Here is a 144,179-nt window from a genome sequence, read left to right on the forward strand (position 1 = left end):
AACTTATAGGTAATCAAAGTCGGTCAACCAACACCCGATGATTAGCCCCTTCGGGGGTTCGTGCTAGCTTGGCCCCTGATAGATCCACTTTGAACAAAAAAAAACATCTATATATTGAAGTTCGAGTCGAAGGATTTGACTAGAAATGCCATACTGTTATGTAATTTTGCTGGTCTAAGAGTAGCACCCATGCTTCGGTATAGTGCGCCTTAAAATACACGACCTAATCAAGAAAGCTAGAAGCCAAGGCCGCCCGGAGTTCGCTATAGTGCGCCTTACTAGGTTGGGGTTCCATTTTTCAGCAGATATGACGTCTCCCTCTTAGTGATACCGTGCATCTGAACTCACTAATAGGAAAGGAGAGAGAAGCAAAGCAATGCCAACAGCGGAGTCAAGCCGTTATTCATCAACAGACGAAGCTCTCATTCAGTTGTTAAGCATCACTAGCTTACCCCTGCAAGGTCAGGATGAAGTTTGAAAGGAATGGACGGGCATTTGCTTAATAGTGAACGTAGAATTGAGGGTTTCAGGAGACTCCAAATGCAAGGATTTTTAAAACAATCCCTTATTACACCACGTGCATCGAGTAAACCATGAGCAAGGGAATCGAACTCCTGTCTGTAGGGACCTAACCCACGACCAAAGTCATTCGCCCAAACTCATGACAGGTAATCTGTAACAACCCATTTTTTTGTGGGAACTAACTCCACCGTCCGTTTACATGTGGCCCACCTGAGTTTCAGATCAGCCTCATTTTTTTCCTTATATCTTCTCTTGGCCAGGCCGAGATGATGGACGGAGTAGATTTAAATTATTGTTAGTGGGACCCACTATATCTTAAAAATAAAAATAAAATAAAAAAATAAAAGTTATATCTTCCGCACAACTAAACCACTTTCTCCACTTTCCTTCCTTTATGTACGGTAATGGCCGCCGAACCTCCCACTAAATGAAACCGTCCCATAATTCTCACCCCTCCATTCCATTACGCATCCATTTATATAAATAAATAAATAAGAGAGAAAGAATCGAAGGAATCAATCAAATTTTTAAAAAAAATAGAGTGAGGGAGAGAGAGAGAGCTCTGTAAATCAAGAAAAAGAGAGATTAAAGCAGGGCCGGATCATAAGACTTTAAGGTAGGTGATCTTAACCTAAAATTTATCACTTTCAGTTATTATTATGTTTATTTAATCCAAATTTTCATAGAAATATTATTGTCAGTTGAATTTTTTTTATGTAGGGAATCTACTCATTTAGGAATTTCTATTTTATTTTTAAAAAAATATTTAATACTGAAATAATTTATATATAAATAAAATAAAATAAATTTATAGACTAAAATAAATAGTTTATTTAAGATTTTTTTAATAATTCTTACATGTTTTGTTAAGAAAAAAATTATTAAATTAAATTTCAAATAAATTATAATATCTTACAATATTTTACAGTACAAACAGAATATATAATTAATTATTTAAAGTATTGATGATTCATTATGCAGAATTGTGAATATAAGTGATGTAAGATTGATAAGTATTTATAACCAAATATGATTATGAAAATAAAATAAAAATATATAATAATAATAATAACAAATTATAAATTATATAATTGTAATATGTAATCAGTATTAATATGATATATAATAAGATATATAATAAAATAAAATAAAATAAAAAGGTTTATAAGATCATTAAGGTATAGTAAAATATATATATATTATGTTTCATAATAATATAGTAGTAATACAATATAATTGTAGGTTACAAAAAAAAATAATGACAAAATTTATAACATAATTAAAGTAAACATGTGTAAGATAACATTATATTACATAATTAATACATAAGTATTTAATATTATTTATATGATTATGTTATAAGTAACAAAATAGAAAAGTTTTATTTGATAATATATGAAAGTGTAATAAATATAATTTAAAAAAAAAAAATTTATGTAAATGATGATATTAACAATTTAACATAAAAGTAATATAATAATTATATTAAATGTATCAAACAAAAGTAAATTTATTAATTTAGATAGTCAATTATAAAACAAGGTTAATCATACTGGCATAATGTTATAACAAATAATTTATATAATAATAATAGTATCCAAAGTCCAAATTAATATCTTCCTTAACCTTATTCAATTTAGATTTAAAAATAAATAATAATAAAATTCTGAATTTAGATTTAAATAGTTATATAAAATAATAATAATAATAATAATAAATTTTAAATTATCAAATAATAATTTAATTACATTATTAATGTTATATTATAGAAATTAGTGTGATAATTTTTGTTCTGTAAAGATTAAAATCCAAATTTTAATTCTAAAATTTGAAGAGTTAATTAAATTAAATTTAAATGAACTTAAGTTTAAGAAAATTTTTAAAATTTTGGAATTGAAACTAAAATTTATTGTACATTATTTCATAGAAATTCCTGAATTAAATAATAGTAAAATAATACTTTATTTAAATATTTGAATTATTAAAGTTTCAATAAAAATTTAAATCTAGAATTATTAATTAGAATTATATTGTTGATATTTTGTTGTGAAATAATTATTAATCTTACATGTATGTGTACCATTTATTGAACATTAAATTTTATTATGTTAGATATAATGTAAGAAAGTAGGGCAATTGTGTCCCTTGGGTGAAAGACCCTAAATTAGCAAGTAGGGCAATCGTGTCCCTTGGGTGAGAGACCCTAAAGTCAGCAAGTAGGGCAATCGTGTCTCTTGGGTGAAAGACCCTAGAACCCACTGGATCCTTTGGAGTCTCCTTTGTGTACGGCGTATAAGTACAATTGTGTGCGTAGACATACGTTAGGAGTACAACTGGAGCAGTGGTCTGACCAGCTAACGTATAAATGGGTCCCTCACCATGAGGTACCAATGCGTGGGCGTTAATGCAATGTGACCATCCGCTTGGACACGGTGTTGTAAGAAATAATATAAATGTTATGAGTATTCATGGAAATATCACATGCATTGCATTTTCACAATTCTGTTGTTAAATTTCATTATCTGTCTTCTATTCCTTCATTTTTATAAAATTGATATTGTAACATCCTCGATTTTCACTGTTTTGGATTCTACTGGGCTGTTATGCTCATCCTACTAAAACAAATGCACAGATGCAGAGCTGGAATACTACGAGCAGGCGAGCCTCTACTGTTAGCTTTATTTTTATTTTTATTATTTTCTTAATTAGGTTTAGTTTTAATTCAAATCATTTTTGTTATTTAGGTTTAATTTATGTTCAAATTTCGATGTAGAAAGGGAAAACTATCAAAAGGGTTGAATTAAATAAACATTTCAGTTGTATTTCCTTTTAGATGACGTTCAGTGTTGATTGAATTTGATTAAATCAACTGGATTGTAATTAATGTCATTATATTATAACTCACACCATCAGATTCGGGTCCCGAAGAACTTATTCGGGTACTCGAATTTCGGGGCGTGACATAATCCACAGGAAAGGGAATCGAACTTGTATCTGTGGGGAGCAAACCCACGACCAAAGTCATTCTCCTGAACTCGTGTCTGTGGGGAGCAAACCCATGACCAAAGTCGTTTACCCAAACTCGTGACTGGTAACCCGCGGAGAGGGGAAACAAACTAATGTCTATAGGGAGCAAACCCTAGACCAAAGCCATTCGCCCAAACTCGTGACGGGTTTTGGGATTTTATTTTTTATTTTTTTTCGTCCCTTTCAGGTGAGACCATTCCCTACAGATGCACGCAATTACCCGCGCCAACCACATGCATTAGAAAATCCGACACACTTAAGGTCACTACCAATGAGCCCTAAGGACTTCCCAAAGAGAATAACTTTCAAAGGAGTTCAAAAAAGCACCCTTACTATTAGAACTAGACATCCTTCAAGTTAATTGGCCAAAAAAAACATTATTATAATGTGAAATAACCAACAAACCATTGGATTCCTTAGTTTTAAAAGTAATATATTTGCTAAGTTCTGTTCAAAGTTCAGCATCTGAAACCTTCTCGTTTAGCTCTCTTCATTTTCTAAGCTCCTTCAAGTATTGTCTTCTCTTTTTTGTACTCTGTCTTGCGTTCTAATTTTGCTATAGCAACGATGACAAACACCGCACTTGTAAATTTTAAATTTTCTTTTGTTTTATAACTACATGGTGTCCCCGCCCCTCTAAGGCGAGACTATTCCTTGCGAATGCACACAATCACCTGCCAACCACATGCATAGGGTAATCCACGGGAAGGGGAACAGAACCAAACTCGTGTTTTAGGGGAGTAAACCCACTGTTCCCTGTGAATGCGCATAATCACCTGCCAATCACGTGCATCAGGTAATCCACGGGAAGGGGAACTGAACCGAACTCGTGGTTTAGGGGAGCAAACCCACAACCACAGCCATACTCCCAAATTTGTGACGGGTAATCCACAGGGAGGGGAATCAAACTTGGGGTAAGCAATTTTTATAGAAGGTAATACCGTCTACCCATATGAGGACTTCGATAATAGCTAGGTTTTATCTAATTTGATTTAAATTTGCTCATACAATTCTAGAGTTTAACATTTGATCCACTATTGATAGACACCACAATCCTCCTACTTGAATTTTAATTTTTTTTGGCCTAGCCGCTTTGACAATAGAAAGTATAGATTGGAATATAAGGATCAAAGGCTTTGATGTATTGATTTTATTTTAGCGTAGATCGTCCTTTGGTATTCTTTTTATCAATTTATTTCTTAATCATTAAAATTTTCCTAGTGTCTGATTCTAACACAAAATTCTTTTAAAAATGATGCATAAAATGTGTTTATTTTAAATGATGCCCCAATATTTTCAACAAAAAAAAAACATTTTGTTATGAGTGTCTTCCTAATCCAAGTAGTGTCCTTATCCAAGCCTAAATTCATCTTCGGGTAAGAGTCTGACTATTCTTATTTGTCTTGATCCTAATTAAAGATCGACAATTATTACTTTGATTCCACGGCTAATCAACCCTTGTGTAAAGTGGTGTGAGATTTTGCCTATTAAAGATAGTCCAATAAAAAGTAAGTCATGTGCACATTCATGGGACCTTACCCTAACGATTAGGACAAACCAAAACCTGAAAATGATCACGGGAAAGGAGTGAAGTGATAAGAGGCAAGGTAGGGCTTCTAGTTTGAATAGGGCATATAGATGGACTTTTTGGTCGAGCGAACAACTTATAGGCAATCAGAGTCGGTCAACCAACACCCAATGATAAGCCCCTTCGGGGAGTAAGGGCTAGCCTGGCCCTTGATAGATCCACTTTGAAGAAAAAAGATATCTATATACTGAAGTTCGGGCCGAAGGCTTTGACTGAAAACGCCATGTCATTCATGTAATTCTGCTGGTCTAGGAGTAGCTCCCATGCTTCGGGAGTTGTCACCGCAAAATACAACGACCTAACCAAGATGCTACCTTAAACCCTAAAATTCCACAAAATGCGCAAAAGAATTTAATTTGAGAATACCACTTATGAGAGATTAGCAGGATTAAGAAGCCCAACCCAAAAAATACATTTAATTTCCCTAACAACCACAACATGCAAAGAACTCCTATTCTGAAAACATCTCCTATATAAAAGCAATCTCCACAAAGCTTTCCCCACTTTTCCCACCCCTCCTGAATGCCAAGACCATAGAAGGTCCACAACAAAATTCGGCTTCACCTAAGCTTGTATGGAGAGCATTGAGAAAGTAGTCCCACATCATTCAAGCAAACATGCAATGAATGAAGGGGTGACTAATTGACCCTGCATCTCCCATACACATTACACATGTTAGGAAGGGTAAGGGATCTTCTTTGCAAATTATTGATTGTCAGCACCCTCATTCTTCCCACAAGTGAACATTGTCGCCCATGGTGGGGCTCTGTATGACCATACAAAAAGGAATAGACGTGGTAATTGATCATCTTCCCCATAGTTTCTTCCCCATTAACAATTAAAGGGCATTATCATTGTACATGTTGTATCACCTAATGGAATTTCTGGTACACCTCATTAATATATTCATGTATATCTTTATACATCTTGTTCATTGAAATTAATCGCCATTTAAAAACATCCATCACAATGAACTATTAAAAGGCACTATCATTGTATATAACGTATCATCAAAAATGACCTTAATGATATTTAAGGCTTAGATCACTAAAAGCAACCCCAATCATATGAAGCATTGGATCACTAAGTATAAGCCAATCATATTAACGATTCAAATCAATTGAAATGGCCCAAGCATGTCAAAGGTCTACATCACCAGAAACTAGCACATCATATGAAGGGTTTGGATCAACTGTGGTAGGGTTTGGATAAACCCTACCATATTAACGATTTGGATTGTTGAATATAGGCGCTAGCTAGATGAACAATTAGTCAAGAAAAATAACTACACTCCATACTTAACTATAAAAGATTGAAATATTATATGTCAAGATTGCTCCACTAACAATTTTTGTCCTTACCACATCCAATGAAGGCTATTAATAATCAACGGAATTGATTGGTGAACACAGGCCTCAGCATATATTGGTTTAGATCATTGAAATGACCTCAATTAGATGAAGAGTTTAGATCGCAAAAAATGCCACAATGATATAAAGGGTTCTGATCACTTACAGTAGACCCAATCAAATGAACGATTTGAATCACTTGGAATGGCCTAACCATATCAAATATTCGTATGGGTGAAAATGTTCCTAATCAATATTAACCATTAGATCATTGAAAACAAGCCCTACCATATTAATTGGATCACTGAAAATAGTCTCTACCTTAATTTTTTATAAAGATAGCAGGCACCCTATAATATTAACGATTTGAAACACAAAATATAGGCCCAATCATTAAGAATGGCTTAGATAATTAAAATAAGTCCAATCATTTCAACAATTTGGACTATTAAAAATAGACCCAATCATATGATCAATTTGTAGCATTCATAGTGGGTTGGGAAACATTAACTTAGATAATTGAAAATGGTCCACCATTGATGATTCATGTACCATGGGATGTATCACATCAACCAATTAGATTACTAAAAACTTGCCTTAACATATCAATCATTGGAAACAGACCAATCATAAGAATTGGACCATTAAAACGTGTCCGATTATATGAAAGGCTCGAAACACTGAACAAGGCCCCCAATGATATATAGGATCTATGATATTTGAATCAATCATTAGCACGGTTGACCCATGCACCAAGTATCACAAACAAGAAACATCGCAACTATAGAATAAGCAGCTCACAAATAGATACTTAAAAACTGGAATACCTAAACAATCTACATTCAATTGCAAAATGTTGACAAATTTTATGACTAGCTTCCTCATACCTAAAAGAACTTGGCTGTATGTGGCATCCATCTAGGCTACAAAACATGAACTAACTGATTCAATTGCGGAAAACAAAATACAACATATCAATTGGTTTGGAAATGAAAATGGCCCAATCACATAAACAGTTTGGAATACTAAATAAGGTCCCAACCATACCAACAGTTTCGATCACTAAAAATGTACACAATCATGGTAATGAAACAATCGTATGGATAGTTTGGATCATTGAAAATTGGCACAATCATTTGAACAAGCTTACAAATAGTCAATCATGTGAATGAGATCAACTTAGCAAATCAATTGGCTCGCATCATTGAAAACAACCTCAATCATGTGACTGTCAAAGATTTGATTGTTAAAAACGTGTATTATTATATCATTTGGTTAAGATCACTAGAAACGACCTAAATCATAGGAATCACTAGAAACAACCTAAATCATACGAAGAGTTTGGATAAACTGAAAATGGCCCAAATCGTATTAAGGATGGATTGGATCAATTGAAATGATCCATGCATATTAAATTAAAAGTTTGAGAAAATGAAAACTAGCCTAGATCACTCAACACACTACCATAATAACAATTTGTATCACCGAACATAAGCCCAAGGGACACCAAATCACCTCGACTAATTGGATAATTTAATCTAGTGTATCATAAAAAATTAACTTACACTCTATAACTATAGCTTATAAATTGAATGTAACATTATCATAGAAACTATTCCCCTTCATATAAATGAAAAACTATTCACATAATTCTAATAGCGTATCTTTAAAGTAATTGACTAAAACTAGCAAACCATTGAACCAAGCAGAGGCAAACAAACATGATGGACAAGTGAAAAAAAAAAAACAAGTACTTATGTTGAATCATCACAAATGCTAACTACAAAGTATTATAACTAAAAGGGAAGAACAGAGTCTCCACATATCAACCCCCACTATAATCAAATAAGATCCCTAAAATTCAAAACAATAATTCCATAATCAATTAATAACAAGAAAAGTGTTAAGAAAAATCTCACTCATAGAAGAATTAAAACCCTGATGAATATGATGGAAAACAACAAGCTTCCTCGTTCTCTTAGTAAATCTAACAAAACGCTTGAATGCAAAGAAGCTGAAACAAAAAAAATTTAAAAAATTAAAAAAATGGTGTGATTAAAACAATGGATAAGGCATGAGACAAAAGAATAGCCTAATTGAGTTCTTTTGGAGATATATTAAGCATAAAAGAACAATTGTCACAAACCGGTGAGGTGCCTATCAAAACTAGATGAAAAAGAAACAAATTTCATTAGGAACATGCCAAGAAAAAGGATTCGTTAAGAAACAAAGTGCATCTTGTCATTTGCTCTAATTATAAACATATCACTATAACCTAAAAAATATAGAAAATATGGCAAGCTAGTTCCCTCATGTTGCAAATTGCTAACTTCAAGCTTAAAAAGTTTTATTAGAGAAAAAGTTGCATTCCTTCCTAAACATTAAGAAACACATCAGTTAACCGAAAAAATATTTAAGCTAGTTCCCTCAGGTTATAGAATTGCTAAGTTGACTCAAAGCTTGCAAAGATCATCCAACATGCTAAAAAAATTTGCTTTATTTAAAAAAAAAAAAAAAAACAGAGAGAGAGAGAAGTGGCCACCGCTCAGTTTGAGTTAACATAAACAAATCACGGATGATTTAAAGATTGATTTAGACCACTTAAAAAGAACCACTAATATGAACAATTTAGATCACTCCAAACAACCCAAGCATTTTAAAAGTTTGGCCTAATTGGATCACTTTGAATGGCCCATGCATTTCAAAAGGTTAGCTTATCCTACAAATGGCTTAGTTAATGAACGTGGGATCATTCCTATAAGTAGCTCGCATCATTGGAAGTGAGTGATTAACAGTCTGGATTACTGCAAAGAAACAAACATAAGAATGGTTTCTACCAGTAAAAATGGAGCAAGAGATAATAGTGGTTTGGATAATTGAAAATAGGCCCATTGTGCATGATTCGTGCACCTGCCTCAAATGGGTGAAAACACAATTACAAATCTATCGAGGTTTGTATCACACCGCCTATTTGAATCGCTAGACATGGGCTTTAACATAATATTCATGGTTAACATTAGTGGCGGACCAATCCTACCAACATGGGCTATAGATCATTTGGTTAGATTAATGAACATGAGCCTTAAAACATCAATTAATTTAGATGACTAAAAAGGGCCCCAACAATAAGACGAGTTAAGGGTTCGGATAAGTCTGCTTGGATTGCTGAACCATGGACCTTAGGATATTAACTGATTTGGATCACTAGAAACATCCTCAATAATACGAAGGGTGTGGATCACTAAAATGGCTTGAATTATATAGAGGGTTTAGTTCACTTAAAAAGAGCTGGCAATATGAATGATTTGATTGACTCCAACCGACCCAAGCATTTTAGAAGGTTAGCTCAATTAGATAACTTCAAATGGCCCAAGCATTTCAAAAGATAGGCCCATCTTTATAAATGATTTGGTTAGCAAAAATGGGACCTGCCTATAAATAGTTTGCATCGCTAGAAGCGAGCTACATGATTAATGGTTTAGGTCACTACAAAGGGACCCAACCATAAGAATGGTTTCTACCAGGAAAAATGAAACAAGAGAATAATTAATGGCTTAGTAAACAAGGGACTAAGTTTACTCCAATCAAATGAAGGGGGTTTAGATCACTTAAAACAGACAAGTATACGAATGACTTTAATCTCGTGAATAGGTGCACTCATATAAAAGTTTTGTGTGACTGAAAACAAGGCCAATCATAAGAACAATTTGAATCACTAACTATTTTTTGTACATGAGGCACCCAAAAGTTAATTTGTTGAGCACAAGACTAACTCTATTGATGGTTTGGATTACATAAATGAAGCAATCAAATGAATGGTTTGGATTGAAAACAAGTCTAATCATTTGAAAATTTTAAAGCAATGAATAAGGGCCTTAGAATATAGAAATATTAACCATTGTGAACCAACTCGATCAAATGAAAGATATGTATCAACTTAACATATCAAGCATGTTGATCAACAAATATGAGCCCAATCATATGAATAGTTTGGATCCGCTGAAATGGCCCAATCATATCATAGGTTTCGATCACTACAGATAGGCCAAATCATATGAGCAATTTAGATCATTGTAAATATACCTAACCATATTATGGGTTGGGTCAGCCATATGAACAGTCGGAATTGGAGAAAATGAGCCCAATCATATCAATGGTTTAGATCATTCAAATTGGACACTTATGCATATAGTTTCTACCACTGGAAATGGTCCACATGATATTACGGTTTGGATCATTAAAAACATGCCCAATTGTGCAAATGATTTGGAATACAAAATAAGCGCCCTATTATAAGACACCACTAAGGATCACTAAAAATTAGCTCAATCGTATAAATAGTTTAGATCATTGAATACTATGTCTACCCTATAAATGGATTGGATCCTTGAAAACAGGCCAATTGCAATTGACCTGGGCACAAAATATCTTGAACAAGAAAAGATTGCAAGTCTAAACTTAGAAGATGACAAATAGACAGCTACGAAGGGACATACCTCAACGGTCTGCATTCAATGGCAAAAGGTCAAAATATTCTATGAATAAATTCCTCGACTCAAAACCATTTTTAGGATGTCGAATACAATCAATTGTTTAAGCTAGTTACCAATTATTTCCAATGCCATATAGAGATCAATGCTTATATAAACACAAAGAGGGTTAGCGGCATCAGGCCCCGCGCCCATACAAGTGAGACCCATTGCTCAGTTATACAACATGTTGATCACCAAAGATGGGGCCACAAAAATTGCCCAGATGGGACAATGTTAAGCCTTCGAATGGTGGCCACTAAATGGACAATCAAGAGAATAGCATGGCAAACATTCATACTTGAAAGATTGGTTGCTAGGATCTTCCACGCTGTGAAACTGTTTTATATTTTTCTGACAAACTTTTCACCATGATTGGAACAATAAAACCAACGCTTTAAAATCATCAAAATGTCAGGCCCACATCTCTAAACTAAAGACTCCGAGAGATAATACATATAAGGCAGGGGATCATACAATCCCTCACTTCTCATAAACATACAAAATTCTCACCATACAATCAACACCTATTTAGTTCGATGGCATTTCCCAAGACAAAAAAAATTAAAAATTAAAAATAAAAATAAAAAAGTGATTTCAATTGAAGCTATCACTTTATCCATCGAAATGGCCCATGTCAAAAGGTTTGGATCACTAGAAATGGGCCAAATCATATGAATTTGGATCGATGTATAAAGAAGCATATTTGTTTGAATTTTGTATCAAACTGAAGAAGGTCCTACAAAATTAAACCTCAAATATTACGAATTGATGAATCAACTTAACATATCCATTAGGATGGGTCATGGAAAGAGGCTTCGCTTCAATCATATGATGAGTTTAGAAAACTACGAGCAGCACGAATCATATGATGCATTTGAATCGTTGAAAGGGACGAATCATATAAGAAGTTCAAATTCGCCGAAATGGCCTATCCAAGAAAATAAACTGTAATCATATGATGCATTTGGATCGTCAAAGGAGCCGAATCATATGAACAATTTGGATCCACCGAATGGCCCAAGCACGTCAATGTTTTTTATCCATCTAAATGGCCCATGTCAAAGGTTTAGATCACTAGAAATGGGCCAAATCATATGAATTTGGATTGTTGTAAAAAGAAACCTGACTATTTGAATTGTGTATCAAACTGAGGAGAGTCCTACAAAATTAACGATGTGCATCATTAAGAACCAACCTCAAATATTATGAATAGACGGATCAACTTAACATATCGATTGGGATGGGTCATGGAAAGAGTTTTCAATCATATGATAAGTTTAGATCACTAACAATGGCACAAATCATATGATGCATTTGGATGGCTGAATGGGCCAAATCAAATAAGAAGTTCAAATCCGCTAAATGGCCCAACACATGAAAGGTTTTAATCCATTGAAGTGGCCCAAGCATGTCAAAGGTTAGGATCAGTAGAGATGGGCCAAATCATATGAACAGTTTGAATCATATGTAAAGCTAAAGAAAGAGGGTCCTACAGAATTTTGGGCATGGATCAACTTAGCAAATCCATTGCCAACAACCAAGAAAAGCAGCTTCAATCATATGATGAGTTTGGATCTTGAAAAGTAGCTTCAATCGTATGATGAGTTGGAATTGTCGAATAAGCTAAGTTATATGAACAATTTGGATCCAATGAATGGCCCAAGCATGTCAATCACCTTTATCCATCGAAATGGCCCATGTCAAAGGTTTGGATCAATAGAAACGGGCCAAACATATGAATTTGGATCGCTGTAAAAAGAAAACTTATTATTTGAATTGTTTATAGAACTAAAGAGGGTTCTACAAAATTAACGATGTGGATCACTGAGAACTAACTTTAAATATTATGAATAGATGGATCAAATTAACATATCCATTAGGATAGGTCATGTAAAGAGTCTTCAATCATATGATGAGTTTAAATCACTAACAGCAGCACGAATCATATCATGCATTTGGATCACTGAAGGGGCTAAATGATATAAGAAGTCAAATCCACTAAATTGGCCAAAGCACGTCAAAGGTTGATCCATTGAAATGGCCCAAGCATGTCAAAGGTTTGGATCACTAGAAATAGGCCATATTAGATGAACAGTTTGGATGATTAGTAAAGTAAAAGAGGGTCCTACAAAATTTAGGGCATGGATCAACTTAGCATATCCATTGTCATGGATCATGAAAAGGAGCTTTAATCATATGATGAGTTTGGATCAAGAAAAGAAGCTTCAATCGTATGATGAGTTTGGATCGCCGAATGAGCGGAATTAAATGAACAACTTGGATCCACGGAATGACCTTGAATATCAATGTTTCTATCCATCAAAATGGCCCATGTCAAAGGTTTGGATCACTATAAATGCGCCAAATCATATGAATTTGCATCGTTCTAAAAAGAAACTTGATTCTTTGAACTGTGTATAAAACTAAAGAGAATCCTACAAAATTACGAAGTGGATCAGTGAGAACCAAAATCAAATAATACAAATAGATGGTTCAACTTAACATATCCATTGAGATAGGTCGTGGAAAGAGGCTTCAATCATATGACGAGTTTAGATCACTAACAACAATACGAATGATATGATACATTTGGATGGCTGAATGGGCCAAATCATATAAGAAGTTCAGATCCGCTAAATGGCCCAACACATGAAAGGTTTTTATCCATTGAAGTGGCCCAAGCATGACAAAGGTTAGGATCAATAGAGATGGGCCAAATCATATGAATAGTTTGAATCATTTGTATAGTAGAAGAGGGTCCTATAGAATTTTGGGCATGGATCAACATAATCCATTGCCAAGGTTCTTGAAAAGCAGCTTCAATCATATGATGAGTTTGGAGCTTGAAAACCAGCTTCAATCGTATGATGAGTTGGAATTGCCAAATACGCCAAATTATATGAATGATTTGGATCCATTGAATGGCACAAGCATGTCAATGTTTGTTTGGATCATGAAAAGCAGCTTCAATCGTATGTTGAGTTTGGATCATGAAAAGCAGCTTCAATTGTATGACGAGTTTGGATTGCCGAATGAGACTAATCATATCAACAATTTGGATCCATTGAATGGCTCAAGCAGGTCAATGATTTTTATCCATCGAAATGGCCAATGTCAAAGGTTTGGATCACTTGAAATGGGCCAAATGATATTAATTTGGGTCGTTGTAAAAAGAAACTTGATTGTTTGAATCGTGTATAGAACATAATAGGGTTTTAGGGCATGGATCAACATAGCATATCCATTGCCATGGATCATGAAAAGCAGCTTGAACCATACGATGAGTTTGGATCATGAAATGCAACTTCAATCATATGTTGAGTTTGGATCATGAAAAGCAGCTTCAATCGTATGTTGAGTTTGGATCATGAAAAGCAGCTTCAAACGTATGATGAGTTTGGATCGCCGAATGAGCCTAATCGTTTGAACAATTTGGATCCACTGAATGGCTCGAGCATGTCAATGATTTTTATCTATCGAAATGACCAATGTCAAAGGTTTGGATCACTAGAAATGAGCCGAATCATATTAATTTGGATCGTGGTAAAAAGAAACTTGATTGATTGAATTGCGTATAGAACAGAAAAGGGTTTAAGGCACAGATCAACTTATCATATCAATTGCCATGGATCATGAAAAGAAGCTCGAACCATGCAATGAGTTTGGATCATGAAAAGCAGCTTTAATCATATGTTGAGTTTGGATCATGAAAAGCAACTTCAATCGTATTATGAGTTTGGATCGCCAAATGAGCCTAATTATATGAACAATTTGGATCCACTGAATGGCTCAAGGATGTTAATGATTTTTATCCATTGAAATGGCCAATGTCAAAGGTTTGGATCACTAAAAATGGGCCGAATCATATTAATTTGGATCATTGAAAAAAGAAACATGATTGATTAAATTGGGTATAGAATAGAGGAGGGCTTTAGGGCATGGATTAACTTAGCATATCCATTGTCATGTATCATGAAAAGTAGCTTCAATCATATGATGAGTTTGGAGCATGAAAAGCAGCTTCAATTGTATGATGAGTTTGGATCACCGAATAAGCCTAAATCATATGAAAAATATGGATCCATGGAATGGCTCATGATTTTTATCCATCGAAATGGGCAATGTCAAAGGTTTGGATCACTAGAAATAGGCCAAATCTTATTAATTTGGATCGTTGTAAAAGGAAACCTGATCGATTGATTTGTGTATAGAGTAGAAAAGGGTTTAGGGCATGGATCATGAAAAGCACCTTCAACCATATGATGAGTTTGGAACATGAAAAGCAGCTTCAATGATATGTTAAGTTTGGATCATGAAAAGAAGCTTTTATCGTATGATGAGTTTGGATCGTCAAATGAGCTAATCATATGAACAATTTTGATCCACTGAATGGGACAAGCATGACAATGATTTTTATCCATCGAAATGGCCAATGTCAAAGGTTTGGATCAGTAGAAATGGGCTAAATCATATTAATTTTGATCATTGTAAAAAGACAACATATTGATTGAACTGTTTATAGAACAGAAGAGGTTCTAGAGCATGGATTAACATAGCCCATGGATCATGAAAATCAGCTATAACAATACGATGAGTTTGAATCACGAAAAGCAGCTTCAATCATATGTTGAGTTTGGATCGTGAAAAGCAGCTTTAATCGTATAATGAGTTTGGATCCCCAAATGAGCCTAATCATATGAACAATTTGGATCCACTGAATGGCTTGAACATGTAAATAATTTTTATCCATTGAAATAGCCAATGTCAAAGGTTTGGATCACTAGAAATGAGCTGAATCATATTAATTTGGATTGTTGTAAAAAGAAACTTGATTGATTGAATTATGTACAGAACAGAAGAGGGTTTTAAGGGCATGAGTCAACTTAGCATATTAATTGCCATGGATCAGGAAAAGCAGCTTCAACCATAGGATGAGTTTGGATCATGAAAAGCAGCTTCAATCATATGTTGAGTTTATGAAAAGCAGCTTCAGTCGTATGATGAGTTTGGATTGTCGAATTAGCCTAATGATATGAACAATTTGGATCCACTGAATGGGTAAAGCATGTCAATGATTTTTATCCATCGAAATGGTCAATGTCAAAGGTTTGGATCACTAGAAATGGGCCAAATGATAGTAATTTGGGTCGTTGTAAAAAGAAACCTGATTGTTTGAATTGTGTATAGAACAGAAGAGGTTCTAGGGCATGGATCAACTTAGCATATCCATTGCCATGGATCATGAAAAGCAGCTTCAACCATACGATGAGTTTGGAACATGAAAAGCAGCTTCAATCATATGTTGAGTTTGGATCATAAAAAGAAGCTTTGATCGTATGATGAATTTGAATCGGCAATTGAGCCTAATCATATGAACAATTTGGATCCACTGAATGGTACAAGCATGTCAATGATTTTTATCCATCGAAATGGCCAATGTCAAAGGTTTGGATCACTAGAAGTGGGCCAAATCATATTAATTTGGATCATTGTAAAAAGACACCTGATTGATTGAACTGTGTATAGAACAGAAGAGGGTCTAGAGCATGGATTAACTTTGCATATCCATTGCTATGGATCATGAAAAGCAGCTACAACAATGTGATGAGTTTGGATCATGAAAAGTAGCTTCAATCATATGTTGAGTTTGGATCATGAAAAGTAGCTTCAATCGTATGATGAGTTTGGATCATCGAATGAGCCTAATCATATGAACAATTTGGATCTACTTATTAGCTCAAGCATGTCAACGATTTTTAACCATCGAAATGGCCAATGACAATGGTTTTAATCACTAGAAATGGGCTGAATTGTTTAATTTGGATCGTTGTAAAAAGAAACCTGATTGATTGAATTGTGTATAGAAGAGAAGAGGGTTTAGGGCATGGATCAACTTAGCATATCCATTGCCATGGATAATGAAAAGCATCTTCAAACATATGATGAGTTTGGATAATGAAAAGCAGCTTTAATCATTTGATGAGTTTGGATCATGAAAAGCAGCTCCAATCCTATGATGAGTTTGGAACGCTGAATGAGCCGAATCATATGAACAATTTGGATTCACTGAATGCCCCACGCATGTCAATGTTTTTTATCCATCAAAATGGCTCATGTCAAAGGTTTGGATCACTATAAATGGGCCAAATTTTATGAATTTGGATCATAGTAAAAAGAAACTTGAATGTTTGAATTGTGCTTAGAACTAAAGAGGGTCCTAGAAAATTAACGATGTGGATAACTGAGAACCAGCCTCAAATATTACGAATAGATGGTTTAACTTAACATATCCATTGGGATGGGTCATGGAAAGAGGCTTCAATTTTATGATGAGTTTAGATCACTCACAATAGCACAAATCATATGATGCATTTGGATCGCTGAATGGGCCGAATCATATAAGAAGGTCAAAGTGTTTCAACTAAAATGAGTGTGAAAATACTTTTAACTAGCAAAACAAGCCCAATAAATGAAGGCATTCTCCAAATCGTGTACTAGGATCATAGTCATGCTCCTAATAATAATATTTGTGTTTAGTTCTCAGTGATCAACATCATCAATTTTGTAGGACCCTCTTCAATTCCATACACGATTTAAATAATCAGGTTTCTTTTTACAACAATCTAAATTCTTATGATTTGGCCCATTTCTAGTGATCCAAAACTTTGACATGAGCCATTTTTATGGATTAAAAAAAACATTAACATGATGCTTTTTTCATGATCCAAACTCATCATATGATTGAAGTTGCTTTTTATGATTCATGGCAATGGATATGTTAAGTTGATCCATGCCCTAATTTTTTTAGGACCCTCTTCAGCTTTACAAATGATCCAAGCTGTTCATATGATTTGGCACATTTCCAGTGATTTGAACCTTTGACATGCTTGGGATATTTCAATGGATTAAAACCTTTGACATGCTTGAGCCATTTAAGCAGATTTTAACATCTTATATGATTCCTCCCATTCAGCGATCAAAATGCATCATATGATTCGTGCTGCTATTAGTGATCTAAACTCATCATATGATTGAAGCCTCTTTCCATGACCCATCCTAATGGATATGTGAAGTTGATCCATCTATTCGTAATATTTGAGGTTGGTTCTCAGTGATCCACACCGTTAAATTTGTAGGACGCTCTCCAGTTCTATACACAATCCAAACAACCAGGTTCCTTTTTACAAAAATCCTAATTCATATGTTTTCCTTATTCCCCTACGCTGAATTAGTCTATGAAGATCCACGAGTCCATGTGCCATATCACATAGAACAATGGGGATTGGATGCCATAAGTTTGCATGTAGGGATATTACGATGTGCATCATTCATCGAGCCCGCTGATCAAGCATAACTCACGAAAATAAAGTTTTTATTTTATTTTTAAAGACTGATCTAAAACTAAAGTGGGCCACGATGTGTGAACTCAAATGCTTTTAAGAGCAAGAGCAATGCTACCGTGTTCCTGTCAGCATGACCCACACGCGTCTTCTATCCAATGAGTATGTACACTTAAGTGCTCTACTAACTTTGTAAAAAAAAAAGGTAATGGGGACATTTCCCATCCAAAACCCAATTTGCTATGGGTGAGATTGTGAATCATATTGAGCGAGTCCTAAAAAGAAAAGCTCAGTGGGGCATACCTTGATGTCCTTGTGAGATCCACTCCGTCAATCAATTTTTTTACATCCTATAGTAGGAAATGAGACAAAAAAATGAGGTGGATCAACGACTCAAGTAGCCAACACCATAAGAAATAATGAGGACGGAACCCGCCATTGAAACTTTCTTAAATCCCATATATGGCATCCAACCTGGTAAAAACTTCCACTATTCACACTCTAGTATATTTTATCTTTGTTAATTTATAACACACTATATAATTTCTGAGCACTTGCGTATCAAGCATCATACGAAACCCGAGTGTCAAGTCGCAGCGTGGAAGAGGATTCGGCTAGGCCAAGGTCATACCGATTTTCGGTCAAGGTGTGACTGTGAGGCCCACTTTGATGTATGTATTAAATATCCACACCGTTCATCCATCTTGGAAGCTCATATTAGGGAATGAGCCTAAAAATGAAGCATATCTATATTTCATCAAGCCCGTACCGATAAAAATTGGTGACGAAATGCCAACCTTTAGAAACTTCACCTGTGCTATAAAAGTTTTTGAGGAAGCTGATGCCTGTGTTTTTCCTTAATTCAGGTCTGCGTGACTATATCAACTGATTGGATGGCTAATAAACATCATGTTGGGCGTAAGATGTTTTTAATGGCATCCGTTCAATCACCATTGTTTACCGCGGTCACGACATGGCGGTATCCACTCTGCAAAGATTCTCTTGTGCAACGGCTTTTTCGCTTGATACGCAAGTAAGAGCAAGGACACCTACCGCCTTTCCACTTTGGAATCGGATTGACTACTCCCCTGCCACCAACTAATGGCTGGTAGTCGGTGCTCTGTGGGCCCCACCATGATGTATGTGTTTCATCCATGCCGTCTATCTATTTTTCTAGATCATTTTATGGAATGAGTTAAAAAAAAGGTATATCCCAATCTCAAGTGGACCACATTACAGGAAATAGCGTTGAATGAACCTCGACCATTAAAAACTTTTTGGGGGCCATAAAAGTTTTGGATCAAGCTGATCTTTGTTTTTTCCCTTCATCTAGGTTTGTATGACCTAATCAACTGATTGGATGTCAAATAAATAGTGCAATGGGCCTTTAATAGAATTAACATTATAGACATGGGAGGCATTCAAGTCTATTTGGTATAGGTTTCCACCAAGGAGCTAATGTCAACTTTAATAGAATTGAAGTAAATACTGAATCATTTATTCTCAAATATAAAATGAATATCTCAATTTATCGAAATGAGAAATAGAGATTGAATTACGCCTTATAGAAGGCACACAAAATGTAACTACCAAATCAAATAAATATCCAGACTCTAAGCTAAGCATATAGACTCTAATTGCTTCCACGTCGACCTTAATACCATTGCCTACGTATATTGAGCACTCTGCATCAGTTGGTGGCCTGATTTGTAGTAAGTTTTGCACAGAAATACATATGTGAATAGTAGTTCCCGAATCTATTAACCAGGAATCCACCGACACATCGGTTAGATTAGATTCAAAACAGACTATAATAGAATTATTACCTTTCTATATGAGTCATTGCTTATACTTTACACAATCTTTCTTTTGATAGCCCGACTTCTTGTAAAAGAAGCATTTATTGCCTTTAGCCTGCTTGCGGTTCGATCAATTATCAGGTTGATTCTCATGATTTCCTGTCGGAGCACCTAAGGATCCATTATTAGAACATTGGTTCCTTTTTCTTTTCCCTTCATGCCCATGTCCATGTCCTTGTCCTGAGATTACCATATTAATGTTTTGTACCTTGCCTATCTGCTTAATCTCATCCTCTTGAACACACTAAGAAATCAGTTCATCGAACGTCCACTTGTCTTTTAGAGTGTTATAGTTTACTAGAAACGTACCGTATTGAAAATGTAGGTTATTCATGACCAAGTGAACCAGTTAACAATTTGTAATTTCAAGGCCCAAAGAGCGAATATTAGATACAACTTCGATCAGCTTTATAATATATTCACAAATATTTCCTTTTTCATCGTAGGATGAGCGAGTTAATTTGTTCAAAAGAAAACCCACTTCGGCTTTATCCAATTTCTTGAATTAGTTTCCCATTTCGCTTAAGAAAAAATTGGCCTTATCTACATTAGGCATGGCACCTCTCATGGACATAGAAATTGAATACTTTATAATTTTAAGGCACATTTCATTTGATATAGACCGAGTCTCGTAACGGTCAATCTCTAATTCAGGGACATTATTAAATGGTCTTGGAGGTTCTGGTTTTACCAAGGCAAGGTTTAAATGTAGGCAACACAGGACAAATTCAATTGATTCCTTCCATTGAACGTAATTAGACTCAGTTAGGGCAGGAACATGGTGCGTATGAGTTGGAATTGAGACTTAAATAAAAGAGATATATATTCACATTAGTGTATTATTTCATAAAACAATTTATGAATAAAAATAAATATCATGCAAAACTTATCAATTCAGTTGCTGAGAGGGGTATCAACTGAATTATCCAAGATGAAAATGGGCCCACCCATCAAATCCCGGTGAGGATCGGTTACATCATTATTATTCCTCTTGTGGGAAGTAATAATAGCATGCAAATGACTCACATGAATATGAAGCTAAATGATGTCATTTATGTAAATCTAAGACACTCAACACCTGCGGGTAGGACGAGTCTTTCAGTTTTACATTATCAGCAATATTTACTTCATTCCGTTTATGTTCCTGCCAAAAGGTGATCATCTGTGTTTTCGTCACCATCCGCATAAAAGGTGAACTCAACTGCATGTAATCTTCTAAATCCCAATATCACAAGCCTGTACTAATAAAATTTTCACCGATTGAGGTCACTATGGTGGCTAAAATAACTGGACCTAATCTCATGAATACGGACTTATGATTGTGATTATAATCCTACCCTTAAGGGATTTTATTTAAATTAGCCTAATACGGCCCATAAGGCAGTTGGTATTGATCATTTGAAAATGAGGAACTTTAAAGAGTAATAGACATTTATTTTTCATCTTTTTTCATTCCAAAAGGTCTATATCTACTCCTAAATAATGGGTAATGGACCTACTGTTAGGCCAAGTTAAGACTCTAAATGATCTGGTCATCATCAATGAGTATTACAAGTCTATTCTATAGCATTCGCATGATGGATGAATGGTATAGAGTGATTTAGACAGATGCTTAGATCCTTACATTAGTGTCCATTGGATGGACATATCAGATCTAATACTTGATGAAAGTTCCTTATTCTAATTTTCATCTATCTAGTGAATGTTCTAGATTATAGACTCATTTTAATATAAACATGTCTCAGATCTAATAAATGGATCCAAAATAGGCCCCCAAAGAGAAGGCCCAGATCTGGAAACACATTTCAAAATTGGGAATGTGACGGAGTAATTCAAAATCAGGATCAGTGGGCCCAGAACGAAGTCAGGGTCCACAACCAAACGGTGATCCAGGCTGCGGTTGATATTAGCAAACCCGAATCAAGGCTAATCAGGTCTGCAAAACCGGTACGCATAGCAGGTCTACTGTTCGCAGACCCGAATATATATTAATAGGGTCCGTACAACTCGCTGGCATAAGAGCCGTTTTCGAACGCAATCGGCAGGAGGAAAAAAAAAAAAAACCACCTCCGCCTCTGGAGGTCATGGCCGAACGGAAGTGTTCGTCGCTAGCATCCTCCTCGAATCCGAACGAGTGGTGTCATCCTCATGTTCGAATGAAGAACATAGACCTACAACTACGACAATGGCTGCCGCGGCTGGAGGATATGGCTGCCAGCGATTAGAGATGAAGAAGATGGTTGTCACAAGAGTTCTACAGCCACGAGTGGAGGTAGATCAATGGATCTGCCGGAATCAAAGTTTATACACAACGCCGGCGGTGGACCGAACATTGCCTCCATCGAAGACACAGGTATGGGTATGAAAACCCTAATTACTGGATTTGGGAATCCGTTCTGAAATCCCTAATGGTTAGATTTAGGGATTCAATCATTCCTAATATTTACTGATTTTGGATTGATTTCCCCAAGTCCGATTTGGGGATGGAAACTGAAATACCAATGGTTGGATTTAGTATCTGAAATCCCTAATTTGGGAATTCGATTTTTTGAAATCTGAAAATCCCCAATTCTGATTTGGGAATCATAATCCCTGATAACGTGTTTAGGTATCGAAAGCCCTAATATCTGGATTTCGAATTCGAAAACCCCAACTGCTAATTTGGGATTCGAAATCCCCAATTACCCTGATTCGGGATCAGAATTTGAAATCCCTAATTATCTGATTTGGGATTTCGAAAAAATCTATTTGCTAGATTTAGGGATTCGAAAATCCCTAAAAAATTAGGAAACAGAATTCCAGATTCTTAATTGAGTATTATAATCCCTAAGGGCGTGTTTGGGCATTGGGATTAGAAGGGATTAGGTGGGATGGAATTGCATCTGGTCCCGTGCCAATTCCACTCCATGTTTGGGGAGGATGTAAAAGCTGTCGATGGAATTGCATTGGGTCCCATGCCAATTTCACTCAATGTTAGCAAGTTGTGTAGGTCCCACTATGATGTGTAGGTTAGATCCACACCGTCCACCCATTTTTTGAGATTATTTTAGAGCATGGGCCAAAAAATAGGTTAATCTAAAGCTCAAGTGGACCCCACCATAGAAAGCAACGGGAATTGAATACTTATCGTTGAAAACTTCAATGGGGCTATATAAGTTTTGGATCTACCTCATTTTTAGGCCCATGCCATAAAATGAGGTTACAAAACAAATGAACGGTCTAGATATAACACATGTGTGTTATTCTCAATAACTTCGAATGATGGTTAGTATATCCATTCAATGTACCACTGGATTACCAACAAAGCATGGAATTATTCTTATCCCATGGCAACAGGGTAATTATCTTTTTTGAATCCCATCCCACCGAATCCCTTCCAATCCCAACGCCCAAACACGCCCTAATAGCCTTATCGATCCTCCATACCTGATCCAGGGTTTTGTTTTTCCATTCTCAGGTTTGGAGAAGAGAGAGGAGAGTGTTTGAGGAAGGATTTCTCGGAGACTTCATGAATTTCCAGAGGTAGTATTTCTCCTCTTTCAACAGATCTGAGTATTTTGTCATCTCTATCGCGCTCTTCCCACGTTTTGGGGTTTTTTTCTCTTCTTTAATGCCGCTTCCCAAAAAAGAACAGGGTTTCTGCCCTTGTTCACGCATTCGTCATCCTCCATCTGCATTTTGATTTTGGCTTTTGTCTGATTTCTTTTGTCATATGGAAGCTATGCATTTCACTACTATCATTGTTCTCTCTCTCCTGTTTTTGTAGGGTTCTAGTGTTTATGAATTAGGGTTTTATTTTACCTTTTTTCCCTTATCTTAATCTGGTTAGTGTATGTTTTCATATGCATTCCTTCTTTCTGTCTTTTCTTTCTTTCTTTCTTTCTTTCTTTCATATTTATTTATTTATTTTTGTATGGGGTCCATTTTTGGTGATCCAGACTGTTGATATGATGGGCATTGTTGTGGATGGACCATTTGTGGAGTCTTGAGGATTGGATGATCGTCTAGTCTTTGTCCATGTTTTCTGTATGGCTTGTTGTTTCATAGTGGGGAATTTTTTTTTTGCCGGCCCGAATCATGGCAGGAGCCCATGTATATATTATGTTCTTGACGATCACTTTGTTAAGGCCCTATTTTATGTTCTTGACGATAAAATTGTTAAAAGCATATTATAATCTTTTGAATTTTCTTTTGGTTGGTACACTTGGGGCATGGGCCATCCATATTAGGCCTATGTTGTGATCTAAATCTTTTGTTGTGACTAGTGTCATATGTAGTGGTCTGTCCAGTTGGTAAAATTGGGCTGATGTTTAGTAATCCAATTGATGATATATTTGGGTTGATTTTTAACGATCTAAACTAATCATTATATATATTTGGGCTGATTCTCATTGATCCAAACCATTCGTTTGATTGAGCCCTATTCAATTTTCCAGTCCATTCATATGATTTGGCCTATGCCTACCGATCCAAACCCTTTGTGGTTCAGGCCATTTGGTTGATTCACGCCAAGTTATATTCGAAGGTTGATGTTTAGTAATCCAATTGACGATATATTTGGGTTGATTTTCAATGATCCAAAACATCTGTTTGATTGAGCTCTATTTGATTTTCCAAGCCACTCATATGATTTGTCCTATGTTTAGTGATCCAAACCCTTCAAGTGCTTCGGGCCATTTCGTTGATTCAAGTCAAGGTATATTCGAAGGCCAATGTTTAATAATCCAATTGATGATATATTTGGGTTGATTTTCAATGATCTAAACCAATTATATATATTTGGGATTATTTTCATTGATCCATACCGTTCGTATAATTGAGGCCTATTCGATCTCGTTGGTATGATTGGGCTGATTTTCATTTGCGCATATATTCATATTACCTGGCCTCTATTTGATGTTTCAAGCCATTCACATGATTAGGCCGATATTTAGAGATCTAAACTCTTCATACGATTTGGGTAATTTTCATCGGTCCTAGCAAAGTGGTCTTTGAAGGCTTATCTAACCCTGCTTTGTTAGTTGCCCCCTATGTAGTGATCCATCCTATTGATGATATATTTAGGTTGATTTTCAAGGATCTAAACCAATCATTATATATATTTGGGTTGATTTTCATAGATCTAAACCATTTGTTTGATCGATCCCTATTCGATCTTCCAAGGCATTCATATGATTTGGCCTGTCTACTGATCTAAACCCTTTATATGCTTATGGCCATTTCGTTGATTCAAGCCAAGTTATATTCGAAGGCTGATCTTTAGTAATCCAACTGACCATATATTTGGGTTGATTTTCAATGATATAAACCAATCATATATATTTAGGCTGATTTTCATTGATCCAAACCATTCGTTGGATTGAGCCCTATTCGATCTTCCAAGCCACTCATATGATTTGGTCTATGTTTAGCGATCTAAACCCTTCAAATGCTTTGGGCCATTTCGTTGATTCAAGCCAAGTTATATTCGAAGGCTGATGTTTAGTAATACAATTGAGGATATATTTGGATTGATTTTCAATTATCTAAACCAATCATATATATTTGGGCTGCTTTTCATTGATCCAAACCATTTGTCTGATTGAGCCCCATTCGATCTTATAAGCCACTCATATGATTTGGCCTATGTTTAGTGATCCAAACCCTTCAAATGCTTCGTGCCATTCCGTTGATTCAAGCTGAGTTATATTCGAAGGCTGATGTTTAGTAATCCAGTTGATGATATGTTAGGGTCAATTTTCAATAATTTAAACCAATCTTGTATATTTGGGCTGATTTTCATTGATCAATACCATTCGTTTCATTGAGCCCTATTCGATCCTAAGGCATTCATATGATTTGGCCTATGATTACTGATCCAAACCCGTTATATGCTTTAGGCCATTTCGTTGATTGAAGCCACGTTATATTCGAAGGCTGATGTTTAGTAATCCAATTCAATGATATAAACCAATCATATATATATTTAGGCTGATTTTCATTGATCCAAACCATTCGTTGGATCGAGCCCTATTCAATCTTCCAAGCCACTCGTATAATTTGGCCTATGTTTAGTGATGCAAATCCCAAGCTAAGTTGTATTCGAAGGATGATGTTTAGTAATCCAATTAACGATATATTTTGATTGATTTTCATTGATCTAAACCAATCATATATATTCGGGCTGATTTTCATTGATCCAATCCATTCATCTAATTGAGCCCTATTCGATCTTCCAAGCCATCAATATGATTTGGCCTGTGTTTAGTGATCCAAACCCTTCATATGCTTCGTGCCATTTCATTGATTCAAGCCGAGTTATATTCGAAGTTGATGTTTAGTAATCCAATTGATGATATATTTTGGTTGATTTTCAATAATTTAAACCAATCTTATATATTTGGGTTGATTTTCACTGATCTAAACCATTCGCTTTATTCAGCCCTATTCGATCTTCCAAGGCATTTATATGATATGGCCTATGTTTAGTGATCCAAACCCTTCTTATGCGTCGGGCCATTTCGTTGATCCAACCCTGCTTTGTTACCAGCCCCCTTTGTAGTCATCCATCGTATTGATGATATATTAGGGTTGATTTTCAATGATCTAAACCGGTCACTATATATTTTGGGCTGATTTTCATTGATCCAAACCATGAGTTTGATTGAGCCCAACTTGATCTTGCAAGCCATTCATATGATTTGGGCCATGTTTACTGATCCAAACGCTTCATATGCTTCGCGCCATTTCTTTGATTCAATCCAAGTTATATTGAAGGCTGATGTTTAGTAATCCAATTGATGATATATTTGGGTTGATTTTCAATGATCTAAACTAATCATTATATATTTTTGGGCTGATTTTCATTGATTCAAACCATTCGTTTGATTGAGCCCTATTCAATTTTCCAATCCATTCATATGATTTGGCCTATGCCTACTGATCCCAAACCCTTTATATGGTTCAGGCCATTTGGTTGATTCACGCCAAGTTATATTCGAAGGTTGATGTTTAGTAATTCAATTGACGATATATTTGGGTTGATTTTCTATGATCTAAACCCATAATATATATTTGGGCTGATTTTCAATGATCCAAAACATCTGTTTGATTGAGCCCTATTTGATTTTTCCAAGCCACTCATATGATTTGTCCTATGTATAGTGATCCAAATCCTTCAAGTGCTTCGGGCCATTTCGTTGATTCAAGTCAAGTTATTGCTGATGTTTAGTAATCCAATTGATGATATATTTGGGTTGATTTTCAATGATCTAAACCAATTATATATATTTGGGCTTATTTTCATTGATCCATACCGTTCGTATAATTGAGGCCTATTCGATCTCGTTGGTATGATTGGGCTGATTTTCATTTGTGCATATCTTCATATTACCTAGCCTCTATTTGTTGTTTCAAGCCATTCACATGATTAGGCTGATATTTAGAGATCTAAGCTTTTCATATGATTTGGGTAATTTTCATCAGTCCTAGTGAAGTGGTCTTTGAAGGCTTATCTAACCCTGCTTTGTTAGTTGCCCCCTATGTAGTGATCCATCCTATTGATGATATATTTAGGTTGATTTTCAAGGATCTAAACCAATTATTATATATATTTGGGCTGATTTTCATAGATCTAAACCATTCGTTTGATTGATCCCTATTCGATCTTCCAAGGCATTCATATGATTTGACCTATGTCTACTGATCTAAGCCCTTTATATGCTTATGGCCATTTCGTTGATTTAAGCCAAGTTATATTCGAAGGCTGATCTTTAGTAATCCAACTGACGATATGTTTGGGTTGATTTTCAATGATATAAACCAATCATATATATATATTTAGGCTGATTTTCATTGATCCAAACCATTCGTTGGATTGAGCCCTATTCGATCTTCCAAGCCACTCATATGATTTGGTCTATGTTTAGCGATCCAAACCCTTCAAATGCTTTGGGCCATTTCGCTGATTCAAGCCAAGTTAAATTCGAAGGCTGATGTTTAGTAATACAATTGAAGATATATTTGTATTGATTTTCAATTATCTAAACCAATCAAATATATATTTGGGCTGCTTTTCATTGATCCAAACCATTTGTCTGATTGAGCCCTATTCGATCTTACAAATCACTCATATGATTTGGCCTATGTTTAGTGATCCAAACCCTTTAAATGCTTCGTGCCATTTCGTTGATTCAAGCCGATTTATATTCGAAGGCTGATGTGTAGTAGGGTCGATTTTCAATAATTTAAATCAATCTTGTATATTTGGGCTGATTTTCATTGAACGATACCCTTCATTTCATTTAGCCCTATTCGATCCTCCAAGGCATTCATATGATTAGGCCTGTGATTACTGATCCAAACCCGTTATATGCTTTAGGCCATTTCGTTGATTGAAGCCAAGTTATATTTGAAGGCTGATATTTAGTAATCCAATTGACGATATATTTGGGTTGATTTTCAATGATATAAACCAATGATATATATTTAGGCTGATTTTCATTGATCCAAACCAATCGTTGGATCGAGCCCTATTCAATCTTCCAAGCCACTCTTATAATTTGGCCTATGTTTAGTGATGCAAATCCCAAGCTAAGTTATATTCGAAGGATGATGTTTAGTAATCCAATTAACGATATATTTGGATTGATTTTCATTGATCTAAACCAATTACATATATTTGGGCTGATTTTCATTGATCTAATCCATTCGTTTGATTGAGCCCTATTCGATCTTCCAAGCCATCAATATGATTTGGCCTGTGCTTAGTGATCCAAACCCTTCGTATGCTTCGTGCCATTTCGTTGATTCAAGCCGAGTTATATTCGAGGGCTGATGTTTAGTAATCCAATTGATGATATATTTGGGTTGATTTTCAATAATTTAAACCAATCTTCAAACCATTCGCTTTATTCAGCCCTATTCGATCCTCCAAGGCATTTATATGATATGGCCTATGTTTAGTGATCCAAACCCTTCATATGCGTCAGGCCATTTCGTTGATCCAACCCTGCTTTGTTACCAGCCCCCTTTGTAGTCTTCCATCGTATTGATGGTATATTAGGGTTGATTTTCAATGATTTAAACCGTTCACTATATATTTTGGGCTGATTTGCATTGATCCAAACCATGAGTTTGATTGAGACCAATTCGATCTTGCAAGCCATTCATATGAGTTGGGCTATGTTTACTAATCCAAACCCTTCATATGCTTTGCGCCATTTTGTTGATTCAATACAAGTTATATTGAAGGCTGATGTTTAGTAATCCAATTGATGATATATTTGGGTTGATTTTCAATGATCTAAACTAATCATTATATATATTTTTGCTGATTTTCATTGATCCAAACCATTTGTTTGATTGAGCCCTATTCAATTTTCCAATCCATTCATATGATTTGGCCTATGCCTACCGATCCAAACCCTTTATATGGTTCAGGCCATTTGGGTTGATTTTCATTGATCGAAACCATTCGTTTGATTGAGCCCTATTCGATCTTCCAAGGCATTCATATGATTTGGCCTATGTCTACTGATCCAAACCCTTTATATGCTTATGGCCATTTCGTTGATTCAAGCCAAGTTATATTCGAAGGTTGATCTTTAGTAATCCAACCGACGATATATTTGGGTTGATTTTCAATGATATAAACCAATCATATATATTTAGGCTGATTTTCATTAATCCAAACCATTCGTTGGATTGAGCCCTATTCGATCTTCCAAGCCACTCGTATGATTTGGTCTGTTTTGCGATCCAAACCCTTCAAATGCTTTGGGCGATTTTGTTGATTCAAGCCAAGTTATATTCGAAGGCTGGTGTTTTGTAATGCAATTGAGGATATATTTGTATTGATTTTCAATTATCTAAACCAATTGTATATATTCGAGCTGATTTTCATTGATCCAAACCATTTGTTTGATTGAGCCCTATTCGATCTTGCAAGCCACTCGTATGATTTAGCTTATGTTTTGTGATCCAAACCTTCAGATGTTCGTGCCATTTCGTTGATTCAAGCCGAGTTATATTTGAAGGCTGATGTTTAGTAATGCAATTGATGATATATTTGGGTTGATTTTCAACAATTTAAACCAATCTTATATATTTGGGCTGATTTTCATTGATCGAAACCATTTGTTTGATTGAGCCCTATTCGATCCTCCAAGGCATTCATATGATTTGGCCTATGATTACTCATCCAAACCCGCTATATGTTTTAGGCCATTTCGTTGATTGAAGCCAAGTTATGTTCTGATGTTTAGTAATCCAATTGATGATATATTTGGGTTGATTTTCAATGATATAAACCAATCATATATATTTAGGCTTATTTTCATTGATCCGAACCATTTGTTGGATTGAGCCCTATTCGATCTTCCAGGCTACTCATATGATTTGGTCTATGTTTGGCGATCCAAACCCTTCAAATGCTTTGGGCCATTTCATTGATTCAAGCCAAGTTATATTTGAAGGCTGGTGTTTTGTAATACAATTGAGGATATATTTGGATTTTCAATTATTTAAACCAATCATATATATTTGAGCTGATTTTCATTGATCCAAACCATTTGGCTGATTGAGCCCTATTCAATCTTGCAAGCCACTCATATGATTTGGCCTATTTTTAGTGATCCAAACCCTTCAAATGCTTTGTTCCATTTCGTTGATTCAAGCCGAGTTATATTAGAAGGCTGATGTTTAGTAATCCAATTGATGATATATTTGGGTTGATTTTCAATAATTTAAACCAATCTTATATATTTGGGCTGATTTTCACTGATCCAAACCATTCGCTTGATTCAGCCCTATTTGATCCTCCAAGGCATTTATATGATATGGCCCATGTTTGGTGATCCAAACCCTTCATATGCGTTGGGCCATTTCGTTGATCCAGCCCTGCTTTGTTACTAGCACCATTTGTAGTCATCCATCGTATTGATGATATATTTGTGTTGATTTTCAATGATCTAAACCGATCACTATATATATTTGAGCTTATTTTTATTGATCAAAACCTTGAGTTTGATTGAGCCATATTCGATCATCCAAGCCATTCATATGATTTAGCCTATGTTTTGTGATTCAAACCCTTCATATGCTTCGAGCCATTTCGTTGATTCAAGCCAAGTTATATTCGAAGGTTGATGGTTTAGTAATCCAATTGATGATATATTTGGGTTGATTTTTGATGATCTAAGCCAATCATATAAAATTGGGCTGATTTTCACTGATCCAAACCAATGATTTGATTGTGCCCTATTCGGTCTTCCAAAGCATTCATATGATTTGGCCTATGTTTAGTGATCCAAATCCTTCATATTCTTCGGGCCATTTCGTTGATTCAATCCATGTTATATTCGAAGGCTAATGTTTAGCAATCTAGTTGCCGATGTTAGTCCCATTTTCACTTTCCAAGTTATCTCTAGGTTTGGGCTACCCTTTTGAAATGCTTGGGACATTTGGTATACTTATGGCATGGGTCATCCATATTAGGCCCCCTTTTGATGTAATCTGACTATTTCCTTCTAGCTGGTGTCGTATGTAATTATCTATCCTTCGTATGTAGAGATCTTATCTTCTTCATATGATTGGGTCGATTTCAATTTGTGAAAATCATTCATATGATCTGTCCTGTATTCGGTGTTTCAAGCCATTCATATTATTGGGCTTATGTTTAGTGATTTAAGCCCTTCTTCATATAGTCTGCGTCGTTTTCATCAATCCATTCGTAGGTAGTGATATTTGAAGGTTGATCTTGTTTTGTTACCGACCCCTTATGTAGTGATCCATTATGTCGATTATATATTTGAAGGCTGATCCTGTTTTGTTACCAGTCTCTTATGTAGTGATCTAACCCTGCTTTGTTAGTTGCCCACTATGTAGTGATCCATCCTATTGATGATATGTTTGGGTTAATTTCCAATGATCTAAACCGATCATTATATATACTTGGCCTGATTTTCATTGATCCAAGCCATTTGTTTGATTCAGCCCTATTCTATCTTCCATGGCCTTCATATGATTTGGCCTCTGTTTACTGATCCAAACCCTTTATATGCTTAAGGTCATTTCGTTGATTTAAGCCAATTTATATTCGAAGGCTGATGTTTAGTAATCCAATTGACGATATATTTGGGTTGATTTTCAATGCTATAAACCAATCATATGTATTTAGGCTGATTTTCATTATTCCGAACCATTCATTAGATTAGGCCCTATTTGATCTTCCAAGCCACTCATTTGATTTGGCCTATGTTTAGTGATGCAAACCCTTCAAATGCTTTGGGACATTTCGTTGATTCAAGCCAAATTATATTCGAATGCTGATGTTTAGTAATCTAATTGAGGATATATTTGGATTGATTTTCAATGATCTAAACCAATCATATATATTTGGGTTGATTTTCATTTATCCAAACCATTCGTCTGATTGAGCCCTATTCGATCTTCTAAGCCATCAATATGATTTGGCCTATGTTTAGTGATCCAAACCCTTCATATGCTTCATGCCATTTCGTTGTTTCAAGCGGAGTTATATTCGAGGGCTGATGTTTAGTAATCCAATTGATGATAAATTTGGGTTGATTTTTAATAATTTAAACCAATCTTATATATTTGGGTTGATTTTCACTGATCCAAATCATTCGTTTGATTGAGCCCTAGTCTATCCTCTAAATCATTCTTATGATTTGGCTTATGTTTAGTGATCCAAACCCTTCTTATGCTTCGGTCCATTTCGTTGATTCAAACAAGTTATATTCGAAGGCTGATGGTTTATTAATCCAATTGATGATATATTTGGGTTTATTTTCAATGATCGAAGCCAATGAAATAAATTTGTGCTGATTTTCATTTTTCAAAACCATTCATTTGATTGTGCCCTATTCGATCTTCCAAGGCATTCATATGATATGGCCTATGTTTAGTGATCCAAACCCTTCATATGCTTTGGGCTATTTCGTTGATTCAAGCTAAGTTATATTCGAAGGCTGATGTTTGGTAATCTAGTCGCTGATGTTAGTACCATTTTCACTTTCCAAATTGTCTATAGGTTTGGGCTACCCTTTTGAAATGCTTGTGACATTTGGTGTACTTGTGGCATGGGTCATCCATATTAGGCCTCTTTTTGATGTAATCTGAATATTTCCTTCTAACTGGTGTCGTATGTAATGATCTATCCTTCATATGTAGAGATCTTATCTTCTACATATTATTGGGTTGATTTCAATTTGTGAAAATCATTCATATGATCTGTCCTGCATTCGGTGTTTCAAGCCATTCATATGATTGGGCTTATGTATAGTGATATAAGCCCTTCTTCATATAGCCCGCGTCGTTTTCATCAATTCAAGCGTAGATAGTGATATTTGAAGGTTGATCCTGTTTTGTTACCGGCCCCTTATGTAGTGATCCATTGTGTTGGCGATATATTTGAAGGTTGATCCTTTTTTGTTATCGGCCCCTTATGTAGTGATCCATCGTGCTGATGATATACTTGGGCTGGTTTTCATTGATCCAAACCAATCATAAATATTTGTGGCGATTTTTATTGATCGATAGCAATTTATTCATATAAATTTGGCTTGATTTTCATTGATCCAAACCATTCATCTGATTGAGCCCTATTGTATGTTCCTAAACATTCATATGATTGACCTAATTCTGGTGATCCAAACGCCTTCATATTGTACGGGCCATTTTTAAGAGCTGGCAACATTGGTTTTTTTCTTGTTGTCTAAAACATAAAGTATCATGAGGAGCATTTTTAGTGATCCATTCTATTTTTATAATTTGGTCTAACTTGAAATTGTCAATGTATGGGCTCATTTTATTAAATTCAAACTGTTTGATATGTTTGAATCGTATTTAGTAAATTAAACTCTTGATATGGTTGGGTTCAGGGTATCCCAAATCGGTTACGTATCGGCCGTAACGGCCGATACATAACGGTAACGGTGGGACCCGTTACGCGATATGGGGTCGAAACGGCCGTTACGAAATTCTGTGCTCGTAACGGCCGTTAAAAAACAAAAAAAAAAAACCGACCTTTTTTTCCTTTCTTTTCTTCTTCTGCTTCTCTTTCTTCTTCCTCTTCTTCTTCTTCTTCTCCTCGAGCAGCTGCGGCTGCGGCTGCAGCTGCGACCTGCGCCGCTTCTTCCTCTTCTTCTTCCTCTCTCTCTCTCTCTCACTCTCTCTCTCTCTCTCAATCTCTTCTTTCCCCCTTTCCCTCTTTTTTTTCTTTTCTCTCTTCTTTCCCTCTTTTTTTCTTTTCGTTTCCCTCTCTCCTGTTTTTTTTTTTTTTTGGTTTGCAGCAGCTAGCTGCTGCCTGCTTTAGGTACGTGTCACGATCGCTGACACTCCTCGAGCTCCGAGTTGTACGAACGGTTCAAAGGAGATCAAAGTTATATCGCCCCACAGTGATGTATTTATTACATCTACACCGTTCATCTATTTTCAAAGATCATTTTAGATCACCACCTAAAAAATGAATTATATCCAGAGATCATCTGGACCACACCAGAAATAGCAACAGAGATAATGATTTTCAGGTTAATATATTCGTAGTGCGCACGGTAACGTTTATTTTCCATCCAATCGGACTCGAGTGGGCCCCACTATGATGTATATATTTTATCCATATCGTCTATCCATTTTGCCACGTCATTTTAGGTCAGGATTTAAAAAATTAGTAATATCCAAATCTTAGGTGGACCACACCATAGGAAATAGTGGTTATAGAATGCTCACCATTAAAAATTTCTTAAAGTCCACCGTAATGTTTATTTTCAATCTAACTTGTTACTTGGGTCACATTGACGTGGATGAAGGGAATACACACATGTCAGCTTGATCTAAAACTTTTCTAGCCCCCAATAAATTTTTAACGGTGATCGTTTAATTATTGTTGTTTTTTTATGGTGCAATCCATCTGAGCTTTGGATGTGCCTCATTTTTGGGCTCATGCCCTAAAATTATTTGGCAAAATGGATGGACGATATGGATATAACACATTCATCACGGGTGAGGCCCAAAAACTTTTGACACGTGTGCTGCACTTTACATCCGAGTCTCTCTTAATTCAAGCCTTAAAAAATTGTACACAAGACATATATTAACTTAAAATTTGACAATTAAATTATGGACTGCAATTGCTAACTCACAATGCCAAAATCAAATTATTTAAATAGTTTTAATTGTTAATTTGTGAACTTTTATTTTTTAAAATAAGGCCTTTTGATTTATTTTTTATTTTATATGATTCACTATCCAATAAATGTCCACCAATTTATAAGTGGGATAATGACAATAAATGACATGAATTTGAGGCTGATTTGGAGAATAGATTGGTCCTCCAAGTCAGCCCCAAATTGGCAACGCCATCTACCTGAATTTAATTTCATTTTTTTAAAGAACTATTGGGTGAAATGATATCAAGTTGTTAAGTATATAAATTACATATTTAAAAAATTAAATATATGAATTTTGTAGTTAAATTCAAGTTACCTGGTTAAAAAATTAATTAGACAGTCCGATACAACTTCTCACCAAAGAGTGGACCGTTACACCACCATAAACATGTTCCAATTTATAAATGAATGCATATTTGGAATGCTTAAAATATTCCGGATTTAATCCATATTTTTTCATTTTTTTTGGCAAAAAAAAAAAATTGCGCCGTTATGGGCCGTTACGCCCCCGTATCGCCGTTACGCCCCCGTATCCGTATCGGTTTCGGAGGGCACCGTTACGCCAACCGATACCGATACGGGACACCAACTCATTTTTCAATGATCTAAACTCTTCGTATGGCTTGGCCCATTTCTAGTGTTCCAAACCTTTGACATGCTTGGGCCATTTCAATGGATCAAAACCTTTGACGTGCTTGGGCCATTTTAGCGGATTTGAACTTCTTATATGATTCGGCCGATTCAACGATCCAAATGCATCATATGATTCGTGCTGCTGCTAGTGATCTAAACTCATTATATGATTGCAGCCTCTTTCCATGACCCATCCCAATGGATATGTTAAGTTGATACATCTATTCATAATATTTGAGGTTGGTTTGTGATCTACATCGTTAATTTTGTAGGACCCTCTTCAGTTCTGTACACAATTCAAACAATCATGTTTCTTCTTACAACGATCTAAATTCATATGTTTTGGCCCATTTCTAGTGATCCAAACCTTTGACATGGGACATTTTGATGGATAAAAAACATTGACATGCTTGGGCCATTTAGTGGATCCCAATGGATATGTTAAGTTGATCCATCTATTCATAATATTTGAAGTTGGTTCTTAGTGATCCACATCGTTAATTTTGTAGGACCCTCTTTAGGTCGATACAAACAATTAGCTTTCTTTTTACAACGATCCAAATTCATAAGATTTGGTCCATTTCTCGTGATCCAAATATTTTACATGGGCCATTTCGATGGATAAAAAGCATTGACATGTTTGGGCCATTCAGTGGATCGAAATTGTTCATATGATTTGGCTCATTCGGTGATCGACACTCATCATACGATTGAAGCTGCTTTTCATTATCTAAACTCATCATATGATTGAAGCTGCTTTTCATGATCCAAACTCATCATATGATTGAAGCTGCTTTTCATGATCCATGGCAATGGATATGCTAAGTTGATCCACGCCCTAAATTTTGTAGGACACTCTTTAGCTATACAAATGATCCAAACTTTTCATATGATTTGGCCCATCTCTAGTGATCTAAACCTTTGACATGCTTGGGTTATTTCAATGGATCAAAACCTTTGACGTGCTTGGGCCATTTCAATGGATTTGAACTTCTTATATGCTTCGGCCCATTTTCAGCGATCCAAATGCATCATATGATTCGTGCTGCTATTAGTAATCTAAACTCATCATATGATTGGAGCCTTTTTCCTTGACCCATCCCAATGGATATGTTAAGTTGATCTATCTATTCATAATATTTGAGGTTGGTCCTCAGTGATCCACATCGTTAATTGTGTGGGACCCTCTTCAGTTCTAAACAAAATTCAAACAGTCAGGTTTGTTTTTACAACGATCCAAATTCATATGATTTGGCCCATTTCTAGTGATCCAAACCTTTGACATGGGCCATTTCTATGTATAAAAAACATTGATATGCTTGGCCCATTCAGTGGATCCAAAATTTTCATATGATTCTGTTCATTCGGCGATCCAAACTCATCATACGATTGAAGCTGCTTTTCATGATCCAAACTCATCATATGATTGAAGCTGCTTTTCATGATCCATGGCAATGGATATGCTAAGTCGATCCATGCCCTAAATTTTGTAGGACCCTCATCCGCTTTACAATCGATCCAAACTATTCATATGATTTGGCCCATTTTCTAGTGATCCAAACCTTTGACATGCTTGGGCTATTTCATTGGATTAAAACCTTTGACGTTCTTTGGCCATTTAAGCGGATTTGAACTTCTTATATGATTCGGCCCGTTCAACGATCCAAATGCATTATATGATTCGTGCTGTTGTTAATGATCTCAACTCATTATATGATTAAAGCCTCTTTCCATGACCCATCCCAATGGATATTTTAAGTTGATCCATCAATTCATAATATTTGAGGTTGGTTCTTAGTGATCCATATCTTTAATTTTGTAGTACCCTCTTCTGTTCTATACAGAATTCAAACAATCATGTTTCTTTTTACAACGATCCAAATTTATATGATTTGGCCCATTTTTAGTGATCGAAACCTTTGACATGGGCCATTTCTAATGATTGGGCCTACATTTTATGATTTAAATCGTTAATATTGTAGGGTGCCTATATCATTATAAAAAATTTAGGTAGGGCTTATTTTCATTGATCCAATTAATATGGTAGGGCTTGTTTTCAATGATCCAATGGTTAATATTGATTAGGAATATTTTCACCCATACGAATATTTGATATGGTTGGGCCATTCCAAGTGATTCAAATCGTTCATTTGATTGGGCCTATTGTAAGTGATCTGAACCCTTTATATCATTGTGGCATTTTTTGTGATCTAAACCCTTCATGTGATTGAGGCCATTTTAATGATTTGAATCAATATATGCTGAGGCCTGTGTTTACCAATCAATTCCGTTGATTATTAATAGCCCTCATTGGATGTGGTAAGGACAAAAATAGTTAGTGGAGCAATCTTGACGTTTAATATTTCGATCTTTTATAGTTGAGTGTGTAGTGTAGTTTTTTTTTTTTTTTGACTAATTGTTCATCTAGCTACCCTATATTCAATGATCTAAATTGTTAATATGGTTGGGTTTATCCAAACCCTACCGTGGTTGATCCAAACCCTTCATATGATATGCTAAGTTTCGGTGATGCGGACCTTTGACATGCTTCGGGCATTTCAATTGATTTGAACAATTAATATTATACTTGGTGATCCAACACTATAAGATTTGGGTTGCTTTTAGTGATCTATGCTCTAAATATCATTAAGGTCGTTTTCGATGATATGTTATATACAATTGTTGTGCCTTTTAATTGTTGATTGTGATGGATGTTTTTAAATGACGGTTAATTTCAATGAACGAGATGTATGAAGATATACATGAATATATTAATGAGGTCTACCAAAAATTCCAATAGGTGATATAGTATGTACAATGATTATGCCCTTTAATTGTTAACGGGGAAGAAACTATGGGGAAGATGATCAATTACCACGTCTATTCTTTTTTGTATGGTCGTACAAAGCTCCACCATTGGCGACAACGTTCGCTTGACTTGTAGGAAGAAAGAGGGTATTGACAATCAATAATTTGCAAAGAAGATCCCTTACCCTTCCTAACATATGTTTAATGTGTATGGGAGATGCCGAGCCAATTAATCACCTCTTCATTCATTCCATGTTTGCTTGAAAGATGTGGGACTCTCTTCTCAATGCTCTCCATACAAGCTTAGGTGAAGCCAAATTCTGTTGTGGACCTTTTGTGGTCTTGGCATTTAGGAAGCATGGGAAAAGCGGGGAAAGCTTTGTGGAGATTGCTTTTATATAGGAGATGTTTTCAGAATAGGAGTTCTTCGCATGTTGTGGTCGTTAGGGAAATTAAATGTATTTTTTTGGGTTGGGCTTCTTATGTAAAGCCAGTTAATCCTGCTAATCTCTCGTATGTTTTTCCATTGTGTATGTGGGTTGTTTTCTTTTATGCATTTTGTGGACTTTTAATGAAGGTCTCTCAAAAAGAGAAAAAAAAAGAAGGCAATTTGAAATGAGCCATAACTAAATTCTTGTCGGTTTTTGGTTTTACTTATAGAAAAAATACAAAACGAAAAACAAATAGGAAGGACATAAATAAAGAAGAAATATTTAAAAAACAAAAGCAAAAAAGTATGAAGAATCTAAACTAAAGATGATTTTTGAGCAAGATTTCCTAGTAGGTGAAAACGAAATGCCCTAAATTTGTTGTTGGAATGACCTTTTATCAATAAATGAAATTCCATATACTGATTAACTTCTTGATATCTAAAAATTAGATTATTTGAAAATACCACTTATGAATGATATTTTTGTTCGAGGCAAACTAATCTTCATGCTAAGTTTCTTTCCTATTATGGGATACTCTTGATCTTAGTATGGTTTGACAGATTACACATGTAATTAATTACACCCTAAGCACACAATATACAACTTCACTAAATGCCGAATATCATTCACCTCCATTAGAAGGATAGTCAAATACATACTCAAGGATGAGCCTAACCCAATCATTTTTTCTCATTTTACTTGGATCTTCGAAAGATATGAGGTTTCACTTCCCAAAAGGGACGGGGACACCCTGTTGTTATAAAAAAAAACCTTCCCAAAACTAGTCACGAGTTTGGGTGAATGGCTTTGGTTGTGGGTTTGCTACCCACAGACACGAATGTGATTCCCCTCCTAGTGGGTTACCTATCATGAGTTGTGGTGAATGACCCTGGTCGTGGGTTTGCTCCCAGACATGAGTTTGATTCCCCTCCCCACGGATTACCTGTTATGAGTTTGGGCGAACGACTTTGTTCGTGGGTTTGCTCCCCACAGACACGAGTTCAATTCCCCTCTCTGTGGATAACTCAATGTACGTGGTGTAACTGGGGTAGTGTTTTTTTTTTTCTAAACCTCACATCTGGAGACCCGCCACGACCGACCTGACTCAGTGTTGACTCGACTCGGTACCTGTGATCGGGTGAGACTCTATCCTCAGTTCCGGTCAGGCATGCTGGACTTGGTACCGAGTTGGGTCGAGTTTGGGTCAGGTCTATTTCAAAACCGGTTGGAGTCGGGTTAGCCCTAACTTTGTTCGACTCGACTCGTTGCTCTGTTCTACACGCCGTGTATTAGGGAAAGTTTTTGTTTTTAATCTTCACATCTTGATATTCCTGAAAATTTAACCCTCAATTTCAGTGTTCACTAGTAAGATTATGCCTGTCCATTCCTTTCAAGCTTGATCCCGTTCCCATAGGCATGTGCTCATGACGCTTAACAACTGAGTTCAATTCTCTCTCCGTAGATCTTGTGATGCACGTGACTTGTAGGTGATTTCGTGCATCTGCAGGGAATGGTCTCGCATTAAAGGGACGGGGACACCCTGTCATTATAAAAAAAGCCCTACCCAAAACCCGTCACGAGTTTGGGTGAATGGCTTTGGTCGTGGGTTTGCTCCCCATAGACACAAGTTTGATTCCCCTCCCCGTATATTACCAATCACGAGTTGGGGCGAACGACTTTGGTCGTGGGTTTGCTCCCCACAGACATGAGTTTGATTCCTTTCCCGTGAATTACCAGTTATGAGTTTGGGCGAACGACTTTGGTCGTGGGTTTGCTCCCCACTGACACGAGTTCGATTCCCCTCCCTATGGATAACTCGATGTACGTGGTGTAATTGGATATATATATATATTTCTAGACCCCGCATCTAGAGACTTGCCACACCCGACTTGACTCGGTGCTGACTTGACTCAACTTGGTACCTGTTACCGGGTCAGACTCAGTCTGGATTAGTCTAGGCCAGACCCTGACTTAGTTCGGGTGAGGCATGCCGGACTTGGTACCAAGTTGGGTTGAGTTCGGATCAGGTCTATTTCAAAACCGGGTCGAGTCGGGTCAGCCCTAACTTGGTCCGACTTGACTCGTTGCTCAGTTCTATATGCTGTGCATTAGGGAAAGTTTTTGTTTTTAATCCTCACATCTTGATATTCCTGAAATTTTAACCCTCAATATTAGTGTTCATTAGTAAGCTTACGCCTGTCCATTCCTTTCAAGCTTGATGATCTCGCCTTAACGACTGAGTTTAATTCCCTCCCCGAGGATTTTCTGATGCATGTGGTTTGCAGGTGATTGCATGCATCTGCAGGGAATGGTCTCGCCTTAAAGGGACGGGGACACCCTGTCGTTATAAGAAAAACCTTCCCAAAACCCGTCACGTGTTTGGGTGAATGGCTTTGGGTTATGGGTTTGCTCCCCATAGACACGAGCATGATTCCCCTCCTCGTGGATTCCCTATCACGAGTTGGGGCGAACAATTTGGTCGTGGGTTTGCTCCCCATAGACATGAGTTTGATTCCCCTCCCCGTGGATTACCTGTTATGAGTTTGGGCGAACGACTTTGGTCGTGGGTTTCCTCCCCACAGACACGAGTTCGATTCCCCTCCCTGTGGATTACTCGATTTACGTGGTGTAATTGGGAAGTTTTTTTTTTTTAATCCCCACATCTGGAGACCCGCTACACCCAACCCGACTCGGTGCTGCCTCGACTCGACTTGACTCGGTACCTGTGACTGGGTCAGACTCATTCTGGATTAGTCCAGGCCAGACTCGGACTCAGATCTGGTCATTCATGCTGGACTTGGTACCGAGTTGGGTTGAGTTCGGGTTAGGTCTATGTCAAAACTAGGTCGAGTCGGGTCAACCCTTTAGCCCTAACTTGGTTCGACTCGACCCATTGCCCTGTTCTTCATGTTGTGTATCAGGGAAAGTTTTTGTTTTTAATCCTCACATTTGGATATTCTTGAAATTTTAACCTTCAATTTCAGTGTTCACTATTAACCTTTCAAGCTTGATCTTGCCCCTATAGGCGTATGCTCATGACGCTGAATGACTAAGTTTGATTTCCTCCCTGTGAATTTTTCGATGCTCGTGGTTTGCGGGTGATTGCGTGTATCTGTAGGGAATGTTCTCACCTTAAAGGGACGGGGACACCCTGTCTTCAATTCATGAGTTCGGGAGAATGACTTTGGTCGTGGGTTTGCTCCCCACAGACACAAGATCGATTCCCTTTCCCGTGGATTACCCGTCATGAGGTTAGGCGAATGACTTTGGTCGTGGGTTTGCTCCCCACAGACCGGGGTTCGATTCTCCTCCCCGTGGATTACTCGATACACGTGGTGTAATAGGGGAAATTTTTTTGTTTTGAAAATTTTTTTTGAAAATGTTTTTTCTTGTTTTTTGTTTTTGTTTTGTTTATATATATATATATATATATATATATATATATATATATATCCTCACATTTGGAGACTCCTGAAACCCTCAATTCTGCGTTCACTATTAAGCCTATGCTAGTCCATTCCTTTCAATCTTCATCCTGCCCTTATAGGGGTAAGCTAGTGATGCTTAACGACTGAATGAGAGCTTCGTCTGTCGATGAATTACGGATTGACTCCGTTGTTGGCATTGCTTGGTCTCTCATTTCCTATTAGTGAGTTCCGATGCACGCTGTCACTAATAGGGGACATCATATTTGCTGAAAACGGAGCCCCAATCTAGTAGGGCGCACTATAGCGCGCTCCGGGCAGCCCTGGCTTCTAGCTTTCTTGATTAGGTCATCATATTTTGCGGTGGCGACTCCCGAAGAATGTGAGCTACTCCTAGACCAGCAGAATTACATGAACGGCATGGTGTTTCCAGTCAAAGCATTCGGCCCGAAGTTCAATATATAGATATTTTTTTCTTCAAAGTGGATTTGTCAGGGGCCAGGCTAGCCCCAACCCCCGAAGGGGCTTATCATCGGGTGTTGGTTGACGTCTTAATTGCCTACTATAACTTATTCGTAAGCAATTGATCTATATTGTCTTTGCTTGTCTTACACAAATTGAGAGAAGAAATAACACTGTTGGAGCCTTTAACACTTCTAGAGTGTTTGCAAATGCTATAGTTTACATAGAGCATTACTCTCAGGATAGGCTAGAGATATCTTACTTTTGAAACTATGGAACTCAAATGGAGTTTTGGTTATTTCACATCGTAATGTTGTTATTTTTATTATTCAATTAACCATGAGGATGTCTAGTTCCAAAATGTTGCTTTTTCTATACTCCTTTGGAAGTTTCTTTATTAGAAGTCCTTAAGCAAAAGGCATTCCATTCATTTTTGTTCGTGAATCTTTATCCTATCAAGTGTTGAGAGTAATCTACGAAAGAATTGGTGTATCTGAAACTCCATTAACAAACACCCCGTTTGTGGGATATGTTTAAGTAGCCCCAACCCTTGTGGATTAGCTTATATTAAAAACACAATGAATTTGAACCATGGCTTGATCATTTAGTGTGTGTGACCCATGTGGTGTAGTGCATTCATACAATAGCACTTTGAAAGTCCATGAGCTTTCAAGTGCACTTGCTGTCGCATTGACTGTTGACCATTTGATGCTGCTATTTTTAATTTTTTTTAAATTTTTAAATTTTATTTTTATTTTTATTTTTTTTAAAGGATGATAGCAAGTTTGACTTTAAGAAACTTGTTAGTGAGAACTGGGTAGAACAATCAAGAAGGGAGCGGAAGCGCAAGTAAGGTTGACTTCTTGGTAGAAGCTCCTCAATTGATGATGCATTACCCACATGCCTAAGTTGTAAGTATCTTTTGATGCTATGTACTTGCCTGCCCATAGTTGGCAGTTGTTAATGGGGAACAATCTTTCTGAGAAAGAAATACATAAGCTTGGTTTAAGATCAATTATAAGTAAATAAATTTAACTTAAAAAGTTTCTTACTCGCTTCAGCGTAATAAGTAGAAACCAACTAAGCTACTTGAGGCATAAGTATCTTATCTTAAGTAACTTATGATCCAAACGCCCCCTTGTGAAAGAAACAAGTTGCAGTTTTCACAATGTAGTTTCCCATGGTTTAACTATATGTACCCTCTTAAAACTTTTCCTCCCTCATATGCACTTGTCAGACCAGTGAGTCTGATTTATAATGGAAAAAAAATATGATTGAAAAGTTAATCACTTCATCTTAGTGAAGTAGAAACCAAGATGAGCTGCTTGATGCATAAGTAGCTTATCTTAAGTAACTTACGATCCAAACACCTCTTTAGTGAAATATACAAGTTGCAGTTTTCAGTTTCACAATGTAATTTCCTGTGGTTTAACTATATGTACCCTCTTAAAATATGGAAAACAAGTATGGTTGTGCAACATTGATTAGAGCGGTGTTTGTTTGTTTGGCAGATAGGTGATGGAAACTCTGATGAAAAGCTTGATATATCAGAGCAACAAAAATCTGTATTCTCAGCATACATTCTAGTGTTTCTTGCAGCTGCAAAACACATTCTCAATGTCATCTCTTACCCTTTTGCCAATCTTTTGATCCATTAGGGCTGGATTCTTAGATTTAGTCAAGTCCGTGCCTTAGACAATGGGATGTTTTTGCAAATACAGAAGTGGAGCAAGAAACTACCCAAAGTTTTTTTAAGGAAAAAATTCACCCTTTTGCTTCATTTAGTATTGTCCAAACCCACACGGTATCTCCACCCTGGCGGCTGACCATAATACACTTACAGTAAGCTCCTCTTCTCTAAATGAGAGCAATTGGAAAGTTTGTACAAAATATGTGTTTGCAGTTGTGTCATTAAAGAAGAATTGAATGACTTTTACAAGTTTCTAAGGTGCAGATACATGATATCTAAGTTATAACCCCTTCATCCTTTAGCAGATAATGTAAGCCAATTCCCTTCCATAAGGAATGATTTGAATTGAAGAATTCAACAGCAAATTCCTCAAGGTAATGATAGCGTATATATTTCTAAATAAGCTTAAGATTGTCAAATTCATCATGATCTGGGCAGAAATAACATCACAAGCAAGAGAGCAAGGTCACGAGAAAGACATCGAGACCCCTCACCGTGTTCTGTGAAGAATATAGATATTCCAGAGACTAGCAATCATCATCTTGACCAGTTTGGCTTCTGCATCTAAAACTGCAGATACCCACAGCTCCTTTCTGCTATCCCAACTCCCAAGCCCACAAATAAATTCAGCCCACAAATGTATTTCTTGCAATATTTCAAAATCCGAATGATATTTGTCACACTGCTGACAGTAACATTGTTTTCTAATATGTGCTACCAAAAAATTGGATATGGGCTGCCTTGCAGTTCTATTTGCAGTTAAATTGTTTTACTCCATGTTTTATATTTACTTGATATGGATTTATTGACAGTTTCCAGCAATGATTATTGTATTTTTCAAAACCGCGGTACTAATTCCCTACTTGAACTGTTAGGATTACCTTCACTCCAACCATCCAACATTATAGCATGGGAATAGTTATTGGACTGTTTCTGCGAGTTAAGCTGATGCGCTGTTTCCCTCCACATTTCAAGGTCAGTTAGTGCGCCCAATCCTATCTTGACAGGGCTAAGATTTCATCATCTGCTGCGAGGTTGAACTTGGAAGAGGCCCGTTTATACTTTCACTTTCTTTTTGAGGAATAACAGAGCTTAATAACATATACTTATCTATGGTTTAATATGTCATCAATTAATCCATGTTATAATGTTTTTGTCAAAGGTATTCTGTTTTGCCATTTGTATCTAAATGTGAATTCTTTTCTCGATTTCTTTATCATTTTGTCATTTTTTCAGTTCCCATTTCAATTTCTAAAAAATCATATTTTAGTTGATGGTTCGTAATTACCTTGAATTAGCACCATTTATCCTGCTGAGATTTGTTTTTCCTTTCATCACGCTCAATGTATTTAGACTCAAACTGTCCTTGAATGGAATCTTTTTGGAGAATTGAATTCCATCGTGGGGAGCAAAAGCTAATCATTCATGTCAGCTAAATCTCTGTGCACCTTGTACTAATTTATCTTTACCTTTCATGGTTGCTTAAATGCTATAGAATTAAGTTTGGCAATCGGGCTTCTACCCATGTTTGCACGTGTGGAAAACATTCATTTGCATCTAAATGTGAATTCTTTTCTCGATTTCTTTATCATTTTGTCATTTTTTCAGTTCCTGTTTCAATTTCTAAAAGATCATCTTTTAGTTTGTGGTTCGTAATTACCTTGAATTAGCACTATTTATCTGGCCGAGATTTCTATTTTCCTTTCATCCATGCTCAATGTATTTAACGTGCTTCGGCAATTTAGTGGATTTGAACTTCTTATATGATTCGGCCCGTTCAGCGATCCAAATGTATCATATGATTTGTGCTGTTGTTAGTGATCTAAGCTCATCATAAGATTGAAGCCTCTTTTCATGACCCATCCCAATGGATATGTTAAGTAATATTTGAGGTTGGTTCTCAGTTATCCACTTTGTTAATTTTGTAGGACCCTCTTCAGTTCTAAACACAATTCAAACAATCAAGTTTCTTTTTACTACAATCCAAATTCATATGATTTGGCCCATTTATAGTGATCCAAACCTTTGACATGGGCCATTTCGATCGATAAAAAACATTGACATGCTTGGGCCATTTAGTGGATACAAATTGTTCATATAATTCGGCTCATTCAGCTACCCAAACTCATTCTACGATTGAAGCTGCTTTTCATGATCCAAACTCATCATATGATTAAACCTACTTTTCATGATCCAAACTCATCATATGATTAAAGCCGCTTTTCATTATCCTTGTCAATGGATATGCTAAGTTGCTTTTCATTATCCTTGGCAATGGATATGCTTGGGCTCATTCAGTGGATACAAATTATTCATATAATTCGGCTCATTAGCTATCCACACTCATCATATGATTGAGCAGATATGATGTTTTTTTTTTTTTTTTTGAGCCAATTAACTTGAAGGATGTCTAGTTCTAATAGTAAGGGTGCTTTTTTGAACTCCTTTGAAAGTTATTCTCTTTTAGAAGTCCTTAGGGCTCATTGGTAGTGACCTTAAGTGTGTTGGATTTTCTGATGCACGTGGTTGGCGGGTGATTGCGTGCATCTGTAGGGAATGGTCTCACCTTAAAGGGATGAAAAAAACTAAAAAGAAATTCCAAAACCCGTCACGAGTTTGGGCGAATGGCTTTGGTCTTGGGTTTTCTCCCTACAGACATTAGTTCGTTTCCCCTCTCCGTGGGTTACCAGTCACGAGTTTGGGTTTGCTCTCCACAGACACAAGTTCGGGAGAATGTGTTTTGTCGTGGGTTTGCTCTCCACAGATACAAGTACGATTCCCTTTCCTGTGGATTAGCCGTCATGAGTTTGGGCGAACGACTTTGGTCGTGGGTTTGCTCCCCACAGACAGGAGTTCGATTCCCCTGCTCGTGGTTTACTCGATGCACGTGGTGTAATAGGGGATTTTATTATTATTATTATTATTATTTTAAAATCCTCACATTTGGAGTCTCCTCAAACCCTCAATTCTACGTTCACTATTAAGCCTATGCCTGTCCATTCCTTTTAAACTTAATCCCGCCCTTGCAGGGGTAAGCTAGTGATGCTTAACAACTGAATGAGGGCTTCGTCTGTCGATGAATAATGGATTGACTCCGTAGTTGGCATTGCTTTGTTTTTCTCTCATTTCCTATTAGTGAGTTCAGATACACGCTGTCACTAAGAGGGGGACATCATATCTGCTGAAAAACGAAGCCCCAACCTAGTAAGGCGCACTATAGCGCACTCCGGGTGGCCTTGGTTTCTAGCTCTCTTGATTAGGTCGTTGTATTTTGCGGTGACAACTACCGAAGCATGGGTGCTACTTTTGGTTTGTCCTAATCGTTTGGGTAAGGTCCCATGAATGTGCACATGACTTACTTTTTATTGGACTATCTTTAATAGGCAAAATCCTACACCACTTTACACAAGGGTTGATTGTTCGTGGAATCAAAGTAATAACTGTCGATAATTAGGATCCGGACAACTAAGAACAGTCAGATTCTTGCCCGAAGATGAAGTTAGGGTTGGATAAGGACACTAGGATTAGGAAGTCACTCATAACAAAATGTTTTTTGAGCTAAAAATATTAGGGCATCATTTAAAATGGACACATTTTATACATCATTTTCAAAAGGATTTTGCGCCGGAATGAAACACTAGGAACATTTTAATGATTAAGAAATAAATTGATAAGAAGAATACCAAAGGACTATCTACGCTAAAATAAAATCAAAACATCAAAGCCTTTGATCCTTACATTCCAATCTATACTTTCTATAGTCAAAGTGGCTTGGGGAAAAAACTTTAGAGTTCAAGTAGGAGGATTGTGGTGTCTATCAATAGTGGATCAAATGTTAAACTCTAGAATTGTATGAGCAAATTTAAATCAAATTAGTTAAAACCTAGCTATTATCGAAGTCCTCGTATGGGTAGACGGTATTACCTTGTATAAAAATTGCTGACTCCAAGTTTGATTCCCCTCCCTGTGGCTTACCCGTCACGAGTTTGGGAGTACGGCTTTGTTGTGGATTTGCTCCCCAAAACCACAAGTTCGGTTCGGTTCCCCTTCCTGTGGATTACCTTATGCACGTGGTTGGCAGGTGATTGTGCGCATTCGCAGGGTACATTGGGTTTGCTCCCCTAAAACGCGAGTTTGGTTCTGTTCCCCTTCCTGTGGATTACCCTATGCACGTGGTTGGCAGGTGATTGTGTGCATTCGCAGGGAATAGTCTCGCCTTAGAGGAAGTGTGGTGTTTGTCATCGTTGCTATAGCAAAATTAGAATGGCAAGATAGAGTACAAGAAAGAGAAGAAAATACTTGAAGGAGCTTAGAAAATTAAGAGAGTTAAAAGGGAAGGTTTTAAATGCTGAACTTTTCATATAGCTTAACTTTGAAGCAAATATATTACTTTTGAAACTAAGGAATCCAATGGTTTGTTGGTTATTTCACATCATAATTATGTTTTTTTTTGGCCAATTAACTTGAAGGATGTCTAGTTCTAATAGTAAGGGTGCTTTTTTGAACTCCTTTGAATGTTATTCTCTTTGAGAAGTCCTTAGGGCTCATTGGTAGTTGACCTTAAGTGTGTTGGATTTTCTGATGCACGTGGTTGGCGAGTGATTGCTTGCATCTGTAGGGAATGGTCTCACCTTAAAGGGATGAAAAAAAAATAAAAAAAAAAATCCCAAAACCCATCACGAGTTTGGGCGAATGGCTTTAGTCTTGGGTTTGCTCCCTACAGACATTAGTTCGTTTCCCCTCTCCGCGGGTTACTAGTCACGAGTTTGGGTGAACGACTTTGGTCGTGGGTTTGCTCCCCACAGACACGAGTTCGGAAGAATGGCTTTGGTCGTGGGTTTGCTCCCCACAGATACAAGTTCGATTCCCTTTCCTGTGCATTACCTGTCATGAGTTTGGGTGAATGACTTTGGTCGTGGGTTTGCTCCCCACAGACTGGAGTTCGATTCCCCTGCTCGTGGTTTACTCGATGCACATGGTGCAATAGGGGATTTATTATTATTATTATTATTATTTTTTTAAATCCTCACATCTGGAGTCTCCTGAAACCCTCAATTCTGCGTTCACTATCAAGCCTATGCCCGTCCATTCCTTTTCTACTTCATCCCGCCCTTGCAGGGGTAAGCTAGTGATGCGTAACAACTGAATGAGAGCTTCGTTTGTTGATGAATAACGGATTGACTACGTTGTTGGCATTTAATGAGTTCAGATGCACACTATCACTAAGAGGGCGACGTCATATTTGCTGAAAAACGGAGCCCCAACCTAGTAAGGCATACTATAGTGCACTCTGGGCAGCCTTGGCTTCTATGTCTATTGATTAGGTTGTTGTATTTTGCGGTGGCAACTACCGAAGCATGGGTGCTACTCTTAGACCAGCAGAATTACATAAACTGCATGGCGTTTCCAGTCAAATCCTTCGGCCCGAACTTCAATATATATATCTTTTTTGTTCAAAGTGGATCTATTAGGGGCCAGGCTAGCCCGAACCCTCGAAGGGGCTAATCATCGGGTGTTGGTTGACCGACTTTGATTGCCTATAAGTTGTTCGCTCGACCGATACGTCCATCTGCATCCCCTATTCAAATTAGAAACCCTACCTTGCCTCTTATCACTTCACTCCTTCCCTGTGATCATTTTCAAGTTTTGGTTTGTCCTAATCGTTGGGGTAAGGTCCCATGAATGTGCACACGACTTACTTTTTATTGGACTATCTTAGGCAAAATCTCACACCACTTTACACAACGGTTGATTTGCCGTGGAATCAAAGTAATAGCGGTCGATCTTTAATTAGGATCAAGACAAATAAGAACAGCCAGACTCTTACCCGAAGATGAAGTTAGGCTTGGATAAGGACACTACTTGGATTAGGAAGTCACTCATAAGAAAATGTTTTTTTAGCTGAAAATATTGGGGCGTCATTTAAAATAGACACATTTTATGCATCATTTTCAAAAGGATTTTGCTCCAGAATCAAACACTAGGAAAATTTTAATGATTAAGAAATAAATTGTTACGAAGAATTCCAAAGGACGATCTACGCTAAAGCAAAATCAATACATCAAAGCCTTTGATCCTTACATTCCAATCTATACTTTCGATTGTCAAAGCGGCTAGGGGAAAAAATTTTAGAATTCGAGTAAGAGGATTGTGGTATCTATCAATAGTGGGATCAAATGTTAAACTCTATTATTCTATGAGCAAATTTAGATCAAATTAACCTTGCTATTATCGAAGTCCTCATATGGGTAGACAGTATTGCCTTGTATAAAAATTGCTTACTCCAAGTTTGATTCCCCTCCCTGTGGATTACCCGTCACGAGTTTGGGGTTACGGCTTTGGTTGTGGGTTTGCTCCCCTAAAACACGAGTTCGGTTCGGTTCCCCTTCCCATGGATTACCCGATGCATATGGTTGGAAGGTGATTGTGCGCATTCGCAAGGAACGGTGGGTTTGCTCCCCTAAAACACGAGTTTGGTTCTATTCCCCTTCCCGTGGATTACCCGATGCACGTGGTTGGCAGGTGATTGTGTGCATTCGCAGGGAATAGTATCGCCTTAGAGGGGCGGGGACACCATGTAGTTATAAAACAAAAGAAAATTCAAAATTTACAAGTGTGGTGTTTTGTCATTGTTGCTATAGCAAAATTAGAATGACAAGAAAGAGTACAAAAAAGAGAAGAAAATAGTTGAAGGAGCTTAGAAAATGAAGAGAGCGTAACGGGAAGTTTTTGGATGCTGAACTTTACATAGAGCGTAACTTTGAAGAGAGCTTAGAAAATATATTACTTTTGAAACTAGGAATCTAATGGTTTGTTTGTTATTTCACATCATAATGATGTTTTTTTTGGCCAATTAACTTGAAGGATGTCTAGTTTTAATAGTAAGGGTGCTTTTTTGAACTCCTTTGAAAGTTATTCACTTTGAGAAGTCCTTAGGGCTCATTGGTAGTAACCTTAAGTGTGTCGGATTTTCTGATGTATGTGGTTGGCGGGTGATTCCGTGCATGTCTAGGGAATGGTCTCACCTTAAAGGGATGAAAAAAAAAAAAACACTTCCCAAATCTCGTCACGAGTTTGGGTGAATGGCTTTGGTCTTGGGTTTGCTCCCCACAAACATGAGTTCGTTTCACCTTTCCGTGGGTTACCAGTCACGAGTTTGGGTGAATGACTTTGGTCGAGGGTTTGCTCCCCACATACATGAGTTCGGGAGAATGGCTATGCTCATGGGTTTGTTCCCCATAGACAAGTTCGATTCCCTATCCTGCGGATTACCCGTCATGAGTTTGGGCGAACGACTTTGGTCGTGGGTTTGCTCCTCACAGACAGGAGTTCGATTCACCTCCTCGTGGTTTACTCGATCCACGTGGTGTAATAGAGGAATTTTTTTCTAAATTCTCACATCTGGAGACTCTTGAAACCCTTAATTTTGCGTTCACTATTATTCAAACTTCAACTTGCCCTTCTAGCTAGTGATGCTTAACAACTGAATGAGAGCTTCGTCTGTCGGTGAATAACGGATTGACTCCGTTGTTGGCATTGCTTTGTTTTTCTCTCCTTTCCTATTACTGAGTTCAATCGCACGCTGTCACTAATAGGGGGACGTCATATCTGCTGAAAAACGGAGCCCCAATTTAGTAAGGCGCACTATAGCGCACTCCGGGCGGCCTTGGCTTCTACATCTCTTGATTAGGTCGTCGTATTTTGCGATGGCAACTACCGAAACTTGGGGTCTACTCTTAGACCAACAGAATTACATAAACGGCATGGCGTTTATAGTCAAAGCCTTCGGCCCGAATAGATCTCTTTTTTCTTCAAAGTGGATCTATCAGGGGCCAGGCTAGCCCGAACCCCCGGAGGGGCTTATCATCGGGCGTTGGTTGACCGACTCTGATTGTGCGCATTCGCAGGTCTCCAGTCAAATCCCATGGATTACCCGATGCACGTGGTTGGCAGGTGATTGTGCGCATTCGCAGGGATTAGTCGGTGTGCTCCCCTAAAACACGAGTTTGGTTCTGTTCCCCTTCCCGTGGATTACCCGATGCACGTGGTTGGTAGGTGATTGTATGCATTCGCAGGGAATAGTCTCGCCTTAGAGGGGCGGGCACACCATGTAGTTATAAAACAAAAGAAAATTCAAAATTTACTAGTGTGTTGTTTGTCATCGTTGCTATAGCAAAATTAGAACGGCAAGACAGAGTACAAAAAAGAGAAGAAAATACTCGAAGGAGCTTAGAAAATGAAGAGAGCTAAACGGGAAGGTTTTAGATGCAGAACTTTAGATGCAGAATTTTACATAGAGCTTAACTTTGAACAGAGCTTAGCAAATATATTACTTTTTGAAACTAAGGAATCCAATGGTTTGTTGGTTATTTCACATCATAATGATGTTTTTTTTTTTTAGGGCCAATTAACTTGAAGGATGTCTAGTTCTAATAGTAAGGGTATTTTTTTGAACTCCTTTGAAAGTTATTCTTTTTTAGAAGTCCTTAGGGCTCATTGGTAGTGACCTTAAGTGTGTTGGATTTTCTGATGCACGTGGTTAGCGGGTGATTGTGTGCATCTGTATGGAATGGTCTCACCTTAAAGGGACGAAAAAAAAAAAAAAAAAAAATCCCAAAACCCGTCACGAGTTTGGGCGAATGGCTTTGGTCTTGGGTTTACTCCCTACAGACATTAGTTCGTTTCCCCTCTCCGTGGGTTACCAGTCACGAGTTTGGGTGAACGGCTTTGGTCGTGGGTTTGCTCCCCACAGACACGTGTTCGGGAGAATGTGTTTGGTCGTGGGTTTGCTCCCTACAGATACAAGTACGATTCCCTTTCCTGTGGATTAGCCGTCATGTATAAGGCATGATGTCTATAAGGCATTGGATGTGCAGACTAGTCGAATATGTAAGTTGTCCATCAAATAGGTAAGTTGATGGGACCATTAAGTACTAGTGGAATAAAGTTTAAAGTTTTCGATCAAATAGGTAAGTTGATGGGCTCATTAAGTAGGTGATGGTTGCATGTTGAGCGATAATTTTATAAAGATGCTCACCAAGTAGTCCAAAAGGCATTGGGACCTCTCCAAAAGAACCATGTTGCCAAGATCTTGCACTCATTGATGAGTTGGAACAATTTTGCAGCCACGAGAGACAACGACCCTGAGATAATAATAGACCGATTAAGAAAAACCCAAATTTGAAATGGGTCACACTAGGGCTTGTAGGGTTGTCAATGGGTATCCAAAGCTAGGGGTACTCGATGGATCCGACACACGAATATGACCTGCTTTTAACAAGATTAAGGCCAAGAAATTGGACCCATTTAAAATTCAGGTTATGTTACCATAAAACAAGACAGATATGAGAAGAACATCCTAAACAAGTTGCTTGAGATACGTGACAATGCCATATGGCTTAGGAGATGTTTTTTTTTTTCCTAAATATTAAATGTGTTTGGTTCCCTACAGTTCCATACCTGGTTAATTGTGTAGGATCTCATGAGTTTCCGAGTACTTTTGGATCCGGGTCTAGTTCTTGAAGATTCGGACCCGTAATTGATTATAAATTTGGAATTTGATAGTTGATTTTGCTTCTTTCTATTTCTCTCAATCATGTTATAGGTCCAAGTAGTTGCATAGGATCACCTTATGTCTCACTGATTGGGTTCTGGTTGGTATTCGCTCTAATCTCGATTTCCCCACCCAAATCATCTTTTTTTTTTTTTTCCCCAATCAACTTCCAAGTCCTCTTAGGAATCTAATCCCCAAAATATTTGGGAAAAATAAATTTTTAGCATTTTTTCTGTTATTTTTTCATAAAGGGCATTGTTCTCTCAGTATCGTTGATACAGAGAGAGAGAGAGAGAGAGAGAGAGAGAGAGAGAGAGAGAGAGAGAGAGAGAGTCACACTTCTTGAAGAGTATGCATGCTTTTCGGTTAAGGCTTGTGCATGGGAGCATCATTCTGGATTGGGAACTGGGATGTGAGAATCCCATTGTAGAGCAACATGTTAAACAACTCTACAGATAAATTTCATGCTAAAAAATTTAGGTAGATCTTGAAGTCTATCAGTGCACAAATTTAACTTTCGAGCTCACTATATATCAAGTGTACACATTTGTCAATATCGTATCTATTTGCTTCAATTTTATTTTCACCAGATAATCTTTTGGCTTCATCTACAATTTCTGTCTCTTTTTAGGTTCTTGTCATACTAAACTAATTTATTTTGATATTCTTGCCTACATTTAGGTTTAATAATGTTGAAGAACAACCCAACATACCTTGTCCAAAGAGGCATATTCCAATTACTAAAATAGAGCAACTTAAAGAGGTGCAATGATTTGGAAGCTTATGTGGTATTTTACGATCTCACTCATATTTTTGTCATCCTAGTTGTAAATGTACTTGGGGCAAGTAGCATCATATCATGTTGTGGCTTTCTCCTGATTTCTAGAGTTCCCATAATCTACAGTCTATGTAGATGACCTGGATCCTAGATTGGACTGCTAACAATTGAGGTTCTTGATGCATTTATGGATCCTAGATTTCTCTATGTAAAAATTCCATATTGTAAAACAACATGGTAGCTAATTATCTAATTTCGGTTTCTGGAGCATTCATCTGTGTGAAAGTGTCTGCAACTTCATATAGCATATCAAATCTTGTCATTTCTCAATTTAGTTCTAAAAATTCAGTTTCTATAATTTAAGTATGCTCAGTTTGAAAATAACTCTGTTTGTTGAAAGATGCAACTCGTCTTTCGCATTCGTTTTGGCACAGGTCCTCGATGCCTGCCATGTGCTCTTACGTTACTCATCTGCACAAACATTGGACTGCTCTAACCACCCATTTATGGCAAGTTTCGCCTGTTGAATGTGGATGGATGTTTGTAGAGTTACCTGTACCTTTTCAGGCCACTGACCCGATGGCCACCCTTTCGGATTGCCTTGCATTTTGGGTGTGGGCAGTCCACCTGGTGACCACAAAGCAATTGTCCTGATCATTGTACACATGTACCACACGTACAAGAAAGGCTTTTCACTTTGCACCCGATGAAACTCAATAGTGTCTATCTTTGTTGCATTCTATCTTTGTCTAATTTTATTTTTGTTGATGTTTTTATTGTGGGTTTTGCCTCTTGTTGGGCTGGTAATGATGAGACGGGCTTATGGTTTTAAGTTGTGGAAACCATTGTTGCTAAGTTACAGTCCGAAAATCAGATTAGTTGAGCAGTCCTAGCCCCTGTTTCGTTGATGCTTGTTTGTTAAAACCATTGGAATTCATGGTTCTTTAAGTTTCCTACATTGTCTAAATATTACTTTAGCATTAAAATGTTATTTTTCTATCTGTAGGAATGTATCTTACCTTTAGCATTATGTTATTTCTCTAACTGTTGGATTTGTTCTGAAAATTTCCTGCAGGGAATTGTTTTCACAGTCAGAATTGTCTAATCAACAGTATTCATTTTCTTGAAAATTTTCTCAACAGGTCCTACTGACTCTACCTGTAATCTGACATAAGCTATTATGTAAATACTTATGAATTAGATTATATCAGTAGTTATCGTATCAATCCTTTGAGATTACATTAGCATGAATGATTTTGCATTGTGCAGCTTGCTTCTTTCTGCATACTGAGCAAAAATTCATTGTGTGAAGAGATAGGGCCTTCGAATTCTAACTGGTTGTGATGCTTGTGTATAGGTCCGCACCGTGAGAACTGAGAAGCGCCTGAATGACATAGTGAATAGGTTGAACAAGACAAAAGTCGAAAGGAAGCCTGACTTGAAAGGTATGATGGTCTATCCTAGATTTCATGTCCGAAGATCATATAAAGATTGTCTCTTGATTCTTGACCTTCCAGTTGATGATTCTTGCATTTTTGAGTCCATCCTGAAAATTTTAGTCTGTTATGTTTTGAAGGGTGTAAACCTTTTTGTTGGCTTTCTTTCATAGTCATGTCAGGAAGGCTGTAAATTGCTAAACAGACTTGTTTACTTCTGAAATATTTCATGTGGTATTTCCTTTGACCATTCCATTTCTGAAGTTCACTGGGACTGAATAGACCTCTTCTAAGTTCTCAACTTATGGCTTCTGCAAGCTTCCTGGAATATGTCCTGTACTCTATATGGTGTTATAAGCCACTCATGTTATGTGCTGTTTATGCAGCTGAGCGGGAAGCAGTGAATGTAAATCCCTCTCCATCTCTACTTATTTGCTATGTTCCTTTTGCATCTTTGAGTTTTCTATTGAAATTCTAGATTTCCTGCAGTACAAGGATATCGATGAGGAATTCCTACAAAGGGTTACGGAGAATACCCGTCAATATCTGGGTATTTTCTTTCTACATGCAGTTCTTGTCAATTTTGGTTTCAAAGAAAGTTTCATGCCCTTGGAAACTTGTTGATTGTAAATAACACCTTTGGAAATGTGATTTCACTGAAGATCTTATCGAAAAGTTCTAAATCTGAGGAACCTTGTATTGCTTCAGCTGAGGTTTTGGCAAGATCAGCGGCATGGCTTGGAAGAGGCCTTTCTTGTGTTTGTGCTCAAAGAGGAGAGAATGATGCCCGTTCATAGTTTGAACTAACCCCTTTGCAGGTAATTTCATTTTTTATGCAACTATTTATTGGAAATAATATCAGCAATGAGTAATTAATTGCTGATTTTAACATTGTAAATAACAGTCGATGAATTTATTGATCATATAGTTTTATTGCCGGAGAGATTCTTTTGTGTTTGTTTCCATGCACCTTAGAGTACTGAGCTTGTTTGCCAGGAGCTTGATCTTATCATGTGATGCCGCTTTCTGCTTCATATTACCCTGGAACAGATGGCCTACTTCCTCAACATCTTTTTTTTCCTTCAATCATGGTAGTGATTAGATTTGAATTCAGTAGTAGTTGAAAATAAATTCTATCCCTTTACGTTATAACCTTGAAATATGTTTCTAATTCTTCTGTTTTGTCTTCCAATTTTGCTTGCAGAGGCCACAGCTGGTGAAGAAGAATATGCAGCTTTTTTCTGTGGATCAGCAGCGTAGTCAAGCTCTTGAAGCACATGCTGCATCATTTGCTTTGCTAAAGGTGTGGGCCTTTCCTTCATTTTGTTTATCATCTTGCATACCAACATATCCTACCCATATATTGTTCAGTTTGCTGTTGTTTGAATTGGTTTGATACTTTTTTTATGATCTTCATGGCTTAAACAGGTTGCTGGAAATGAAAACCCTTCCATTCTTATTGCCTTTGCCTCAAAGACCACCAATGCAGGACAGATTACATCAAAGTTACATGTGATTGAACTTGGTGCTCAGCCAGGTTTGCTCCTTGTATTGATCGCATCTATATATTTTATGCCATTGGCTGTCTTTCTCTTTTAAAACTACAAATGGCACAGATGGTTTTCAATGCGGCTGACACTTGGTCTGACCCCTCATCCAAGTGGGACACATACAATAGATGGGCTAGATTTGTGAACCACATCTAGCCCATGAAATGCAAATCAAGGGAGGAAACTGTTTTCATTTTTCATAGCCCACCAATGTTTTGGATCAAAGTAAATATTGGGCCCTGGGGTTTCATGAGGTGTTGCTTCACGTGGACCGTTCAGATTGTGGAGTCACATCACGTATGATGAGTTCTCAAAAATGTTCACAAGAGTTCCGTGCGAACTGGTGCGCAGTGGAGCATTCGACATATAGAGTCATGCTCACCTGCACACGTACGCACCTTTGCACACATATCATGGGTGTCTAATCCGAACTGTCCATGTGATGCGGAATCCCATTAATCCCCAAGGGTAGAATTGTCACCATGATCTAAAATTCTGGTGGGCCATAGCAAAGAGAAATGCAAATCAAGGGAGGAAACTGTTTTCATTTTGCATTGCTTACCAGAGTTTTGGATCAAAGTAAAAATTGGGCCCAGGGGGTTTCATGAGGTGCTGCTTCACGTGGACTGTTCAGATTTTGGAGTCACATCACGTATGATGACGTGTTCTTAAAAAAGTTCGCACGAGTTCCGTCAGTTGAGCATTCGGCATTTAGAGTCACGTTCGCCTACGCACTTGTGCACCTTTGTACACGTGTCATGGGCATCTAATCCGAATGGTCCATGTGATGCGGAATCCCATGAAACCCTAAGGAAAAAATTTCACCCTGATCTAAAATTCTAGTGGGCCATAACAAAGAGAATGCAAATTAGGGGAGGAAACTGTTTTCATTTTTCATGGCCCACAGAAGTTTTGGATCGAAGTAAAAATTGGGCCCAAGGGGTTTTATGAGTTACTGCTTCACGAGGACCGTTCAGATTTTGGAGTCACACCATGTATAATGTTTTCTTAAAAAAGTTTGCACGAGTTCCGTCCGAACTGGTGTGCAGCTGAGCATTCGGCATATTTGGACCATGTTCAGTAGCATCAATACTAAACCACCTACTTGTAATAGCTAGTAATTGACCAATGTTTGATTATTTTTTTTTTAATCATTAGTTGACTTTTGTACTTCAACTGTTGGTGAATTTGGAGATCATCACTTATGTGAGAAGCAAAAAAAGATAAATGTGATTTTAATGGCTGCTTTTTAAGACCATTTGTGCAAGTGTAAAAGGGGAACCTACTGACTTTTTTTTTTCCATATGGGATGTCACCATAATTGACCATTTATTTTAAAATGGATCAATGGTTTAATTGACTTGTAGCACCCATAGTCAATCGTATTGCTGAAAATGACTATCAGTTCGACAGTGCAGCCCACATATACTTGTTTTTTCTTGGAAAAAAGAAAAGAGAGAAAAATGACCACTAGTAGGATTGATATTTGAGTATCATCATTTTTTTCTCTTTCCTCGGCTTCTTGATTCTTTTTTTTTTTTTTTTTTTCTTTTCTCTTTCTTTTCGTGATAATTTGATCTTATAAATAACATAACACTATCAATGATAAAACATACTTTTAGTTCATTGTGCTTGTCTTCAAGATGAGTAAATAACGCTAACATCAGTGCTAGGATGGAGTTATAACGCTACAATTTATGAAGCTTGTGATGGCATTTTGAGCATTGCACATAAATTAACTTTTTGATGGTATTTTAAGCATTGCACATAAATTAACTTTTTAATGGCGTTTTAAGCATTGCACATATTGGAAATTAACTTTGATGGCATTTTAAGCATTACCTTCAATAATTAACTCTATTTTATGTTGTTGGTCTCACTAAGAATAGCTATTATTTTCTACCAGATGACATATTGATCTCTCCAATACCCACATTTGGAAGAAAAAATAAAAAACATTTCCAATAAATATTTCATTAAATATTTTACGAGTCATTAGCTAGTAGTTGCCTTTCCCAATAGTTGCACGGCTTTTATCGACCTTTCGAAATAAGGGTTCAAAACTGTTCCTAAATTGAAAATTTGCGACGGTCCCTAATTTTTTGCGATGCCCTATTTAACCACGGTTGAAAACCGTTTATAAATGGTTTAGTAACAGTTTTCCACCGTTCCTAAATATGGATTTTGGTGTAGTGTGTATTTTGGGATATGGCCCATTCATGGTAGGACCTACTTGATGGTTGCTACAGATCTCATTAACATTTGCCACTTGTACGAAAAGTGAGTTCATGTATAAAATGTCCTTGCTTCTTTAATGCAGGTAAGATTTCTGTTGTTGGCAATGAATACAATGTGGATAACAAACCCTCATAACCTGATGGTCGAATATCAAAACATCAAGCAGAAAGAGAAATAGTAAAGAATCACCTCAATTCAAGAGGAAACAAGCCGCATCTATTACTAGAGCAGAAGAGGATGGCATACTTGTGGGGGATGGTATTGATTATGAGGTTCCTGGCAAAGGCCTGAACCAAAGTTCTATTTTAGAAGACATGGAAAGCCTATTTTAAAGGAAGCGCTGAAATTAGCCGATATGTGTGGCTAGCCTGAATCTCACTAAGGTCTTTCTCATCACTATTTTGTTCAGAGCTAATAAACTTTAGTCATATTTCTTTATTCTAATACAGCATAAATTTATAGAAAGAATTTAATAATTGATTTTACATCTTTGTAGTTCTCTTGATCTTATTACAGGTCCAAGCAGTTGCATTAAATCAACATGTGACATTCTTCTTAATAGGTCTTTTCATCACTCGATGGTCATGGTAAGAGAACACCATCTCCCTTGTGAACTTTTCCTGCTACCTATTTACCTTACAAGAATTGTACTTTGCATTAGGCAACAAATAGGCCATATTGGCTTGTGGGTTCGAGACCTAACTCGAATGGGTTGGACTTGAGCCTAATATAGACCCACTCACGGGCGTAGCCCTAATTTAAAATGGGTGGCCTTAAGCGCAGGTTGGGTCAGTCTACAGTTTAGCTAACTCAACCTACTTTTAAGGTGGGTTTCGAGTTCATATGGTACCTATGGCTTCGGGTACCCATTGACATTCCTACTGACCTTAATGCGACCCGTGTGATAAATGGGTTAGATTTGGATTAAGGGGCCAATATCGACCCATTAAATTAATGGGTTGGTTGATTTTGATTTTAGCATGACCTAAAGCGGTCTCAAATTTTAATGGGTTGGGTCTTAAGTCCAAAACTCTAACTAGATTCTTACTAAAATTCTTACTAAAATTCTTAAATGGATCAGGTACGAGGCGCCCCTAGAACCAACTTGACCCAACCCAACCTATCTCAATACCGTGCATTTCATGGGTCCACTTTAGGTAAGGAACTTAGGTGGGCCATACCATCTAAAACCATGTGAAGACATGCTTAAAACATATAAACGCACTTTGTGGGGCCCACCTGAGTTTTCAATGCGGCTGACACTTGGTCTTACCCGTCATCCAAGTGGGACACATACAATAGATGGGCTAGATTTGTGAACCACATCTAGCCCATGAAATGCAATTTAAGGGAGGAAACTGTTTTCATTTTTCATAGCCCACCAATGTTTTGGATCAAAGTAAATATTGGGCCCTGGGGTTTCATGAGGTGTTGCTTCACGTGGACCGTTTAGATTGTGGAGTCACATAACGTATAATGAAAAATGAAAACAGTTTACTCCCTCGATTTCCATTTCTCTTTGCTATGGCCCACTAGAATTTTAGATCACGATGAAAATTTTTCCTTGAGGTTTCATGGGATTTTGCATCACATGGACTGTTCGGATTAGACGCCCATGACACGTGTGCAAAGGTGCGCACTTGCGTAGCTGCGCTAGTGACCATGACTCATTCGTTACGGAACTCATGCAAACTTTTTTGAGAACTCATTATACATGATGTGACTCCAAAATCAGAACGGTCCACGTGAAGCAGCACCTCATGAAACCCCCGGGCCCAAATTTTACTTTGATCCAAAACTTTGGGAGGCCATGAAAAATGAAAATAGTTTCCTCCCATTGATTTGCATTTCTCTTTGCTATGGTCCACCAGAATTTTATATCAGGGTGAAAATTTTTCCCTTTGGCCTTCTTGGGATTCCGCATCACATGAACCGTTCGGATTAGATGCCCATGACACGTGTGTAAAGGTGCACATGTGCGTAAGTGAGCGTGACTCTATAATGCCGAATGCTCAGCTGTGCACCAGTTTGCATGAAACTCATGCGAACGTTTTTGAGAACTCATCATACGTGATGTGACTTCAAAATTTGAACGGTCCACGTGAAGACGCAACCCATGACTTTGATCCAAAACTTTCGTGGGCAATGAAAAATGAAAAGAACTTCGTCCCTTGATTTGCATTTCTCTTTGCTATGGCAACCAGAATTTTAGATCGCGGTGGAAAATTTTCCCTTAGGGTTTCATGGGTTTCCACATCACATGGACGGTTCCGATGAGACTCCCATTACATGTGTGAAAAGGTGCGCATGTGTGTAGGTGAGCATGACTCTATATGCCGAATGCTCAGTTGCGCACCAGTTCGCGTGTGTGACCTATTTTGAGAACTCATCATACGTGATGTGACTAGAAACTTTGAACGGTCCACGTGAAGCACCACCTCATAAAACACCCTTGGCCCAATTTTTACTTTGATCCAAAACTATGGTGCGCCATGAAAAATGAAAACAGTTTCCTCCCTTGATTTGCATCTCTTTGTTATGGCCCACTAGAATTTAAGATCCGGGTGAAAAATTTTCCCTTGGGGTTTCATGGGATACCGCATCACATGGACCGTTCGGATTAGACACCCATGACACGTGTGCAAAGGTGCGCATGTGCGTAGGTGAGCATGACTCTATATGGCGAATGCTCAGCTGCAAACCAGTTCGCACGGAATTCATGCGAACTTTTTTGAGAACTCATCATGTGTGGTTTCTCCAAAATCTGAACGGTCCACGTGATGCAGCACCTCATGAAACCCCGTGGGCCCAATTTTTACTTTGATCCAAAACTTCGGAGGGCAATGAAAAATGAAAACAGTTTCCTCCCTCTATTTGCATTTCTCTTTGCTATGGCCCTCTAGAATATTAGATTAGGGTGAAAATTTTTCCCTTGGTGTTTTATGGGTTTTCGCATCTCATCGATGGTTTGGATTAGACACCCATGACACGTGTGCAAAGGTGCGCACATGCGTTGGTGCGCACGTGAGCATGACTTTATATGCTGAATGCTCAGCTGCGTAGCAGTTAGTGGGTAACGAACTTTTTTGAGAAATCATACGTGATGTGACTCGAAAATCTGTACGATCAACGTGAGGAAGCACCGCATGAAACCCCTTGGCCCAATTTATACTTTGATCCAAAACTTTGGTGGGCAATGATAATTGAAAACAGTTTCCTCCCTTGATTTGTATTTCTCTTTGCTATATAGCCCATCAGAATTTTCGATCAAGGTGGAAATTTTTCCATAGGGGTTTCATGGGATTCCGCATCACATGGACGGTTCGGATGAGTGGCCCATGACACACGTATGAAAAGGTGCGAACGTGCGTAGACTCTATATGCCGACTGCTCAACTACGCACCAGTTCGCATGTGCGAACTTTTTTGAGAACTCATCATAGGTGATGTGACTCCAAAATTTGAACGGTCCACGTGAAAAACCACCTCATGAAATTCCCTGGGCCGAATTTTTACTTTAATCCAAAACTATGGTGCGCCATGAAAAATGAAATCAGTTTCCTCTCTTAATTTACATTTCTCTTTGTTATCGCCCACCAGAATTTAAGATCAGGGTGAAATTTTTTTCCCTTGGGGTTTCAGCGGATACCGCATCGCATGGATCATTCGGATTAGACACCCATGACACGTGTGCAAAGATGCTCACGTGCGTAGGTGAGCATACATGCAGTGGATGTTAGCAAGGTGTTTATCATTTACTTGTAACTGACATAGGCACCAAAAGATAAATTTTAGCCCTTTAGACAGTCTAGTTATATTTCCATGTATTGGCACTACGAGAAAAATGGGCATATCCGACGGTTGGGGTTACAAAACCGGCTGCCGGCAAAGGGGCCCTATAAAAACCAAAAAACGCAGCCCTAAATTCAAACCGGCTGCCGGCTAAGGGGCCCTATAAAAACAAAAAAACACAGCCCTAAATTCATTTGTGCTCCTCTCCCCACCCCGACTCTCTCTCTCTCTCTCTCTCTCTCTCTCTCTCTCTCTGCAACCTCTCCACTCGGTCTCCCTCTCACTCTCCCTCCATCTCCCTCTCTCTCTCTGCAACGTTCTCCTTCTGCAACTCCAAGGATCACGCCGACGATTCTATCTGCTCCATCTGTCTCTGTGATTACAAGGACAGAGATGTTGAGGATGTTGCCAGATTGCTGCCATTTCTTCCATCTCTGCTGCGTTGACGCGTGGCTACGCTTGAATGCTTCGTGACCCGTCTGCCGCACTTCCCCGCTCCCAACGCCCATGTCGACGCCTCTGTTTGAGCTCGTCCCCCTCTCGCATTTCCCTGTGGATGGAAGGAGGTGACATTTCTCCTCTTTTTTCTTTTTTCTTTTTGGGGGGGTTTTCTGTAAATTTGTACAACTGTAGAAGTTGTTGTTCCCCGATCTGTTGTTCCTTCTATATATGGAGAGGATGGAGGCTGTTTAAAACAGATCTGTCAGGTCTGTTCTAAGACTTGTGATGATTGTGATTGTCTAAGCACTTGTTTCCTTGATGCCTTGATACTGACCAATCAAGGCAATTTTAGATTTCTGGTGCAAAAATTACCATCACTAAACCCAGACCTGGAGCAATAGAGACTGCGATTATAAATATCTGAAACACCTGAGCAGACACATTCTGCACAGAGTCTTCTTCAAGCATTTGTACTGAGTGAGCAGGGCACCCCTTGTTGCATTGGACTGGTAATCTTTGAAATTCTGCTGCATCTAACCTGTCTTTGAGTATATTCAGCTAGAAAGAAATAGTATGATTTGCTCCTTGTTAGCCGCTGATAGAATCACTAGCATCACAACTTCATCATCATCATAGCCTTGTCCCAACTATTTGGGGTCAGGTTTATGTAAGTCCCTACCCTAGGTTAGTGAACAAGCCCTCATATCCCTTCTCACCACCTCAATCAATGCCCTTTTAGGTTTTTCTCTCATTCTCATTTCAGGCCCTGCAACTCTAATCAATGTTTCTCTCCTTAAAAGAGCTGTCTCAGGTCTTCATTGCACATGACCACACCCTCTCAATCTGATCATCATCATTTTATTTCTATTGGGACTGCTACTGGGTTGCTTTGGACACCTCATTCTTAACTATGCCGTTCCTAGCCTTCCCATACATACATCTTAACAACCTCATCTTTGCAATGCTCAGTTTTTGCTTATGATGTCCTCTCTTTGCCCAGAACCCATCATAGTTGGTCGAATAGATGTCACAAAGAAATTTCTCCTCCAGTTTCGAGGCATGCATTGGTCACACAAAACCCGAAGGTACATTTCCACTTCATCCACCCAGCTCTAGCTCTACTGGCAACATCCTGGTCACTCCCCATCCTCTTGAATAAGAGCAAGGCAACAAAACCCATCGCATTGAATAAGATGAGGTTATCTATTAGATTAAGCTGGCAAATTTTCCTCTTTTGTTGTTTTTCTTGTGCTTTGGATATTCAAAATTCAGAAAGCAAACTTAGTTTTTTTGAAATCATGGCATAGGGTTATGTTGTTTATTTATGACCTATACAACTAGTCCAGCACTATGTTAAAATCTCATTTTGTTCAGTGAACTTTCTAAGCCCACACACATGTACAAGGCAGCTCATGCACATGCCACACATCCGCCACTTGGCAAATTGGTATGAGATCCAAATTCCAATCCATTCATTGGAGAGGTACTGCTATGTAAATGCTCTTGCCCAAGAATCAGGTTGGTCCACTCATCAGGTGGGCCACAGTTTATGAAACCAATATATGACTAAAAAAACTTTAATAACTTGGCTGAAGTTTTTTTACCCATCCAACTGCTTCTAAAATCATCGCCCACCTGCTGAATGGAACATATTTATTTTCATGCAATAACAAGAGCGAACTTAGCAAAGCTCTTGTTCACTTAGGCTGAATTTAGTCAGTCAATATTTGGTTATTGCTAGTGGAGATTTGAACAGGAGATTGCTTCGATTTGCTGACTTCTAGTACTAAGTCATCCTAGAAAGAAAGAAAAAAACCACTTTACGTTCCAAAAATAGCAAATCCCTGAAACCAAAGTATTGTGCACAAAACTTACACACACACATTGCATTATTTGATTCTTTACCATGATAATTTGTCCATGTTGTGGTAAACCTGCAGGGATTAGTTTTGGCTGTTGCCAAAATTTAAAGCAATCTCTAAGCTGTTTCAATCTATTGTCACTTTGGTGTTGTAATTTGAAGCCTCTAGATATAATAGTAAATTTCCGACAGTATTCTAGATGAGCCATCAGCCATCTTACTGTATGAATTTAATTTAATCCATTTTTGTTTATGTTTTTTTTCTCTCTCTCTCTCTCTCTCTCTCTCTCTCTCTCTCTCTTTTGGGATTCTTCCACCCAGAATCATGAGTGAGATGAGAACTGTTTTGTCTTGTGTAGACTGATGGGATTATGATTCCCTCTACTTAAATCAACTGTTAGAATTGTTATAGTGACCTTGTACGTATATGCATTGTTGATGCTCAACTTGTGGCTCAACTCAGCCCCATCTAGTCGACTCAATTGAACTAGTTTTATTATTATTATTATTATTACTGACAAAAACTCAAGAAGACTAAAAAAAAAAACCTCAATAAACCTCTAGCAAACTTCCTAGATTTGACAGATGGCAATCATCCCAAGTGAATGTGTTTCCATGGAAGCCAATATCTAGGATTCCATTGTCATCCATCAATTCCTATGCCCCCTCGGTTTTCTTTTCCATGGGTGAAAAACAATGTTGAAGTCTCCCGAAAGCATCCATGGCTAGGTGAAAGAATTAGATACATGTTTTTTTTTTTTTAATTACATTGAGGTGGAATATTCTTTCTAATGGACTGGTTGTTAAGATGTTTGGAAGTGGGATTCTGTGAAGTGTGAAATATTGTCATTTTCTTTCTCCTTTCAATGTGCATTACTAGCTAGTGTCAGGAGAGATTTTCTGATAAATACTAGCTTCTTTTTGAGATGGGGTATATTTCTTAGGGTTAGGTTGAGTTGGGTTTGCAGAAATCTTAGCTGTCCACTCTCTATGGATTCTAATTCAGGATGATTTAGATCTTAATACAATTATCTGTTCTGTGCAGCAGAAATGGTAAGAAGGCGAGCTTTATTTCTAGGTGACTCAGAGCTGCAGCAACTGCTTCACATCTTCAGGTACTTGTTGAATATTGAGTTGCAAATTTTACTTTTGAAAATGATGCTGAATGAGATTGACTTATGAACTTTCTTGTTGGTCATGTTATATGTGTTGGTAGCCAACGCCCATTCATTTATAACTGAAGGAGCTAGGGGGAAACTAGATTCAGGGCATGTGATTGACTTTCGTCTTGTCATTTCTTTGGTCATGTCAATTTCATTTGAACAATTCCTAATTAAAATCCACTAATCCATCTAAGGGAACTGGAAAACAAAAAAAAAAAAAAATCAATTTTTTTGCTTCTTGTTATTTGACATAATGATTAACTTTGATGTGTGTCACATGCATGTCATTTTACTGTTTCATCCATCAATTTGATTATAGGTTTTGTATCAGCCAATATGTATTGTATCCATAGTATCTGGATATGATATGCAATACAGGGCCAAATTGGCCCACCCCAAAATATTCCATACATATGGCTCTGTATATATAGTGTTTTGTTTCCAATTTCCTACTCCAATTCTAATTACAAATCAATACTAAGTAGGTAACTTGCTAGATTGGTCAAACAGGCTTGAAGTAGAAAAAGGACACTACAACCTGAATATGGAGACTGCTAATTTACTGCTACCATGCAATAGGAACTGCCTTCTGTTAAATGGTCCAATCATGTGACTAGAGGATCGTTTTGGGCCCCACAGTTGGTCCCTCCAACCTTGTGGCCCTGTAGGGTCCACTAGGCAACCTGCCATCATGCGGGCCCATCAGTTGCCCATGTGGGATCCATAAGTGATTGGCATGGAGCCCACCCCCGGACCTTTGGTGACAAGTCTTGATGAAAAGATTCTGTTGCCTCAGTAGTAATCTGATGCAGGCAATGTTTTACAACCAGGAGCACTATTACAGCCTGTACCACTATAATAGCAGTGGACCATTTCTTCATTATTTTGTGGTTGGATGCTGGAGAGACAAGATAAAGCAATTGAAAGCTACAAGACCCAACCAACCACCACCATAACACCAACTCGGAAAAGAGGTGAGCCTGTAATGGCCGTCTGACCGTTGAGGTGCTAAGGGGGCCTGTTTGGTTGCCACTTAAAAAATGAATTTCATCTCATTTAAATCTGTTTGCTTAATTTTAGGTGCCCAAGCTTCATTTTCAGGTATTGCAGTCTCCAATACGGAGGTTCTGCTTTTGATTGCTTTACCTCTTGTTTGATTTGGATTTTGTCCAAAAGGTACCCAATGGACCCAACCTGATCTTAATGCGTCCAGTTCCAATTCTTCAGACTCATTTAGAAATCAGACCAGGTTTGGGTCCACCATTTGGAGAATTGGCCTGGTCAAAATTGGGTCGAGTATGGGTTGTGTCGTGTCCTACCATCTTGGACATAGTTAAAATCAGTTTGGCACTCCTGTATTTATATTTTTTACTCTCTTTTTTTTTTCCTGAAAGTTTGGGATATTTATAGATTTGTTTTAATGCAGGATTGTGCAGTCTCCTATCTCTGAACTTTGTTTTGATCAAAACAGCTGTACTGAACAATCCGTATCTCATGAAAAGGTTTGGTCTCTAGTATTCAGTCAATTGTTGCCAAAACTGCCTTGTCAACTGAATGTGTCTCATCTAATGTTCTGGTACTTGTGTCTCAATTCTGCTCTTAACTCATCTCAGCCATCAGTTAGCACCACTGATAACATCTCTTTCTTCTGAAAATAGAGCTTTGGATCCTATGGATACGTCTCCTTGTTCTACTAACCACTTAGATGGCATACATGATGACAACACTTACACAGTTCCCAAGATTTGAAATCAACAAAACCTGGAAGAAGGGCATCACCAGAAGCCATAAAGATGTGGAAAGAAAATGGTTTTACTAGGTAAATATACAAAAGGATGTACTGATTGGCTGAGTGCTAGCAAGTTGTTAATATTCAGTGGCGATACTAAGATTCAACCTTTTGCGCAGCCTAATAATTGCATCTATAGAGCTGGATACTTAGAGCATAGTTCAAGAGCTTCTACCACTTCTTTCGAATTCAGCGCCATTTGCCATTTATCATCAATATCGTCAGGTCCAATGCCCTGGGTCCTGTTGGCTTTATTTTGTGTACATCTGTTAGTCTACTCTTTTTAATGGTAATCATGTTAAAAGCTATTGAATTGATGCGGCATACCTATCAGTCCCAGCCAAAACCCGTCCTGTTTCAATGATGAGTTCTTATCCCAACCAATCTGACAGTTTGGTCCATTCCAGGTAAGTAAACACTGGTCATTGCTGAGGCTCATCAAACTGGAAGCTCCTCATTGATCAAGTCAGTTTATTTCTTGTATTGCATATTTTGAGGTTATCATAAAATCGATTTCATTCAGCCAACGTCTGTTGCTTGTTGGAATTGTCTAATTGTTTTCATTTACATTGAGAAGGAAGGCTGTCAAAACTTTTTGACTCCTTGAGGGAACATGCTGGAGTTGTGTCATGAGCTACGCTTACCCTTTGTTAATTGGGTTATAACAAACCAGGTATATCTCTTGAATTTTTATTCGAGAAACTCAAATCTTTTGAATTGCTGATATTAATCTTGCTGGGAAGTTATGTTTTTTTAATCTTGCCATTTTTGAAATATTCTATATGATTTGGAACGGGTAAAGATTTGGGAAGACAGGAAGGCATTGCCACTTTTAACAATGAGGCCACATGATGAGGAATCTATTAACTCAGTTACATTCTTGACAGTGCATCATTGCCCTGATCACATAGTTCTTATCACAATGGTGTGGGTTACCCCATCTTTTGTTTTAACTCTACAGCTTCTTGATTCTAGAATTCCCAATGTTTTTAGTCCGGTAACAGTTTATAATGGCCAAGGGCCAAATCCGTCATGAGGCGAGATATTATCCGTCTTGGCCTATTGAATTTTTTTATACAAATTCATTTTTAATATACATCCTTTTTATGGATAATGGAAAATATACATCAGGCATCTTTTTTTGTGGTGATTGCTCTATCAAAGGGATCAAGGGCTATGGATGAACCATGCCCGAAAAATCTATTAGTTTGGAAGATCCTAGTCACCTCTCTTAGGAAAATTTTCAGGTGAATGTGGATTGTGGCTGTATTTCTCTTCTTAACCTGTCTATTTCCAGGTCAGAGATTAAAATGTCAGAATATATGCATTTATTCATAAAGTAATTGTATAGTTTTCCATGGGGAACTTAAACTATTGGATTTGGGGCATATGATTGGCCTCACCATGGATAAGAAAATATCATAATATTTCATCAGTTTACTCATTTAACTCATTTGCTTTGAATATGGACCACTCCTTTCATCAATTTCTTACTGAATTTAATCCCTTAAATGTTTTACTATGCTGTCCATATTTGACCCTTAATTCTTGATATCATCTGGAGTGTTTTTAATACTAGAAAACTATAAGTATGGAATGAATTTTGTGTTGATAAAGTTTTCTCACTTGTTAGATACATAGATTTTAATTGTTGGTGCTTATTTTTGTATTACTCTACCCAACCAATGTTTTTACACTCCTGACCAATGTCATTTATGGTTGAAGATCGTTTTGTTCTTTTAACAATTTGTTTCCTAGTTAATTTACAAAGAATCTAAACGAGGACATTGTAGTGGTATTTTAGGTCAAAATTCTGGCACCTGTATGACAACGAGGATGTACATTTAACATGTTTGAACTTTGAATATTGGTCTTCCATATTCATATGCATTGGGCTTCGATCAATGCAGGGGTATTACTCAATGGCTAAACAGCCATCGGACTTTGAGGTTCTCAATCAGGTAACCATCACCTATTGTCCTCTGTCATCATTGTGTTTCTTTTTTGTATTTCTATCTTCTTCTTGGTAGTTATTCCTAATTACACTAATCTGTTTACTCTCAGCACAATTGTCATTTACATATTTATTTTGGTTAAGGGAATTTGTATTCTTTTTCCGAGGGATGCTGAAACAAATGAAAATGCCGACTGCTGTATTGTTGAGAAGAGAAGAAATGGATGGATAAATTGGGTCCTTTAGCAAATTTCTTCTGTTCATTTTGGATTTTTTTATTTTGTATGTAATCTATTTTATTCATTCTGGTTTATTTGTAAACTCTTTTTTACTGCCTTTCCAAAAAAGGATGATTGAAATTCTGCATTTTCCCCAGAATTTTATCACTGATCTGGGTTTTGTCATTTTTGAAGGTCAAGATAAGATTGTTGATTTTGAGATGAAGCTCATGGACATTGACCGCAAGCATCTTGGAATTCCAGAAGCAGAGTATCATGCCATTGTAAAGATGCCATTAGCTGAGTTCTCAAGGATTTGCAAGGACCTCAGCAGCATTGGAGATACTGGTATCATCATCATCATTGCATGAGTTAGTATTGAGATACTTCCATACACATAATATTGTGTACTGAATTCACCCGCCATCCATTGGTTGAAATTTGAATAGAATGTGTAGGGATTCTTGTTGGTTGTTTCATACTAATGTCCAACATTCATATAAACAGTTATAGTTCACTAACAATATCTATGTTTTGGTTTGGGGTGATTGTAGTTGTAATTTCAGTGGCAAAGGAAGGAGTGAAGTTCTCTACCAGGGGTGATATTGGAACTGCAAATATTGTTTGCCAGCAAGGTGCGTTAGATATTGACTGCTTTTGCCCCTTTGTGAACAACCTGAGGCATTTCTCTCCATTCAAGTGGTTTGGGTTTTGTTTTTGTAGTGACATATGACCCAAACAGTATTTTCATTAATGAACTAGTCATTGTAATAATGACAAATGTCATCTATTTGTCAGTGTTTTAAAGCTGGGCTGGACTGGACGGTTTGATTAATCTGGGTCAGAACCAGCCATGGAAATGAGCCAAGTTGCCTGGAAACCCATTTTGGGCAAGAAATCATTTAAACCGTTCAGCTGGACCGGGAATGCCAAATCGGTTACGTATCGGCCGATACGTAACGGTAACGGTACGCACCGTTACCCGATTCGGGGCCGAAACGGCCGATTCTAATTTTTGTACCCGTATCGGCCGATACGGGGCCGATATGGGCGTAACGACCGATACGGGCGTAACGGTCACCCGTAACGGTCAGCGCCGTAACGGTCGAAAAACGGCCATTTTTTTTTGCATTTTAAGGTCCGTTTTTGATGTTTTTTCGAAACTTCTTGCTTCCAAACTCCTTCTCACTCCTTCTACTGCTAATTTCGACCAACCTTGGCTGGATATTTGAGGAAAAAACACATTATATTGGCGGATTTTGTTGAATCAAAGCTTGGTGGGCCATTTTTCATAAATTTGTCAAAAATAGGTATTTATACTTTTTTTAATATGTTTTGCTGTTTTAATTATCTCATATGATGTGTTAATCATAGTAGAACATGTTAATATGCATTTTACAGATTTGGGGTGCCATTTAATATTTTTTAAATATTTTTTTCTATTTACGCATGAATTTTGCCCTTTTTTTTTAAAATTCAAAAAATCAATTTTTAATGATTGTTTTGCTGTTTTAATCACTCCATATGATGTGTTAATCATAGTAGAACATGTTAATGTGCATTTTACAGATTTGGGGACCCATTTTATATTTTTTAAATATTTTTTCTATTTACGCATGAATTTTGCCCCTTTTTTTTAAAATTCAAAAAATCAATTTTTAATGATTGTTTTGCTGTTTTAATCACTCCATATGATGTGTTAATCATAGTAGAACATGTTAATGTGCATTTTACAGATTTGGGGTCCCATTTTATATTTTTTAAATATTTTTTTCTATTTACGCATGAATTTTGCCCCTTTTTTTTAAAATTCAAAAAATCAATTTTTAATGATTGTTTTGCTGTTTTAATCACTCCATATGATGTGTTAATCATAGTAGAACATGTTAATGTGCATTTTACAGATTTGGGGTCCCATTTTATATTTTTTAAATATTTTTTTCTATTTACGCAGGAATTTTGCCCCTTTTTTTTTAAAATTCGAAAGATCAATTTTTAATGATTGTTTTGCTGTTTTAATCACTCCATATGATGTGTTAATCATAGTAGAACATGTTCATGTGCATTTTACAGATTTGGGGTGCCATTTTATATTTTTTAAATATTTTTTTCTATTTACGCATGAATTTTGCCCCTTTTTTTAAAAATTCGAAAAATCAATTTTTAATGGTTGTATTACTGTTTTAATCATGCCATATGATGTGTTAATCATAGTAAAATATGTTAATGTGCATTTTACAGATTTGGGGTGCCATTTTATAATTTTTTAATATTTTTTTCTATTTACGCATTAATTATGGCCCTTCTTTTTTAAATTTTAAAAATAATTTTTTAATGATTGTTTTACTGTTTTAATCATGCCATGTGATATGTTAATCATAGTAGAACATGTTAATGTGTATTTTACAGATTTGGGGTGTCATTTTATAATTTTTTTCTATTTTCGAATTAGTGACTTTATGTTTTTATTTGCTTATATTGGACAGGTTTTGCCTTGGAGCTTCTTAGGGTTTAGTTAGAATATAAAATCATCTTTATTAACATAGGTCATACACTCATACTCAAATCTAATTATCTAGTGTCTACCTAAGCCTAAAGAAATGTCTGGATCTGGCCAACAACAAGTAAGTGATGATATTGGATGGCAACATTGTGAGGGTTGGTGGTACTAGGCACCAAATGAAGTGCAAGTATTGTGATAAACTAGTGACTGGTGGAATTACCCGTCTCAAACAACATTTGACACATCGAAAGGGTCAAGTTGCGCCATGTAGTAGAGTACCGAAAGAGATAATGCTTTTAATGCAAGCTAGTCTGGATGAGTCGAATGGTAAACGTGCTGTTGTACAAAAGAAGAAAGATGATATTTTGGATGCAACTCGACAGGAAGTGTTTGGTCCTGAATATATGGGCATTCGTGATGAAGATATTATTGATTCTGACGAAGATTTAGATCGAGAACTTACTATAGCTAGGAGAGAGAGCTTGCGTCTAGCTCGTGAAGAGGAAGAACGTCGCCGCATGTTTGGCATGCATGGGTCAGTGCGTGATACAGGGGGGGGAGTGGGAGTGGGAGTGCAACTGGAAGTGCAACTGCTTCTGCAGGGGGGGGTAGGTTTGGTGGGTTACGACGTATGTTTGGGAGCCGACGACAGACATCTTCACATGATGCCCCTATACGTTTGGATGAAGAAGTAAATGAGCCTAGGAGACCCTCTATTGATCCAATCCTATTTAGGAAAGAATCAACTAAACAAAAGAAGATAAAACAAATGTGGAGTAGAACTTCCGTTGAGAAATTAGGTAGAGCAGCAGCAAAGTTATTTGTACATGCCAACATACCTCCTAACGCACCAATTCTCCATATTGGCGGTGGTAATTGATGCGGCAGAGCGGTGAAGGAATAAAAGCTCCCACGGCTAAGGAGATTAGGGGAAATGGACAGATGCCAGAGTATGCGGATGTGAAAGCATACGTGGCTACCTTTAAACTTGTATGACAGGCCGGAGGATGCACAATCATGTGTGATGGTTGGATAGCCCAACCAGACGCAGCATGATCAACTTCATGGTATCGCCACTTAGGAACTATATACCACAAGTCAATTGATGCCTCAGAGGTAACAAAAAATTCTACTTATATTAATGGACTAATGGATAAAGTTGTGGACGAGGTTGGAGAGGAGAATATAGTGCAGATTGTGACAGATAATGAAGCAACATATAAGCTTGCAGGACATATGTTGATGGATAAGAGAAAACATCTTTTTTGGTCACCATGTGCTGCCCATTGTATTGATCTTATATTGGAAGATATTGGGAAGAAGAAGAATGTTAAGGAAATGGTCGAAAGGGCAAGGGAAGTGACGACGTTTATTTACAACCATAATCAAGTAGTTGCAATAATGAGAAAGTTTACGAAAGGACGAGAGTTGTTGAGGCCTGCGGCGACTAGATTCGCAACAAACTTTATAGCATTAGAGAGTTTATTCCAGCATAGAGAAGAGTTGAGTGAGATGTTCGCTTCCCGAGAATGGCTCAACACAAAACATGGGAAGAAGACATTAGGAATACCGGTCGAAGTTGTGAACACCATACGGGACAACAAATATTGGAAGAAGGTCAAGGCGATCCTAAAGGTGATGGAGCCACTAATGAGGGTACTCCGTCTTGTTGAATCCGATGAAGCACCTACCATGGGCTTCCTATATGATGCCATGGATAAGGTAAAGCTTGCAATTCAACGTGATTGTAGAAGTTGGCAGACTTATTGGAAGATGATCGACAAGAGATGGACAAACCAACTCCATCACGATCTTCATGCAGCAGGTTACTACCTAAATCCTAGGTATAGATATGCCCAATCATTTGTTGCGGATGATGAAGTTCGTGTCGGGCTAAAAAATGTGATAAAGAGATTAGAGCTTGACTTAGATCTGCAAATAAAGGCATTAAATGAATTAGATACATTTGGAAATCGCCTTGGTAGCTTTGGAGATGCTCTTGCACAGCATGCAGTATCTAGATTACAACCGGCCGAATGGTGGATTAATTTCGGAGAGAGTACGAAGGCTCTCCAAAAAATTGCAGTAAAAGTTTTGAGCCAGACAACATCTTCCTCTAGCTGCGAAAGGAATTGGAGTTGTTTTGCGCCAGACAACATCTTCCTATTCATTCAAAGAATAGGAATAGATTGCAGACTAGAACATTAGATAGACTTGTCTTCATGCATTACAATATAAAACTAAGAATGCGACGACATCATAGGAACATTACAGCTACTGATGACGGAGACTACTGTCCAATAAACTTGGATAATATTTATGATAAGGATGACCCACTTCTACCTTGGTTGGAAACAAGGGAAAAACAAATTGAAGAGGATAGTGAAGAATTGGAAATTGATGACCCAGAAATACGCAGAGCGCAACAAGAGAGTCGTGCAGATGTGTTGGACCCAGTAAGAGGGGCAGCGTTTATGCCACGTACAGATGCGGCTCAAGATCAACAAAAGAGTACGAGCAGTGGTAGCGTGACCGTGTTGCATGAAGACGATGACCCCCCTGCCCCTGGTGCTGGCACTTCTGGTATTGCTCAGTGCCCTATACAGCCGTCTACAGATCACGATGTCGATGAACAGCGACGAGGTGGTACACGAGGTCGGACTTATGAGTGTACCGAGTCACGATACAGCCAGCAGGAGGTGGGTACATCTAGTGGTGCACCGGGTCCGAGAGGTTCGGAACATCAGCAGACTCATGGTCTTGGTTATTATGATGGATATTCTTATGGTGAATTGAATTATGATGGTTATACTGAGCCTGTTCCATCACATTCATGTTGGAGTAGCCCTCCTGATCAATATCCATATGATTATAGATATCCAGATCCAAATCCAAGTTACTCATCACAGACGCACTCTCGATCTCAAGATTCTCAACAGGCCTGAGTATGGGCACCGGTATGGCTATTCGAGGCACTGGTGGATATCCTTATTCCGGGTCGAGTCGTTGCCTAGTCGGATCAGTCATCCTCTAGTTTCGTTGATCTAGTATTTCCTTATGCATTTGGATATTATGGATATGTAGCACCTACACCTATTGGATAGCCGCCTGATGGTGACGATGACGATGATGTGGAGGTCGAGCAACCACAAAAAAGCAGATTTTCATTTTAGTGGTGACTTGTGATTGTGACTTGTGAGTATATATTTGTGTTAAGGTAAGTATTTGTTGCAGCAGACAGCTCACAACAGTATTATTGCAAGAAGCCATGCACACACTTGACACTGCCGAACTTGTATTTAAAATAGCTCCCCTGACAACCAATCAAGTAATTCTCAATCAAGTTGCAGGGGAGTATATCAGACACTACTAATTTTTTATTTTTTTTAATATTCTTGACTTGAGGATGACAGGTTATAGGACAAGAATCATAGTCACGTGCATGGTGCACCACACTGCACAGGACCACAGGTATGTTCGAGAAATTCCTCAAAAATAATTGCAAACACCTGATGTAAGATATTTTCATTTTACATTCATTCTAATATATCTATCATTGATAGTAGATAGTTAGAAAATTAAATATATGAATTTTGTAGTCAAATTCAGGTTATCTGGTTCATAAATTCATCAGACAGTCCGATACAACTTCTCACCAAAGAGTGGACCGTTACACCACCATAAACATGTTCCAATTTATAAATGAATGCATATTTGGAATGCTTAGAATATTCTGGATTTAATCCATATTTTTTCATATTTTTTTGGCAAAAAAATTTTTTTGCGCCGTTACGGGCCGTTACGCTCCCGTATCACCGTTACGCCCCCGTATCCGTATCGATTTTGGAGGACACCGTTACGCCAACCGATACCGATACGGGATACCTCAGCCTGGTCTGCGCATCTGGATTGGGCATATTGCCAGTTGGACTGCTGCTTCAATTCTACTGTTTATTGGTAAAATTCAAAATGGGTTGTGGTGTTCGAGTACCATTTTATTTTTTTTATTATATAGAGCAAACACTACCAACTGTGCTACAGGCAGCTAGTTGCAGTCAGTTCCTATTATTTTATTTGTTTAAACATGTCATGGTTGGACTGGAACAGACCATTGTTTAGATTTGGACCAAACTGCTGATAGAAAGGTCTGGTCTTAGGATTTAAAACATTAGTATTCAGTGTATGACAAGCAGTGTTCATATTATCGGCGAAAAATTGATAATATCGCCGATATTATCGGTGTCGCCAGAGTTGCGACACCGAAACTCACTTTTTTCGTTTCTCTTCCTAATATCGGCGAATATTCGGCGATTTTATCGATTTTTCTTGTAAAATACCGTTGTCGACTAGAAATCGCGGCCCTGTCAAGGGATAACTGTAGCCAACAACTCCTTTTCGACAATAAAAGGGACGATAATATCGGGGGCTGCGTAAGTAAGTGAAAAAAAAAAAATCGTAAAAAAGGGGGAAAAAGAAACTTTTGAAAGTGTACCTTTAGAATAGGATCGTTGATAATGGCCCTGTCAAATGATGTTCCGGCGAAGAATATGCGATATCGTAGGAATTTTTTGAGATTTTCGGGATTTTAGGGTTCCCTCTCTTCCACGGGCGTGTTTTGTGGGAGTTTAGGGTTTTGAAACCCTTTTACAGGGAGCGGAAGTGATTATGGACGCGGATATTTCGCAGGAACTTCCTACGCTGGAAACCTAGGTGGGGCCCACCGTGATGTTTGTGAGAAATCCACTCCGTCCATCTGTTTTCTGAGATATTTTTAGCACAAGAGGCCAAAAATGAGCTGTATTTAATACTCAAGTGGGCCTAAAATGTGAGTATTGAACGTACACAGTTAAAATATTCGTGGGGCCACAGAAGTTTTGAATTAGGCTAATATTTGTGTTTTCAGTTCATCCCAGCAGGAATGACGTTATTAACGGTATGGATGACATGTAAACATCACTTTCTACCCCAGAGAGTTTTCAACGGCAGGAATTTTCCTACCCACCTTTTCCTCTAGTGCGGCCCACTTGACTCTTGGATCCTTCGTGCTTTTGGTCTCAAGTCCTAAAATGGGCTCAGAAAACAGATTTATGGTGTTGATTTCTCAAAAACATCACGTTGGGCCCCACCCAAGTTTCCAGCGCAGGAACTTCCTGCGAAAGGCTTTCGCAGAAAATCCGCGTCCGCGGATTAGGTGTTATGTGTTGGTGCGGAGCGTGCGACCTCAGGTGGCGTGGATGTCACGAAGTTCCGTGGACCACACCATGATGTATGTGTTATATCCACACGGTCCATCCATTTGGAGAGATTATTTTAGGTCATGAGCTAAAAAATGAGACAGAGCCAAAGCTTGGGTGGACCACACCACAGAAAGCAGTGGGACAATGATTCCTATCATTGAAAAGTTCCTAGGGCCCATAGTGATATTTATTTGTCATCCAAGCTGTCCATAAGATCACATAATCATCGATGAAGGAAAAAAACAAAAATTACACGGATCCAAAACTTCTATGGCCCCTAAGAAATTTTCAACAATAGACATTCAATTCACACTATTCACTGTGATGTGGTCCACTTGATCATTGGATATGCTTCATCTTTGGAATCAAGCCCTATAATTATATGGTAAAATGGATGGACGGAGTGGATAAAGTATATAAATCACAATGGGCCCCATAGAGTTGACTTGGTCCACTTAGCATAATAATTTACACGGTGCGCAGTGGACTTCCACGTTCAACTTGTTTAGGGTCTCCAAGGTCGGTGGCTCGGTGCTCTGTGGGGTCCATTATGATTTGATATATTTTATCAATGCCATCCATATATTTTGCCAGATAGTTTTAGGGCATGAGCCCAAAAATGTGGCAGATCCGCATCTTAGGTGGACCACACCAAAGGAAGCAGTGGTGATTAAATACCCATCATTATAAACTTCCTAAGGCCATTGTAATGTTTTTTTTGCCATCCAACCTCTCAGGTGGTCCATTTGATCATTGGATATGCTTCATCAGAATCAAAAACACAATTATCAGCTTGATCGAAAACTTTTTGTGACACCTTAGAAGTTTTTAATGTTGGGATTCAATCGCTACTATTTCCTTTGGTGTGGTCCACTTGAGATTTGGATCTACCTCATTTTTGGGACCATGTACTAAAATGATATGCTGAAACGAATGAATGGGGTGGATTTCTGGCATATATCATGGTGGGCCCATGGAACACTGTCAAGTAGCCACCTTGTTATTGGAAACACGATAAAACATATGCATTACGGTGGGTACACAAAGTCCTTACGCTAGGACATGATTTGGCTAGTGATGTTAGCCAGATGGCTAGTGGTTGATGCTATATGGGCCTAATCGTGATGTATTTATTTGATCCACGTTGTCCATCCATTTTTTTCAGATCATTTTAGATCTTGATCCAAAACATCAAGCATATATAAATCTCGGGTGGACCACACCACAGAAAATAGTAGCGATTGAATGTCCACCATTAAAAACCTCCTAGAGTTCGTTGTAATGTTTATTTGACATCCAACCTGTTGATTAGGTCATACAGACCAATTTGATGCAAAACTTGTGGCCCTTAAGAAGTTTTTAATGGTGGGCATTCAATCAACACTGTTTCCTGTGATGTGGTCCATTTGAGATTTGGATTTACCTATTTTTTGGGCTTATACCATAAAATGATCTGGAAAATTGGATGGATGCGTCAGTATGTCAAACAAGTGCCATATCCAAGCCATCCATCACCAAGTATACCACTATATAGATTCCATGTCTCAAGAAAGGTGTCCTTTTTTAGTTCATTAACTTTTGCATGGCTTAATTATTATATGCTATTTGCATTTGTATTATATGAACTCATTTTGGTTACAATTGGAGTGATTTCTTACAACAGAGCATGATTTTTGGGCCCCCCATTAAATGAAAACTTATTATTTAATGCATTCTTTTTGTAATTTTTTTATTCATAAATATGCAAATATGTGTATTTAGGCATGTCCTAAAGTTTCACTGAAAAATTCCATCATTTCCCCCTTGTTTTGCCATTTTTCTTCACATTTCCGGTTATCGGCGATATTATCGGCGATAACGATATTATATCTTTATCTCCAGTCAGCGAAACTTGTAGCGATACCGACAACTCGAACACTGATGACAAGTATATAACTCACTGAATGGTAAATCTTTTTCAATTTTCCCCCTTTTCTAGCATTGTTTGAATGCTTCTGAAATGGATTGATTTTGAGTTATGTACATGAGATAACTTTAAAAGGAAAAAACCTCCATGTATATCTTACACACTATTCTGGTTCCATCTAATTCATTATATAAGCATGCATTTGACAGGGCTTCAAAATCACCAGGCAGAGTCTGTGGAGGTCCGTTCCAAGTTGGAAAGCTGTGTCAACAAACAAGTACCCATCTGCTGGGCATTTCATGTCCAATCAGTAAAGCCTTGGTATCCAACTTGCACAACTCAGCAAAGATTTTGATCGGTTTTCTTATATTGATTAATTCCTGTGATTTTGCAGGGGGAGCAAGAGGCATACTAAAGAAAAAAAAAAGTTACTTTCTTGCCAGTGAATACTCTACTTTCTCGTTTGTACCTTTGACTGATGTGTAATCTATTTTCCTTGGGCATTTGTATTTTTGTTCTGATGTACCACACATGGACACGTGCCGTGTGTGGTTTCTAGATCCACTTGTGATGGGGCATATGGGTGACACGTGTAAGCATTGTAGCTAACATGTTCTATGGAAATTGCTCTATTTTCTTTGGTGATCCACTGGATGGAACAACAGAAGCCTTCCATCAAAGGAACAACAGAAGCCTGAAGCCATTATGCTAACAATTAAAAAAATAAGGACCTGACACTACATTTTGCAGGAGATGTCCACGTAGCCAACCTGCTTCTCAAGTTCCCTAGCACATGCATGAGCCTTCCATCAAAGGAACAACAGAAGCCTGAAACCATTATCCTAACAATTAAAAAAATAAGGACATGCCACTGAATTTTGTAGGAGATGTCCACGTCGCAATGCATTTTTCAGATCCGTTAAACGTCCCTCGCTTGAGATCTTAACCGGCACTTAAAAGCACCTTTACCGGAGCACCTTTACCAGCGGTCATAAAAGTGCCAGTAAAAGTGTATAAACTGCCGGTAAATCTTACTTTAAGCGGCGCCCAGCACAACCACCAGTAAAAGACAACCACCAGTAAAAGACGCTGACTGCCGGTAAAGCCTTTACTGACACAACTTTTACCAGCGCTTGCCTGACCGCCAGTAAACCCTTTACCGGCGGTTTTGACCGCCGAGAAAGACCAGTTTTGTTGTAGTGTGGTTAGTAATTATTATCCTGTATACCTTAGATGTTCCGCACTATCTGAATTTCTTCCTTTCACATGAAGCACACTGTAATTGGTATTCAATGAATTTCAATTTGTCATAAAATGGAATGTCCTTGTTTCTCTAGTTCCTGTGTAGCGTTGTCATGACTGTCCTCTGATTAAGACAATCACGCTATTGTTTGAAACAAGTGCTTCAAATCTCTTCACTGCAAGTGCATTTAGAATGTTGTTTGGACCATATTCGGTGGTTGGATCTACCAAAGGCATTTTTTAGCTTGTATGAGGTTGGTGTTTCTTCTTCTTCTTCTTCTTTTCCCTTAGAATGATAAAGGTATTGTAGAAGGTTTTTAGTTTTGAGTGAGAAACCTAGTCTCAATCGTAACAGTTAAAAATTTGAATGAACATGTGAATTAGTGTTTTGTACATGGTACTGACAATTAGTTTCAGTTTGTGAGGGGCTCAAATTCATTCATTTCCCTTTTGTACAGTGCAGCGGTTGTCTTGGAGGGCTGGTCAGATTCGCATCAGCCTCCTCTGTTGAAACACTTGAGATACCACAAAAGAGAAGCATAGGTCAACTGTCAAGCAGTGCGAAAAGGCAATGGTCATCCAGTCCTCAAGAGATGGAAAACAGTGTTGGAAATTCACATTCCCATGAATCACATCAATTGATTGGTTCCGCTGTTGTCAATGAAGAAACAAAGATGATAGAGAAAAATGTGAACAATTGTCCATTTGTTAACCAAGGTCTGTCTCTCCCTTAAAATGAGTTTGATATGGATTACATCAGTCCATCAAGAGTTTACTGTTTGGGTTTTACATTGTCAATATCACTTCAATCTTGGTTGTCCATTCCATTCTGGTTACCATTGATGCATCCCTGTTGGAAGAGAATGAATTCATCTTTTGGCCATTTGCTGTTCTGTTTTGGACAGACCTTAATGGCGATAACAGTGTACTTGTACTTGCATTTGAGCTAGTTCACTTTTCATTTTTCCAGTGGCTATGGCCATGACATCAGATGCAAGGGAAGAAGAACCAATCTGATGCAGAGAACCCCCGACAAGTGACATCTGCACCCACAGGTGAGAAGTTTCTGCACAACATTTGTTACGTTCATTGCATGTGGTGGTTTTATATTTTGTTTACTTCTAACAAATATGTTCTTTTGGTATCAACTGAAGGTATCTATGTTAATGTTTCTCCGCAAACTTAATCTTGCTTGCTTGTGTGAATCTTCGACATGTTTTAATTCAAGGTTCCTATGGGGATGGAGGCCAAAGCCATCAAAGCAGCCAAGAGGGAAGTTACAAAACATAGGAACATCCATTTCCCAGTAATTATGGAACGTGCTATCATTTCTTTGAGTTCGCAATGATGGCCTTACAAGTGATTGGATTTGGTCAGTACTGTCTACCTCAATAACTAATTTTTTTAATTATATTTCAAAAGTTTTGTTTATTTAGTTTAGTTCCTATCTCTTCAATAAAAAAAATGACAAATTAAAATTAGAAATTTCAGGAAAAAAAAACTTTCACTTTTATAGTTTGGGCGGACTATGTTAAAGCCTAAAGGGCAAAGTTGATAGTTGTGAACTGCCAATGCTAAGTAGAAGAAACAGTTTCTTACCTTCTTGCAAAAGTAAAAATGAAAAAATGAAAAGAAAAAAGAAAAAGAAAGTTCCTAGTCTGGAATGCAGAACTGATTTTTGCTATGACTGTTCACTTTAACGTGACTAATAGCTAGTAATTGACCAATGTTTGATTTTTTTTTTTTTTTTAAATCTTTATTCGACTTTTGAACTTCAACTGTTGGTAAATTTGAAGATCATCTCTTATATGAGAAGCAATAAAAGATAAATGTGATTTTAATTGCTGTTTTTCAAGACCATTTGTGCAAGTGTAAAAGGGGAACCTACTGACTTTCTTTTTCCTTATGGGATGTCACCATAATTGACCATTTGTTTTGAAATGGATCAATGGATTAATTGACTTGTAGCACCCATAGTCAATCGTATTGCTGAAAATGACTATCAGTTCGACAGTGCAGCCCACATATACTTGTTTTTTCTTGAAAAAAAGAAAAGAAAGAAAAATTACCACTAGTAGGATTGATATTTGAGTATCATCATTTTTTTTCTTTCTTTCCTCGGCTTCTTCTTCATCTTCTTCTTCTTCTTTTTCTTTTGTCTTTCTTTTCGTGATAATTTTATCTTATAAATAAAATAACACTATCAATGATAAAACATATTTTTAGTTCATTGTGCTTGTCTTCAAGATGAGTGCATAACACTAACATCAGTGCTAGGATGTAAGTTAATAAAAGTAAGATACAAAAGATTAGGTGAAATTCTTCTTCTAGCGTTACACAATCCTTTGATTATGTTTTAGCATACTACAATTTATGAAGCTTGTGATGGCATTTTGAGCATTGCACATAAATTAACTTTTTGATGGTATTTTAAGCATTGCACATAAATTAACTTTTTAATGGCATTTCAAGCATTGCACATATGGGAAATTAGCTTTGATGGCATTTTAAGCATTACCTTCAATAATTAAATCCATTTTTTGTTGTTGGTCTCACTAAGAATAGCTATTATTTTCTACCAAATGACATTGATATCTCCAACACCCACATTTGGAAGAAAAAAAAAAAAAAACATTTCCAATAAATATTTTAGGAATCATTAGCCAGTAGTTGCCTTTCCCAATAGTTGCATGGCTTTTAATGACCTTCCGAAATAAGGGTTCAAAACCGTTCCCAAATAAGAAAAAATATTGTTCCTAAATTGAAAATTTGTGACGGTCCCTAATTTTTTGCGACGCCCTATTTAACCACGGTTGAAAATCGTTTCTAAATGGTTTAGGAACAGTTTTCCATCGTTCCTAAATGTGGATTTTGGTGTAGTGTGTGAATTTTGGGAAATGACCCATTCATGGTAGGACCTACTTGATGGTTGGTACAGATCTCATTTACATTTGCCACTTGTAGGAAAAAGTGAGTTCCTATATAAAATGTCCTTCTTTAATGCAGGTAAGATTTCTGTTGTTGGCAATAAATACAATGAGGATAACAAACCCTCAACCCGACGGTCGAATATCAAAACATCAAACAGAAAGAGAAATAGTGAAGAATCACCTCAATTTAAGAGGAAGCAAGCTGCATCTATTACTAGAGCAGAAGAGGATGGCATACTTGTGGGGGATGGTATTTATTATGAGGTTCCTGGCAAAAGCCTGAACCAAAGTTCTATTTTAGAAGACATGGAAAGCCCGTTTTAAAGGAAGCGCTGAAATTAGCCAATACGTGTGGCTAGCTAGAATCTCACTAAGGTCTTTCTCATTACTATTTTGTTTAGAGATAATATCTATAAACTTTAGTCATACTTCTTTATTCTAATGCGGCATAAATTTATAGAAAGAATTTAATAATTGATTTTTCATCTTTGTAGTTCTCTTGATCTTATTACAGGTCTTTTCATCACTCGATGGTCATGGTAAGAGAACACCATCTCACTTTTGAACTTTTCCTGCTACCTATTTACCTTACAAGAATTGTACTTTGCATTAGGCAACAAACAAGCCAGATTGGCCTGTTGGTTCGAGACCTAACCTGAATGGGTTGGACTTGAGCCTAATATACACCCACTCATGGGCATAGCCCTAATTTAAAATGGGTGGCCTTAAGCAGCGTAGGTTGGGTCAGTCTACAGTTTAGCTCAACCTACTTTCAAGGTGGGTTTCGACTAAACTAATTGGATAGTGGGTCAGGTTCAAGCTAGAAATATGTCCGTTTAAGTAAATGGGTCAGGCTTGTGTTGAACCTTTTGTCCGTTTAAGTAAATGGGTCAGGCTTGTGTTGAACCTTACCTGCTTGCATAGGTTAGGTGATTAATGGGTTGAGCTAGATGGCTCGAGTTTACTCAAGCCAAAACAAAATATCTAGACTTGAACTCAACATGATTTCTTGAGTCTAATGTATTGAACCAAAGCTCATTAAAATTGTGTCGGGTTCATGGGTCGAGTTCATATGGTACCTATGACTTCGGGTACCCATTGACATTCCTACTGACCTTAATGCGACCCATGTGATAAATGGGTTAGATTTGGATCGGGAGCCAATATTGACCCATTAAATTAATGAGTTGGTTGATTTTGATTTCAGCATGACCTAAAGCGGTCCTGAATTTTATTGGGTTGGGTCTTAAGTCCAAAACTTTAACTAGATTCTTACTAAATTCTTAAATGGGTCAGGTATGAGGCGCCCCTAGACCCAACCTAATCCAACCCAACCTATCTCAATACCGTGCATTTCATGGGTCCACTTTAGGTTATGGGATATATATATATATATATATATATATATATATATATATATATATATATATATATATATATATATATATATCAGTCGTATAAAGAAACTTTAGGTGGGCCATACCATGTGAAGACATGCTTAAAACATATAAAAGCACTTTGTGGTGCCCACCCGAGTTTTCAATGCGGCTGACACTTGGTTTGACCCCTCATCCAAGTGGGACACATACAATAGATGGGCTAGATTTGTGAACCACATCTAGGTGAGCCCAATAAATGATTATGATTTTTTTAATGGGAGGGTAACCCTGTCAACTGTTGTATGTGGTGTGGTAAACCCAAGTCATGGATTGACTTGCTTTTTAAACCCATGGCCCACCTTCAAGTGGTGCATCTGACTGATGGGGTAGATGTTCGACACACATCACGGTGGGGTCCACACAGCACGACCTCATGGGAAGTTCCCATGAGGTTGCTCACCTACACACGTGCACACCTTTGCACATGTGTCATAGGCGTCTAATCCGAATGGTCCATGTGATGCGGAATCCCATTAATCCCCAAGGGTAGAATTGTCACCCCGACCTAAAATTCTGGTGGGCCATAGCAAAGAGAAATGCAAATCAAGGGAGGAAATTGTTTTCATTTTGCATGGCCCACCAAAGTTTTCGATCAAAGTAAAAATTGGGCCCAGGGGGTTTCATGAGGTGATGCTTCACGTGGACCGTTCAGATTTTGAGGTCACATCACGTATGATGAGTTCTTAAAAAAGTTTGCGTGAGTTTCGGGTGAATTGGTGCGCAGTTGAGCATTCTAATCCGATTGGTCCATGTGATGCAGAATCCCTTGAAACCCGAAGGGAAAATTTTTTACCCTGATCTAAAATTCTGGCGGGACATAGCAAAGACAAATGCAAATCAAGGGAGGAAACTGTTTTCATTTTTCATGGCTTACCAAAGTTTTGGATCAAAATAAAAATTAGGATCAAGGGGTTTCATGACGTGCTACTTCATGTGCATGTGGACCGTTCAGATTTTGGAGTCACATCACGTTCGATGAATTCTCAAAAAAGTTTGCACATGCTAACTGCTGCGCAGCTGAGCATTCGGCATATAGAGTCATGCTCACCTGCGCACCTATGTACATGGGCACCTTTTGCACACGTGTCATGGGCGTCTAATCCGAACGGTCCATGCAATGCGGAATCCCATGAAACCCAAGGGAAAAAAATTCAACCTGATCTAAAATTCTACTGGGACATGGCAAAGAGAAATGCAAATCAAGGGAGGAAACTGTTTTCATTTTTCATGGCCCACCAAAGTTTTGGATCAAAATAAAAATTAAGACCAAGGGTTTTCATGACGTGCTACTTCATGTGCATGTAGACTGTTCAGATTTTGGAGTCACATTACGTCTGATGAATTCTCAAAAAAGTTCACACATGCGAACTGCTGCGCAGCTGAGCATTCAGCATATAGAGTCATGCTCACCTGCGCACCTTTTGCACACGTGTCATGGGCGTCTAATCCGAACGGTCCATGCGATGCGGAATCCCATGAAACCCCAAGGGAAAAAAATTCAACCTGATCTAAAATTCTAGTGGGTCATAGCAAACAAAGATGTAAATCAAGGGAGGAAATTGTTTTCATTTTTCATTGCCCACCAAAGTTTTGGATTAAAGTAAAAATTGGGCCTCAGGGGTTTCATGAGGTGGTGCTTCACGTGGACCTTTTAGATTTTGGAGTCACACCACATATGATGAGTTCTTAAAAAAGTTTGCACAAGTTTTGTGCGTATTGGAGCACAGCTGAGCATTCAACATAAAGAGTCATGCTCACATGCGCACCTTTGCACACATGTCATGCGCGTATAATCCTTATGGTCCATGTGACGTGGAATCCCATAAAACCTCAAGTGAATTTTTTTCACCCTGATCTAAAATTCTGGTGGGCCATAGCAAAGAGAAATGCAAATCAAGGGAGGAAATTGTTTTCATTTTTCATGGCCTACCAAAGTTTTGAATCAAAGTAAAAATTGGGCCCAGTGGGTTTCATGAGGTACTCCTTCACGTGTACCATTCAGATTTTGGAGTCACATCACGTATGACGAGTTCTAAAAAAATATCGCATGAGTTTCGTGCATACTGGTGAGCAATTGAGCATTCGACATATAGAGTCATCCTCACCTATGCAGTTGCGCACCTTTGTACATGTGTCATGGGCATCTAATCCGATCAGTCCATGTGATGTGGAATCCCATGAAACCCCAAGGGTAAAATTTTCACCATGATGTAAAATTCTGGTGGGCCATAGCAAAGAGAAATGCAAATCACGGGAGGAAACTATTTTCAAATTTCATGGCCCACCAAAATTTTGGATCAAAGTAAAAATGGGCCCAGGGGGCTTCACGAGGACCGTTCAGATTCTGGAGTCGCATCACGTATGATGTTTTCTCAAAAAAGTTCCCACGAGTTTCGTGCGAACTAGTGCGTAGCTAAGCATTCAGCATATAGAGTCATGTTCACCTGCGCACGGACGCACCTTTGCACACATGTCATGGGCATCTAATCCGAATGGTCCATGTGATGAGGAATCCCATTAATTCCCAAGGATAGAATTGTTACCCTGATCTAAAATTTTGGTGGGCCATAGCAAAGAGAAATGCAAATCAAGGGAGGAAACCATTTTCATTTTGCATTGCTTACCAAAGTTTTGGATCAAAGTAAAAATTGGGCCCAAGGGGTTTCATGAGGTTTTGCTTCACGTGGACCATTCGGATTTTGGATTCACATCACATATGATGACAAGTTTTCAAAAAAGTTCGCCCGAGTTCCGTGCGAACTAGTACGCAGCTGAGCATTTCACATATATAGTCATGCTCACTTGCGCACCTATGCAATTGCGCACCTTTGGAGACGTGTCATGGGCGTCTAATCTGGTTTATGTGATGCGAAATCCCATGAAACTCCAAGGGAAAATTTTTCACCATGATGTAAAATTCTGGTGGGCCACTGCAAAGAGAAATGCAAATCAGGGAGGAAACTGTTTTCATTTTTTCTTGGCCCACCAAAGTTTTCGATCAAAGTAAAAATGGCCCCAAGGGGTTTCATGAGTCGCTGCTTCACGAGGACTGTTCAGATTCTGGAGTCACATCACGTATGATGTTTTGTCAAAAAAGGTCACACGAGTTCCGTGCTAATTAGTGCGCAGCAAGGCATTCGGCAAACTGAATCATGCTCACCTACGCACGAGCGCACCTTTGCACACGTGTCATGGGCGTCTAATCCAAACGGTCCATGTGATGTGGAATCCCATGAATCCCCTAGGAAAAAAATTTCACCCTTATTTAAAATTCTGGTGAGCCATATCAAAGAGAAATGCAAATCAAGAGAGGAAACTATTTTCATTTTTCATGGCTCGCCAAAGTTTTGGTTCAAAGTAAAAATTGGTCCCGAGTGGTTTCATGAGGTGCTGCTTCGCATGGACCGTTCAGATTTTAGAGTCACATCATGTATGATTAGTTTTTAAAAAAGCTCGCATGAGTTCCGTGCGAATTGGTGTGTAGCTGAGTATTCGACATATAGAGTCGTGCTCACCTACGCACCTTTGTACATGTGTCGTGGGCGTCTAATCCTTACGGTCCATGTGATGCGGAATCCTATGAAACCCCAAGGGAAAGATTTTCACCCTGATCTAAAATTTTGGTGGGCCATAGCAAAGAGAAATGCAAAACAAGGGAGGAAACTATTTTCATTTTTCATGGCCCACCAAAGTTTTGGATCAAAATTGGGCTCAAGGGTTTCATGAGGTGTTGCTTCACGTGGACCATTCAGATTTTGAGGTTGCATCATGATGAGTTCTCAAAAAAGTTCACATGAGTTCTATTCAAACTGGTGCGCAGCTAAGAATTCGGCATATAGAGTCATGCTAACCTACGCACCTACACGCACATGCGCACGCATCATGGGCGTCTAATCTGAATGGTTCATGTGATGCGGAATCCCATGAAAACCCATGGGAAAACTTTTCACCCTGATATAAAATTTTGGTGGGCCATAGCAAAGAGAAATGCAAATCAAGGGAGGAAATTGTTTTCATTTTTCATGGCCCACCAATGTTTTGGATTTGTGCCCTGGGGGTTTCAAGAGGTGTTGCTTCACGTGGACCGATCGGAGTCACATCACATATGATGAGTTTTAAAAAATGTTCACATAAGTTCTGTGCGAACTGGTGCACAACTGAGCATTTGGCGTATAGAGTCATGCTCGCCTACGCGCTTACACACTTGCGCCCGTTTGTACACATGTCATGGGCTTCTAATCCGAACGATCTATGTTATGTGGAATCCCATTAAACCCTAAGGGAAAAATTTTCACCCTGATCTAAAATTCTAATGGGCTATAGCAAAGAGAATGCAAGTCAGGGGAGGAAACTGTTTTCATTTTTCATTGCCCACCGAAGTTTTGGATCAAAGTAAAAATTGGGCCCAACGGGTTTTATGAGTCGCTGCTTCATGATGATCGTTTAGATTTTGGAGTCACATCATGTATGATGTTTTCTTCAAAAAGTTTGCATGAGTTTCGTCTGAACTAGTGCACAGCTGAGCATTCGACATATTGAGTCATGCTCACCTACGCACGAGCGCACCTTTGCACACATGTCATGGGCGTCTAATCCGAACGGACCATGTGATGCGAATCCCATGAATCCCCAAGGGAAAATTTTTCACCCTGATCTAAAATTTTGGTGGGCCATAGCAAAGAGAATTGCAAATCAAGGGAGGAAACTGTTTTCATTTTTCATGGCCCACCAAAGTTTTGAATCAAAGTAAAAATCGGGCCCTGGGGGTTTTATGAGTTGCTACTTCACGAGGATCGTTAAGATTCTAGAGTCAAATCACGTATGATGTTTTCTCAAAAAAGATTGCCCGAGTTCTGTGCGAATTAGTGCGCAGCTAAGTATTCGGCATATTGAGCAAAGCTCACCTATACACGAGCACACCTTTGCACACGTGTCATGGGCGTCTAATCCGAACGGTCCATGTGATGCGGAATCCCATGAATCCCCAAGGGAAAAATTTTCAACCTGATCTAAAATTCTGGTGGGCCATAGCAAAGAGAAATGCAAATCAAGAGAGGAAACTGCTTTTATTTTTCATGGCCCGCGAAAGTTTTGGATCAAAGTAAAAAAAATTGGGCCCAACTGGTTTCATGAGGTATTGCTTCACGTGGACCGTTCAGATTTTGGAATCACATCATGTATGATGAGTTCTCAAAAAAGTTCATACGAATTCTGTGGAAACTGGTGCGTAGCTGGGTATTCGGCATATAGAGTCATGCTCACATGTGCACCTTTGCACACGTGTCGTGGGCATCTAATCCTTACGGTCCATGTGATGTGGAATCATAAAACCCTAATGGAAAAAATTTCACCCTAATCTAAAACTCTGATAGTCCATAGCAAAGAGATGCAAATCAAGGGAGGAAACCGTTTTCATTTTTCATGGCCTACTAAAGTTTTGGATCAAAGTAAAAAGTGGGCCTAGGTGGTTTCATGAGGTGATGCTTCACGTGGACTGTTCAGATTCCGGAGTCACATCACATATGATGTTTTCTCAAAAAAGTTCGTCCGAGCTTCATGTGAATTGGTGCACATCTGAGCATTCGGCATATAGAGTCATGTCAGCACCTACGCACTTGCGCACCTTTACACACGCGTCATGGGCGTCTAATCCGAACGGTCCATGTAATGCGAAATCTCATGAAAACCCATGGGAAAAATTTTCACCCTGATATAAAATTCTGGTGGGCCATAGCAAAGTGAAATGCAAACCAAGAGAGGAAAATGTTTTTATTTTTCATGGCCCACCAATGTTTTGGATCTAAGTAAAAATTGGGCCCTGTGGGTTTCATGAGGTGTTGCTTCACATGGATCGTTCAGATTATGGAGTCATATCACGTATACTGAGTTCTCAAAATTGTTCGCACGAGTTCCGTGTGAACTGGTGCGCAACTGAGCATTCGGCATATAGAGTCATGTTCACTTGCGCACCTATGCATGTGTGCACCTTTGCGCACATGTCATGGGCACCTAAACCGAACCGTCCATGTGATGCAGAATCCCATGAAACCCGAAGGTAAAAATTTCCACCCTGATCTAAAATTCGTGTGGACCATAGCAGAGAGAAATGCAAATCGAGGAAACAATTTTCATTTTTCTTGGCCCACCATAATTTTGAATCAAAGTAAAACTTGAGCCCAACATATGATGAGTTCTCAAAAAAGTTTGCTCGAGTTCCGTTAGAAATGGTGTGAAGCTGAGCATCCGGCATATATAGTCACCCTCACTTGCGCACGTATGTAGCTTTGCACATGTGTCATGGGCATTTAACCGAACCGTCCATGTGATGCAGAATCCCATGAAACCTGGAGGTAAAAATTTCCACCCTGATCTAAAATTCGTGTGGACCATAGCAAAGATAAATGCAAATCGAGGAAACACTTTTCATTTTTCTTGGCCCACCATAGTTTTAAATCAAAGTAAAAATTGATCCCAACATATGATTTCTCAAAAAAGTTTACTCGAGTTCCGTTCGAAATGGTGTGAAGCTGAGCATCCAGCATATATAGTCATCCTCACTTGCGCACATATGCACCTTTGCACATGTGTCATGGGCATTTAATCTGAACGATCCATGTGATGAGAGTCAATCAATATCAGAGTACGCAATACAAATCTGCTAAGCAAATGAGGAGTCATAAAGAACCAAATATCAGATGTTGTATCTAGACCATATAGATACAGAAACACAGTAATCCAAAATATCATATGCCGCGGATGTAATGCAATATGAGGTGCGAATGGAATGACCATGCTGGAGTGTGAAGTCAGAATGATAGTACGTAGTATCGCAGGCTATGGGGTCCATCACAAGGGACTTGTATCCAAACCAGTCCTATACCTAAATTTGGATAGTCAGACTCAATGTGGTAAACTCCTGATATCAACAATCAGCCTCGACAATCGGAATCGGTAATCGGCCTCTACGCAAGGCGAGATCCCTGAATGGACAGCCGATGATGGACCAAGCAATATCAATGGGGCCTAATCGTTTAGGGTAACCCATTAGAGAATGATGAGAATGGGCTTAACCAGGCCTAATAGAAGGTCACAATGTGGACATTCAACCATCATTGCCCATCAATGTGGACATTTAACTAACATTGCTCCCAAGGAGTGGCCCACATAGGGCCGAACATACAGTGGGCCCACAGCCTCACACAAGGTCCTAATATACATCATCATGGGCCTCACCAAAGGTCATGAACACATCATAGTGGACTGCATGATACGGGCTACATTAATGGGCCTCATACACATCAGGTGGGCTGCATCAATGGGCTTAATACCATGGGCTTCAAATACACAACAAGTGGGCCTCATGGGTGGATCATAAATACATCAAGGTGGGCCTCATGGATGGGTTACAAGTACATCAAGGTGGGCCTCACAGATGGGTTACAAGTACATCAAGGTGGGCCTCACAGATGGGCCACAAGTGCGTCAAGGTGGGCCTCATGGACGGGCCACAAATACATCAAGGTGGGCCTCACAGATGGGCCACAAGTACGTCAAGGTGGGCCTCATGGATGGGCAACAAATACATCAAGGTGGACCTCATGGATGAGCCATAAACACATCAAAGGTGGGCCTCATGGATGGGCCATAAACACATCAAAGGTGGGCCTCATGGATGGGCTATAAACACATCAAAGGTGGGCCTCATGGATGGGCCACACCAAAATCATTTCAATAGCTGCAGGTGTAACATGTGTATCACTGTACCCTATCATCCCATAGGGCACATGGCCCACATAATAATGATCAGCACTGTCCAAACATTGTCCAGGTAGATCAGCACCATCCATACGTTGCCTAGCATGTCCAAACATTTGGACAGCACCGTCTAAACATTGTCCAGCACCATCCAACATAATCTGGACGGTGTGGATGAAATAATACATCATGGTGGTGTACACGTAGTGGCTCACCAGAGATTTGAATCGGCCTTAGCTAGGCTCAGCATTAAAACGAGCTTGCCAATGGATGAATGGTTTGGATGGGATGCATCCACGTGTGGGACCCATAGAACTTGCTGCGTCAGTTCAGCAGTGGGTCCCACCATTAAAACGGTTGGACGGTCATAGATAACACACATGCATCACGTGTGGCTGGCTGCTGGCCAGCGCACACCAGCCAAACCCGTTTCAAGCAGTGGGCCCCACCCACAGATACAATACACATACGTATATGTTTATATATATTATATATATATATATATATATATTATATAATATAATATAATATAATATACTTCACATAACCAGGACAGGAACGTCCAGCGTCCAGATGGACAACTGGACACAACATATACATCACGTGTAGCCCCACACGTGGGGTGGGTCCCACCGTCCAAGGACGGTGGACACACCACGTGCGTGATGGTGTGGCCCATCTAAATGGATGGATGACGTGGATGGGTCCCATAGACCCACGGTCAGTTCACACTTCACTGTTAGCCACACCACCATTACTCACACCTCATTATTAGCCACACACTCCACCATCAGTGTTGAAACGAGGTATCTCTCACTCAGTTTCCCACTTGAGCTATGGATCTGGGGGATTAAAATAAATACATCAAGGAGGGCCCCACCCAAACGTGTGGGATGGGCCACATCCTAGATGGATGGTTGGGATGACAAATAAACATCATGGTGTGTCCCATATGGATGGAGTCCACCGGTAGATGGCATGGATGTAAACATCATGGTGGGCCACACGCCTTATCATTATCATTATCATACAAAGAAGGAAAAGAGAGAGAGAGAGAGAGAGAGAGAGAGAGAGAGAGAGAGAAAAGGAGATAGGATGGTGATGGAGGGACCTCGCCACTATGGGCCCTCCATGGTTACAATACATAAATAAAAAATGGGTCCCATCACAAGTGGGCCTTCTAATAGAAAATCAACGGTGGATCACCCACCTATCGGCCTTCTCCTTTAGCTCCTTGGACCTGTAGTCGCCTTAGCTTCGATCTCAATGGAAGATGATGAAGTTTTGATGGTTGAGATGTGAGATGAGAGGGAGGGAAAGTGGGCCACACTTAGTTTTTGGAAGAGGGAGCTTGGATGTTGGAGCTCTCATGGAAGTTGGGAATTACTAGAGAATGAAAGAGAGAAGAATGATGGATTGATATGAGATGGGTGTTGTAAGGAAGGGGAATGGGAAAACATGGGTTTGTTTGAAATTTTTGTAAAAGAGGGATGGGTAGGGGAGAGAGAGAGTTGACTTGTGAAAAAAGAATGATGGTTGCTTGTACTTGGAATAGGGTGAGGTGGCATTGAGGTATGGTGGTGTACTTGACTTGATTTGATGTGACATGTTGTAGAGATTCTCTTAAAATTCGAATGCGCGGTGTTTCTTTGAAATGAACGCGGGCCCACATTTTCTGGCCTGGTATCGAATCGGTACGCGAGTTGTGGCGTTGGAACCGCGTCGACGACGCTGTCGCTAGGTTATAAGTTTCACGTTGAGCCGACTTTAGTATGCAGGACTCGGCTTAGGATCACGCGCAAACATCGGATACAGGTCGAGGGTTGCCGGAATTCGACCGGGAGAACCGTGGAAGCCTACGGAATGGTACGGTCTTGGATATGGGTCTCACAATAGGCGTCTTCGTCGGATTGTGCGATTTAGAAAGATTAACAATCCATATTCAAAAATGATGATTAAAGAGTTCCAACGTACTTTTGGGATATCGAACGGTCTTTGAGTTAGGCAATTCTGGTCGAATTTGGAAGCTTGACAGGTTACCATTGCAATGAGCTGAAATAATATAAATTCGACCTCCGAAGAGAGAGTTGTGAGGGTTACTATTGGAAAAGTAGATGAAGGAAAAATTCAGGACTGACGACTGTGATCCCACTTATGGATGCCCAAATGGTCTCAGAATACAATGATTCCAGTCAGAAATGAAAGAGCACTAAAGTACTTTTTAGATGACAAGAAATCGACCCAATTCGACATCAAATGATGGAGTTATAGGCATCTCCATTGGCCATTGGATCGCGCGATTTAGAAAGATTAACAATCCATATTAAAAAAAGACGATCGAAGAGTTCCAACGTTCTTTTGGGATATCGAACGGCCTCTTAATTAGGCAATTCTGGTCGAATTTGGAAGCTTAACAGGTAACCATTGCAATGAGCTGAAATAGTCTAAATTCGACCTTTAAAGAGAGAGTTATGAGGGTTCCTATTGGATAAGGGGATAAAGGAAAAATTCAGAACCGACCACTATGGATGATGATTCCACTTACTGATGCCCAAATGGTCACGGAATATGATGATTTAAAGAGCACTATAGTACCTTTCAGATGACTAAAAATCAACCCAATTCGACATCAAATGATGGAGTTATGGGCGTCTGCGTTGGATCGCCCGATTTGGAAAGATTAACAATCCATATTGAAAAATGACGATCAAAGAGTTCCAACATGCTTTAGGGATATCGAACGATATCTAAATTAGGCAATTTTGGTCCAATTTGGAAGCTTAACAAGTTAACATTACAATGAGCTGAAATAGTCTAAATTCGACCTCTGAAGAGAGAGTTATGAGGGTTACTAATGGACAAGGGGATGAAGGAAAAATTCAGGACCGACGACTACGATCCCACTTACGGATGCCCAAATGGTCTCAGAATACAACGATTCCAATGAGGAATGGTAGAGCACAAAAGTACCTTTTAGATGACTAAAAATCGACCCAATCCGACATCAAATGATGGAGTTATGGGCATCTCCGTTGGATCGCGCGATTTGGAAAGATTAACAGTCCATATTAAAAAATGATGATCAAAGAGTTCCAACATACTTTTGGTATATCGAACGGTCTCTGAATTAGGCAATTCTGGTCCAATTTGGAAGCTTGACAAGTTATCATTGCAATGAGCCGAAATAGTCTAAATTCGAGCTCCAAAGAGAGTTATGAGGGTTACTATTGGACTAGGAGACGAAGGAAAAATTCAGGATCGACGACTATGATCCCACTTACGGATGCCCAAATGGTCTTGGAATACGACGATTACAGTCAGAAATGCAAGAGCACTAAAGTACCTTTCAGATGACAAAATTGACCCAATCTGATATCAAATGATGGAGTTATAGGCGTCTTCGTTGGATCGTGAGATTTGGAAAGATTAACAATCTATGTTGAAAAATGACGATCGAAGAGTTCCAATGTGCTTTTGGGATATCGAACAGTCTCTGAATTAGGAAATTTTGGTCCAATTTTGAAGCTTGACAAGTTATCATTGCAATGAGCGGAAATAGTCTAAATTTGACCTTTGAAGAGAGAGTTATGAGGGTTACTATTGGACAAGGAGATGAAGGAAAAATTCAAGATCGACGAATGCGATCCCACTTACGGATGCCCAAATGGTCTCAGAATATGATGATTGCAGTCAGAAATGAAAGAGCACCAAAGTACCTTTCAAATGACCAAAAATCGACCCAATCCGACATCAAATGATGGAGTTATAGGCGTCTCCATTGGATCGCACGATTTGGAAAGATTAACAATCCATATTGAAAAATGACGATTGAAGAGTTCCAACGTGCTTTTAGGATATCGAACGGTCTCTGAATTAGGCACTTTTGGTCCAATTTAGAAGCTTGACAAGTTACCATTGCAATGCGCTGAAATAGTCTAAATTCGACCTCTGAAGAGAGAGTTATGAGGGTTACTATCAGACAAGGAGATGATGGAAAAATTCATGATCGATGATTGCGATCCCAATTACGGATGCCCAAATGGTCTCGGAATACGACGATTCCACTCAGAAATGCAAGAGCACTAAAGTACCGTTCAGATGACTAAAAATTGACCCAATCTGACATCAAATGATAGAGTAATAGGTGTCTCCATTGGATCGCGTGATTTCAAAAGATTAACAATCCGTATTAAAAAATGACGATCGAACAGGTCCAACGTGCTTTTGGGATATCGAACGGTCTCTAAATTAGGCAATTCTGGTCTTATTTGGAAGCTTGACAGGTTACCATTGCACCGAGCTGAAATTGTCTAAATTCGACCTTCGAAGAGAGAGTTATGAGGGTTACTATTGGACAAGGAGATGAAGGAAAAATTCAAGACCGAGGACTGCAATCCCACTTACGGATGCCCAAATGGTCTCGGAATACGACGATTCCAGTGAGGAATGAAAGAGCACTAAAGTATATTTCAGATTACTAAAAATCGACCCAATCCGACATTAAATGATGGAGTTATGGGCGTCTCCGTTGGATCGTGCGATTTGTAAAGAGTAACAGTCCATATTAAAAAATGATGATCAAAGAGTTCCAACATGCTTGTGGGATATCGAACGGTCTCTGAATTAGGCAATTCTGGTCCAATTTGGAAGCTTGACAAGTTATCATTGCAATGAGCTGAAATAGTCTAAATGCGACCTCTGAACAGAGAGTTATGAGGGTTACTATTGGACAAGGAGATGAAGGAAAAATTCAGGATCGACGACTGCGATTCCACTTATGGATGTCCAAATGGTGTCAGAATACAACGATTCCAGTGAGGAATGAAGGAGCTCTAAAGTACCTTTCAGATGACAAAAAATCGACCCAATCCGATATCAAATGATGGAGTTATAGGTGTCTCAGCTGAATCGCGCGATTTGGGAAGATTAACTATCCATATTGAAAAATGACGATCGAAGAGTTCTAACGTGCTTTTGGGATATCGAATGGTCTCTGAATTAGGCAATTCTAGTGCAATTTGGAAGCTTGACAAGTTATCATTCGAATGAGCTGAAATAGTCTAAATTCGACCTCTTAATAGAGAGAGAGTTATGAGGGTTACTCTTGGACAAGGAGATGAAGGAAAAATTCAGGACCGATGACTACGATCCCACTTATGGTTGCCCAAATGGTCTCGGAATACGATGATTACAGTCAGAAATGAAAGAGCACTAAAAGTATCTTTCAGATGACCAAAAGTTGACCCAATTCGACATCTAATAATGGAGTTATATGCGTCTCCGTTGGATCGTGTGATTTGGAAAGATTAACAATCCATATTGAAAAATGACTGTTTCGAACAAGAAACAAATGTACTTTGTTTGGGAAATTTCATTCACTTAATAATTAACAGAAGAAGATAAAGAAGACAATGACGTTATTTATTTATTCCAAGTTCTTTTACATCCCTTTCTCCTTTGATTCCAAAATAGACTTGTGATAATAATAAAAGAAAATGAAAGATGTTATGAGCTAAGACGTATAATTGCTGGAAGCGTCATATATTGCAAATTGTTGCCCACGTTTGCTGTGCACCAGGACATATTGTGCGCTAGGGGGAGCCAATGTGCGCCAGGGGGAGCCATTGTGCGCAAGCCCTGTTGTGCGCCCAGACCCTTTGTGCACTCAAACTTGTTGCACGGTGGGACCTGTTGTGCGCTGATAGTTTTTGTGCGCCAATGGTGTTGTGCGCCGATGGTGTTGTGCACCGCACAACACCTATATCACACAATAGGAGCGGGGCTCTACCTCTCTTCTTGGACTCTTCTTCTGCTTCTTGATTGGCTACTTCTGACCCCTTATTGATGGGTCGGAGGTATTTATAGCCTTCCACACGTGCGAACATGCCACGTAGTCATTATTCGAAATCTTTTGCGCAGCCATCTCTATGCGGACCACTTTGTGCGAACGCTTTTGCGCGACTCTGGTGCGCGGACCCCTTTGTGCGGACTTTGGTGCGCTGATCTCCTTTGTGCGGTTATCTGTGTTTGACTGCTTCTTTCTGCACAACGATTTGTGCACAATGCTTAATTCTGCAGAACAATTTGCTCACAACGATCATTCTACTATCTTTTCCTCTGTTTACGCCTCAACAAATGCCCGCTTGATCCTGCATTTTTTTTATTTTTACACCTATAAAAATAAATAATGTAGGATCAAATAAAAATTCATTCTTAGATACTATATTTTTTCTCTCCTTGATTATGTGCTTATTTTCTTTGTTGTGCACTGATTGATCTGCGCACAACGAATTCCGCACAACGTTGACCACATAACCCTCACTGCACAATGATTTGAGCACAACAGTGACCGCACAACGGCCAGTACCCCGCCTATAAATAAGGGACTTATTTTCTTTTCTGCCACTTTTCTCTGCCGCTTCATAATGTTTTTTGCATTAGGCTGCCATCTTTGTGCGCTAACATCATTGTGTGCCGCACAACGACTATTCTGCACAACACCTCTTTGCACACAACATCTCGTCCCGCACAACGAAATTGAGCCCATAGCACGTTTCTGTACTTAGTCAAAATTCTGCGCTCAAGGACAGGTAGCGCACAACACCATTGCACACCGCACTTTGCACGCAACCTTTTGCGCACAACACTTTGCGCACAACCTTTTACGCACAACACTTTGCGCACAACACCTTGCACGCAACACTTTGCGCGCAACAACTTGTGCTTGAACATTCTTCTTGTACTTCAATTTTATTTTCCCTTTCTTCGCAGCAATCTTTTATACTTCTCTTTTTAACTTAATAAACCTTTCTTCCTGACTAATAATTTTTATCGATTCCTATATAGATCTAATGGAAAGCTTGAAAAGACCTCTTGCCTCCCCAAGTACTGCTGGGCCGTCTGACCTGCAATCTGCAGACACCCACAATCAGAAAAGATTCCTATCTGGCGAGAACTACAGTTCCTTCTTCCAAGAGCCGACTCCTGTTATCATTAACTTTGACGGTCGTATTCAACGCTTATCTGAGCATATCCGTATGGCCATAGTAATGACGGAGATAGAGGGACTCCCCATTTCAGGACAAGAATCTGATTGGGAGGATTGGTTGAATTATACAACCAACTTTCACATAGACGACATCCGTCCTTCTGCTGCAGAGGCTTCTCCTGCTCCAACTATTCCAAAACAAACAAGAGAAAAGAGCAAAGATGAAGCTTTCCAGGAAAAGATTCAAGAACATAATGGAAGACGTTTCCAGAACGCTTGGGATTTAGTCAAGTTAAATACTGATGTGATTAAATTTTACAACCCGTATAAAGATGAGACCATTGCTCTCCCTTTGCAACTTCAGCGTCACTGGTCCATTCTTCAGAGTGAACCGACGGACCACATGACACAGAACAAGCTCTTATATGTGTCTAATTGGGTGATCAAAGAGCCACAAATTCTTGAAGGCTAGCTCATAGACAAAGGCTTAACCTAAGAGACCGAGCAAGTAAGATATATGCGCTTTCTCACACCATGTCACGACCCTCATTCCTTGTTTTACACTCATTTCTTCGAAACAATTCAACAATGTTTCCGTCATCGTGACTCCTTGTGGGGTAAAGAAGAATTTAGAACACGGGGTCTTTGGACTATTTGTCCATATTACAGCGCTTAGGCCAAAGCGATTTTGAAGAAGTATAAAGAAGTCCTTATTATAGCAAGGATTTATCATGCCATAGAAGCCACTTCAGAATTCTTTCAAAAAGACACGATGATTTACAAAGGCTTTTTGAAATACTAGTCTTCTACTACAACTTCTTTTCATCTTCCAGTAGGAGAAGTAAGTATCACCTTATGGGATCTATATAGGATGGCTGGTCTGCCTATCTCTGGATCCTTCCTTGATGAATATGTTCCCTTGAACAAAGAGTTTGCCTATGTCACGCCCAATAGAGTACCCAAAATTACAACATCAACCATCGAGCTTTTTCGTGAAACATCTTACTTTACCGATGTCCATAAGATTTCTCCTCTTCAATGGCTGACACACTTTTCTCGATACTTGGTGTAAGTATTTTAATCTTTTCCTTCCCTTTCAAACAATACCTACCCATAAATATGAATTACTCACTGGTCTTTCCCCCCCTTTTTTAAGGTTTCCTGACAGCCGTACCGCTGAACTAGAAGCCAATAGTAAAAAGATAAGGGGCCCGACTGACTTCACTGCCGAAACTGAATTAGCCGCTTTCCTAGCTTACCGGTTGAGCTTAGTTGTGCTTCCCAGTTCAAAAAGTTCAGACTCTATTCGACCAACTTTATTTGTGGCGGCAGGTGCAATGGCAGAAGGCAGAAAAAGATATTCCCTGGCCCCTCCCGTCTTATGTTCATTATACAGAGCTTTCGGTCATGCCGCGGCGCACTGCTCAAGCCCGCCACTAGGAGTTTCATCCACTTTTACCCCTCGACATTTCTTCTCCGGATGGCTTGGCATTTATTTCCCTTAGACATACAATGACCCGGAGAAGGCTTATGTCCATCCTGATCATCTGCCCTTGTGGCATTTTTTGAAGAGAAAAATGATAAAGAAATGATATGAATTGATAGTTGATAAAATTAGCAACATGGAATCTATCGACTTCTTTCCTTTTTACTTAGACTACCAGGCTGAAGACAGAGATGTGGAAGATAACAATGACTTGGAACCTGTCGAAAGGACTTTCTTCCTCTGTATTCGTTCTTGCAGTCTTCCATTGCAAGAAGGACTAGAGTTTTGGCGAGAACCATACTATCCAAGTCGATTTGCCAGACAGTTTGGATATGATCAAGCCATGCCCCAAGCAAGTGAGGAAGTCACCCGAACAACGAGGAGTTATGGAGTTGGTCCTTACTATTTAGTACGCAAATGTTTTTCAATGGATCGTCATGTGAGAAGGCTATAAGTACCCCCACCCATCAGTAAGGGGTCATTGGCAAACAATCGCGGAGAGAGAGAGAAGAAATTGCCGAAGAAGAAAGGTAAAGTCCGCAACCATTATGCGGAATAGGCGTTGTGCAGCACAACACTGCTGGCGCACAACAGAAGCCAGCGCACAACAGAAAGCAACACACAATAGTTTCCTCCAGCGCACAATGGTTTCCTCCAGTGCATAATGGTTTCCTCCAGTACACAATGGTTTCTTCTGGTGCACAACGGCTTCTGTCAGTGCACAATGGCTTTTGACAGTGCACAATGACTTCTAGCACAACGTTCAACATTATGTTTTAATGTTTTATGCATTTATGCATAATTTGGGTGCTAAGTACTGGTTGTATATTATATTTCATAAGTATTCTATTTGGAATCAAAGGAGAAAGGGATGTGAAGAACTTAGAATATATAAATAAAGTGATTGTCTTTCTTATCTTCTTCTGGTAATCAATCCAATGAATGAAATTTTCCAAATGAAATGCATTTGTTTCTTATTTGAAACAAAATGCGACTCCACTGGGAACTTTTCATATTCACTTGGATATTAACCTAAGAATTATAAGGGAGATAATCACAACTGTTTGGCGTCTTCAAGGCACCAAAATGGCGACTCTCAATGGGAACATCTTACCTTTCATCTCTAAAATAGAATACGACTTAATATAAGTACTTCACCATGACAGGATTTGTTGTGGAATATGAATGACAGGAGAAGAAGAATATTGCAACCAACCAATCAATGGCAGTCGTTCAAGGAAATACAATATTCTACTTCACCACGACAGGATTTGTTGTGGAATATGCTAATAAATGAACTGGACTTAGTGAAGGTAAAGTGGTAGCAAACAAACAAACAGAGTCACCGATGGCTGTTACAGTCGTGACTGCTTTGCCAGTGACACCAGGAGAAAGAGATGAATGGATTGTCATCACTTGTAGAAGGACAAAGACTCAGAATGTAACTGCGACAAGAACAAGCTCGCCGCTGAGAAGAGTTAGGGGGCCAATAACACGAAATGCCGCCAGAAAAGATCCTGAACTTGCCCCTCCTGCGATATACCCCAAGCGAACAGTTCCGCAATTGACATCGCGTGATTTCCCGGCTTTGATGACCTTGAGAGCTAGATGGACGAAAGAACAAAAGGGCAAAGCACTGCTATTAAGTTCACCGGCGTCTGTTTCGCCCCAGTTAATCAATGGTGACGGGGGCACAGAGAAGTCGAATGAAACCCCATCCTCTCCTCTTTTCGTGAGCCCCATTACGTCAACATATTCCTATCCCACTCCGACTACAACTTCATTAAAGAGTGGAGAAGCCGCGGTACACATGGCCGGAACAAATCAGGAAAATACGCCAACTACAAAGAATCGTGTAAATGAAATGGTAGAAGCACAAAGAGCACTAATGGAAGAATGCAAAAATCTCAGAGAAGCCTTAACAACTCTCGCACACAATGTTGCCAGAATGGTAGCACCCCCAATGGCTGATAATGTGAATGAAAGAGAGCAACACCCCGAAAGGTCGCAGCTGCTGAGGACCGGGTTGCATGGATCTATTCCCATAACAAGAATAGTGACACAAGAAGAAGTACGACAGGTCGTTGAAGAAGCGGTTAGGTCGGAGAGAGAACGTGAGGGCACAAGAAGATTACATATCGTACACTATACCCAAGAGAAGTGGAGGATATCCCTTTCCCGAACAATTTTAAACATCCGGACTTTCAGAAGTTCAACGGGGATGGATCGCCAGAAGAACACCTGATGCACTTCATCACCAGTATGGGGAATTTCTCCACAGTACCCTAATACTATCTCCGATTATTTGGGTCTTCTCTAATGAATAAAGCGTTCAGGTGGTATGCTAGCTTAATGCCTGGGTCGATAAGAACATGGGAGCAGATGCAAGATGCATTCATGTCAAAGTTCTTCTCATCAGAACGTGATGTCAGTATCACGGAACTAGCTTCAATGCGACAGAGAGAAGGAGAGCCAGTGGAAAAATTTATAGACAGATGGAAAACCTTGGGAGCTTCTTGCAGGCAATTACTAGAAGAGAAAGAACAGGTGAAAATGTGCCTAAACTCTATAGAAACCGAAATAGCATTTGGTCTCACCAGTGCAAACATCAGAACCTTCCATGACTTGGCTAAAAAAGCACGTGCCCTAGAATTAATGACTCGAAAGACACCAGTGTTCAATTATGAAATGGTTAGAAAATGATCTCAGAAGTTGATCACAAATGTGGTTGATCACGAAAAAAGGAACCAGGAGGCAAGAGAAGTGAAAGGCAAAAGGACGAAAAGGAGAGAGAGCCGAGTCGCCCCAGAGGGAGGTTTTACGATAAAAGACATCGATCATTGAATTCTTGTAAGCGTTTCACGTTTGAAAAAGAGGACGTACTCCTCATGATGAATCAATTGCTAAAAGCTGGAACAATTGAATTGCCGCTATCAAAACGTCTCGAGGAGGCATCTAAAACAAAGGAAAGAGACTTCTGTCATTATCACCGCCTAGTAGGGCACTCGATAGAAAATTGTTATACACTGAAGTTTATTATACAAAGGATGATAAACAAGGGCAAAATAATAGTCGGGAGAGAGAAAGAAAGGGACAGAAGAGCGATAGCAAACGTACTCACCTTGCGAGAAGATTATTAGGGGAGGACAAGGGTGAATGATCAGAAAACAACAGGGAAGGTTGCCGTAACTACCTTGCGATCAGGGAAGAAGATGGCTAGCCCACCAAGTTCAAAAAATGAAAAAGCAAAGACGGAAGCAGCCAAGAGTCATGCCAGCAACAATAACAGTGGTGAAAAGGAAAAGGGAAAGGAGACAAGGAAATTGATTTATGACATTATAAGTCACTTGAAAGGCATTCCGGCCCGATTGAGCATTTATGACGCTCTGAAGTTGTCAGAAGACTCCCGACAAATCCTAATTAAAGCATTATCCAATGAAAGTATAAGGGAAGTGTTGTTGACTGAATTAAAAGATGAGAAATAAGAAGATTGTCTGCCGGTTATCTCCTTCTCTGATGAAGACCTGGTCTGTGATGGGGAACATAATAGGCCGTTGATAATAATGGGTCATATTCGTGGTAAGCAAGTAAAACGGATAATGCTCGATACTGGGTCCGCTGTAAACCTGTTGCCATTAACAATGTTGAGTAAATTAGGCTATCGACACTCGAACCTACGCCCTAGTGGAATGATGATACAGGGCTTTAATCAAGACGGACAGCGTGTGCTTGGGAAGACACAATAACGCTGGAGATAGGAGAACTAACTACGAATGTCGTCTGCCATGTTATAAACACACTACTTATAATCTCCTTCTGGGAAGACCGTGGACGTATCAGTATGGCATCATACCTTCTACCCTGTACCAGTGTTTCAAATATTGCAAAGACGGGGTACAACATAAAGTGTTAGCCGATGCGAGACCATATACAGAAGCTGAAGCTTTCTTCGCCAACGCGAGTTATTATGATGCATTTGCCAGTAAGGAAGAGAAAGAGAACGATGAGAACAAAAATTAAGAAAATGCATGCATGGAAATAGTGAAAGAAAAAGGAACGAAGTTGCCTGTAACAGAGAAAGCAAAGAAGAACTTCTATTTTGTCCCCAAGCATCTGTGACAACCAGGGCAACTGCCATTAACGTTGCTATCACCTGAGCAATTGGAGATTCTGCAATCAAACTATACAGTACCGCTCCCGTATGCTGAGAGGAGTAGGCCGTTTCCCCTTATTTCGAAAAGGTTTTGTGTTAAACCCAGTGCAAGGTATCCAGAGTCGATCGAATTCTATGCTCTCTCAGAAATAAAACTAGATGAAGCAGTTAGCAATAGGGTGGAAAATGGAAGCTTAACGCTCAAAGAGCTGGAGAGATATATCTCGACGAGTCGAAAAATCATGAAGAAAATGGGTTTTGACTACGAAGAACCTGTTGGTTTAAATTATGGAAAAGGAATTCAGATTCCAATCGGAGCCAATCAAAAGAAGCGAGAAAAATTTCGAGGACTGGGGGCAGAATCTTCGGTCAATATGGTGACAGTCGACTAGATAGAAGAAACGGATCTTGATATGATCAGTAAGCCTGAGACAGCCCCAAAGCAAATGGAGGATGGGGGGCAGCCGACGATTGACAATTTGAAGGAGATAAATTTGGGAACATAGGAAGAACCACGGAATACTTTCATAAGTGTTTGTCTATTAGAGAAAGAAGCTGATCAATATGTTAGTCTCTTGAAGGAAAATAAAGATGTCTTTACTTAGATGCATGCGGAAATGTCGGGTTTATAGCTGACAGTAGCGATACATCGGTTAAATATCTCTAAAGACAAAAGACCCATTAAGCAAACACAGAGACAGTTTCACCCAGATTTGGTTCCCAAGATAGAAGAAGAAATAGGCAAGCTGATAAAGGTTAGATTCATTAGAGAAGTTAAATATCCCAGGTGGATATCAAATATAGTCCCAGTAAAGAAGAAGAATGGGGAGATCAGGGTTTGTGTTGACTTCAAGCATGTCCAAAAGATGACTTTCCACTGCCAATAATAGAAATGTTAATTGACAGTACTACGCAGTATGCTGTCATGTCCTTTATGGACGGCTACACCGGCTACAATCAAATACGAATGGCGCCTGAAGATGAGGAGGCGACGGCTTTCAGAACTTCGTTGGGGATATATTGTTATAAGGTCATGCTGTTCGGACTCAAGAATGTAGGAGCGATGTATCAGAGGGCGATGCAGAACATATTTAAAGACATGATGCAGAAGCATGTTGTGTGTTACGTGTTCACTCCCCAAGTATAGGGTTGTGTTGTAGTAATAAACTCGGTGAGACCGAGGTCGAATCTCAAGGAACTGATACGTGTACGTTATCTGAAATAAGTAGACCTGGAACTAGACTAAGATGAAATCTAAATCAAATAGAATTTAAGAAATAATGGTGAAATATTAATCTAAACTTAAAGAATTCAGAGGTAGGAAACTAGGGTGCCAAGGATCCACTTGTAGCAATTGGGAAGTTACCTTGCATTGATTCAAGGACACAACTGGAATCAGAGTCCTATCTTATCTAGTTGGTAAGAAGAGATTTGTCACATCTCTGAACTTCTCATGAATCTAATCATCAACAGATAAGATTAGTGAAGATTTGGAAGTGATTCCGTCACCTAACCATGCCCAGGAGACTATGGTAAACAACAACAATTTACCAATCTTACAGCCAATCATGAGAGAATTGTGAAAGTTAGGAAGGGTTCCATCACCCAACCATGCCCATGAGACGATGGCGAACAACAGGGCCTCCTAAGTTCACAATCTCATAATGAAAAGAACATACTCAAAGCTATTGCAGATCTACAGTAATTTGAGTCACAATAAACCATTAAAAACTAAAAGTATTCCTTAATAATCAAACTAGAATCCATAAGAGTTCAATAGCCATGAATCAAAGAAAAACTAACACCCCAATCACGCTACAAGCTTCACCTCTTAGCCCTAGCTAAGAGGTTCAGCTCAACATGATTAGGCTAAATCCCTTAAAATAAAATAAACAAAAGAAAAATAAAAAGAAAAGAAAAAAAAACAACTCTACTCTCTCTTCCTCTTCTGTGCTTCACGTCCATCCCACGCAGAGAGATCCCAGCTGCTCTCCACTCTCTCTCTCTCTCTCTCTCTCTCTCTCTCTCTCTCTCTCTTTATAGCCATGCTAGGGTTGGTCGGTGGATGATTATTTATGAAGCAAAAGTCGGATTTGTGCGTAAATCTTTACGTAGGAGACGCAGCAACAACTACAGTCTTTCGCTGCAACGTCGGTGGGGTCCAAAGATGATGTTGCTCGAAAAATCCAATCCGTTCAGTGGATTACTTATGAAAAACCATTCAGACCTGATCGGTTTTGCGTCAAAATCGTGGTGGCCTACGGTTTATTTTGTTACACCGTCTATTTTGCGTTTGGAAGATCAACAGCCGTCTTCGCTTCATTTCGCGATTCCGACACCTAGGCCATGTTTATAGGGCCCTTTTAAGCCTGATGGACGGTCAGGATCACATGTCCGGTCCTCTCTATGGGCGTATAATAGCTCGAAAAAATCTGGCTAAGTTTCAGACGCTGAACTTGCGTAATCTTTACGTAAGGAGCTGTGTGAAGCTTGGTGGGGTCCATGAACGATGTCCCAGAAGAGATCCGACCCGTCCAATGAATTCCTCTCGGAATTTCAATTGGTGAGGAGTGTTTTTTCTCAGGTTTAGTGCGGCCCATCGATTGAAACAGTTCCACCGTCTATCTTTCGTTTGGACGATCGAAAACTGATCTCCGGTGTCTTTTGAAATTTATCCACCTAGGCTTGAGTGAGAGGGGCGGTGCGAGTCTCATAGACGGTCTGGATCTGACCGTTGATGCACGGTGTTGGCCCAAAAAGATTCGTCCGCAAGTCCTTGTGCGGATGCTGGAAGGAAAACAGAATTTTTGTTTTTAGGAAGGAGGCTCGGTCAAGAGACGGTTTGACTGTCTTGTCGTTGCCGTGCACGGCTAGTGCACTTGTGCACTATGCACACCTAACTCAGGTGGGGTCCTCTGTGATGTTCATGAGCAATCCAATCCATCCATTCATTTTTTCTCCCCATTTAAGGCTTTGAGTCCAAAATTGAGGTATATCCAGAGACCAGGTGGGCCCCAAATCGATAATTAATGACTGTTGGACCACTTCCACATGGATCCAATGGTTGAAATTCGATGTGTACGGTTAATTTGGGATCCTCAGGCCATATATAAAGTTTTGGGCCAAACGGATGGTGGAAACCTTGTGATCTTGCATTCTGGACCAATTTCGGGGCACTTAAGCTTCAGTTTCTCGATTTTCTCGGATATCTGGTGTGTAAAACCGTCGATCTTGGTCCCCTGGGGTCCGTCCCTTGTCTTGGTGATTTTGGAGTGTCAAATCCATGCATTTAGTACCCTTTTTCAGTCCAAGCTCGTAATTACACCTTGCATCACAAACACGATTAAATTGAGTCATTAAACAGTACCATGTTCGTAAATCCAGGCAATAACTGGGGTCTGATATGCAATATTTGACCCTCAACATTACGTATAGGGCTTGGTGGTCAGGTCAAATCATCATGAAGAGCATCGTGAACATTTGGCATCAGTCTTCCGCCAAATTAGAAAGAAACAGTTGAAGATGAACTCGGCTAAATGTGCGTTTCGAGTGTCGTTTGGAAAATTCCTTAGTTTCGTGGTGAGACACAGGGACATCGAAATAGATTCAAAGAAAGTTAGAGCTATTCAGGATATGCCTCCTCCAAGAACATTAAAAGAGCTAAAAAGCTTACAGGACAAGTTAGCATATATCCGCCGCTTCGTCTCAAACTTGGTAGGAAGATGCCAACCGTTTTCTCATCTGATGAAGAAAGGAACAGAATTCATATGGGATACATCCTGCCAAAATGCCTTCGATAAAAGAATTGTTGAAACAGCCTCTAGTATTAACAGCCCCCGTGAAAGGAAGGCCCCTCATTTTGTATATATCAGCAACTGAGAATTCACTAGGAAATGGAAAAGAAGCGGCACTTTATTATTTAAGTCGAACATCGATCGGTGCAGAATGCAACTATACGCCTATAGAAAAAATATGCCTGGCACTGGTGTTTGCAGTTCAGAAATTAAGACATTATTATTTGTCTCATGACATAACTTTGATATCTCGAGTAGATCTCATTAAGTTTTTGATGACATGGCCGATGTTGTCAGGGAGGTTGGCAAAGTGGATATTACTGTTGTCGGAGTATGCGATCACGTACGAACCAGCGAAGGCGGTAAAAGGACAAGTAGTGGCAGATTTTTTAGCAGCTCATCCTGTGACAGGTTGCGAAGCTATTTTCGATGAATTCCAGATGAACAAGTCATGATGACAAAATTGCCTAAAGCATGGCAAATGTTCTTTGACGGGGCAGCTTAGGCAACGGGGGCAGGTACTGGAGTAATATTCATTACCCCACAGGGCGATTTGTTGCCTTATTCTTTCAAGTTAGGTATGGCGTGTATGAATAACGAAGCTGAGTATAATGCCCTTATCATCGGGATGGAGATAGCCAGCGAACTGAGAATAAAACACCTGCAGATTTACGAGGATTCTAAGCTGGTTATAAATCAGGTGGCGACAGAATTTGAAACAAGGAAACCGAAACTTCTGCCGTACTGTCGAAAAGCTCAACATCTATTGGAGAAATTTTTGAACGTTGAAGTTAAGCATATACCACGATATGAGAATGTGAAGGCCGATGCTCTGGCCAGTCTAGCAGCAGCCCTATCTTACCCAGATCGAAGCCCCCTGCAAGTAACAATCGAAGAAAGGAGATTCTTGCCTTCAGCAGAGGTAATTGGTGAAATAATGGAAGCCCTACCCATATCATGCTTAGAAGTGACAATAGATGATTGGCGTCAGCCTTTCATCGACTATCTCAAGTACGATATCTTGCTAGACGATCCAGAAGCGAAATCGTAAATTATGCAGAAAGTAAAAAAGATTCATTTTGTGTAATGAGGAATTATATAAAAGATCTTATAATGAAATGTTATTGCGATGTCTAAACAAAGATGAGGCACGTCAAGTGCTACAAGAGGCACATTCTGGGGAATGCGGCGCACATCAAGCTGGGAGGATTTTGTTCCACCGAGTGCATCGAATGAGATATTATTGGCCGACAATGTTTAAAGACGCAGTAGATTATGCAAAGCGGTGCCATGAGTGTCAAATCCACGGAGACATCATACATGTCCCTCCTGAAGACCTTCATCAGTCATCTACTTCTTGGCCTTTTGCCGCGTGGGGACTTGAGTCATTGGCCCCATAAATCCATCGTCGTCTAGAGGAAAGCAGTATATATTAGCAGCAACGGACTACTTTTCCAAATGGACGGAAGTAGTTTCACTACGAAGCGTTAAAGAGAAAGATGTTGTTAGTTTCATTTGGCATTCGATAATATATCGCCATGGTATCCCAAAGAGAATCATTATAGATAACGACACTCCTTTCAAAAATAGGGGGATGGAGAAGTTATGTCAGAAATTCAAGATTCATCAGTCACTCTCAACACCCTATTATCCACTAGCCAATGGGCTGGCTGAGGCATTCAATAAGACAATTGTAAAAATATTGAAGAAAACAGTGAGTGGGAATAAGCGTGACTGGGATGAAAAACTGTAGGAAGCTCTATGGGCTTATAGAACAACGCATCGTACAGTGACACAGGCTACCCCGAATTCATTAGTTTATGTATGGAAGCGGTCATGCCGATCGAGATATAGGCCGCTTCACTAAGGGTCGCAGTGCATCAATAATTACAGATAACGAAAACGCAATGATACGACTGAAGGAATTGGATTTGCTTGATGAGAAAAAGCTGGCAGCTCAACAACGCTTACAATTATATCAAGCGAGAGTTTCTGCTGCTTTCGATTAAAAGATTAAACACCGATCTTTCAGGAAAGGATTTGGTTTTGATGTTGAAAAGGCTGATAGTAGTCACTCGGAAAACAGGGGGCAAGTTTGACCCTAAATGGGACAGACCGTATGTAATAACTGAAGTTTACTCCAATGGAGCGTACAGAGTATCGGATCAAGATGGACGAGGCATCAGTATACCACTCAATGCTCACTTTATTAAGAAATATTACTCCCGATAGTAGGAGAAATTTTGATTTAGAAGATTATCAAGATAATTCTTCTATATCAAAAGGGGGCAATCACGGATGAAAAGGTGAAATGATGAAATAGCCTTTACAGGCACAACCTTATATTCTATCTTCATAAGCTAAAGAGCTGCGAAGGACAAAGTCATGTACTCCCCTCATGAGAATGAATAAAAAGTGCAAACTTTGCTGCCAAAGTATTGATGATTGTTACCAAGCATTGATTATCGCCAAGCGTTGATGATTATCGCCAAAATTCGCCGAACATCAATGATTATCGCCAAGCGTCGATGATTATTGCCAAATTCACTGAACATCGATGATTATCACCAAGATTAGCAACTATCGCTTTCTTCATCAATCGCTCACATATGCTTATTTTGTTAAATTGCTATCATCGCCAAGCTGATACACTAGGGTAAACATAATACAAACGTTCTTAGGACATCATCAGCGACGGCAAAATATCAATTATTGATTTACCAGCAGAGGAACAAACTACGCAGCCAACCACATATAAAGTTGATGACAACAATGGTAGCTTACTTCTTAAGGTAGCCTAGCCAAGCCTTACATGGCCAACTACGCATAAAACCTATCGCTTTCACCATTCGGGTAGCAATGAGAAGCCAGTGGCCCTAAAAAGCCCGTGAAGGCCATCATGTGCATACCCATGAGGGCAACGGACAAAGCCAGTGACTAAAAGCCCTAAAAGTCTAAAAAGTTGTAAAACGGCCAGTCATGCGTGAGACCAACGTCGTTTGTGAGCTCTCCGACAGCGTCATGGACGAGAACGAAAATACCCTCCTAGGAATGGGTCCGAACTCACAGACGAAGAAAACCCAAATCCCCGGTTTGATTTCGGTATTAACTCATGAGGAAGGGCATGAACCTACTCCTTGATGGACCGAAAACCTTGGATTTGGTACCTAAGGTAGCTTGGTAAAGCCCCATGAACTCTAGAGAGTTATTGTGGCCATCCCAATGCGTAAATCCTACTCACGGCCGTGATCGCTCCAACTACTCAAGAGCTTAAACTATGTGTGGCTATCTAACTAAACTGAAATCTAGCACCGCCTATCAAAACATAAATCACACAGGGGAATCTCATACTGACAATAATAATATGTGCTGATTTTGTTAATAGTGCTTAGATGAGATGTCATGTTGAGACTATTGCATAGGTAAACATGCTCAAAATCATTCATGATGTAGAAATTGATGAAAGAACAAAATAGCTTGAAATATCTATAAGAAAATTTGCAAGATGTTTATATATCATGATACAAAAAGAATATTTACATGAAACATCTACAGATCTTCAATAATGTTCAATATCTCTAAGTAATGATGCAACTCTTCTTTCAATTGGGACTGTACTGCAGCAATTGTGCGCTCGACTGCAAGGATCATGCTGGCCTGATCAGGAGCACCGATCAGCTCAGATTCTAAAGGAGCGTCAACTTCCCCATTCGTCATCCGTTCAGTTTGTATGGTACCAATTAATTGATTGTTTGTTTCAAGCTCCTCTTTGATCTACAAATAGTTGCGTCTTCCGCTTCCTACTGAGTCTTGAGTAATAGCATCTCCTTCTCAAGAAAAGCAACTTGATCACTAATGTTTGCCTTATTTCTGTCGGAAACCTTCAATTTCTCATGGAGAGACTGATTAACAGTATTATAGTTAGTAAGAACATCCTCTGCCTGAGAGAGTTTCTCCTTAAGAAGAACCAATCCTTCTGACGATTTAGAATTTCGGGAGCAATGACCATACTCCGCGCTGCTTCTAAGTTCTTCGTGGAGTCATAAAATTGTGATAAGGAAGTGTAAAGAGGCTGAACATCCACATGCGCCAGGTGAGCCGAATGAGCAAGAACTGCTAGAGCACTATCCAAAAAGGGCCATTGAGTTGGATCTTTAAAAGCAACAATGATGACGGAAATCACATTCTTAAAGTGCCCCAACATAAGAGGCAGCACCTTTCCTAGAGAGAACTTGTCAAAAGCCACAGTCACTAAGTTAGATCCTTCAGATCCACTAGGAGTTGGCACAACTGAAACTAAACGATAAGAAGGGAATATAAGTTTAAAAGAAAACCGTATGTATATTCAATGTTGGTATGAAATAAACAAAAAATATATATATACCCGGAGTAAGAGCAACAATAGGGGCAACTGGAACAAAATGGGTTGTGGGAGCTATAGAGCTGGTGACTTCCGTAGTCATGATAGCATTGAAAGAAAGTTCCTGGGCTCCTACAGTGCTTGAATCAAGAGTGCTTGGAGTAGGGAGATCAATTAGATCAGAAAAAAGCTCCAAACTCCGAGCCACCGGCTGAATAGGAGAAAGACGTACAGTAGGGGACTTGCTAGTCTGAGCGGGGGCATCAAATGTTTGAGGGACTGATGGCAAAGTTTCTTCTGGACCGGGAAGAAGAAGTATGTTCCCCATCGTTGCTTGAATATTGGATGGTTGAGCATCTACATCCCTTGAAGTTGATGTACCGTGAACAACCACATCAGCGGCTTTCATGATACAAGGGGAATACGGAGCATCAAAAGAAAGAAAGATGTTTCTACTAGGAGTACCACCATATTCTCCATAGTCAAGTTGCTCTTCATTATCTAAGGAGGTTTCTGGAATGGGATGAGAAGTATCGGGCCGAGTGACTGGAGCATCAGGAAGAGAGGACTTAACTCTAGCTTCACTATCCTCTTTAACATTTACCTCAGCGTCAGTATCTGCATTTAGCAAAGAATCTCCTTCATCGGTTAGGCTTGTGGGTGAAGACGTATCTGCGCTTGTAGTATTCGCCAAATTTCTGATGAGCTGTCTTCCTTCGATATGGTTTGCTTTCCTTTATAGAAAGTCTTCACATCACAATTTGCATGGGTTTCCGCATCACGATTTGCATATTAGACGCTCATGATACGTGTAAAGGTGTGCACGTGTGGGTAAGCATGATTGTACATGTCGAATACGTACTAGTTTGCATTTGTGAACTTTTTTGAGAAGTCCCCATCTCTAATAAACGTTGCCTGGGTAGTAATTATCACATAGGCACATTTTTTTTTTGGTTCCAAGCATGTGACAAAACAGAATTAGCGACGGTCCAAGATTGTCGCAGATAGCTGTCGCAAAAAATGAAACGTCGGATCCCGTCCGTCACTAAATTGTTGAGTCGGATCGTGGTCTAAATTTTGGCGACGGGTATGGTCCATTGCTAGTCACAAGAGACGATTAGCAACAGTATTGGTCTGTCGCAATTTACAGTAAAAAAATGAAACGACGGATCGCATCCATTTGCTATAATTTGGCGACGGGAATGGCTGTCGGCGACGGGTATGGTCCGTCGCTTATGGCTATGGACCATCGCTAGGCACTGCAAATAATTAACAACGGTCTTAGTCCGTCACAAAAAATGATAATTAATCCATCGTTATGGACTGTCGCTAGTCTCAGGACTATTAGCGACGGTTATAGTCCGTCGCTAATAAACAACGATCTTGCCCCGTCGCTAAATCCCTTGAATCATAACTCCCTTGTAATATGTTGGATTGGGTCAATTTTAGGTTCCTTGGAAAGGTGTTTCAGTGCTCTTCGAAACTCAACTTGAATCGCCGCATTCCGAGACCGTTTGGGCCTCCAATGGTGGGGTGAGTAAATGGTCTGAAATTTTTCCATCCCCTGTTCCCATGAAAACCCTCATAACTGCCTCATTGGAGGTCAGATTTAGACGGTTTTTAGCTCGTTAGAAAGGTAACTTGACGAGCTTTTAAAACAAAAGAAGAATCTCCCGATTCCAAGGCAGTTTGATACCCCAAAAGCATGCTAGAAGCCTTTGACGTTGTTTCTCAATCTCGATCGTTAATCTTTTGAAATCGCATGATGCAAATAAAATGCTTGTAACTCCCTCATTTTATGTCATATTGGGTCAATTTTAGGTTCGTTGGAAAGGTGTGTTAGTGCTCTTCGAAACCCCACTTGAATCGCCGCATTCTGAGACCATTTGGGCCTCCATAAGTGTGGTGAGAGTAAATGTTCTAGAATTTTTCCAACATCCCCTGTTCCCACGAAAATTCTCATAACTCCCTCATCAGAGATCAAATTTGGATGGTTTTTAGCTTGTTGGAAAGGTAACTTGATGAGCTTTTAAAACGAAGAAGAATCACCTGATTCTGAGTCCGTTTGATACCCAAAAGCATGCTAGAAGCCTTCGATCGTCGTTTCTCAATCTCGATCGTTAATCTTTCGAAATCGCGTGATGCGAATAAAACGCTCATAACTCCCTCGTTATATGTCAGATTAGGTCGATTTTAGGTTCATTGAAAAGGTGTGTCAGTGCTCTTCAAAACGTCACTCGAATCACAACATTCTGAGACTGTTTGGGCCTTTAAAAGTGTGGAGAGAGTCAATAGTCTGTAATTTTTCTAACATCCCCTGTTCCCATGAAAACCCTCATAACTCCCTCATTGGAGGTCAGATTTGGATAGTTTTTAGCTCGTTAGAAAGGTAAATTGACGATCTTTCAAAAAGAAAGAAGAATCGCCTGATTCTGAGGCCGTTTTATACCCCAAAAGCATACCAGAAGCCTTCGATCATCGTTTCTCAATCTCGATCGTTAATCTTTCAAAATCGCGTGATGCGAATAAAACACTCGTAACTCCCTCATTATATGTTGGATTGGGTCAATTTTAGGTTCATTGGAAAGATGTGCCAGTTCTCTTCGAAAGCACACTTGAATTGCCGCATTCCGAGACTGTTTGGGCCTCCAAAAGTGTGGTGAGAGTAAATAGTCCAAATTTTTTTCAACATCCCCTGTTCCCATGAAAACCCTCATAACTCCCTCATCAGAAGTCAGATTTGGACAGTTTTTAATTATTGGAAAGGTAACTTGACGAGCTTTCAAAACGAAAGAAGAATCGCCCGATTCTGAGGCCGTTTGATACCCCAAAAGCTTGCTAGAAGCCTTCAATCGTTGTTTCTCAATCTCGATCGTTAATCTTTCGAAATCGCGAGATGTGAATAAAATGCTCGTAACTCCCTTATTATATGTCAGATTGGGTTGATTTTAGGTTTGTTGGAAAGGTGTGTCAGTGCTCTTTGAAACCCCACTTGAATCACCGCATTCTGAGACCGCTTGAGCCTCCAAAAGTGTGGTGAGAGTAAATAGTCCAGAAATTTTCCAACATCCCCTGTTCCCACGAAAACCCTCATAACTCCCTCATCAGAGGTCAGATTTGGATAGTTTTTAACTGTTGGAAAGATAACTTGACGAGCTTTCAAAGAAAAAAGAAGAATCGCCCAATTCTGAGGCCGTTTGATACCCCAAAAGCTTGCTAGAAGCCTTCAATCATCGTTTCTCAATTTCGATCGTTAATCTTTTGAAATCACATAATGCGAATAAAATGCTCGTAACTCCCTCTTTATATGTCAGATTAGGTTGATTTTAGGTTCGTTGGAAAGGTGTGTCAGTGCTCTTCGAAACCCGACTTGAATCGCCACATTCTGAGACTGTTTGGGCCTCTAAAAGTATGGTGAGAGTAAATAGTTCAGAATTTTTCCAACATCCCCTGTTTCCATGAGAACCCTCATAACTCCCTCATCAGAGGTCAGATTTGGATAGTTTTTAACTGTTGGAAAGGTAACTTGATGAGCTTTCAAAACGAAAAAAGAATCGCCCGATTCTGAGGCCGTTTGATACCCTAAAAGCTTGCTAGAAGCCTTCAATCGTCGTTTCTCAATCTCAATCGTTAATCTTTCGAAATCGCGTGATGCGAATAAAATGCTCGTAACTCCCTCGTTATATGCCATATTGGGTTGATTTTAGATTCGTTGGAAAGGTGTGTCAGTACTCTTCGAAACCCACTTGAATTGCCACATTCTGAGACCATTTGGACCTCCAAAAGTGTGGTGAGATTAAATAGTCCAGAATTTTTCTAACATCCCCTGTTCCCACGAAAACCCTAATAACTCCCTCATCGGAGGCCAAATTTGGACAAATTTTAACTGTTAGAAAGGTAACTTGACAAGCTTTCAAAATGAAAGAAGAATCGCCTGATTCTGAGGCCGTTTGATCCCTCTGCGAACTGACCCCTCTGCGAACTGACCCACTCGTCCTCATAAATCTGGGCCCTTCGTATTACATTCTCGAAAGTCGGGAGCTCATGCCTAACAACACGGCCTCGGAGACCATAACGTAAGCCGTTCTTGAAACGGCAGGCCTTCCGCCCCTCATCATTAACCAAATATGGCGGGAACCTCGATAGCCCCACAAAATGAGTCTGTACTATGCCACAGACATGTACCCCTGTACTAGAGTCTCCAACTCTAACGCTCTCTGACAACGAATGTGGTCGAGAAAGTACCGCGGTATGAATCGATCAATAAAATCCTCCTATGTCCAGACAAAATCAGACCCTGCAGCACGGGTGACGGAGGTCGACCAGTGCTCGGTCTCAGCTTGGAGAAGAAATACTGTCAACTGGACTCCTGTTGGGTCGAACATGCCATAGTATTAAGAATCTTCTCCGCATCGGAGCGCCATTTCTTGGTTGCTGTCGGATCTGGCTCGCCCTGAAAATGTGGGGGATCGAGTTGTCGGAATTCACAAAGAAGGGTGCTCGCGCGCTCTTGCTCTGCCTAGGCTAGCCAAATAACGGAGTGCCTGCCCTTGCCCCTGAAGGGCGGCCATCACAGCTTGCAACATCTGCTGTAACTGGGAGGCACTCACAGGTACGGTCGGATCCACACCGGTCTCAGGTGGATGAACGGCATCCCCAGGCTGGGGAGCAAGGATCTCTGGTGGTAGAGTGGGAGTCGTTCACGTCGCTCTCCTGGGTGGCATGTCCTATATAAGAAGGAACAAAGGCACCTATTATCCTTAAATACTCTCGAATATACACACGATGGTGAGCTTTATCAGAAAGCCTAAGTTATTCCAACTCGGGGACCTAATCATTCTAAGTTCTCAACAATCATAGAGTGTAGGGTATCTATCAACAGATATGTGATGTTATCCTTAGGTATTCCCAAGTTATGCTCTGATACCAACTTCTGTCACACCCCAAACCTGGAAATCGGATTCATAAGAATCCCAATTGCTAAATCTGGTGCCGACAGTTTCCGTAGTACCCCATTCTCGGCTCCCAGCGCCCATATGCCAGGTTCCGATCCTGAGATACTACAAGGAGGATTTTTTTTCAACGTGCATTTATCTCGTAAGAGTCATAACCACAAGTTTACCCAAATCACAAAGGCAACATCATCATTATATATCCACTAATATAAACATTTGATTACAATGTTGAAAGGGAAATACATATGTTAAAATGAAAACTCCAGAAGTCAGCTACATGCTCCAAGCTCCAAGCTGCAGCAACCTAGCATCACCTGCATGTATCTATCATACATAAGCTTATAGAAAGCTTAGAGGGTAGTGAAAGTGTGTGCGCAAGATAAGTGCCAAGCACACAAATACAACGTGACAATGTCAAAAATATAGGTAAGATCATGAATCATATGATACCAGAATAAGCGAAAATACTGACAAGTCCATGAGTCAATCAATATTAGAGTACGCAATACAGATCAGCTATGCAAATGAGGAGTCATTAAGAACCAAATATTAGATGTTGTATCTAGACCATATAGATACAGAAACACAGTAACACAAAATATCATATGCCACAGATATAATGTAATATGCGGTGCGAATGAAATGGCCGTATGCAGGCTATGGGGTCCATCACAAGGGACTTCTATCCAAACCAGTCCCATACCTAAATTTGGATAGTCAGACTTAATGCGGTAAACTCCTGATATCAGGTTAGTCACGTGCGCCAACCAAAATCCTGGCCTTTGCGAAGGCACAGTAACAAATAGTTGCGCACCACCAGCCTGAGTGGATAGTGAATGAATGAATGAGTATGCAACTCCTGCCCAATAAGTCCACATATCAGTACTGTTCATCTCTAGGATCATCACCAGGGACTAGTACACTCTACACCAGCTTGTCGCTCCATTAAGCACACAACTGGGTAAGTGGAAAAGACCTCACTATCCGCCTGGCCAGTAGTCGGCCAATATCTACCTGGCACGTCAATAGCGTACCCATTCACGAGCTGGTCAAACTCAGCCTAGCTATGCCTACTCCCTCAAGCGGGTAAGGCCACACCCCCTCCCAATCGACCACGACACAGTGAGAGACGCAGCCTACTGGTATATGGCCCTCATGCGCTCATATATATCCACTCGGTCTCGACGTTGGAGCGTCTTTTGGTACCAATAGGGTTTAAGAATTTTCACCCAGCGCCATCTATAGCAGCCCGATGCTAATAACATATTTTTGGTGTCCCATCTGACCATCCACGATATGCCTGTGGAGGCTATGACCCTGATGTCGCTAGGGCGTACAGTAATCACAACACATAATGTCAGATGCATGAGTCATACAATCCAGTCATACATCAATCCTGCGCATACTGTGCGCTCATGTGAGACAATCTCTGCCTATCAGGGAGTCTCATAACAACCTGCCCAATGACATTGCAATGATCGACCACATCTCATAACAAACATGTAGATGATGCGTATGGGCATGTATCATGATGCTATACTGTCACATACTCATAATCGGTATCAATAACCGGCATCGACAATCGGCCTCGACAATGCGGACATTTAACCAACATTACCTCCAAGGAATGGCCCGCATAGAGCCTAACATATAGTGGACCCATGACCTCACACAAGGGCCTAATATACAACACCATGGGCCTCACTCAAGAGTTTAATATACATCATGATGGGCCTCTCACATGGGCCTAATATATAACACAACGGGCTCCATCGCCTGGCCCTCAAATGCACCACAATGGGCCTCATCACATAGGCCTCACATACATTACATAGGCCTCAAATGCATCAAGCCGAGGCCAAATGCTCATCAGAATGGGCCTCAAATATGGGCCGCATATGCATCATAATGGGCCTCGGCAATCGGCCTCGATATCCAGCCTCGACAATCAAAATCGGCCTCAATAATCGGAATCGGCCTTGATAATAATCAGAATCGGCCTCGATAGTCGGAATTGGAATCGGCCTTGATAATAATCAAAATCGCCCTCGATAGTCGGAATCAGCCTCAATAATTAGAATCGACCTTGATAATCGGAATCGGCCTATACAATCGGCCCCGACAATCGAAATCGGCCTCGACAATCGGAATCGGCCTATACAATCGGCCTCGACAATCAAAATCAGCCTCGACAATCGGAATCGGCCTCAACATTAGCCTCGTCAATCAAAATCAGTAATCGGCCTCTACATAAGGCGGGATCCCTGGATGAACAGCCGATGATGGACCAAGCAATATCAATGGGGCCCAATCGTTTAGGGTAACCCACTAGAGAATGATGAGAATTGGCCTAACCAGGCCTAATGGAAGGTCACAATATGGACATTCAACCATCATTACCCATCAATGTAGATATTTAACCAACATTGCTCCCAAGGAGTGGCCCACATAGGGCCGAACATACAGTGGGCCCACGGCCTCACACAAGGACCTAATATACATCATCATGGGCCTCACCAAAGGCCATGAACACATCACAGTGGGCTGCATGATATGGGCCGCACTAATGGGCCTTATACACATCAGGTGGGCTGCATCAATGGGCCTAATACCATGGGCTTCAAATACACAACAAGTGGGCCTCATGGATGGGCTACAAGCACATCAAGGTGGGCCTCATAGATGGGCCACAAGTACATCAAGGTGGGCCTCGCAGATGGGCCACAAGTACGTCAAGGTGGGCCTCATGGATGGGCCACAAATACATCAAGGTGGGCCTCACAGATGGGCCACAAGTACGTCAAGGTGGGCCTCGTGGATGGGCCACAAATACATCAAGGTGGGCCTCATGGATGGGCCATAAATACATCAAAGGTGGGCCTCATGGATGGTCCATAAACACATCAAAGGTGGGCCTCACGGATGGACCATAAACACATCAAAGGTGGGCCTCATGGATGGGCCACACCAATGGCCCTCAAATGGGCTTGGACCACACCAAAATCATTTTAATAGTTGTAGGTGTAACATGTGTATCACTGTACCCTATCATCCCATAGGACACATGGCCCACATAATGATGATCAGCACTATCCAAACATTGTCTGGGTAGATTAACACCATCCATACATTGCCCAGCACGTCCAAACATCTGGACAGCACCGTCCAAACTTTGTCCAACATCGTCCAGCATAATCTAGACTGTGTGGATGAAATAATACATCATGGTGGTGTACACATAGTGGCCCACTAGAGATTTGAATCGGCCTTAGCTAGGCTTAGCATTAAAACAAGCTTACCAATGGATGGACAGTTTGGATGGGACGCATCCACGCATGGGACCCACAGAACTTGCTGACGTCAGTTCAACAGTGGGTCTCACCATTAAAATGGTTGGACAGCTGCTGCTGGCCAGCGCACACTAGCCAAACCATTTCAAGCAATGGGCCCCACCCACAGATACAATACACATATGTATATGTTTATATATTATATGTTTATATTATATATATATATATATATATATATATATATATATATATATATTATAATATACTTCAGATAAGCAGGACAGGAACGTCCAGTGTCCAGATGGACGACTGAACACAACATATACATCACGTGTAGCCCCACACATGGGGTGGGTCCCATTGTCCAAGGACGGTGGACACATCACGTGCGTGATGGTGTGGCCCGTCTAAATGGATGGATGACGTAGATGGGTCCCACAGACCCATGGTCAGTTCACACTTCACTGTTAGCCACACACCATCGTCGGTCACACCTCACTGTTAGCCACACACTCCACCATCAGTGTTGAAACGAGGTATCTCTCACTCAGTTTACCACTTGAGCTATGGATCTGGGGGATTAAAATAAATACATCAAGGAGGGCCCCACCCACACGTGTGGGGTGGGCCACGTCCTAAATGGATAGTTGGGATGACATATAAACATCATGGTGTGTCCCATATGGATGGGGTCCACCGGTAGATGGCATGGATGTAAACATCATGGTGAGCCACACGCCTCATCATTATCATTATCATACAAAGAAGGAAAAGAGAGAGAGAAGGAGAAAAGGAGAGATAGGATGGTGATGGAGGGACCTCGCCACTATGGGCCCTCCTTGGTTATAATACATAAATAAAAAATGGGTCCCATCACAAGTGGGCCTTCTAATAGAAAATCAACGGTGGATCACCCACCTATCGGTCTTCTCCTTTAGTTCCTTGGACTTGTAGTCGCCTTAGCTTCCATCTTAATGGAAGATGATGAAGTTTTGATGGTTGAGATGTGAGATGAGAGGGAGGGAAAGTGGGCCACACTTAGTTTTTGGAAGAGGGAGCTTAGATGTTGGAGCTCTCATGGAAGTTGGGAATTGCTAGAGAATGAGAGAGAGAGAGAGAGAAGAATGATGGATAGATATGGGATGGGTGTTGTAAGGAAGGGGAATGGGAAAGCATGGGTTTGTTTAAAATTTTTGTAAAAGAGGGATGGGTAGGGGAGAGAGAGAGTTGACTTGTGGAAAAAGAGTGATGGTTGCTTGTACTTGGAATAGGGTGAGGTGGCATTGAGGTATGGTGGTGTACTTGACTTGATTTGATGTGACATGTTATAGAGATTCTCTCAAAATTCACAACGCGTGGTGTTTCTTTGAAATGAACGTGGGGCCACATTTTCTGGCCCGGGTATCGGATCAGTGTGCGAGTTGCGGCCTTGGAACCACGGTGACGGTGCGGCCACTAGGGTATAAGTTTCGGGTCGAGCCGACTTTAGTATGAAGGACTCGGCTTAGGATCACGCGCAAATGTCGGATATAGGTCGAGGGTTCCTGAAATTCGACCGGGAGGACCACGGAAGCCTACGGAATGGTACGGTCTAGGATATGGGTCTCTCAATAGGCGTCTCCATTGGATCGCGTGATTTAGAAAGATTAACAATCCATATTCAAAAATGACGATCAAAGAGTTCCAACATGCTTTTGGGATATCGAACGGTCTCTGAATTAGGCAATTTTGGTCGAATTTGGAAGCTTGAAAGGTTACCATTGCAATGAACTAAAATAGTATAAATTCGACCTCTGAAGAGAGAGTTGTGAGGGTTACTATTGGAAAAGTAGATGAAGGAAAAATTTAGGACCGACGATTACGATCCCACTTACGGATGCCCAAATGGTCTTGGAATACGGCGATTTCGGTTAGAAATGAAAGAGCACTAAAATACTTTTTAGATGACCAGAAATCGACCCAATCCGACATCAAATGATGGAGTTATAGGCGTCTCTGTTCGATCGTATGATTTAGAAAGATTAACAATCCATATTAAAAAATGACGATCGAAGAGTTCCAACGTGCTTTTGGGATATCGAACGGTCTTTGAATTAGGCAATTCTGGTCGAATTTGGAAGCTTGACAAGTTACCATTGCAATGAGCTAAAATAGTCTAAATTCGACCTTTGAACAGAGAGTTATGAGGGTTCCTATTGGACAAGGGGATAAAGGAAAAATTTCGGACCGACCCCTTTGCTTCCACTTACGGATGCCCAAATGGTCTCGAAATATGATGATTCCAGTGAGGAATGAAAGAGCACTAAAGTACCTTTCAGATGATTAAAAATCAACCCAATCTGACATCAAATGATGGAGTTATGGGCATCTGCGTTGGATCACGGGATTTGGAAAGATTAACAATCCATATTGAAAAATGATGATCAAAGAGTTCCAACATGCTTTAGGGATATGAACGGTCTCTGAATTAGGCAATTTTGGTCAATTTGGAAGTTGACAAGTTACCATTCCAAAGAGCTAAAATAATCTAAATTCGACCTCTGAAGAGAGAGTTATGAGGGTTACTAATGGACAAGGGGATGAAGGAAAAATTCAGGACCGACGACTATGATCCCACTCACGGATGCCCAAATGGTCTCGGAATACAACGATTCCACTGAGGAATGAAAGAGCATAAAAGTACCTTTCAGATGATAAAAAATCGACCCAATTCGACATCAAATGATGGAGTTATGGGCATCTCCGTTGGATCGTGTGATTTGGAAAGATTAACAGTCCATATTAAAAAATGATGATCAAAGAGTTCCAACATGCTTTTGGGATATCGAACGGTCTCTGAATTAGGCAATTGTGGTCCAATTTGGAAGCTTGACAAGTTATCATTGCAATGAGCCAAAATAGTCTAAATTTGACCTTTGAAGAGAGTGTTATGAGGGTTACTATTGGACAAGGAGATGAAAGAAAAATTTAAGATCTACGACTGCGATCCCACTTAAGGATGCCCAAATGGTCTCGGAATACGATGATTGTAGTTAGAAATGCTAGAGTACTAAAGCACCTTTCAGATGACTAAAAGTTGACCCAATCCGACATCAAATGATGGAGTGATATGCGTCTCCATTAGATCGTGCGATTTAGAAAGATTAACAATCCATGTTGAAAAATGACGATCAAAGAGTTCCAACGTGCTTTTGGGATATCGAGCAGTCTCTGAATTAGGAAATTCTGGTGCAATTTGGAAGCTTGACAAGTTACCATTGCAATGAGCTAAAATAGTCTAAATTCGACCTCTGAAGAGAGAGTTGTGAGGGTTACTATTGGACAAGGAGATGAAGGAAAAATTCAGGACCGTCGACTGCGATCCCACTTACGGATGCCCAAATGGTCTCGAAATACAACGTTCCAGTCAGAAATGAAAGAGCACTAAAGTACCTTTCAGATAAACAAAAATTGACCCAATCCAACATCGAATGATGGAGTTATAGGCATCTCCGTTGGATTGCGCGATTTGAGAAGATAAACAATCCATGTTGAAAAATAACGATCGAAGAGTTCCAACGTGCTTTTGGAATATCGAACGGTTTCTGAATTAGGAAAAGTCTGGTCCAATTTGGAAGCTTGACTAGTTATCATTGCAATGAGCGAAGATAGTCTAAATTCGACCTTTGAAGAGAGAGTTATGAGGGTTACTATTGGACAAGGAGATGAAGGAAAAATTCAGGATCGATGAATGCGATCCTACTTATAAAAGCCCAAATGGTCTCGGAATATGACTATTGCAGTCAGAAATGCAAGAGCACTAAAGTACCTTTCAGATGACAAAAAATCGACCCAATCCTACATCAAATGATGGAGTTATAGGCGTCTTCGTAGGATCGCACAATTTGGAAAGATTAACAATCCATATTTTAAAATGACGATTGAAGAGGTCCAACATGCTTTTAGGATATCGAACGGTCTCTGAATTAGGCACTTTTGGTCCAATTTAGAAGCTTGACAAGTTACCATTGCAATGCGCTGATATAGTCTAAATTCAACCTCTGAAGAGAGAGTTATGAGGGTTACTATCGGACAAGGAGATGATGGAAAAATTCATGACCGATGACTGTGATCCCACTTACGGATGCCCAAATGGTCTCCGAATACGACGATTCCACTCAGAAATGTAAGAGCACTAAATTACCGTTCAGATAACCAAAAATCAACCCAATCCGACATCAAATGATAGAGTAATAGGCGTCTCCGTTGGATTACGCGATTTAGAAAGATTAACAATCTGTATTAAAAAATGACGATCGAAGAGTTCCAACGTGCTTTTAGGATATCGAACGGTCTCTAAATTAGGCAATTCTGGTCTGATTTGGAAGCTTGACAGGTTACCATTGCATGGAGCTGAAATTGTCAAAATTCGACCTCCGAAGAGAGAGTTATGAGGGTTACTATTGGACAAGGAGATGAAGGAAAAATTCAAGACCGAGGACTGCAATCCCACTTACAGATGCCCAAATGGTCTCGGAATATGACGATTCCAGTGAGGAATGAAAGAGCACTAAAGTATATTTCAGATGACTAAAAATCAACCAAATCCGACATCAAATGGAGTTATGGGCGTCTCCATTGGATTGCGCAATTTGTAAAGAGTAACAGTCCATATTAAAAAATGATGATCCAAGAGTTCCAACATGCTTTTGGGATATCGATTGGTCTCTAAATTAGGCAATTCTGGTCCAATTTGGAAGTTTGATAAGTTATCATTGCAATAAGCTGAAATAGTCTAAATTCGACCTCTAAAGAGAGAGTTATGAGGGTTACTATTGGACAAGGCGATGAAGGAAAAATTCAGGATTGACGACTGCGATCCCACTTATGGATGCCCAAATGGTCTCGGAATATGACAATTGCAGTAAAAAATGCAAGAGCATAAGTACCTTTGAGATGTCCAAAAATTGACCTAATCTGACATCAAATGATGGAGTTATAGGTGTCTTCGTTGGATCGCGCGATTTGGAAAGATTAACAATCCATGTTGAAAAATGACTATCCAAGAGTTTCAATGTGCTATTGGGATATCGAACGGTCTCTGAATTAGGCAATTCTGGTGCAATTTGGAAGCTTGACAAGTTACCATTACAATGAGCTGAAATAGTCTAAATTCGACCTCTGAAGAGAGAGTTGTGAGGGTTACTATTGGACAAGGAGATGAAGGAAAAATTTAGGAACGACAACTGGGATCCCACTTATGGATGCCGAAATGGTATCAAAATACAACGATTCCAGTCAGAAATGAAAGAGCACTAAAGTAGCTTTCAAATAAACAAAAATCGACCCAATCCGACATCAAATGATGGAGTTATAAGTGTCTCCGTTGGATCGCGTGATTTCGAAAGATTAACAATCCATGTTGAAAAATGGCGATTGAAGAGTTCCAACATGCTTTTGGGATATCGAACGGTCTCTGAATTAGGCAATTCTTGTCCAATTTGGATGCTTGACAGGTTACCATTGCAATGAGCTGAAATAGTCTAAATTCGACCTCTGAAGAGAGAGTTGTGAGGGTTACTATTGGACAAGGAGATGAAAAAAAAATTCAGGACAGACGACTGCGATCCCACTTACGGATGCCCAAATGGTCTCGGAATATGACGATTCCATTCTGGAATGAAAGAGCACAAGGTACCATTCAAATTACCAAAAATAGACCCAATCCGACATCAAATGGAGTTATAGGCGTCTCCGTTGGATCATGCAATTTGGAAAGATTAACAGTCCATATTGAAATGAGGATCAAAGAGTTCCAACGTCCTTTTGGGATATCAAACGGTCTCTAAATGAGGCAATTTTGGTCCAATTTGGAAGCTTGACAAGTTATCATTGCAATGAGTTGAAATAGTCTAAATTCGACCTCTGAAGAGAGAGTTATGAGGGTTACTATTGGACAAGGAGATGAAGGAAAAATTCAAGATCAACGACTGCGATCCCACTTACGGATACCCAAATGGTGTCGGAATACGACGATTCCAGTGAGGAATAAAGGAGCACTAAAGTACCTTTCCGATGACTAAAAATCGATCCAATCCGACATCAAATGATGGAGTTATAGGCGTCTCAGCTGGATCACGTGATTTGGGAAGATTAACAATCCATATTGAAAAATGATGATCGAAGAGTTCTAACATGCTTTTGGGATATCGAATGGTCTCTGAATTAGGCAATTTTGGTGAAATTTGGAAGCTTGACAAGTTACTATTCGAATGAGCTGAAATAGTCTAAATTCGACCTCTGAAGAGAGAGTATGAGGGTTACTATTGGACAAGGAGATGAAGGAAAAATTCAGGATCGACGACTGTGTTCCCACTTACGGATGCCCAAATGGTGTCAGAATACTACGATTCCAGTGAGGAATGAAGGAGCTCTAAAGTACCTTTCAGATGACTAAAAATCGACCCAATCCAACATCAAATGATGGAGTTATAGGCGTCTCAGCTGGATCACGGGATTTGGGAAGATTAACTATCCATATTGAAAAATGACGATTGAAGAGTTTTAACGTGCTTTTGGGATATCGAATGGTCTCTGAATTAGGCAATTCTGGTGCAATTTGGAAGCTTGACAAGTTACCATTCCAATGAGCTGAAATAGTCTAAATTTGAGCTCTGAAGAGAGAGTTATGAGGGTTACTATTGGACAAGGAGATAAAGGAAAAATTCAGGACCGACGACTACGATCCCACTTACGGATGCCCAAATGGTCTCGGAATACGACGATTCCAGTCAGAAATGAAAGAGCATAAAGTACCTTTCAGATGACCAAAAATTGACCCAATCTGACATCTAATAATGGAGTTATATGCGTCTCCGTTGGATCACGCGATTTGGAAAGATTAACAATTCATATTGAAAAATGACTGTTTCGAACAAGAAACAAATGTACTTTGTTTGGGAAATTTCATTCACTTAATAATTAACAGAAGAAGACAAAGAAGACAACCATATTATTTATTTATTCCAAGTTCTTTTACATCCCTTTCTCCTTTAATTCCAAAATGGACTTGTGATAATAATAAAAGAAAATGAAAGATGTTATGAGCTAAGGTGTATAATTGCAGGAAGCGTCATATATTGTAAACTGTTGCCCAAGTTTATTGTGCGCCAGGACATATTGTACACCAGGGGGAGCCATTGTGCACCAGGACATATTGTGCTATAGGGGGAGCCATTGTGCGCAAGCCCTGTTGTGTGCTTAGACCTGTTGCACGGTGAGACCTATTGTGCGCTGATAGTGTTTGTGCGCCAATGGTGTTGTGCGCCGATGGTTTTGTGCGCCACACAACACCTATCTCGCACAATAGGAGAGGGGCTCTACCTCTCTCTTCTCGGACTCTTCTTTTACTTCTTAATTGGCTGCTTCTGACCCCTTATTGATGGGTCAGAGGTATTTATAGCCTTCTCACACATGCGAACATGCCACATAGTCATTGTGCGGAATCTTTTCCGCGGCCGTCTCTGTGCGGACCCCTTTGTGCAGAATTTGATGCGTAGATCTCCTTTGTGCGGTTATCTATGTTTCAATGTTTCTTTCCGCATAACGATTTGCACACAATGCTTAATTCTGCACAACAATTGCGCACAGCGATCTTTCTGCTATCTTTCCTCTTTTATGCCTCAACAGATGCCCCCTTGATCCTGCATTGTTTTTTTTTACACCTATAAAAATAAATAATGTAGGATCAAATAAAAATTCATTCTTAAATACTATATTTTTTACTCTCCTTGATTGTGCACCTATTTTCTTTTTTATGCACTGATTAATCTGCGCACAACGAATTTTGTACAACGTTGACCGCACAACCCTCGCTGCGCAACGATTTAAGCACAACAGTGACCGCACAACGGCCCAGTCCCTGCCTATAAATACGGGACTTATTTTCTTTTCTTCTACTTTTCTCTACTACTCATACTATTTTTGCATCAGGTTGCCATCTTTGTGCGCTGACATCATTGTGCGCCACACAACAACTGTTCTGCACAACACCTCTTTGGGCACAACATCTCGTCCCGCACAATGAAACTGAGCCCACAACACCTTTCTGTACTTAATCAAAATTCTACACTCAAGGACAGGTAGTGCACAACACCATTGTCCACCACACTTTGCATGCAACCTTTTACGCATAGCACTTTGTGCGCAACCTTTTATGCACAACACTTTGCACGTAATATTTGCGCACAACACTTTGCGCGCAACTTGTGCTTGAACATTCTTCTTGTACTTCAATTTTATTTTCCCTTTCTTCTCAACAATCTTTTATACTTCTCTTTTTAACTTAATAAACTTTTCTACCTGACTAATAATTTTTATCGATTCCTATATAGATCCAATGGCAAGCTTGAAAAGACCTGTTGCCTCCCCAAGTACTGCTGGGCCGCCTGACCCGCAATCTGCAGAGACCCACAATCAGAAAAGACTCCGATCTGGAGAGAACTATAGTTCCTTCTTCAAAGAGCTGGCTCCTGTTATCATTAACTTTGCCGATCGTATTCAACGCTTATCTGAGCATATCCGAATGGCCATAGTAATGAAGGAGATAGAGGGACCCCCCATTTCAGGACAAGAATCTGATTGGGAGGATTGGTTGAAATGCACAACCAACTTTCATACAGATGACATCCATCCTTTTGCTGCAGAGGCTTCTCCTGCTCCAACTGTTCCAAAACAAACAAGAGAAAAGAGCAAAGGCGAAGCTTTCCAGGAAAAGATTCAAGAACATAATCGAAGATGTTTTCAGAATGCTTGGGATTTAGTCAAGTTAAATACTAAGGCGATTAAATTTTGCAACCCGTATAAAGATGAGACCATTGCTCTCCCTTTGCAACTTCAGCGTCACTGGTCCATTCTTCAAAGTGAACCGACGGACCACATGACATAGAACAGGCTCTTATATGTGTCTAATTGGGTGATCAAAGAGCCACAAATTCTTGAAGGCTACCTCATAGATAAAGGCTTAACCTAAAAGACCAAGCAAGTAAGATATATGCGCTTTCTCACACCAAGTCACGACCCTCATTCCTTGTTTTACACTCATTTCTTCGAAACAATTCAACAACGTTTCCGTCATCGTGACTTCTTGTGGGGCAAAGAAGAATTTAGAACACGGGGTCTTTGGACTATTCATCCATATTACAGCGCTTGGGCCAAAGTGATTTTGAAGAAGTATAATGAAGTCCTTATTACAGCAAGGATTTATCATGCCATAGAAGCCACTTCAGAATTCTTTCAAAAAGACATGATGATTTACAAAGGCTTTTTAAAATACTGGTCTTCTACTACGACTTCCTTTCATCTTCCAGTAGGTGAAGTAAGTATCACCTTATGGGATCTATATAGGATGGCTGGTCTGCCTATCTCTGGATCCTTCCTTGATGAATACGTTCCCTTGAACAAAGAGTTTGCCTATGTCGCACCCAATAGAGTACCCAAAATTACAGCATCAACCATCAAGCTTTTTAGTGAAACATCTTACTTTGCCGATGTCCATAAGATTTCTCCTCTTCAATGGCTGGCACACTTTTCTCGATACTTGGTGTAAGTATTTTAACATTTTCCTTCCCTTTCAAATAATACTTACCCATAAATATGAATTACTCACTGGTCTTTCCCCCCCTTTTTTTAGGTTCCCTGGCAGTCATTGCGCTGAACTAGAAGCCAATCGTAAAAAGATAAGGGGCCCGATAGACTTCACCGCCGAAACTGAATTAGCCACTTTCTTGGCTTACCGATTGAGCTTAGTTGTGCTTCCCAGTTCAAAAAGTTCAGACTCCATTCGGCCAACTTTATTTGTGGCGGTAAGTGCAATGACAGAAGGCTGAAAAAGATATTCCCTGGCTCCTCCCATCTTGTGTTCATTATACAGAGCTTTCGGTCATGCCGCGATGCACTGCTCAAGCCTGGTATTAGGAGTTTCATCCACTTTTACCCCATGGCATTACTTCTCCTGATAGCTTGGCATTTATTTCCCCTAGACATACAATGACCAAGAGAAGGCTTATGTCCATCCTGATCATTTGCCCTTGTGGCATTTTTTGAAGAGAAAAATGATAAAGAAATGATACGAATGGATAGTTGATAAAATTAACAACATGGAATCTATCAACTTCTTCCCTTTTACTTAGACTACCAGGCTAAAGACAGAGATGTGGAAGATAACAATGACTTGGAACCCATCGAAAGGACTTTCTTTCTCTGTATTCATTCTTACAGTCTTCCATTGCGAGAAGGACTGGAGTTCTGGCGAGAACCATACTATCCAAGTCGATTTGCTAGATAGTTTGGATATGATCAAGTCATGCCCTAAGCAAGTGAGGAAGTCACCCAAATAATGAGGAGTTATGGAGTCAGTCCTTATAATTGGGCTTTAATATGGAAGCAACTCTTATCAAGAAATTTTGGTTCTCGATTTGTTCTCCCGGGATACAATCATAGAGTAATAGCTTCTTATACCTGGATGTGATGGTGGAGTCATCATTACAATTTAGTACGCAACTGTTTTTCAGTGGATCATCTTATCTGGGTTCCTCCCACACGCTTGAGCAATTGCAGACCGGAACAAGGGATTGGATATTTTTACGAGAAAGATCAGGCCACCGTTCTAGGACATCTTCATCGTAAAATTTTTGTGGAAGTGCCCATCAGAGAAATAAAGCCTCCAAACACTTTGGAAGGTTGGATTGCTTTTGGTTCTCCTCTGGATCTGAAAAATCGGAGAGAAAGATCGGCCACTCCTCACAATGAATTTGAAACTACAGTGGGTATTCTGCCTTCCCCTACTCTCGAAGGAGAAAATCAGCCTGTAAATCCTGCTCTCGTCATTCCTTTGGTTGTTGAGGCATAAAAAGAGAGGAGGGTAGCAGAAAAGAGCTTTGTGCGCAAACTGTTGTGCGCAATTCGTTGCACGGAATTAAGTGTTGTGCGCAAATCATTGTGCAAAAATATACCTTGCAATGTTGATATTCGCATATTAGCTTCTACACAATGGATTTCGCACAAGGTATCCCGCATAACGAATTCCACATAAAGGATCCCGCACAATAGAATCCACTCCAAGTCGCCCATACGATGGAATCCGCACAAAGGAGGTTCGCGTAAAGGGGACAGCACAACGACGACGTGGCATCTCGCACATGTGAGAAGGCTATAAATACCACTGACCCATCAGTAAGGGGTCATTGGCAACCAATCGCGGAGAGAGAGAAGAAATTGCAAAAAAAGAAAGGTAGAGTCCGCAACCGTTTTGTGAAACAGGCGTTGTGTGGCGCATAACACTGTTGGCGCACAACAGAAGCCAGTGCACAACAGAAACCAGCGCACAATGGTTTCCTCCAATGCACAATGGTTTCCTCCAGTGCACAATGGTTTCCTCCAGCACACAATGGTTTCCTCCTGTGCATAACGGCTTCTGTCAGCGCACAATGTCTTTTGACAGTGCACAATGACTTCTAGTACAACGTTCAACATTATGTTTTAATGTTTTATGCATTTGTGCATAATTTGGGTGCTAAGTACTGGTTGTATATTATAATTCATAAGTATTCTATTTGGAATCAAAGGAGAAAGGGATGTGAAGAACTTGGAATATATAAATAAAGTGATTGTCTTTCTTGTCTTCTTCTGGTAATCAATCCAATGAATGAAATTTCCCAAACGAAATGCATTTGTTTCTTGTTCGAAACAAAATGGCGACTCCACTGGGGACTTTTCATATTCACTTAGATATTAACCTAAGAATTACAAGGGAGATAATCACAACTGTTTGGCATCTTCAAGGTACCAAAATGGCGACTTCAATGGGAACATCCTACCTTTCATCTCTAAAATAGAATACGACTTAATATAAGTACTTCACCACGACAGAATTTGTTGTGGAATATGAACGACAGGAAAACAAGAATATTGCAACCAACCAATCAATGGCAGTCATTCAAGGAAATACAATATTATACTTCACCATGACAGGATTTGTTGTGGAATATGCTAATAAATGAACTAGACTTAGTGAAGAAGGTAAAGCGGTAGCAAACAAACAAACAGAGTCACGGACGGCTGTTACAGTCGTGACTGCTTTACCAGTGACACCAGGAGAAAGAGATGAATGGATCGTTGTCATTTGCAGAAGGACAAAGACTTAGAATGTAATTACGACAAGAACAAGCTCGCCGCTGAGAAGAGTTAGGGGGCCAATAACACGAAATGCCACCAGAAAAAATCCTTAACTTACCCCTCCTGCGATATACCCCGAGTGAACAGTTCCACAGCTGACGTCGCGTGATTTCCCGGCTTTGATGACCCTGAGAGCCAGAAGGACGAAAGAACAAAAGGACAAAGCACTGCTAATAAGTTCACCAGCATCTGTTTTGCCCCAATTAATCAATGACAATGGGGGCACAGAGAAGTCGAATGAAACCCCATCCTCTCCTCTTTTCGTGAGCCCCATTACGTTAACGTTTCATATCCCACTCCGACTACAGCTTCATCGAAGAGTGGAGAAGCCGCGGTACATATGGCTGGAACAAATCAGGAAAATATGCCAACTAGAAAGGATCATGTAAATGAAATGACGAAAGCAAAAAGAGCACTAATGAAAGAATGCAGAAATCTCAGAGAAGCCTTAACAACTTTCGTACACAATGTTGCCAGAATGGCAGCACCCCCAGTGGTTGATAATGTGAATGAAAGAGAACAACACCCCGAAGGGTCGCAGCTGCCGAGGTCGGGTCGCATGGATCTGTTCCCATGACAAGAATAGTGACACAGGAAGAAGTATGACATGTCATTGAAGAAACGGTTAGGTCGGAGAGAGAACGTGAGGGCACATGAAGATTCAGATATCGTACACCATACCCAAGAGAAGTGGAGGATATCCCTTTCCCGAACAATTTTAAACATCCGAACTTTTAGAAGTTCAACGGGGATGGATCACCAGAAGAACACCAGATGCACTTCATCACCGGTATGGGGAATTTCTCAACAGTACCCCAATACTGTCTTCGATTATTTGGGTCTTCTCTAACGAATAAAGCATTGAGGTAGTATGCTAGCTTAAAGCCTAGGTCGATAAGAACATGGGAGCAGATGCAAGACGCATTCATGTCAAATTTCTTCTCATCAGAACGTAATGTCAGTATCACGGAACTAGCTTCAATGCGACAGAGAGAAGGAGAGCCAGTGGAAAAATTTATAGACAGATGGAAAACCTTGGGAGCTTCTTACATGCAATTACCAGAAGAGAAAGAACAGGTGAAAATGTGCCTGAACTCTATGGAAATCGGAATAGCATTTTGTCTCACCAGTGCAGACATCAGAACCTTCTGCGACTTGGCTATAAAAGCACATGCTCTAGAATTAATGACTCGAAAGATGTTGGCGTTCAATTATGAAATGGTTAGAAAAGGATCTCAGAAGTTGATCATAAATGTGGTTGATCACGAAAAAAGGAACCAAGAGGCAAGAGAAGTGAAAGGCAAAAGGACGGAAAGGAGAGAGAGCCGAGTCGCCCCAGAGGGAGGTTTTACGACAAAAGACCTCGTTCGTTGAATTCTTATGAGAGTTTCACGTTTGAAAAAGAGGACATACTCCTCATGATGAATCAGTTGCTAAAAGCTGGAACAATTGAATTGCCGCTATCAAAACGTCCCGAGGAGGCATCTAAAATAAAGGAAAGAGACTTCTGTCATTATCACCGCCTAGTAGGGCACCCGATAGAAAATTGTTATACACTGAAGTGTGTTATACAAAGGATGATAAACAAGGGTGAAATAATAGTTGGAGAGAGAAAGAAAGGGACAGAAGAGCGACAACAAACATACTCACCTTGCGAGAAGATTATCAGGGGAGGACAAGGGTGAATGATCAGAAAACATCAGGGAAGGTTGCCGTAACTACCTTGCGATCAGGGAAGAAGATGGTGAGCCCACCAAGTTCACAAAATGAAAAAGCAAAGGCAGAAGTAGCCAAGAGTCACGCCAGCAACAATAATAGTGGTGAAAAGGAAAAGGGAAAGGAGACAGGGAAAGTGATTTATGACATTATAAGTCACTTGAAAGGCATTCCGGCCCGATTGAGCATTTATGACACTCTGAAGTTGTCAGAAGACTCCCGACAAAGCCTAATTAAAGCATTATCCAATGAAAGTATAAGGGAAGTGTTGTTGACTGAATTAGAAGATGAGAAACAAGAAGATTGTCTGCCGGTTATCTCCTTCTCCGATGAAGACCTGGTCTGTGATGGGGAACATAATAGGCCATTGATGATAATTGGTCATATTTGTAGTAAGCAAGTAAAATAGATAATGCTCGATAACGGGTCCGCTGTAAACCTGTTGCCATTAACAATGTTGAGTAAATTAGGCTATCGACGCTCGAACCTACGCCCTAGTGGAATGATGATACAGGGCTTTAATCAAGACGGACAACATGCGCTTAGGAAGATCACAATAATGCTGGAGATAGGAGAACTAACTACGAATGTCATTTGCCATGTTATAAATGCAGTGACTACATATAATCTCCTTCTAGGAAGACCGTGGATGCATTAGTATGGCATCATACCTTCTACCTTGCACCAGTTTTTCAAATACTGTAAAGACAGGGTGCAACATAAAGTGTTAGCCGATGCGAGACCATATATAGAAGCTGAAGCTTTCTTCACCAACGCGAGTTATTATGATGCATTTGCCAGTAAGGAAGAGAAAGAGAACGATGAGAACAAAACTTAAGAAAATGCATGCATGAAAATAGTTAAAGAAAAAGGAACGAAGTCGCCTGTAACAGAGAAAGTAAAGAAGAAGTTCTATTTTGTCCCCAAGCATCTGCGATAGCCAGGGCAATCGCCATTAACATTGCTATCGCCTGAGCAATTGGATATTCTGCAATCAAACTATACAGTACCGCTCCCGTATGCTAAGAGGAGTAGGCCGTTTTCCCTTATTCCGAAAAGGTTTTGTGTTAAACCCAGTGCAAGGTATCCAGAGTCGATCGAATTCTATGCTCCCTCGGAAATGAAACAAGATGAAGTAGCTAGCAATAAGGTGGAAAATGGAAGCTTAACGCCCAAAGAGCTGGAGAGATATAGCTCGATAGTCAAAAAGTCATGAAGAAAATGGGCTTTAACTATGAAGAACCTGTTGGTTTAAATTGTGGAAAAGGAATTCAGATTCCAATCGGAGCCAATCAAAAGAAGCGAGAAAAATTCTGAGGACTGGGGGCAGAATCTTTGGTCAATATGGTGACAGCCGACTAGATAGAAGAAACGGATCTTGATGTGATCAGTAAGCTCGAGACAGCCCCAAAGCAAATGGAGGATGGGGGGCAGCTGACGATTGACAATTTGAAGGAGATAAATTTGGGAACAGAGGAAGAACCACGGAATACTTTCATAAGTACCAGTCTATCAGAGAAAGAAGCTGATCAATATGTTAGTCTCTTGAAGGAAAATAAAGATGTCTTTGCTTGGTCGTATGTGGAAATGCCGGGTCTAGAGCCGACAGTAGTGATACATCGGCTGAATATCTCTAAAGACAAAAGACCCATTAAGCAAACACAGAGACGGTTTCACCCAAATTTGGTTCCTAAGATAGAAGAAGAAATAGGCAAGCTGATAAAGGTTGGATTCATTAGAGAAGTTAAATATCCCAGGTGAATATCAAATATAGTCCCAGTAAAGAAGAAGAATGGGCAGATCAGGGTTTGTGTTGACTTCAAGCATGTCCAAAAGATGATTTTCCACTACCAATAACAGAAATGTTAATTGACAGTACTACGCAGTATGCTGTCATGTCCTTTATGGACGGCTATGCCGGCTATAATCAAATACAAATGGCACCTGAAGATGAGGAGACGACGGCTTTTAGAACTCCGTTGGGGATATATTGTTATAAGGTCATGCCGTTCGGACTCAAGAATGTAGGAGTGAAGTATCAGAAGGCGATGCAGAACATATTTAAAGACATGATGCATAAGCATGTTGAGTGTTACGTGGACGACTTGGTGGTCAGGTCAAATCATCATGAAGAGCATCGTGAACATTTGGCATCGATTTTCCGCTGAATCAGAAAGAAACAGTTGAAGATGAACCCGGCTAAATGTACATTTTGAGTGTCGTCGGGAAAATTTCTTGGTTTTGTGGTGAGACACAGGGGCATTGAAATAGATCCAGAGAAAGTTAGAGCTATTCAGGATATGCCTCCTTCGAGAACGTTGAAAAAGCTAAAAAGCTTGTAGGGCAAGTTAGCATATATCTGTCGCTTCGTCTCAAACTTGGCAGGAAGATGCCAGCCGTTTTCTCATCTGATGAAGAAAGGAACAGAATTCATATGGGATAAATCCTGCCAAAACGCCTTTGATTCGATAAAAGAATTGTTGAAACAGCCTCCAGTATTAACAGCCCTCGTGAAAGGAAGGCCCCTCATTTTGTATATATCAGCAGCTGAGAATTCAATAGGAAATGGAAAAGAAGCAACACTTTATTATTTAAGTTGAACATTGATCGGTGTAGAATACAACTATACACCTATAGAAAAAATATGCCTGGCACTGGTATTTGCAGTTCAGAAATCAAGACATTATTGTTTGTCCCATGACATAACTTTGATATCTCGAGTAGATCCCATTAAGTTTTTGATGACAAGGCTGATGTTGTCAGGAAGGTTGACAAAGTGGATGTTACTATTGTCGGAGTATGCGATCACGTACGAACCAGCGAAGGTGGTAAAAGGACAAGCATTGGTAGATTTTTTAGCGGCTCATCCTGTGACAGGTTGCGAAGCTATTTTTGATGAATTCCCAGACGAACAAGTCATGATGACAAAATTGCCTAAAGCATGGCAAATGTTCTTTGACGGGGTGGCTCGGGCAATGGGGGCAGGTGCCGGAGTAATATTTATTACCCCATAGGGCGATTTATTGCCTTATTCTTTCACGTTAGGTACGGCGTGTACGAATAACGAAGCTGAGTATAATGCCCTTATCATCGGGATGGAGATAGCCAGCAAACTGAGAATAAAACACCTGCAGATTTACGGGGATTCTAAGCTGGTCATAAATCAGGTGGCGACAGAATTTGAAACAAGGAAACCGAAACTTCTGCCGTATTGTTGAAAAGCGCAACATCTATTGGAAAAAATTTTAAACGTTGAAGTTAAGCATATACCACGATATGAGAATGCGAAGGCTGATGCTCTGGCCAGTGTAGCAGCAGCACTATCTTGCCCAGATTGAAGCCCCCTGCAAGTAATAATCGAAGAAAGGAGATTCTTGCCTTCGGCAGAGGTAATTGGTATAACAATAGAAGCCCTACTCATATCATGCTTAGAAGTGACAATAGATGATTGGCGTCAGCCTTTCATCGACTATCTCAAGTACGATATCTTGCCAGACGATCCAGAAGCGAAATCACAAATTAAGCAGAAAGTAAAAAGATTCATTTTGTGTAATGAGGAATTATACAAAAGATCTTATAATGAAATGTTATTGCGATGTCTAAACAAAGAAGAGGCACATCAAGTGCTATAAGAGGCACATTCTGAGGAATGCGGGGTGCATCAAGCCGGGAGGAATTTGTTCCACCAAGTGCATCGAATGGGATATTACTGGCCGACAATGTTTAAAGACGCAATAGATTATGCGAAGCGGTGCCATGAGTGTCAAATCCACGGAGACATGATACATGTCCCTCCAGAAGACCTTCATCAGTCAGCTACTTCTTGGCCTTTACCACGTGGGGACTTGATGTCATTGGCCCTATAAATCTACCGTCGTCTAGAGGAAAATAGTATATATTAGCAGCAATGGACTACTTTTCCAAATGGACGGACGTAGTTGCACTACGAAGCGTTAAAGAGAAGGATGTTGTTAGCTTCATTCAACATGCGATAATATATCGCCATGGTATCCCAAAGAGAATCATTACAGATAACGACACTCCTTTCAAAAATAGGGGGATGGAGAAGTTATGTCAGAAATTCAAGATTCATCAGTCATTCTCAACACCCTATTATCCACCAGCCAATGGGCTGGCTGAGGCATTCAATAAGACAATTGTAAAAATACTGAAGAAAATGGTGAGCGGGAATGAGCGTGACTGGGATGAAAAACTGTAGGAAGCTCTATGGGCTTATAGAACAACACATCGTATAGCGACACAGGCTACCCTGAATTCGTTAGTTTATGGTATGGAAGTTGTCGTGCCGATCAAGATATAGGTCGCTTCACTAAAGGTCGCAATGCATCGATAATTACAGATGAAAAAAAATGCAAAGATATGGCTGAAGGAATTGGATTTGCTTAATGAAAAGAAGCTGGCAGCTCAGCAACGCTTACAATTATATCAATCGAGAGTTTCTGCTGCTTTCGATAAAAAGGTTAAACACCGATCTTTCAGGAAAGAGGATTTGGTTTTGATGTTGGAAAGGCCGATAGTAGTCACTCAGAGAACAGGGGGCAAGTTTGACCCTAAATAGGATAGACCGTATGTAATAACTGAAGTTTACTCCAATGGAGCGTACAGAGTATTGGATCAAGATGGACGAGTGTAAGTGCTATGGTTTAGCTCCTTTGGTTGTCAAATTTTGTGGTGCCAAAACCTCAATCTATGTCTTGTGTAGCTTATTGGTATATATGTTCAAGACATTGCATCACATCTCTAAACACTTTGCTTCAAGTCAAGAACAAAGAACTACTTCAAACCATTTCAAGAAATACAAGTACAAGCTACAACGAAAGAAGTGATCTTGTTCAAAGACTCAAGTTAGTGTGCTACTCAAGATGAAGTATAATTCGAGCTCTATAAGATCTCAAGTTCAATGCTACATCAAGTATAGAGATCTCAAGCTTCACAATCTTCAATTATCAAAGATCATCTGAAGAAATGAAGTGTCAATGTCCATACTTCACATTTAAGGTATGAATGATCTCTTAGATTGACCTTAGGGTAGGTCATTTTGTATACATAATTCAAGTTAAATCTTTTCATATGTATTTGGTCTGTTCTAAGACTAGTCCTGGACCTTGTTCGACTAGTCCTAGAACTGGCTCGACCAGTCCAAGAAATTCTAGGACCTGTCCTAGGTTTGTTGCAATTTTTCAAAATTATTTGGTTGAGCTACGACCAGGCCTGGAGTCTCCTCGACCGGTCGTAAGAATAGTGACGACTCGATCCAGGACCAGTCATGCACTTACGACTCAATCTACAGCGACTAAACCTGGTGTCACATGACCAGTCGTGGGTTTGTCACGACCAGTCATGGAGGGTTCATGACCAGTCGTGAACAGCCTACGACCAGTCGTAGAGCGATTTTATCTGATCGCGCTTAAAATTTTAAAAATCCGTTTCTTCTAGGACTAGTCGTAGTGTCCTCAGGACCAGTCATAGATGCGATTTTTGCAACTATAAATAGAACACGAATTTCAGAGTTTCATATCGAATTTAAGTAAAATCAAGGCTTCACTCTGAGATAAGTTTGTGTTCATTTTAAGCTACTTCGTGCATATTTAAAATTCTCTTTTGTTAGCTTTATAGATTTGATTTTGTTTCTATATTCCAATCTAAATTGAAAAGAGGAATTGTTGTATTCCTTCTTCTTGGAATCAAAATCAAATATAGCCATCTGGTTTAATTTAAAATCAATTAGAACTTAGAACCATTTCAAAGTGAGTATTGGACATTGAACTTCTATATTCGAACTTCTACTCCGATTGGTTCTTCCTAGCTACAATAAAAGGAGAAATCCAGGTATTTTACTTTATTATAAATTTCCTTCTTTTGGTTTTATTTGAGATTAGGCCAGAAAAATCTCAATTTGTTGGTTATCTGAGGAGAGCTAGAAAACTCAGAAGTGGGGTTTTTTGAATTGTGTAAGCTCATTTGAAAGACACAATTGTGAAGGTTTTAGGTGAACCTGTGAAACCTATTTTCATAGTGAGCGCTGATATCCCCTGTGTGAGGATATTAGGAGTGGAGTAGCAAGCTGTGTGGCTGTTGTTTAACAGTTGGTGTACGCACAGGCGAACCACTACAATTCTTTGTGTCTTGTGGTTTGAATGTTTGTTAAATTTCTACATCTTTTATCATTCAAGTTTGTGGGGTGTATGTGTAGCTGTGAATGTTGTAATATTTACATTTTAAGCATTGTGGGGAATGTTGTAATAGTTTAGAATTTATTTCTTGCTATTTGCTTTATTTCCTTTTAGTTTGAGTTTTTAATATTCAAATTGTTCTAGTAAGGTTGTCCTGCCATAAACCCTTGGTTTTTATGGGGTAAGGTTGTCCTTAGAATAACATTGGTATCAATCTCTCTATTTGAGGTTGCTTTACATTTCCGTATTGTGATTGGTTTATAGTGCTATCTTTACTTTATTCATTTATATTCCGCTGTTAAAGTTTTAATTTGGCATAGTCCTATTGACCCCCCCCCCCCTAGGACATATAGCTAGGCCTTTTCAACGAGGCATCAGTATACTGCTCAATGCTCGCTTTATCAAGAAAT

At 39.4% G+C, this 144,179-nt stretch overlaps 1 protein-coding gene across 5 annotated transcripts; it reads left to right on the top strand.

Annotated features, from left to right (window-relative positions):
• The first annotated feature begins 54,341 nt into the window (after positions 1 to 54,341).
• On the top strand, positions 54,342 to 83,947 carry LOC131239920 (uncharacterized). Of its 5 annotated transcripts, XM_058237852.1 has the most exons (10): positions 70,014 to 70,183; positions 70,239 to 70,361; positions 71,347 to 71,397; positions 71,535 to 71,672; positions 71,804 to 71,956; positions 72,163 to 72,243; positions 81,464 to 81,575; positions 82,960 to 83,213; positions 83,402 to 83,551; positions 83,725 to 83,947. In XM_058237852.1, the coding sequence occupies exons 4-9, from the start codon at positions 71,615 to 71,617 to the stop codon at positions 83,479 to 83,481; spliced, it is 738 nt and encodes a 245-aa protein (XP_058093835.1). In that variant the 5' UTR covers positions 70,014 to 70,183; positions 70,239 to 70,361; positions 71,347 to 71,397; positions 71,535 to 71,614; the 3' UTR covers positions 83,482 to 83,551; positions 83,725 to 83,947. The 5 variants fall into 5 exon arrangements, 3 of the variants coding, with proteins under 3 accessions (XP_058093835.1, XP_058093838.1, XP_058093836.1); XR_009168485.1 differs by lacking the exons at positions 70,014 to 70,183; positions 70,239 to 70,361; positions 71,347 to 71,397; ... (5 more) ...; positions 83,402 to 83,551; positions 83,725 to 83,947 and adding exons at positions 54,368 to 54,489; positions 55,071 to 55,177; positions 56,243 to 56,309; ... (3 more) ...; positions 57,312 to 57,421; positions 57,600 to 57,746; XM_058237853.1 differs by lacking the exons at positions 70,014 to 70,183; positions 70,239 to 70,361 and having other exon boundaries at positions 71,157 to 71,397.
• The last annotated feature ends 60,232 nt before the right edge of the window (positions 83,948 to 144,179 follow it).

This window comes from Magnolia sinica, chromosome 3, assembly GCF_029962835.1.
Source record: "Magnolia sinica isolate HGM2019 chromosome 3, MsV1, whole genome shotgun sequence".
Taxonomy (NCBI): Eukaryota; Viridiplantae; Streptophyta; class Magnoliopsida; order Magnoliales; family Magnoliaceae; genus Magnolia; species Magnolia sinica.

Excerpts from the sequence above, each read along its gene's own strand:
- LOC131239920 (XM_058237852.1), top strand. The coding sequence starts at position 71,615 with ATGGATAAATTGGGTCCTTTAGCAAATTTCTTCTGTTCATTTTGGATT. Across the intron at positions 71,673-71,803 it reads ATTTTGGATTTTTTTATTTT|GTCAAGATAAGATTGTTGAT; the intron begins GTATGTAATCTA and ends TCATTTTTGAAG. Across the intron at positions 83,214-83,401 it reads TTGTCCATTTGTTAACCAAG|ACCTTAATGGCGATAACAGT; the intron begins GTCTGTCTCTCC and ends TGTTTTGGACAG.